General features: G+C 37.5%; 1 long non-coding RNA gene across 10 annotated transcripts; it reads right to left on the bottom strand.

Annotated features, from left to right (window-relative positions):
* Positions 1–47666: 47666 nt before the first annotated feature.
* On the bottom strand, positions 47667–143223 carry LOC139084538 (uncharacterized). 10 transcript variants are annotated; one of them, XR_011541990.1, is made up of 11 exons: positions 143074–143223; positions 124738–124867; positions 107573–107774; positions 84780–84971; positions 76399–76500; positions 75777–75857; positions 74353–74673; positions 64915–66675; positions 64462–64558; positions 60183–60312; positions 50497–51240 (listed from the first exon to the last, which is right to left on the bottom strand). It is a non-coding gene; the product is annotated as an uncharacterized lncRNA (long non-coding RNA). The 10 variants fall into 10 exon arrangements; XR_011541989.1 differs by lacking the exon at positions 50497–51240 and adding an exon at positions 58692–59654; XR_011541986.1 differs by lacking the exons at positions 50497–51240; positions 60183–60312 and adding exons at positions 64092–64263; positions 90714–90845 and having other exon boundaries at positions 74353–74683; positions 76367–76500.
* Positions 143224–144179: the final 956 nt, after the last annotated feature.

The following is a 144179-nucleotide window of genomic DNA, read 5'->3' as shown; positions in this document are numbered from 1 at the left end:
ATACACACATATTTGTGTATATAAACACAGATACATTGGTAAATTTGTTTTAATAAAATACTTACACCTATACAATATGGAATGTGAGCTCCTTAAGTGTGGATCATTTTGCATGTTTGATTTACTGTTGGTATTTCTAACAACAAGAAGAGAGCTTGACACCTAACAGATGTTCTATACATACATTTTGAAAACATAAAAGAAAAAAAAGAAATGAGTGAGCTTGACATAAGCTTTATTTCTTCCACTGTCCATGTCAGAGTTGGTGTCAGTGTTACAGTTGCCAAAGAAAGAATCAGTGAACTGGAAGTTTTGTCAATAGAAATTACACAAATTGAATATCAAAATAAAGCTACAGCAGAACAAAAAACATAAAATATCCTAACTCTGCATGACAGCATTTGATAGTCTAAAGTATACATATTTTAATCCCAGAAGAAGAAAAAGAAAAGATTAAGACAAAATAAATATTAGAATAAATAGTGGGGGACAAAACCAAACACCTAAGTCTGTCATATTTAAACTGCTGAAAACCAAAGACAATGAGAAAATCTCAAAGGCAGCCAGCAAACAAGACACATCACCCACAGAAGATCAAAGATAAGCAATGCATAATAACTTGTCAGAAACCATGCAAGCAAGAAGACAATGGAGTAATATCTTTAAAGTGTTGATTGAAAAATTATCTGTCCAGAATTCTATAATCAACAAAAATACTCTTCAAAATTAAAGTGAAATAAAGACTTTCTTAGACAAACACTGAGGTTATACCAGCACGAAATACTTACAAGTAATAATAAAGATAGCTCTTTAGGCTGAAGAAATGTGATGTGAGTAAGAAATGTGAATCTACACAAAGAAATGAAAAGCACTAGAAATTGAATAAATGAATATAAAATAAAATATTTTCTCTTCTTGTATTTAATTGCTTAAAAAACGTGACCATTTAAATCAGCAATAGTAACTATGTATTCTGTATTTAGAGAATATAAAAAAGTAAAACACAAAACAATAACACAAAGAATGGGAGAGCAAAATTAGGAATTTAGAGTGATATCCTTCCACTAAACATGAAACAATACAATAATTTTTAAAACTAGATCTATAAGGCAACTGCTATGATATATTTTGTAAAAGTATAAATAATAAATTCATAGAGGAGAAAATTTAAGTAAAGCATACCAAAATTTGTGGGATGCAGGTAAAGAAGTGGTTGGAGGGAAATTTATAGCATTCAGTGCTTACATTAAAAAAGATGAAAATTCAAATATCAGTAACATAAACTTCCACATTAAGAAACAAGAGAAATTGAATGCAAAGCAAGCAGAAGAAAGGTATGATAGAGCTTAGAACAGAAATATATATTAAAAATAAAATCAGAAGAAAATAGAGAAAATAAATGAAACCAAAAGCTGCTTCATTGAAAAGAAGAAAAAGTTCATAAATTTCTAGCCAGACTGACCAAGGGAAAAGAAGAGAGGGCACAAAGTAATCAACATCAGGAAGGAAAAAAAGAGTTATTAATAGTAATCCCATGGACATTTACAAACATTAAATACTTTGTAATAAATATTGAAAAATATGTGTAGAATCTGTAAGCAGATCAATACAAAACACTGATGAAAGTAATCATAGAAAAATCTAAATAAATTGAGAGCTATAGCTTTGAGGTAGTTGTAATTCATGGATTGGAATATTCAATATTGTTAAAGTATCCATTCTCTCCTATGTGATCTATAGATTCAACATAATCCCAATCAAAATCTCAGCAAGATTTTTGTAGATATGGATTAGCAGATTCTAAAATGCATATATAAAAGCAAAGGAACTTGAATAGCAAAACAATTTTGAAAAAGAGTAACAAATTTAGAGAATTCACACAACTTGATATCAAGGCTTTCTATAAGGCTGCATTAATCAGTGTGGAATTGACAAAAGGATAGATACATAAACGCAACAGAATGGAGAGCCAGAATTAAACAGACACACACAAATAGTAAACTGATTTTGACAAACATCCAAGGCAACTAGATGGAGAAAGGATAGTCTTTTCAATAAATGATAGTGAAATAATTGGCTATTTATATGCCAAAAATAATGTTCATAAAGCTCAAACATGATAAATGAAAATTTAGAAATCCACACCATGAAATATAGTAGAGAAGCTACAGAAGCCCCCTCAAAGTCCATGATAAAGGGTAGAGAACTCTGAAAATAGTGATAATTAAACTGAGAGTTGGCTTTTCAAAAGAAGTAATAGTTGGTAGATTTGGGGGAAACTTTTTTCACTTTACTGAGGGGAATATAACTGTCAACCTAAAATGTATATGAATTGAAACTATTTTAAGCACCAGGGAGAAATAAAAACTTTCATATTAAAAAAAATGAGAAAATGTGCTACACCTACTGAGAAAAATTCTAAAGGATATACTTTGGGTTGAAGAGAATTAATTCCAGATGGAAAATCAGAAGTTAAGAAAAGAATGAGAAAACAAATAAAATATAGGTGTAAATGATGGGTAATATAAATAAATATTGTCCAGGTCAAAAAATATAATAATGCTAAGCAAGATAATTAATATATTTATGGCTCGCCTGGTGGCACAGCAGTTAAGTTTGCACATTCCGCTTCGGCGGCCCAGGGTTCCGCAGTTAGGATCCCGAGTACTGACCTATGCACCGCTTGTCAGGTCATGCTATGGCCGTCATCCACATATAATGTAGAGAAATTTGGGCACAGATGTTAGCTCAGGGCCAGTCTTCCTCAGCAAAAAGAGGAATATTTGCAGCAGATGTTAGCTCAGGGCTAATGTTCCTAAAAAAATTTTTGATATATTTACCTATAGTACTTAGATCATGTATGTTGAGAGTGCAGTGATATGAGATAATATGTTCTAAAGTTCTTGCAATTTTAAGGAAGAAGATGATAATATTTGTTATTTTTAGACTGTAAATTAAAGAACTTTTAAATTTTTCACCATAAACACTTAAAAACTATAATTGTAGCACATAATCTCCAAAATTCTGGAGCAAAATAATCAATCTAAAAAAACTCACTAGCAATAACAGGGAATAATACAGAAATTATAGGTTAAATGGAAACAAAAACAAATGTTAAATACGTATATTTGTTATTTCAATTCAAACTGTAAAACATTTAGTCTATTTGTATTTATTCAAATGAAATGAAAATCTATTTATGTGCAATTTAAAACAGACACTCATAAATCATAAGGGGAAAAAGAGACAAATTTAAAGAAGGAATATATAGTGTGTCAACAATAATATCAGACAATATCCACTTATAAGCAAAGAGGTAAACAGGATTCCTGCATAATAGAAATATCATCGATCCACTAGGGAAGAAAAAAATCCTAAACATCTATGAATGTAATAATTGAGTCAAAATATATTAATAGGAGAATTAGAAGAAATTTTAAAAGGCTACCATAATGGTAAGAGATTTTAATATAATATTCTCAGTAATTAATAGATCGATCAGAAAGGATATAGAGGATTTCAACTACACAGAAGTGAGATTGATCTAATGGGTTTATATAGAACAGCACAGCCAGTACCACAGAAAACAGGTGCTTCTCAAATATATGCAGAACATTTATAAACACTAACGACATGTTTGGCTGTGAATCAAGTTTCAACAAATTTTGAATAATTGGCATAATAAAAACTGTATTCATTACCACAATGCACTTGACTTAGAAATCAATAACAAAAGGTAAACAAAAAAATCACATATATTTAAAAATTAAGAAACATATTTATAATAACTGAAGGGTCAAAAAAGGAATAAGAACGGAGACTGAAAAGTATTTATAACTTATCTATATCCTAAAATTGTGGGATACAATTACTAATACAAATTACTACTTGTATGGAAACATATAGCCTCAAATGCTTATTTTGAAAAGAAGAAAGTCTAAAACAACAAGATAAGCACACATGTTAAAAGAAAGAAAAAGGACTCTAAAGAAAGTAGAAAGAAGGTGTAATTTAAAAAAAAGATCCATACAAAAGGTAATAAGAGAATATTATGAAAAGCTATACACCAACAAATTGGATAATCTAGAAGAAATGGATAAATTCTTAGAAACACACAACCTTCCAAAACTGGACCAAGAAGAAGTAGAGAATTTGAATAGACCAATCACCAGTAAGGAGAACGAAACAGCAATCAAAAACCTCCCAAAAAATAAAAGTCCAGGACCAGATGGCTTTCCTGGTGAATTCTACCAAACATGCAAAGAAGACTTAATGCCTATCCTTCTCAAACTCTTCCAAAAAAATTGAAGAGGAGGAGAGGCTTCCTAACTCATTCTACAAAGCCAACATTATCCTGATACCAAAACCAGACACAGACAACACAAAAAAAGAAAATTACAGGCCAATATTACTGATGAACATCAATGCAAAAATCCTCAACAAAACACTAGCAAATTGAATACAACAATACATTAAAAAGATCCTACATCATGATCAAGTGAGTTTCATTCCAGGGATGCAGGGATGGGTCAACATTCGCAAATCTATCAATGTCATACGCCACATTAACAAAATGAATATCACACGACCATCTCAATAGATGCAGAGAAAGCATTTGACAAGATACAGCATCCATTTAGGATAAAAAAAAAAACTCTAAATAAAATGGGTATAGAAGCAAAATACCTCAACATAATAAAGTCCGTATATGACAAACCCACAGCAAATGTCATTCTCAATGGAGAGAAACTGAAGGCTATCCCTCTAAGAACAGGAACCAGACAAGGATGCCCACTGTCACCACTCTTATTTAATATAGTATTGGAAGTCCTAGCCAGAGCAATCAGGCAAGAAGGAATAAAAGAAATCCGTCTTTTAAAAGAAGAGGTGAAACTGTTGCTCTTTGCAGATGACATGATTTTATATATAGAAAACCCTAAAGAACCCACTAAAAATCTTTTAGAAACAATAAGTGAATACAGTGAAGTCACAGGATACAAAATCAACACACAAAAGTTGGTTGTGTTTCTATCCACTAACAACGAAGGAGCAGAAAGAGAAATGAAGAATGCAATCCAATTTACAATTGCAGCAAAAAGAAAAAAATACCTAGGAATAAACTTAACCAAAGAGGTGAAAGATCTGTACACCAAAAACTATAAAACATTGTTGAAAGAAATCAAAGAAGACACAAAGAAATGGAAAGATATTCTGTGCTCTTGGATTGGAAGAGTTAACATCGTTCAAATGTCCATGCTACCTAAAGCAATCTATAGATTCAACGCAATCCCTATCAAAGCTCCAACAACATTTTTCACAGAAATAGATCGAAGAATCCTCAAATTTATATGGAACAACAAAAGACCCCAAATAGCCAAAGATTTCCTGAGAAAAAAGAACAAAGCTGCAGGTATCACACTCCCTGATTTCAAAATATGCTACAAAGCCATAGTAACCAAAACAGCTTGGTACTGGCACAAAAACAGACACACAGATCAATGGAACAGAATTGAGAACCCAGAAATAAACCCACACATTTATGGACAGCTAATATTCGACAAGGGAGCTGAGAGCATGCAATGGAGAAAGGAGAGTCTTTTCAATAAATGGTGTTGGGAAAACTGGACAGCCACATTCAAAAGAATGAAAGTGGACCATTCCCTTACAACATGCACAAAAATCAACTCAAAATTGATTAAAGACCTGAGTGTAAGACCCAAAACTGTGAAACTTCTAGAAGAAAATATAGGCAGTATGCTCTTTGACATCAGTCTTAGCAGCATATTTTCAAGTAACGTGTCTGACCAGGCAAGGGAAACAAAAGAAAAAATGAACAAATGGGACTACATCAAACTAAAAAGCTTCTTCGCAGCAAAGGAAACCATCAACAAAATGAAAAGACAACCCAAAAATTGGGAGAAGATGTTTGTAAACCATATATCAGATAAGGGATTAATATCCAAAATTTACAAAGAACTCATACAACTCAACAACAAAAAAACCAATAACCCAATTAAAAAATAGACAAAAGATCTAACAGAGATTTCTCCAAAGAAGATATATGGATGGCCACCAGGCATATGAAAAGATGCTCATCATTAGCTATCAGGGAAATGCAAATCAAAACTACCATGAGGTATCATCTCACTCCAGTCAGAATGGCTACAATCTACAACACAAGAAATAACAAGTGTTGGAGAGGATGTGGAGAGAAGAGAACCCTTGAACACTGCTGGTGGCAGTGAAAACTGGTGCAGCCATTATGGAAGGCGGTATGGGGTATCCTCAGAAAATTAAGAATAGATCTACCACATGATCCAGCTATCCCACAGCTGGGTATTTATCCAAAGAACTTGAAAATGCAAAGGCATAAAGATACATGCACCCCTATGTTCATCACAGCCTTATACACAATAGCCAAGACTTGGAAGCAACCTAGGTGCCCACCAAGGGACAAATGGATAAAGAAGACATGGTATTTATACACAATGGAATACTACTCAGCCATAAAGAATGATGAAATCCGGCCATTTGTGACAACATGGATGGACCTTGAGGGTATTATGCTGAGTGAAGTAAGTCAGAGGGAGAAAGTCAAATACCACATGATCTCACTCATAAGTAAAAGATAAAAACAACGACAAACAAATACATAGCAACGGAGATTGGATTGGTGGTTACCATATGGGAAGTAGGGGGGCAAAAGGGGCGATTAGGCTCACATGTGAGGGGATGGACTATAACTAGTTTTTGGGTGGTGAACATGATGTAATCTACACAGAATTTGAAATATATTACAATGTACATCTGAAGGCTATTTAATGCTATAATCCAATGTTACTGCAAGTAATAAAAAAAAAGATTTTAAAAAAATCCAGAAATTAATTAAATGGAATTCAATAATGCAGTAGGTATGATCCAAAAAGCTAAAAACTGTGTGTGTGTGTGTGTTCTAAAACACAACAAATAGACATTTCTGATGGGACTGATCAGGAAAAAAGAGGAAACTCTCAAATAAATAATATTCTATCTTTTAAACGGCTTGAATGACAGGTGCCTCTAGGATTAAAACATAAATAAAAGAATAAAATGAATAGTTTTATTTTGATAAACTTTCAGAATACTGACAAATATTCGGAAAAATAAAACATCAAAACCAACTCAATAAAACAAAAAACAAAAACGGAAACAATTATTCTATAACCATTGAAGAAAATAAACCAGCAGATTAAAATCTTCCTATAAAGAAAGATCAGGCCTAGTTGATTTACTAACAAAAAACATTTCAGAGTAGGGAAAAACATGGAAGGAATACAAACTTATTATTTTTATAATTTGTATCTTGAAATAATTTTAGATTTACAGAAGATTTGTAAAGATACTTCAGGAAGTTCCTGTATGCCCTCTACCCAGATTCCACAAATGTTAACATCTTACCTAACCATGGCATATTTATTAAATCTAACAAATTTGTCAAGTTGTATTAAGTAAAACACAGACTTTATTCGGATGTCACCAATCTGCCCACTAATACCCTTTTTCTGTTCTAGATCCAATGCAGGATACCATATTGCATTTACTGATCATGTCTCCTCAGTAACCTCTGGTTTGAAAGTTTCTTCTTAGGCTTTCCTTGGTTTTCATGACCTTGACACATGGAATATCTCTCACTTTTAGTTTGTATATTTCTCATGGATTATGGATATTAAGGAAGAATACCACAAAGGTGAAATGCCCTCCCCAACACATCAAAGGGGACACGATAGTAACATGACTTATGACTCATGATGTTAAACTTGATCACTTAATTAAGGTGGTGACTGCCACTGTGAAATTCTCCACTGTTAAGGTCAAATTTTTCTCCTTCCAAACACTGTTCATTAAAAGAACATCACTAACTCCAGCCAACACACAGCAAAGAGGGAAATTAAACTCCATCTCCTAGAGGGAGGAGTAGCAAATAGTCTGTGGACATATGTTAAAAGCACCCCAGTAATCAATAAATATATTTGGGGAGATATTTTGAGGCTATACAATTCCCCTGTTCTTCCTTAAAATTTCACCTATTAAATTTAGCAGTGGATTTTCCCTGTAGCAATTATTACTGTAGTACTCAAATGGTGAGGTTCTATTTCTCTTATTCCTATAAGAAATTTTCTAAGGAAGATTTGCTGCTTTTCTCACTTTCTAAACTTTGAGGCATCACAAGATACTCCAGGTACATCTGTACTTTCTCGGTCGAGACTTGGAATCAGTCATTTCTCCAAGGAGCCCTGGATCCCTTTATGGAGAAAGTCATTAGAACCAAGAAAATGGTGTGAAGTGTGCTTGCTGCTACTGTGTGTCACCGCTTTTAGGAAATAAATACTAAGTCATGCATCACTTAACGATGGGGGTACAGTCTGATAAAAGCATCATTAGGAGATTTCATCGTTGTGCAAACATCATAGAGTGTGTTACACGATCTTAGATGGTATAGCCTACTACACACCAAAGATATATGTACTAATCTGGTGGGACCATCATTGTATCAGTCCATCATCAACTGAAACATCATTATGCGGCTCCTGACGGTATACATTAACCCATGTATAGACACGTATTTATATTTATTTTGGATTCTGTCTCTCTGTGTATGTATGTATCTATATATGTGCATACATACATGTGCATGCATTCACATACACACACACCTGTAATATCTCCAACTCTGATTCAGCAGATCAGAGCTCACTGGAATCTTCTCCTTTGCTTATTTGTAACTTCTAACTCCAGCACAGAGAAACTCATACACTTTCATTATCTACACTTTAGTTATTTGTTCAACCAAATAGTATTCACTTAAGGCACTTTAAGAATTACTAAACCATACTCCCATTCTTCTATGAGAAACGAAGTCACCAAATAGAGTAGAACCTTTATGTAGGGTTTTTCTCTTTAGCTTCACAATATTTAGCAAATAACTCTTTTTCAAAGTTACTTAGGTCGGTTCTCCACCTATCCCCTTCAGTGACGTTATGGTATACATTTGTAATACAGTGAGATTCATTTGTCACAGTCTACATTTCATCCTAGCATCACTAGATAACCTGGACAATTTTTTTTCAGTTTTCATAAAGTTCAATCTTTGATGTGTACAGTTCTGTGGATTTTGACAGATGTTTAAAGTCATATATCTGTCACCACAGTGGTGGATATATTAAAAAAAAAAATTTCATCACCTTCTTGTACAGTACCTTTTTAAAAAAGCCAGTCTCCCCTCTACGAACCACGGTCAACAACTGATCTATTTTCTGGTCCTATACTTTTGCCTTTTTCCAGAATGTCATATAAATCAAATCATGAAATCCATATTCTATGCATTTTTCTCATTTCACCTAACAAAACTCATTTAAGATTCATCCGTATTGTTGCATAAATCAATAGTTTGTCCTGTTTTAATTGCTGAGTGGTATTCAATTTTATGGATGTAACACATTTGTTTAAATCTTCATCTGTTGAAGGACATCTGGATTGTTTCCAGTTTTTGGCAATTATGAATAAAGTTGTTATACACATTAACATAAAGGTTTTCGTATGAACATAAGTTTTTAATTCACTTCAGTAAATATCCAGAAATGTGATCATTGGGTCACATGATAAGTGTATGTATAACTTTATAAGCAACTACCAAACTGTCATCAGCAACTGAATGAGAGTTTTATTGCTCAAGCATTTGGTATATCCGTCTTTTTTTATTACAGTCATTTTAACAGGTGTCTAGTATTATCTCATTGTGGTTGTAAATTATTTTTCCTTAATGACTAATGATGTTGAGCATGTTTAATAAGCTTCTTTGCCATATGTAGATCTTGGGTGTGAAATGTCTGGTCAGATCTTTTCCTCAATTTTTTTTATTGGATTGTTTTTATTATTATTTTTATTGAGTTTCAAGAGTTCTTTATATGTTCTTGATACAATGTCTTTATCATACATGTGCTTTAAAAATATATTCTGTCAGTCTTTGGCTTGCCTTTTCATTCTCTTAACAGTGTGTTTCTCACAGTAACATCTTTAAATGTTTTGGTGTCATATCTACAAATTCATCACTAAACCCAAGGTCGCATAAATTGTCTTGTTTTCATTTAGAATTATTAGGGTTTTACAATTTATATTTATGTCTCTGATCTATTGGAATTATTTTTTGTGTGTTTGTGTAAGAAATGTGATAAGGTTCCGTTTTTCTATGAATGTCCAATTGTTACACCACCATTTATTGAAAGGATTATATTTCTCCATTGAAATACTTTTAAACATTTGTCATAATGGTCTTTTATGGTTTTCTATTCTGTTCCATTGTTCTGTGTCTATCATTTCAACAAAACCACAATATCCTAATAATTCTGTCTTGAAAGTATGTGACATGAGTCTTCTAATTTTGTTTTTCTTTTTCAGAATGGTTTTTGACTATTCTAGTTACTTCTTTGCCTTTCCACATAAATTTTAGAATCAGCTTTTCAATGTGTACAAAAAAAACCTTGCTGGTGTTTAGAACAAGTTTAAGAGAACTATCTTAACAACATCTTCCAATTAACCAACATGGTAGATCTCTCCTTTTACTTAGATCTTCTTTACTCCTTTTACTTAGATCTTCTTTTTTTGAATAGACTTTTGTAGTTTTCAGCATACATATCATGCATGTATTTTATTAGATTTAAATATAAGTGCTTCATTTTGGGGAGAGAGATCCCATTGCAGTTTTCTTTTCATTTCAAATTCCAGATGTTTATTACTGGTATATGGAAGATGATTGACTTTGGGATATTGACCTCGTATTGGGCAAATTTACTAATATCACTTAGTTATTCTAGGATGTGATTGTGGTGGTGGTGGTGTGTAGATCCTTTAGGATTTTCTGCATAGAAAATTATATCATCTGAGAATGAGGACCATTTTTTTTCTTTCTTTCCAATGTTTATATCTTTTACTTATTTATCTTGCCTTTGGCACAGTCTAGAATTTCTGACACAATACTGAACAAGAATGTGAGAGAAGACATCTTTGCCTTGTTTTTGATTTTAGACTGAAGGCACTGTCCCTCATCATTAAGTATAATGTTAGTTGAGGGCTTTCTATAAATTCCATTTATAAGGTACAGAAAGTTCCAATTCATTTCTAATTTTCTGGTATTTTAAATCACAAATGGATGGTAAATTTTATTGAATGCTTTTTCTGCATCTCTTGAGATCATATATTTTCTTTCTTACTTAGTCTGCTTATGTGAAAATTCAAACTGATTTCTTTTCAAATATTGAACCAACTATAAACTCACCGGGATCAAACCCACTTGATCATGATATAGTATTTATATTATATTATGAAAGATTTTATCTGCAAATATTTTACTATTTTGTGTCAGTGTTTATGATGCATGTTTTCCTGTGGTTTTCTTCTTTTTGTAATTTCTTGCTCAAATTTTAACCATACGTTAATGACAGACCAAAAATATATGTTGGGAAATATTCTCTTTCCTTATTTTGTCTGGAAAATAGTGTATCAAATAGGTATTATTTTTCCTTTAAATATCCAGAAGAATTTACCATTAAAATGATCTGGACTTGGACTTATCTTTTTTGGAAAGTTTTAACAACAAATTCAATTTCTTTTATAAATATAGAACTACTTAGATTATCTATTTCTTTCATAGTGACATGATAAGTGCTCAAATTTATATGTGTAGTAACTCATAATATTTTCTTATTATTTTAATGTCTGTGGGACCACTAGTGATGACCCCTCTTTTATTCCTGATATTGATAATTTGCATGTTTTCTCTTTTTTCTTTACTATCAATCTTAAAAAATAAATGCTACTAATCTTTTAAAAAGGGATTTTGGTCACTTTGCTTTTCTCTATTGTTATTCTATTCTCTATAATAATATTTATTTCCACTCCAATCGTTATTATTTCCTCTCTTCTTCTTGGCTTGGATTTGTTTTTCTCTTCTTTCTCTAATTTCTTTCTTTTTTTTTTTTTTGAGGATTAACCCTGAGCTAAATACTCCCAGTCCTCTTCTTTTTTTGCTGAGGAAGCATGGCCCTGAGCTAACGTCCATGCCCATCTTCCTCTACTTTATATGTGGGATGCCTACTACAGCATGGCATGCCAAGCGCTGCCATGTCCACACCAGGATCTGAACCGGTGAACCCTGGGCTACCGAGAAGTGGAATGTGCACACTTAACCACTGTGCCAACAGGCCAGCCCCTCTAATTTCTTAAGATGGAAGTTTAAGTTACTCATTTGAGATCTTTAATTTTTTCTAATATAAACATTTAATACTATAAATTTCCCTCTAGTCACTGCTTTAACTGCATCTCACAAAGCTTGATAAGCTGTATTTTTATTTTTATTTGAGTCAAAATATTTTTAAAATTCTCTTTAGTATTTGACTCATAGATTATTTAGAAGCTTGCTGTCAATTTCCAAATATTTGGAAACTATCTAAATTTATTTATTCATTTTTTATTAGTTTAATTCTGTTAGGGTACAAGAACATATTTTAAATTATTTCTATTCTTTTGTTTTTTTAATTTTTTTATTTCTATTCCTTTAAATTTGTTAACATTTATTTTATGATGCAAACTATGGTCTTTCCTAGTCAATGTTCCATTTGCAGTCCAGAAGAATGTGTAGTTTACTTTTGTTTTGTGAGTGTTCTGTAAATGTCAATTACATTAATTCAGCTTATAATTTTGTTCTGGTCGACTACGTCCTTACTGATTTTCCACTTACTGTTCTATGACTTACTGAGAGAGAAGTTTTATTGCCTTAAACTAAAATTATAGATTTGTTTATGAATCTTCTCAGATCTATCAGTTTTTGCTTCACATAGTTTGAAGCAAAATTGATTGTACTAATTGTAGGATTGTTACATCTCCTTGGAAAATTCAAGTCTTTATAATTATAGAATATCACTCTTTATCCCTGATAATATTCCTTGTTCTGAAGTTTACATTGCGTGAAATTAATAAAAATACTTTTTTAATGTGTTCATGGTATACTCATCTCCATCTTATATATTTAAATATTTATATATTTAATGCTGATTTCTTGTAGACAGTATATTGTTGAGTCTTTTTTATCCAATCTGAAAATCTGTTTTGTAACAAGTGTGTTCAAACATATTTAAAGTGTTATTGCTATGGTTGCTTAACATTTGCCATGTTTGGCTGCTTTCTGCTTTTAAAAAGTACTGTTTTTTAAATAATTATTATGTTTTCACTGGGTTTAATTGAAATTTTTAAAAAGTTATTCCATTTTATTTCCTCTGTTGATATATTGTTCATACATCATATTTTAAAGATTTCTAGTGGTCACTCTAGAGTTTAAAATATACATTTTTAAATTATCTGATTCTACTTTCAAACAATAATCAGCTGCTTCATGTGTTGTATAAGGAACTTATAACTATATATTCCCAATTCCTCCTTCTCAAGCCTCGTATAATTCATATCATTTTTAAGTATTCTATGAACACACAATAAACTGTTTATATTTTTCATTAAATGTTTAGTTATCTTTCACAGCAATATAATTAACAAAAAATGGTTTACTTTATCTTCGATACTATGTTGACATCTTCATTTCTTTATATAGATACAAGTTTCTAACAGCTAACATGTTCCTTCTGACTGAATAACTGCAGTTAATATTTTTCATAGGGTGGGCCTAATGGCTATTGGTTCCCTCAGTGCCATCTCTCTAAAGAATATTTATTTCTCTTTCACTTTTGAGGGACATTTTCATTGGGTACAGTATTCTGGGTAGACATTTTTGGGTTTTTTTCCAGCATTTTAAGATGTCAGTCCCTTGTCTTCTTGCTTGCATGTTTTCTGATGAAAGATTCGCTATTATTTGTATCCTTGTTTCTCTCTAGGTGACATGTTTTGTTGTTCTCTTTTTGTTTGATTTTAATAGGGAGGTTTCAAGATTCTTTCTCTTTAGTTTTCAGCAGTTTTAATGTAATATACCTGGAAATTTTGATGTTTTTCTTTTCTAGTTTTTATCTTACTTGATATCCTCTGAGCTTCTTGGATCTGTAATTTGGTATTTGTCATTAATTTTGGAAAATTTTCAGCCATAATTTCTTCAAATATTTCTTCTGTCCTCTTTGTCTCTTTTATGAGTGGATTTCAATTATATGTAATTTAGATTGGTTAATGTTGCTCTGCAGCTCTTGGATGCTCTGTTCTTTTTAAAAATGACTCTTCATGCTCATTGCAATTGAATTTTTATATTACCTCTTGATCTACTTTTATGTTCACTAAATATTTTTTCAACTTTATTTAATGTCCTGATAAGCTCATCAAAAGTATTCTTCATTTTTTTCTGTTTCTTTAATGTCTAGTATTTTTGTTTAACTTTTTACTATGGTTTTTATCTATTTTGCTGAAATTCTCTCTTTGAACTTGTATATTGCATATCTTTTCCATTGGAGCCTTTAACATACTAGCATATTAGCTATTTTAAATTTTCTGTCTGATAATTCCAGATGTGTGTCATATCTGAGTCTGGTTCTAGTGACTACTTTGTCTCTTCAGACTGGTTATTATTTATTTTTTGTATGTTTCCTAATTTTTTGTTGATAATTGGACATACTGTATAGGACAGTGGATACCTAAATAATTATTTTTAATGCTTAGAAATGAAATCATCTTTTGTTCTGCTAGACATATTCGTCTTAATTTAGTCAGGAATTAGTCTGAGTTTGATGTTAGTTGTTACTATCTCTACCCACAGCTCACCTGAAACTTCAAATTCTCTAGAGATACCTCATTCTTATGATGTGGGCTAAAATTCTTCTGTCTTTTTCTTTATGTTTAATCACCATGTCTTAGAATATTCCTACTTGCCTTTAGGTCTTCCCTTTTCACTGCTTCCCACAGAATTTCTCTTGAAGCTCTCTCAGTTGAATTCCTCTGTAATTTTCACTTGACACTTTGCTACTATTTATTTCTGGAAATTCCATTTGGTCCTTTTTCAAATCTTCCTTGCCATTTTGTTATAATATTTTTATTTCAGCTTATTTTCTCAACATTTCATTTACTTACGTAATCATATTATTCTTATTTTCTATTGGGTATATTATAATTACAATATCTGAGATCGTTGAGTGTCTTATTCTGATGTGTGTTTTTTCTGCTCTCGCACATGATGTCATCTTTTCTGACTTTCTTTTGTTCTGCCATTCCATATTATTTTGGACTTTATCTGTGGGAATTCCTTGACACCTGAGTTTATCTTGGGTTCTTCTAATTGGGGTTATTTTTTGATCTGTTTGGAACCTGGAATATCTACCTGAGGCTCTATTTGATTGTTTATTTTGCAGCAAAAAAGATGTTCTGTATTTAAACTGAAAACTTGCACATAGATTTTGGTTAATAATTCTCCTAAAGCCCCTGCCCCAACTCAGTGATAATTTTAGATTGGTGATTTTCCTTTCAGGAAACAATCATATAAATTTGCAATCATGTAAATTTTGACAAGTTCTTTTCAATTTTATACATTTTCCTGTTTGTTTTTCTAGTGCTTTTACAAATGTGTTGACTTCAAGTAGGTTGTTGAATAGAACCTTTCCTTGCCTTGTTCCTGAATTTAATAAAAACACTTTTTAATGTCTGACCTAAATTGAGACTTTAATATTTATATTTTTTCTGTTTCAGGGAGATGCATTCTGTCTAACTACAAAGATCTATTCCATTTCTACTTTACTGAGCCTTTTTGTTAAGTAAAAATTTTTATTTTTACTGGATTATTTACTTTTTCATTTCCAGTAATGTTATTAAAGCTCAAAATGAGCAATGTGGATTTTCCTAATTTTTAAATCTCTGAATTATTATGTGTAAGAAAGAAATTATTTGCTCCTTTAAGGCTGATAAAATTTGCTTTTAAAATTATCTAAGCTTTTTGTTTTTGGAAAGAAAGGATTTAGACTATGTGTTAAACATCGCTAAAAGTTTCTATTCTGTTCAACTTTATACATCTTCTTGAGTTAATTTTACTTTTCAAGAAAGTATCCATTTCATCTAAGTTGTTACATAAAATGATTAAAAATTGGTCATCTATATATCTGCAACTGTGTTCCAGTTTAATATTTAAAATTATTTACTACTTGTCTCATTTTTCTTTGTTTTGACAGATATATTTTTATACATTATTCTTTTTTCAAAACCAGGTTTTGTAAAGTAACAAATTTCTTTTAAGAACAATTTTAGGTTTACAGTAAAATTGAGCAGAAAGTATGAAGTTCTCTCCCTCTCTCCCTATATAATTTACCCTATTTATAACATCTTGTGTTAGTATAGTACCTTTGTTACAAGTGAGGAACAAATATTGATGTATTATACATTATTATTACCTAAAGTCCATAAGTTCACTTTGGTTGCACAGTTCTATGGATTTTGACCAATGTCTAATGTCATGTATGTGACAATGTACATACATTATGTTGATATATGTGATAATTATAATGTCATATCCATCACTCCATTATCACACAGAATAATTTCACTGACCCCTAAATCCCCTATGCTTCACCTATTCATCCCTTCTTTCCTCCCTCAAGCCCCTGACAACTGCAGATCATTTTACTGTCTCTATATATTTGCCTTTTCCTCAGTGTTGAATACCCGGAATCATACAGTATGTAGCCTTTTCAAACTGATTTCTTTAACTTATTGCTAACTTGACAATAAGCTACAGAAATGCATTTAAGTTTCCCCCATGGCTTTTTGCAGCTTGATAGCTCATTTCTTTTTATCACTGACTAATATTCCATTATATGGATGTACCACAGTTTGTTTATCCTTTCACCTACTTGATTGTTTTCAATTTTTGGCAATTATGAATAGAGCTGCCATAAAGATTCATGTGCAGGTTTTTTTGGACATATTTCAACTCATTTCAACTCATTTTATATTTGGGTAAATATAAAAGAGTACAACTACTGGGTCATATGGTAAGACTATGTTTATCTTTGTAGGAAACTGCCAAACTGTCTTCCAAAGTAGCTATACTATTTTGCATTCTCACCAGCAATGAATGAGAGTTCCTAGCCAGCAGTTGGCATTGTCAGTGTTATGGATTTTAGCCATTCTAGTAGATGTGTAGTCCTATCTCATTGTTTTAATTTGCAGTTCCCTAATGACATATTATGGTGAACATCTTTCTTTCATCTGCTTATTTGTTAACACAGGATTTTTAGCTCTGCTTATTCTTTTCTTATATTTCATTTGAATGATTCTTTTATTTAACTGATTTTTGATCTTTCTTTTTCTTTTGCTCTTTATTTCATGTATGCCTTTTTTCCACCTTAGCTTCTTGAGTTGGACTCTTAACTCATTTACTTCATATTTTATTTGTTTAATGGTGAAATATATTTTAATATCCAGTAGTTTTATTGTGAAGCTTAATTGACCTCTAAACAGGCTTGAGACTTGATGGAGAGGAGCCAGAGGAGTCAGAACGGATGCTCTAGGCAGAGGCACATAGAGATATTGCAAGTGTTGTGGTAGCTGTTAGATGTATCTATTTACCCAGTAGAGAGGGTAAGATCGAAAGTTGTAGTAAAGTTAAGCACAAAGTGAGACACTGGTCTTAGCTAAATATCCAACACCCATATAAATCTGAGAGCAAAGGGCAGAAATATGAAATAATTGTCATATGCACAAAGGAATTCTTAGAGAATATTATATATGCCATAAAATAGAAAATTTCATTATAAATAAGATCTGAACTCATTATCATATTATTCTTCATCCATATAGCGAATTTTGCCTCACCCTAGAGAGCTGTTATTAATATTTAAAGCTAGAAGAGCAAAACATCTTAGACTAAACACAAAAGGGTTAGGGCAAACATAATGGTTGTCTTTCAAGAAATTAAACAGGAACATCTAAAAAGATAAAGAACCAAATTTTTTTCTATGTGAACTGGAAACAATTAGTAGAAATCACAAGAAAAGAGGTTCTAGAACTGGAGAGTTTTATAACAGTTTCATTTTCCAATAAAATAAAAAGTAATTGCTCATGATGAAATACAGGCCTGTCACCAACCATGCCAAACAAAGATTAATGAGCACTACCCAGTCCTCTGACACTTCATCCTAAATTTGGATATCTGTATTTTCCCATGTGTGCATATGTTTCTGTATGTGTATGTGTGTGGTAGTATAAAGTATGTACGTGAGTGTGTTTGTGTGCAATTGCCCACAAGAATACTTTTGATTTTCTATAATGCATGTCCCAGTTTCATTATAAGTAGGAACGCTGTGGTTTTCAAGAACGGTACTTAGCAAATTTGTAAAATAGGATCAGATTTTCTTTTATAAAATCTGAGGATTTTTTTCACTAAATCCGTTTTCCCTCTTTTTTTTTTAAGGCATCTTTCTCAGAAATTCTTATCCTTAATCTTTCAAAATTTTCTTAGAAAGAGTTTGAATGCAAGACATTGGCTTTATAGTATGGATTGAGAGCAATGTCTTTGCATCTCCAAGCATATTTGCTCAAATCTCTTCTCTTAATTGAGGAATTAAAGTCTGCCCTATCCTAAAAAGTTTCACCATCTATGATTAGATAGAGAATGGAGTTATAAATTGAGAAGAGCTTTACCGTGGAATCCCTAAAATCAAAATATTAAGCAGATTCTTTGACTAAGAATTAAAGCAGACTTGTAGAGGCAGAATTTAAAAAGAAGTGTTGTGAGTTTCCTTGTCCAAATGCTGGGAATCTAGAGAAGCAACATCTGAGATGTTGAGTGAATCTCTCAAATCCCCTTGTCCCAATCACATCCCGAGACAGGTAGGAAGGAATGGTGTTGATGAGAAATAGCCCATTTTCTCTCTTAAATGGTATCTCCCCTGAGTCCCAGGACAGCCAAAGGATGCAACTTTCTAAGTGGGGACATTGGGAGGCAATGAATACACAGTCTCTTTATTTAGCAAGTCTTGATGGAATTTTTTTCTGCCCCAGCCCCCAGTCTTCATATTCAAATTATTAGAGAATGAATGAGATTCAAAAAATGAAAATTAAACTCAGAAAGTCAAAGGAAATCAGAGTCAGGCAGAAGGGTCCTCAGAGAAAGAGAACAAAGGCAAGAAAGACAAAGAGAAAAGAAAGTCAAAGTGAAGAAAAGGCAGAGAAATAGGAGAAAATACGAAAGGCCCCAGAAGGGCATGAGCAAGAATGGAAATGCCATTCTGCATGGGCTTCTCATCTTGGGAGACCCCAGAGATGGGGGAGAGCGTATGGGAAGACTCCCTGCCAAGGAAACTATTTTGTGATATGAGATTCCTCTGAGGTTCAATATCCCAATGAAATTACTGCACATGATCATCTTTTATCATACAGTGACCAAAGGCTGGACACATCCACTTTTTGAAAGCCAGAATCAGTTCTAAAAATTGGAACATGATGTAGCCCAAATACACATTGTCTAGGAATCCCTTCCAGTCACCTGACCTCTCATAATCCATTTTATATTTTATTCTTAACTTCCACCTAGACTGCGACTGTCCTATGAACAAGGACAATATTATGTCACCTTTCCCTTATGTTCCCTCCTTGTGTTAGCTAGGAAATATTTCTCTGCTATTTAAGTTCAAAATCAATAAAAGTCAGACTAGCCTAGTACAAAGAAGTGCATGGAGGAAGTATGGTGAGTTTGGTTTGAAATGATTGGCAATATATTAATAAGCATAGAAGAGATAGAAAGATTTACTAATGGTAGGGCATGTCCACCAATTAGCTGTTAGAACTAATTTCTTCAGACAATGTAGAAAATAATATGTGGACAAAAAGGCCAATAGGTAAATTAATCAATAGCAGAGGCACAAATTAAACTGAATAGAAGTTTAATATACCCAATTTTCTGGGTATGATGAAGACAAGTAGGCCACCTTACTTCAATTCCTCTGGAGCTTATGTTCTCAGCAGCTCACCAGCCTGAGAGGGACTAACTGTTGCAAGGTTTCCTGTAGCTCTACAATTGGAGAAAGAAAGTAAAAAGCTGAGGCTGGTCTAAGTATGATGTGTATGGGAGTAGTAAAACTTTCACAGGGGATGGGGAGGAGGTGGCTGAGAGTTAGATAGAACTCTTTTCTCCTTGTCTAAGCCTTTTCTGGGATACACTACTGGAACTTTACTGCTTCCAAAACTTTCCTTTTGATAACTCTCTACTCAAAGGCACAAGATCTTTATATCCAAGTCAAGTCAGCTAATATTTTACCAAGAGGCTCTACCTGTGGTTATCGGTCCATCTGCTACATGTTTTGGAATTGATTTCCTTTGCCAGAGCCTAGTTTGTATTCCTTTAAAGACACTGAGATCTACAGCTTGCTCTTCTGATTCTTATCAGTCATGTTAGTAAATCCTATGATTTTCCCATCACGATGTTCCCTGTGGCAGGAGAACCAGCAGGGGTGAAACAGCAATGATGTCAATAGTCACCTTGAGGTTCAAGCTGATGTGCATTTCATAAGTTCAGGCTATGCCTCTTAAGTGGAAGATTCAAGTGATATCAACTGTCCAGCTATCCAGGGCTGAATCACAGCAACATCGCAGCAGTAAAGATGAAGCTGTTAATGCTTTTCTACTTATCTCCTACAATGTACCAGACACAGAGTTTGGTATCAGAGATTTCCACATTTGTATTTCCAGTGTTTTGTTGTCTTTTTTTTTAAAGATTGGCACCTAAGCTGACAACTGTTGCCAATCTTTTTTTCTTCTTCTTTTATCCCCGAAGCCCCTCAGTACATAGTTGTATATTGTAGTTGTGGGTTCTTCTGGTTGTGGCCTGTGGGACACTGCCTCAGCATGGCCTGATGAGCAGTGCCATGTCCACACCCAGGATGCGGACCAGTGAAACGCTGGGCTGCTGAAATGGAGCACATGAACTTAACCACTCGGCCATGGGACTGGCCCCTATATTTCCAGTTTTGAACTTATTTTAGAAAATTTAAGATTCTATCAGTGGTGGAAAACAAAACAAAAATACTTGAATAGATAAAAGGCATAACCCTTTGTTACTTACACATCCGCTGAGAGAAGGCTGCCACGTGGAGCCACATAGGGCATTGCATCTGGGGACAGACTAACAGCAAGTCAAAACTGTAAGAAGAGGCTTATTTTGGCAAGTATGGTGGGATTAGTTAGATTTCACTGGCTTCCTGGGGATTGGATATTTTGAATAACTCTGTGGGCCCCAGAAAGAAGGGCCTGTCCCTGGATGTCACATGTCTGGAGACTTTTTGAAGTTAAGTATGTATGTATTATAATCCAGAAGTGTTAAAACTTGATAAGGGAAGTAGTTGGGGTGGAGGATTAAAAAACTACCTGCAAAGGGGAATTGAGAATTTTTAGCCAAGACTTCAAAACTGAGTGAAGAGAGGACTTGGGAAATATTATTTTATAAACCTGCCCCCTAAACTCCCATCACAAATATTTAACTGCCTTCTAGGCATTCCATATGGATGTCTAATAGGCATCTCAAACTCATAACGTCCCAACCTAATCTTCTCATCTTCCTTATCCACACTTGCTATTCCCAATGCCTCCCTCATCTCAGTTGCTAACAAGTTACCTTTTACCTTACTAAGCGTCAAGAGTCTCACCCATCTCCACATCTGGTCCCAAACATTCACACATTGTGTCATGTAGTGAGACAGCATGGCTGGCAGCTTGACCTTCTCTAAAATGATGTAGACAAGCGTTGAAACAAAAGAAAACAGAATTCCGACAGGTGGACCAGCTGTGACTTTTGATTTACGGTGAACATCATCATCCATTTTTATAACGTCACAAGCTTAGTCTTAGTCAATGGTGTTGATCTTGGGTGACAAGTCATGAAGGATAAGTAGTTGTAACTCTGAAGTTTCCCTCATCACATGTTTGACAGGACCAGAAATCTTGAGCTGAGATAAAACCAGCTGCTTGTTCACTGGCTAATTTAAGACCAAGCTTTGCAACTTAGAGCACCAAAGAAATGTCAAAAGTTCCTCAATCCATATCCCATTAACAAATAATAAAAATTATCTAGCTGTCATCACGGAAGGGAAAAAAAGTTAATGCGAATTAGTTTTTACTCAGTTTTTTAAAGGGATACTTTCTAGTCCACACTATTGTGAACTCTAGTCCACAATAGCTCTCTACCAATCTTGTTAAGTTAATATTAAATGCATGGATAATAAACTTAAACATTATGATAATAAGATTTTTAGAGTTCTTCTCCCTTACAGAATCATAAAACTGAGAGAATGAGAAGAACCTTAGAGTTAATCTGGCCTGAAACCTTATTTAAGCATGAGGCAACTGGAGCTCTTGATCACTCAAAGGAATTTTCCCGAAGACCGCATTGCTATTAAGCGAAAGAGGTGGAATTTCAACTCCCGTTTTCCAACTGTGAGTCAGGGTTCTTTCCATTTATCATGCTATCCTTCCTTTTTATGATGATTCAACTAATTAAATAAAATTGCTTTCTTTGCATTATCTTTGGCTACACTTTTAAATAAATAGGTGACTTCACAGTGAAAATGAAGGTGCAATTTGATGAAAAATGATGAGAAAGCAAGTGGATTCCAAAATTACATCCTTATATAGACCCAAAATGTAAATAATAAACTTAAGGAAATGCAAAATGGCCACCTCAAGTAGAGAATAGTCCACAAAATTCTAGTAAACACAGGATATTTTAGAAAACTTACTTAGGGTAGGGAGACTAGAAACAGTGCAAACAGTTACAAAAGCATCTCTAAAGATGGACAGCTTCTGAAGAAAAGAGAAAGGGCAGCCAGAGAAGGCTTTGTTATCATCTTATTATCAATAAAAATGAAGCTTCAAGTCAGCTTTGTAGCTGCTCCCAAGTCTTAAGTTTCTTTAGGGGTGTCTATTTGTCTATACAAGACCTGAATCCAGCCCCAGTTAGGAGTCCCCTTAACCACGCAATCTCACTGTCTATTTAAAACAATTTTCATTCCTTTCTGTTGTGGGGAGATGAGCTGCTTATGCCTGCTCTGGGCCTAGCTGGTCCCCATGTGGCCATCCTGCTGACACACTTCCTTGACCAATAGCTGAGGGGAGGTACAGCAGATATCTACAAATACAGAAGGACGAGTCTATAAAAAGGACAGAGACCAATTATTTTCATTAGTCAACAAGGACAGAGTAGGAGCTAATGGGGCTTCTGTTTCAACAGAGGGAGAATTTAGGTTAATTATTAAGAAAAACTTTGCAACTATTAGAACAGTCAGGACTCTGGAAACAAGGCACCCAGGGAGGAAACAAAATCACCTTCATGTAAAGGTACTCAAAGTAAGATTAGCTCACCATTTATCAGGGAAGATTAACAGATTATTAAATCAGAACCACTGAGAAATGCAAAAGAAATATCCTGGCCTGAGAAGATTATCTGGCGCCTCAAGCTGTGTCATTAGCAGAATGTCAGACATTAGTTGAGGCACTAGAGACAGAACCAGCAAGGACCTCTGCTCTCATGAAGCTTGCAATCTAATAAGGGTGAGGAGAGGGAACATAGTCTACAACAAGCAAAATACTTAAGTACTAAAATAAATATCATGTTAAATAGTTGTAAGTGCTGAGGAGAGAACTAAAACCAGAAGCAAGGATGGGAGATGATTGGGTAAGAGGAATGGGAATTTTAGGTAGGGTTGCCAGAAAACAACTCACTGAGAAGTTGACATTTTTCTAAAAACCTGAAGAAGGAAAGTAACCACAGGAATCCTGGAGCGTTCAAGGCAGAGGAAAGAGCAAATAACAGGCCCTGCTGTAGAAGCCTAATTGGTATGATAAAATAAAGGCAAGGATTCCTTTTTTAGTAAGATTAGAGTGAATAAGAAGGATGTAATAAAAGATGAGCAAAAGGGTTAACTGGATGATGATGAAGCAGATCACAGGGCCTTTGCATGTCATAGTAGAACTCTAGTTTTCACGCTGAATTTAGTGAAAAACAGAGAAATGATATAATCCCCTTTGCCACTGAACAAGGTCTGGCTCTGGCTGTTGTGTTTGAAATAGACTAAAAAGGAGCAAGAAGGGAGACGAATGAATAATCTTGGAAGATTTTATAATAACTAAGGTGAAAGAGCATGATAACATAAATTGAGGTGGCTACAGCGGAGATGGTTCAGTGAAGTCAAATTCCGAAATTATTTTGAAAATACAGTCAACAAAATTTGATGAAGAGTCAAGAGAACATGCAGGGGTACGAAAGGAAGGATACCAAGAATGACATCATCATAGTGTAATCCCAAGAGATTTAGTCTACACAGAAATTGAAATATAATTATGTACACCTGAAATTGTACAATATTATAAACCAACATTACCTCAATAAAAAATAAATAAAAAATAAATGCAAATAAATGCAAAGTAGTATTCTTAAAAGACTGATAGAAGAATTAAATGGAAAACTAGAACTTAAAGAGAGAAATAGGATAATCCAGAATCATAGCTGATAATTTTAATATCTGTCTATTAGTAAACAATGCAACTAGACAAAATATCAGTGAAGCTGTCTAAATAATACTATCAATAATCTTAATATACTCAATATTTATGAAACACTAAACCAGACAAAAAACAATGTACATTCTTTTTAAGGCCACACAAAATATTCAACAAGATAGATCACATGTAGAGCAATAAAACAAGGGCCAATAAGTATTAAAAGGCTAAAATATTATAGAATATGTTCTATGAACTCAGCAGAATTAATGTAGAAATCAATCAAAAGAATATACATAGAAAGCTATACATATTTGAAAGTTAACACACTTCAATATAACCTATGAGCAAAAGAAAAAAGAGTGAGGAGGAGAAATAAAAGGGAAAATTGGAAAATTTTCCAAAATGAATGGTAATGAAAACACAATGTATCAAAATTTATAAAATGCAACTAATACAGAGCTTGCAAAACCAAGAAAGACTTAAAATCAATTACCTAAATTTCAAACTTAATAAGCCAAGAGAGTATATGAAAAAAGAGTATATAAAACCAACTCTTTTCAAAGTAAATTTAAGAAAAAAATAAGATAAAAACAGGGGCCGGCCCGGTGGCATAGCAATTAAGTTCGCACGTTCCGCATCTCGGCTGCCCGGGGTCGCCGGTTCTGATCCCGGGTGCAGACATGGCACCATTTGGCAAAAGCCATTCTGTGGTAGGTGTCCCAGGTATAAAGTAGAGGAAGATGGGCATGGATGTTAGCTCAGGGCCAGTCTTCCTCAGCAAAAAGAGGAGGATTGGCTGTAGTTATCTCAGGGCTAATCTTCTTCAAAACAAAATAAGATAAAAACAGGTATACAAGAAAAAGAACACAGATAAAAATAGAGAAAATTAGAAAAGATAAAACCTATTTGTAAGGATCAATGCAATCAATAAACTTCTAGCAAGACAAACTAGGAGAAAAAAGAAAACATAAGTTGCTAATTTCATTTGTTACTACTACAAATCTTAGAGATATCAGAATAGTGGCATTATGCCAAAAAAATTTATGGTTTGGATGAAATAAAAGAATCTATTGAAAAACAATCTACCAAAATTGACATGAAATAACATGGAAAATCTGAATTGACCCTTATTTGTTAAAGAAAATGATTTTTTAACAAAAATTGTGCACACATACACACATATATGCACACATGCACACATAAATCCACATCCCATCATTTCACTACAGAAGTTCACCAAACATTTATTTAAGAGAAATTTCTTTTAGAAAATAGAGTAGTAATAAAAATCTTCCAACCATTTTATGAAGCCAGCATAATTATTATTCCAAAACCTGAGAAAGGCATTATAAAAAAGCATATTAAAGACAGACATTACTCAAGAATATAGACATAAGAAAATCTTCAATAAAATAATATCAAATCTAATTCGGCAATATGCCTTGAACAGGTAAAGTTTATTCCAGGAATGCAACAGTGGTTTCATATTCTAAAACCAATTAGTATAATCTTTATTTTAACATAATAAGGAAGAGAAATCAAATGAGAAATTCAATAGATTCAGAAACAATTTTTGAGAAAATTAAACACACAACCATGATTTTTAAAAAGTTCTAAGCAAACTAGAAATTGAAGAGAACTTTTTAAAACTGCTGAAAGACAACTGCAAAATCATACACACTAAATAGGGAAATAGTGAACTTGTCCCCCTAAGATCAAGAGTAAAGCTATGATTTTTCCTTTTACCTCCTCTATTCAGTATTATACTTGAGTTCTTGGCCAACATAATAAGGTGAGAAAAATAAAGTTATAAAATTTGAGAAAGACATAAAATTGTTTTTACTTGCAGATGTCAGAAATTTTTAAAGAAGAAAATATTGAAGGAACAACAAAAAATATTACAACTAGTTAGTCATAGGGTCTCAGGTTACAGAATTAATACATAAATGTCAATTATATTTTTATATACTAGCAGCAGTAACTGAGACATGAGATAAAAATTCAATTTATGTTGGCATAAAATACTTAAAGAAAATTTATAAGCACTGTTCAAAAAACATCTACACTGAAAACTATAACACATCAATGACAGAAAATGAAGATGTAAATAAATTTTAAAATATACCATGTTCATAGATTGAAAGACTTTAGTTTAAGACTCTATGGGTCTTTTTTCCTCCCCAAAGCCCCAGTGCATCGTTGTATATTCTAGTTGTAAGTCTTTCTAGTTCTTCTATATGAGCTGCCACCACAGCATGGCTACTGTCAGGTGGGTGGTATAGTTCCACGACCAGGTAACCAACATGGGTTGCCAAAGTGATGAGAGTGCTGAATTTTAACCACCAGGCCATTAGGGCTGGTTCAAGACTTTACATTTTAAGATGTCAATTTTCCTCAAATCCATCTGTAGATTCAAAGCAATCCCAATCTTAATCTGAAAAAAATTTCTACAGAAGTTTACAGAATAATTGTACAGTTTATATGGAAATACAACGGACATAGAATAGCCAAAATAATTTTGTTAAAGAAGAAAAATAATAGAGAACTTTTAAATTACCTCACATCAAGACTTGTTATAAAGTATTAAAGACAGTGTGGAATCATCATAAATATACACAAATAGATCAATTGATGTTCAAGCAAGTTTCCAAAGCAATGTATAGGGAAAAGGACAGTCAAATGGTCCTGCAACAATTGAATATACATTTGAAGAAGAAAAATCTCAGTCTCTACCTCAAAACAGACTAAAAAAAAACACATGCATAAAAGTTAAAACTTTTGTAAAGCATTTTAAAGAAAATATAGAGGAATAATTTTGCTTGCTGGGGATAGGAAAAGACTTCCTAGATGGGATTCAGTAAGTAATAACCATAAATTTAAACAACTTGAGATTTTTAATGACATTAAAGTTACTCATCAAAAGGCTATTAAGAAGATGAATACACAAACCACAGACTGGAAGAAAATATTGCCAAAACCTTTCTATGACAAGGAACTTGCATACAGTAAGTATAAAGCACACATCAACTCAATTTTAAAATGGCAAACAACCAAATCTTTAAAAAGGGTAAAGGATTTGAACAGATATTACAAAGAAAATGTATTTTAATGTACTTAAGTAGATGAAAAATTCTTATCATAAAAATCTAAATTAAATCCACAATGTGATGCTAGCAAACACCCACTAGAATGACTAAAATTATGAAGATTCACAGCAATAAATGTTGGCAAGGAAAGAGTAACTTAAATAGTCATATATTATATTAGACTATAAAATTTTTCAACCACTTTATAAAAAGTTCTGAAAGTCTTTTATAAAGTTAAACATACACCTACCTATAACCCAGTCTTTCTACTCCTGGATACTTTGCAAAAATAAAGGAAAACATATAACCCCAAAAATACTAGTAGAAGAATGTTTGTAGCAGCTTAATTAATATTTCCCAACCATTCTAGACAACTCAAATGTCTATCAATAGGAGAATTGATAAACAAATTTTATTATATTAATACAATGACTACTCAGTGATAAAAAGAACAAACTACTAATGGATGCAAAGATATGAATGAATCTCAGACTGGTGGTGGACTTTACGTGAGGTAAAGGGTTGATTTTGAAAGGACCTGAGGGAATTTTCTGTGTTTGAAAAGTATTGTTAATCTTGATTTAACTGTTGTTTACGCAGATGTACCTATTCATCTAAAATTGTACGCTTAATTTTTGCCTTTCAATATACATCAATTTTACATAGAAAATAAAAATAATTGAGTACGGAGTGGAAAAAGTTATGTATGAAACAAGAAAAACAGAACATTGACGGTCATTGAAGCTGGGAGATGGTTACAAGACATTTCATTATATTATTATGTTTATTTTATATATGTTTGAAATCTCCCATAATCAAACATTCAATTTTTCTTAATAACTTCATCACTTTTGGTATGAACAACTGGAATAAGTCTGAGATTGGGAAGACTAAAAAGAAGTAAGTTATCCAAGAGATTGAGTTAGAATCAATTTTGGACGTGTTAGATTTTAGATGTTTGCTCAATATCTATTTGCAAGTGTATCATTCATAGAGTTCATAGGTGAAGTCTGTATGTGAGACATAACAGCTGAAAGTCAATAGTGTAGAGATTGTACTTAAAGGCATGAGACTAGTTTAAACTACCTGGGGAGTTAGTACAGGTAGAGAATAATGACAGTCCAAGAGCAGAGCTCTAAAGTTTGGAGATAACAAAATGAGGAAAAAATAGAAGTTTGAAACACAGTAATCAAAGAGTAGGAAGCAGGGGCCGGCTCCATGGCCGAGTGGTTAAGTTTGCGTGCTCCGCTGTGGCGGCCCAGGGTTCGGATCCTGGGCGCAGACATGGCACCGCTCATCAGACCACGTTGAGGCGGCGTCCCATATCCCACAACTAGAAGGACCTCAACTAAGATATACAACTGTGTACAGGGGGGATTGGGGGAAATAAAGCAGGAAAAAAAGATTGGCAACAGTTGTTAGCCCAGGTTCCAATCTTTAAAAAGAAAAAAAAGTAAGAAGCAAACCAAATGAGTACATGGTCCTATAAGACATAAAGAACGCTCATAGATTCCAGAAAAATCTCATCTATAGTAGTCTAGGTTATCTAAAAGAAACAGGAAGCATAAAATTGACTTTTGTTTACTGAGGAAATCCTTTACTTTAGCAAAAGATTTGCCTGTCTGTGAGTTTCTTAGACTATTATTAATTCAAGAGACTGATGGAACAATGTAATATAAGTTTACATAGGATAAAAATAAATGCTCCATACACAAAAATTTATGTTCTAATAAGAGAAACTAGGTTAACACAAATGGAAGTGTATTCATACACAGAAAATTAAATATGAGGGCAAGCCACAAAAGGAGAAATGCCAGAAGGTACTAGATAAGTGCCAAATAAATGGCTCAGAAAGTCAGGAATGCAGAATTTCAGAGAAATTAGAGTTCACTGTGCATGGGAGTTGCCAGCAAAGACTTAAATGGAACAAGGTTAGAATGACCTAGGCTGTGAAGAAAAGGGTAGGTGCAAAGAGGAGAAAACACTAAGAAAGAGCCGTCAAGGTAGAAAAATGATGAGCAAATAAAGCCTATGACATGTATAAAAGATATTTTGGAGATGAGTACGTCAATAGTAGAAGATGTGAATAGAACAGGGAAAGAAGATGAGATTGGAGAAAATGAGTGTGGTCCAAATTATTGAGTTTTGAATGGGCAGCTGAGTATTTTGGTTTTCCCCAATGTTCTTAGGGTCCTTGGACCTTGAAGGCATCAGTCATGGCCGAGCCTCAAGAGGAGGTTAGGGAGACATGATTCCAGAACCGTCCACCTGGCAGTGTAAAGAAGGGCTGTGGGACTGGTGATATCCCTGCTTATTGATTTTTCATGTCAATGCAGGAGAGATTCCATTTTAGAACTTCATGACTGATGGGGAAGAGGGCCACATTTCCATTACCCTGTTTGTCCTAAAACAAAGGAAACAAATACTAGAGATTTTTTACCACTTTCTGCCTCCTCCTTTCAATGCAAGAAGTTGAAGCACCCTCAAGCAGAAACAGTTACTCCAGAAGAGTTTTTATGTTGTTTCTGTGCTGAATCTTAAGAGAGAGGAGTTGGAAATTCAATGCAATGAAAAGTGCTGCATTTGGGATCATAGACCCAGGAAATAACAATCCTGTATTCCACAGGCTATTACTTCCACGCAGAAGACATGTCCTCTCCTCTCCACTTCCTTAAATCCTTTCTTCCAGCAGTACCAGCATGAATATCCCTTCTCAGACCATCTTCTAAATTTACATTTTATTATTGAAATCATCTTGACCACACACAACCTTGTAAAGGCTTTGTGATTTCTCTCTTTCCAGTTGGATGCTTATTATCTGGAGGGAAAGGACCTACCCTATCTTATGCATTTCACTTTTTCAAGGCTCTGCTCATGCCTGGACACAAAACAGCAGCTCGAAACATCTTTGTCAAATTGACAGAATTAAACTTGAGTCGAGAAAGTTCTACACAGGAGGAGGGCTTAACAAATAAAGAAGCTGAGCAGCAGCTGTTGGAAGTTATAACGTTAGCATCGATCTGAAGGTTGTTTGGAAGCTTCTTTCATTTTCTTGCTAATGGCATTAGGGGCTCTGCAGCAGATAACAGGCTCTGACATGGAGACCTTAATCCAGGCAGCCTGCAGAAGGCCTGACCTTCAAGGAGCGCAGACATTGATCAGCACAGAGAGGCTGGAGGGTCAGAGACTGAGAGTCATCAAGCCATACAGAACTGCAGAAAAGCAAAGTTGCTCTTCCTGTACCTTGGAAAAGGCCCGGGTTCAATACAACCCAGGAAGAGGCACATCTGTAGAGAGTTCCTTGGAAAGATGAACACCACTGTTTTGTTACCACCTTAGAAAATCTCTTGAAATTTATCTGGAGAATTAGGGTAGGTTAAAGTGTCAGGCCAGGTCCACCAGGAGGGAGGTGGAAGGAGGATTCCGAGATTACATCAAATCCTTCCATCCTCACCCAATTCCTGTTTCCATAGACATCAGGTGGAAGCTAAGTAATTGAGAGTTAGCTCTTTTATGAGAAATTGTCTTTAGCTATCTTTTCTCTTTTTGGGTTTTCTTTGCAGAGGCCACATTCTCTGAATTTAATAGTGTGGTTTTCAGGCTCCCTATCCTGAATAACACTAGCTCAGAGCAGAAAAAAAGAAAGTCTATACACATATAATTTGGTTTGAGGCTCCATCTACTACCAAGTTTAGATTTCTTTGTCATCATCCCTGATCCCAAATAGACCTGAAGTGTCTCCCTTTTGAGTCACTAAAACAAGCTAGACTACAAAGATCGAAAAATTACTCCAGGTGAGCACCATTAATATATATGATTTCTGAGAAACTAAGAGGGTGGGAGAAGTAGAAATCTAACATTATCGAGAGGCTAATACATCAAATTTTACTTTTTTCCACCAAGCAGTATTTCAATTAGTAAAGTTTTGTAAAATACTTTATTTTACATTTGTATTCTTATACAGACTCTCTTTCTCTCTTTCTCTCTCTCTCTCTCTCACACACACACACACACAAATACACGCACATACACACACATATGTTTGCAAACAATTTACATGATCTTGGGTTGTTAAGTTTACCAAATGGACTTCTACTGAAGGGGCAAAAAAGCAGTTCCAGTTACGGATTCAATAGAAAAATCTCATAAAAGTTACGTTTGTGGAGAAGGTTTATTATATATGTGCATATGTGTATGTTTACAAATAATTATATACGAAATAAATGAAAACTTTTCTTGTAAAATATTCAACCCATGTATAACAACCTTACTACCACTCCACTCCCACCCATGAGGGCAGACGTGGTCAGTGGACAAGAAGGAGTAGGCTAGGATGGAAATTCAAAGAGGCTGAGAATTTCAAATTTGAAACTGACCTTTTGGATTTCTACTTAACTATTTTTGTTAAGTTGATAGAATATATCTTATTTAGCATTTTGTTAGCCTGATTTATAACTTTTAAATATTTTGACAAATTATAGATGTATCTCTATTTGTGCTTTTATTTCAGATTCTGTTCTGCAAGGAACATTCCATACCAGGATGGGGATAACTTCTAAGTGGAACATGGCTATCTTACTGAGTTGAGAAGACACAGCTTGAAGTTTTGGGGATCTGAGGTGAATAGAAGTTTCAGGGCAGAATTCCAGAGGGGAAAACTATGGAAAAAAGCAACTTCAGAAATCTTCATATTTCCTTACCAGCTATTCTGAATAATAATAATAATAAGACATGCTGCATATGGTGGGCAATAAGTCAGGTAAGCTATCTAGATCCCAGAAATCACATAGACCAGGAATTGTTGGAGTTTCCACTCCAAACTGCTCAATCAGAGAAGAGAACCATCGCTTGTGGCATAGAGCACTTACACTAGAGGGCCATACCTCAGTAGTGGAGCGGAACCAATGAAAGCCTACTCTAGACCTAACTACCAAAGCATGATTCAAAAAAGGCAAACTGAAATATAAGTCACTTAACTATCTACTAAAATGAAAAGCAAAACTCTTTATAGAAAGAGAACAGTTTCATACATTTAACAATCTAGCATTTTTAACTATCTAAAAATCCCAATGGAAGCACTGAAACAAAAATTATTAGACATGCCAAAAAACAGGAAAATGTGATATATTATCAGGAGAAAAAACTCTATCAACAACAAAGTTTCAGAAATAACTTTTAAAAGTTGAAATTAGTAGTCAAGAACTTTAAAACAGCTATTATAACTATTTTCAACTATTTCAAAGAAAATATAAATGGATGAGAAGAAAATGAAAGACATAAACAAAAGGAACAAAATGGAATGACAGTGAACCTGAAGACATAGTGATAAAAATTATTCAAGATGAAACACAGAAAAAAATTGAAAAATAAACATGAATAGAGCATCTTTGACCTGTGGGACAATATTAACATGTCTAATATAATAGTAATTCAAGTTCCAGAAGGAATAGGGGAGATGGAAGTTATTTGAAGAAATAATGGTCAATTTTTTCAGAATTTTATAAAATTTATAAATTCAGAGACCCAATAACCTTATCAGAGGTGAATCAGGATAAACATAAAGGAAAATCACACCAAGCTATATCACAATTAAATCTCTGAAAGTGAGTAACAAGAATAAAATATTAAAACAGCCACAGCAAAAAAGATACATTATACATAAAGAGAAGAGCAAAGAAAGGATAATCATAGACTTCACATAAGAAATTATACAGGACAGAAGCCAATAGAATGATGTGTTGAAAGTGTCAAGCTAGAATTCTTTCCAATAGCAAGGCATAATAAAGACTTTTTCAGAAAAAAAAAAGATGAGAAAATTTACTGCCAAAAAAAAAAAAAAAAAAAAAACTGACCTGCAAGAAATATCCAAAGAAGTTTTTCAAGCAAAAGGAGAATAATTCCAACTGGAAACTTAGATTCACAAGAAGGAAATTAAAAGCCCCAGAAATGCTAAAATTGTGAGCACATATGAAAGTCTTTATTTCTATGTTTGTTAACATTTAAAATTATTTGACCATTTACAGAAAAAGTAGTGAAAGTATTTCCAGGTTTTATAATGTAAGTAGAAATAAAATCTGCTAAAATGATAGCACAAAAGAAAGGAGAAAGAAATGGAAGTATGTTGTAGTTAAGACTTAAATTATACATAAATGGTAAAATATCATTTAAGAATATCAGCTCTCTTCACTTCTGTTCAATATTGTACTAAAAATCCTAGAAATAAATAAAGGAAATAAACAGCATAAAGATTGGAAAGAAAAATGTTCAAATAGGCTTTATGCATGGGCAACATGATTGTGCATGTAGAAATGTTAATAAATTGACAGCAAAGACTTCTGGAAGTAAGAGAAATTACGCAAGGTCTCGGAACAAAAGGTCAATATGAAAAATATACTCATACCTCATGTTCTTGGATCAGAAGGCATGTTATTGTTAAGATGGCAATATTCGCCAAATTGATCTACAGATTCAATGCAATTGCTATCAAATACCATCTGGTTATGGCTTTTTTTTTTTTCCAGAAATTAACCAGCTAGTCTAAAACTAATATGGGAATGAAAGTAACCCAGGACAGTCAAAAGAATGTTGAAAAAAGAAGAGCAAAGTTGGAGGATTCACACATTCCAATTTCAACACTTACTATTAAGTTACAGTAATGAAGAATTTGCAGTGCTAGGTTAAGAATAAAATAGACATATAAATTAATGGAATAGAATTGAGCATCCATAAATAAACCCTTATATTTATGGACAATTGATTTTTGACAAAGGTGTCAAAACTATTTGATGGCGAAAGAATAATCTTAAAACAAATGATATTGGAACAAATGGATTTCTGCAGGCAAATAAAGTTGTACCCCTTCCTAACATCACATCAAAAAGAAATTAGCTCAAAATAGATCATATGTCTAAATGCAAAAGCTAAAATTATAACACTCTTAAAAGAAAATATAAGTAAATTTTGTCACCTTGGGTTAGGCAAAGTGTTCTTAAATAGGGCACCAAATGCAAAAGCAATGAAAGAAAAAAATTAAAAATTTTGACTACCTCAAAATTAAAAGCTTTCGTTCTACAAATATACCATCACGAAAGTGAAAAGAAAACCCAGAAACCTGGAGAAAATACTTGCAAATTATATATTTTATAAAGGACATGAATCCAGAATATATGAAGAACCCTTACAACTCAATAACAAAAAGATTAATAACACAATTTAAAAATTGGGTAAATGATCTGGATAGAAATTTCTCCAAAGAAGATATGCAAATGACTAATAAGTACATGGAGAGATCTCAACATCACTATTCAATTGAGAAATGAATATCAAAACCACAATAAGGTCTCATTTCATACCCATTATGATGGCTATTAAAAAAATAGACAATAGGGGCCGGCCCCGTGGCCGAGTGGTTAAGTTTGCGCACTCTGCTGCAGGCGGCCAGTGTTTGGGCGGTTAGAATCCTAGGCGCGGACATGGCACCACTCATGGAACCACGCTGAGGTGGTATCCCACATGCCACAACTAGAAGGACCCACACCTAAGAATATACAACTATGTACCATGGGGCTTTGGGGAGAAAAAGGAAAAAAATAAAATCTTTAAAAAAAAATAGAAATAACAAGTGTTGGTGAGGATATAGAAAAAATGGAACTCTTGAACATGGGTGAGAATGTAAAATGGTGCGGTCACTTTGGAAAAAGTTTGACATTTTGTTGAAATGTTAAACATAGAATTGATATATAAATTTATATAGAGAGAGTTTATATATATAATCCAGCAATTCCTCTCCCAGGTAGGTACCCAAGAGAAACAAAAATATATATTTACAAAAAATTTGTACACAAGTATTCATAATAGACAAAATGTAGCCAAAAAATAGAAACAACAAAAGTAACTATTAGTTGGTTACTGTACAGCTAACATATAGCATATCTATACAGTGAAATATCATTCAACAATAAAAAGGAATGATTTACTGATACATGTTGCATTGTGGATGGGACTCAAAAATATTATGCTAAGTGAAGGTTTACATATTATGTTTCTGCTTAGAGAAAATCTATAGAATAGGCCAATCTGTAGAGGCAGAAAACAGATTAGTGGTTGCCTAGGGCTGGAGATAGATGGAAGGGGAATGGGGACTGATTAAAATGAGCATGAGTTTCTTTTTAGGTAGTGAAATGTTCTAAAAGTTGATTGAGTGATTATTATACAGCTCTGTAAATATACTAAAACCCATTGGATTGTACACTTTGGGTGAATTTTATGGTATGTGAAGTATATGTCAATAAAACAGTCAAATATATTCGTTTTATATATTAGAAATTAAAAATTAAATTATAAAATACCATTTACAGTAGCATCAAAAAAGCAATAACTACTTAGGAATAAAATTGAGAAAATACGTCCAAGACCTATCACTGAAAACTAGTGCAAACATTGCTGAAAGAAAGAAAGAAATAGAGATATATACCATGTCCATGAATGGGAAGGCTGGCTGGCTATTATTAAGATGTCAGTTCTCTCCTGAAGAACTAACAGATTGAATTCAAACAAAATCATACTCCCAGCCAGCAAGTTTATTGAAATTGACAAGATTATTCTACAATGTATATGGAAATACAAATGTCCTGGAAAAGTAAAAACAATATTGAAAAATTGGTGGAATTATTTTTATTATACAAGACTTTCTATGAAAGTTAGAATAATCAAGAGAGTGTTTTTTGAGATACAAATAGACATAAAGACTAAAGGAACAAAATAGATAATCAAGAGATAGATACACATAACTTGGACAATTGATTTTATACCAAGATAACCACCAAGGTCCCTAGTCATTGAATAGTTACATGAGGGACAGATTCTAGTTGCACTGCAAGAGCTTTGAAAACTGAAGTAATATTAGAATAAAAGTCCACAAAAGACAGGTTAGAATTTGTGGCCTGAGCATAAGAATCCTTTGACTATCTGCTAAAACAAAAATATCAACATTTTTCCACAGGACTAAAACAAGACCTAGAGTCTCATAACATAATACTTAAAATGCCAGGATACAATCCAAATGGCTTGGCATACTTAGATCCTAAAATATCTCACTTTGTATGCGAAAAGACCATCAACACATACCAACACAAAGACAGCACAGATTTTGCAATTATCTGACAAAGACTTTCAAGCAGCTACTATAAAAATATTCCAGTAAGCAAACATTAATGTTATTAAAACTAATGGGAAAATAGGAAGTCTCAAAAAAAAGAAATTGAAGATATCATGAAGAACAAAAAGAACATTTAAGACCTGAAAAAACACAAAACTCAATAAACACAATAAAAATACAATAAAACCTCTGGATAGACTCAATAGCAGAATGAAAGTGACAGAGGAAAGAGTCAGAGAACGTGATTTGTCAAAAAAATTATCCAGTATGAATAATATACAGAAAAAAGATTTTAAAAATGAACAGACCCAGAGACTTGTGAGAATTTTTTTAAGGTCTTACATTTGTGTAATTGGAGTTCCAGAAAATGAGAAGAAATAAAGTCATGCTATAAAAGATATTTGACGTAATCATAGTTGAAAAGTCCAGAATTTATTCAAAAGACATAAAACTATTGATTCAAGTAGTTTAGTCAACCCCAAACAGGCAACTCTAATACAATCAGGATAGTGCAAAGGGACCTACATATTGGGAAGATTTGATAAGATTTCTGTATTTCATCTGAATTGATAAAATATTAATTCTGACTGCTAAAGTATGTATATTGTAACATCTAGAGAACTCACTAAAAATCTCTGCCAAGAGATATAGTGAGAAACACAATAGGCAAATTATAGTGGAATATTAAATAATGCTGAAATTATCCCAAAGAAAGCAGGGTTATGGAAATAGAGGAAGAGAATAAAAAGGGAAAAAACAAAATAAACAATAAAATGGTAAATGTAAATACAAATATTTTAATAATTATATTAAATACAAATGATCTAAACACTCCAAAATATTGTTTAAATGGCAAAAATTGTCAGAATGGGTTAAAACACATACACATGCACACATACATACATGCACACACACATACATGCAGCCACACATACTATCCAACCATAAGCTGTGCCTGGACAACTGCAATAAACTCACTTAGATTATTATGGTATAGGTACCTTAAAAGTAAAATGATGGGAAAAGAAATATAAATGTCATCTACACACTGCATACTCTCACATACACACATGAAGCTAGAGTGACTATGATATTAAGCAAGTAGACATCAGAGCAAATTAAATTGTCAGAGACAAAGAGGACATTACCTACTGATGAAAAGGTCAATTCCCCAAGAATATGCAACAATATCAAATGTATATGCACCTATTAAGAGAGCTTCAAAATACATAAAGCAATAAAACAAAGCAAAAATAAAAAACTGGCAGAACTGAAAGCAGAAAGAGAGAAATCCACAACTATGATTGGAGACTTCATCACTTCTCTCCTAGAAATAGATAGAACTAGTAGACAAAAAATTAGCAAAGATATAGAATGACTGAATAGCACTATCAACCAACTAGATCTAATTGATATATAGAGAGCATTCAATAGTAGAATAAATATGGATCTTTCAATATGTGTCATAAAACAAACCTTAACAAGTTTAAATAATTTGGAATAATAAATCTGAAGTATTTTTTCCAACTGTAACGGAATGGAATTAGAAGTCAATGACATAAAAATAGCATGAAGGTCTTCAAAGAATTGGAAATTAAACAACATAATTATAAATAATCCATGGGCTAGGGGAAACTAGGAAATCTTTTGAACAAAATGAATATGCAACATATCAAAATTAGTGTGATGCAGCTAAAGCAGAGCTTAGAGGAAATTTTGTAACATCAAATGCTTATATTAGAAAAGAAGACTTGCCTCAAGTAAACAATCTAAGCTTCCATCTCGGTAGACTATAAAAAGAAAAGCAAAATAAACCCAAGACAATCAGAAAGAAAGAAATAATAAACAGTAGAGCTGAAAACAATTACGTGGAAAATAGAAAAACAAATCAGAAAATCAATGAAACCAAAAGCTGATTCCTTGGAGAGATCAGTAAAATTTATGACCCTCTACAAGATAGAATAAAGAGAGAAGACACAGATTACAAACACTAGGAAAGAAAGGGGGAATCATAGAGATGTCCTGGAATGAGAGAATAGCTGAAAAGTTTGCCATCCCCATAAAGGCATACTATACAACAATAGAACAGATCTATTTGTGTGTTAAAGGTCATAGAAATGTACACCAGAAAAAAAAAGTCAATTTTGTTCAGTCAATTTAAAAATAAATAAATAAAATTTGCACCAAAATATTTTACCACTTTCCAATCACCAAAGATAAATTATGTTAATTTCCTCAAGTTCTCACCCATTAGATTATCAGGCTTTGTAATACTACCTAATCAATGATTATATATCTTTTAACAATTCATTTTTCATTAAAAGTAAAATTAAGCATTGTGTATATTTATTTTTAATTTTCATTTCTTCTCTGTAAACATATTTAAATAACTGCCCTGTTTTTCCCTCCAAATTTTCCTATTTTTTCTTTTCTTTATTTGTATATATACATATATATTTTTTTTTCCTGAGGAAGATCTATCCTGAGTTATCACTTGTTGCCAATCTTCCTCTTTTTCTTGAGGAAGACTCTCCCTGAGCTAATATCTGTGCCAGTCTTCCTCTATTTTGTATGTGGGTCACCACCTCAACATGGCCACTGACAAGTGGTGTAGGTCCATGCCCAGGAACTGAACCTGGGCTGCTGAAACAGAGTGTGCCGAACTTAACCACTAAACCATGGGCTGGCCTCCTCTTTATATATTTGGAATATTATTTTTATGGAAGCTACAAATACTTTTTTCATTCCTCACTTGCCTTTTAATTTTCCTAATTATGTTTTTGCACCTTTAAAGATTTTTGATGAAGATAGCCTTCCCCTCTTCAATGCTATACAAACAATTTCCTGCCATATGATTAAAAAGTTCTAAATATTCCCATAATAGAATTATCTTTTACATTTTGGCTTATTATCTATAAACAGTGCATAGATGATGTAAGTCTAAGGCCAAGTTTTTTTTTTCCAATTGAATATCAAAATGTCCCAAAACAATTCCTTCAGCAGTTTATTAGTGCTATACTTATTTGAAATACCAACTATAACTAGACAAATTTCCACAACCCTATGGGTAAGCTTCTTTATTTTGCCTTTTTCTTCCATTCACCTCTCTTACATCAATATCAGTTGTTTTAGTTATAGCTTTTCATTACATGTTAGTATCTGGAAGGGTACTTTACCTTGATGTTAATGCTTTTCTGAAAATATACTTGCACATTTTCTCTATCACATGTTTTTGAGAATTTACTTGCAAATTCAATAAAAATGTCAATAAACATTAAAAATTGTTAGTCTGAGAGTATCAAATATATAAGTTAATTTGAGAAAATAGACATTTATACTGTATTGTATCTTCTCATCCCAGAATACAAAATGACTCTTTGGATTTTTAAAAGCCCTTCAGTGAAGATTTATGTTTCTTGTGTGTTCTCTATGATTTTTAAAAGAGAATTGTTCCTATGTGTTTTGTGTTTTCTTTAGTTGTTCGTAGGTTTTCACAATTGGGGTTTTAAATACAATCCTTCCCTTGGGGTAGAGATGTGTATGGATGTATTAAAGGGCTGTTGGCTGTCCTACTGGTTGCACCCCCACCCCAACTCAATCAAGAGGGAAGCCATGACACCCAATGCCTTGGCCCTTGGAGTCCTGGCAGCTTTGTTGACCAGCACTGATGTTTTCAGAGGATGTGGTGCTTGAGTGGAGCTCTCACTCTAGATTGATACTTTTTTTTCTTTTACTTGCCCAGAGGGCTGACAATTTTTCACATTCATACATCTTCTCAGACTCTTTCCAGTTTTTCTTGCTTTGCTGATCTATTATGAGAAATTTCTTCCTTCTCTCTATTACAGAAGCAATCCTTATGGCATTTGCTATTTTTTTCATGCCCCCTCACACTGTTATAAAGATGCAATGATGACCTTATCTTGTTCTTTCTAATGTCATTAATAACTCATAGCTATCATAATAATCACTAATTACTACAAATTTCATATTATTTTATGCCTAGCTAAGACACATAATTCTTTAACTCCAGCTTTCACTGGGAACTGGAACAAGAAGTAGATCAGAGTGGGGTTCAAAAACTGGTAAACATGGACAGACATTTCTCCAAAGAAGATATACTGATGGCCAATAGGCACATGAAAAGATGCTCATCATCGCTGATCATCAGGGAAATGCAAATCAAAACTACACTAAGATATCACCTTACACCCATTAGAATGACAAAAATATCTAAAACTAATAGTAACAAATGTTGGAGAGGTTGTGGAGAAAAAGGAACTCTCATACACTACTGGTAGGAATGCAAACTGGTACAGCCACTATGGAAAACAGTATGGAGATTCCTCAAAAAATTAAAAATAGAAGTACCATACAACCAAGCTATTCCACTGCTGGGTATCTATCCAAAGAGCTTGAAGTCAGCAATTCCTAAAGTCCTATGCACCCCAATGTTTATTGCAGCATTATTTACTATAGCCAAGACATGGAAGCAACCTAAGTGCCCATCAACAGATGATTGGATAAAGAAGATGAGGTAAATATATATAATGGAATACTATTCAGCTGTAAAACAGAACAAAAGCATTCCATTTGCAATAACATGGATGGACCTTGAGGGAATTATGTTAAGTGAAATAAGCCATTTAGAGAAGGACCATCTCTGTATGACTTCACTCATATGAGGAATTTAAAAATGTAGACAGAGAGAACAGATTGGTGGCTACCAGGGGACAGGTGGGGTGGGGGGTGGGCACAGGGGGTGGAGTGGTGCACCTGCAACACGACTGACAATCAACAATGTACAACTGAAATTTTACAAGTTTGTAACCTATCATTAACTCAATAAAAAAAACTGGTAAACATGGGACTGCAGCAAAACTCTAGCTGTGATCTGGGCCTGTGAATAGGGAGGGCGAGTGAGGAAGGAGTTACCTATTTATAGTATTTGGTCCAGATCACTTCCTCAAGCCAAACTCAGGATTCCGTTGCCTGAATCAACCTGGGTCCTGCCTTCAGGGAAAACGCTTGAATTGCCTTCCAAAACCCAACACATTTCATGACATTCTCTTCCTCAAAACCACTCAGAAACCCCTGGCATCTAATCCCTATCAGCAGGGCTCAGTCCATGTCTCCAATCTTGCATCTTACTTTTGCTTATCCAGTGCCACTATCCCATACAGCCCACACATCTTCCCCACAAAAGTCCATATTCATTCCCACAGCTACAGCTTCACTCATAGTCGTCAATTTCCCCACCTTCTCTTCTGTATCTCTCCAGAGCCATCAGAGGTTCCACTTCCTCTGTAAAATCTTTGCCGTCATTCAAAACACGACCACTTGTTAAGTCATATTCAGAACTCTCCATTGGATCTCATGATACGACAGGGAGCAAACACTTCTTATCATTTCAAGTTCACATTTATTGTCATTGCTGTGTAGTTTACACTCCCTGAGAACAGGCATCAAGCATCAGTTTTGCACTGCACACAAAAAGTCTGGTAAATTACAAAAGTTGTATAAAACAGCATGTGTGAAAGATGAATGAAGACAATATTTAAAACAGATATCATGGATAGCATTTTCTATTTAAAAAATAGTAACTAACATGTATTTAACACATACACATTGATGGAATATGCCAAGTGTTTCTTGAAGTAATTTATTCAATCAATCATACCCTCAACAAATAACTATTGAGCACCTGCTGTATGCCAGGTATATCTAAATATAGTTTTAAACCACAGACAACCCCTACCCTTATGGAGCTCACAATATTCTATTAATAGTCATCATTTTAATAGCAATGGTAATAATAGTTAAAAAAACAATGAGTCTCATTTATTGAATGCTACCTGTATTTTCCAAGTTTTTGTTTACATGTGTGTGACAAAAACCCTAACAGGTGACTATTATCATGATTTTCTAGATGAGAAACCTGGGGCTTAGAGGAGGCAAGTCACTTTTCTAAGGTCACTTCTTATTATGTCTGTGATAGAAAACACTATTGTGATGGTCCTTAAACATCAATGGCCGTCTGAGTCAACTCTCATCCTTGCTAAAAATGCCATAGTTTGGGTTGTACCCGTCAAGACTCTCTTTTAGTTGGTCTGGAGTGAAGCTAAGAGGCAACACAAATGTTAATTGATTCCAATGGTTTGATTAAAAGACATTTGTCTTTGTTATGTTGAGATTGTGAGAAATAAGCCAGACAAAGAAAGACAAGTATTGCATGGTGCCACTTCTATGTGGAATCAAAAAACAAAGTGTAATTCATAGAAACAGTAGAGAGTAGCATGTTGGGTACCTGGGGCTGAGGGTTGGGGAAAATGGGGAGAAGTTGGTAAAAGTGTTCAAAATTTCAATTTTAAGATGAATAAGGTCTGAGGATGTAATGAATAACATGGTGACTATAGTTGATAATACTGCAGTGCATAATTGAAATGTGCTAAGCGAGTAGAACTTAAGTGTTCCCACAGAAAAACAAACTGTGTGTGAGGTGATGGATGTGATGACTGTGTTATGGGAATCCTCTCACAATGTATAGGTATATCAAATCCTCACGTTGTACACTTTAAATGTTATAATTATTTGTCATTTACCTCAATAAAGCTGGAGAAAAAAAAAACCAAGCCCAAAGCCACAACAAGGAAAAACCCCCAGGGCATGGGTGGCAGCATCTCGTCTTCAGTAGGTCATTCACCTGCCATGTGGTCCTGAGTGAATTCTAGATCTCAGTCTCTGTTCTCTCAGAAGTAGATAGAGAATTAAACAATTTCTTTTTAAATTTTGGAAGAGGAAAGGACATTAAAGATCATCAAGTGCAATGTTGTATTTTAAAACTTCATCAACAGGGGCCAGCCCTGAAGCTGAGTAGGTAAGTTTGCACGCTCTGCTTTGGTGGCCCAGGGTTCAATGGTTCGCATCCTGGGCATGGACCTACACGCTGCTCATCAGGCCATGCTGTGGTGACATCCCACATGGAGGATCTAGAATGACCTACAACTAGGATATACAACCACATACTGGGGCTTTGAGGAGGCAAAAAAAAAAAAAAGAGGAAGATTAGCAACAGATGTTAGCTCAGAGCCAATCTTCCTCACCAAATACAGCATAAAAAAAAGGTCATAAACAGTAGGCCACAGAGTTGAGGTGACACTTGTGGTAGATTGGAAATCCTGCCCACAGTGTTTTGTAGCTCTTCCCATTAGAGGTGGAGTCCACTTACCCAGCCCTTGCCCTGGCATGGCCTTGTAACTTGCTTTGTCCAGTCAAACAGGGTACAATGAGGTTGTGTGAATTCTGGAATCTAGAATGGAAGAAGCTGCAGCTTCTTGGAATGGTGCTACCACCTGTAGGGAGGTGAAGCCTGGATCACTAAATGATAAGAGACCCATGGGGCAGCCCAGTGCCAAGGCCCGAGAAATGTGAGAGAGGTCATCTTGGACCTTCCTACTTTCCTACCTGCCATCTGATTTCAATCACATGAGTGAGTCCATGTTTTTAAGCCATGAAGTTTCAGAGTAACTTATTACACAGAAATAGCTCATTGAAACAAAAATTCTGCAACAAAGTGGATCACGCACTCATCTGACTCAGACTTGGTCCACATTCTCCTCTGTGCTCCTGCATCCCAGCCCTCACTTCTCTCACTACAGCGTCAGTTCCACTGAGCGAAAGGAGCTGAAAATACGTTGAATAAAAACTAAATTATAAAATGAAATAGAAACACAGCATATTCTAATATAATTGATCTCTCTCATTATTATTATAACCTAAGACTTACTATAAGTTTCTGAGAATAAGCACACAGCAAGTCTGGACTCTGAAGCCCACTTCCACATGACTTGCAAACAGGCTATTCTGTAGCTATTTATTTATTTGGACATTCATTGGGGACCTACAATATTTAGAAATTCGACTTGACAGAATGAGATAAAGGCAGAAATAAGTTTATACTCACCCAAGGATAATTTATGAGATCCATATGTCACTCCTGATATCAAGACCCAGGGTATGTCCCAAATGCCCAGAGGAGTTATCTTTTCAAATCGCTCCGGTTCTAACTCGGCCTCTATGCTGTGACTCTTACCACAGCTCTGCCTTCACTTCACGTTTCCCACGTGCTCCTCTCCTGACACACACTGCCTCTTCCCTCAATTTCCTCTCCTGGACCTCATTTTCTGCTGTTTTAACTTCCACATTTAGTTCTATACATGCTTCATCAATAAATCTCTCCCACTCATTTATCTCCCTGAATATCTCCAGTTCTGTTTCCATCACTCTCAATCTCGAGAAAATTCCTCTTTTAGAGCACATTTGGGTGTCTGGTGGAAATTGGATTAAACTTTTCTGGTTGTCTTCAAAGGCATGATCCCATCTGCCCCCCTTGCTGGTGAGACCTTCTCCAGTTTCCAAGTTATTGTTTTCCAACCCCTCTCCCCGCCACCCTCACCTCAGCATCGGGAGCCTTACAGATGCCACATAGGAGCTGGATACAGTTCATTCTTTTCAGTCTGGGGCTGTGTCTACCTCTCTGCCAAAGGAAAAGCTTAAATAAAACTCAAAACATTGATACCTCTAGACTGTTAAACAATAGTTTATTTGTTAAACTCCTTTTAGGTTTAATTCATCTACCAAACAGTAATCAATCAAGTATCAAATAGTGTTTGAGTATCTTAGTGTATAAGGACACTGCTGTGTACTGAGGGAGATGCAAATATCCCTCATGCCCTCCAGACACTAGCAAACACAGCCAAGGGGGACAATAGAGCTGACAATAGGGGGCCTGTATATGTTAAATTTCTGACGACAACCAATTGAAAAAGAATCTGTAATGTGAAATGATTAAATAAACCACTGAGACCATGTATAAGAAGAAGTACAACCTGGGCTTGCCCCAGCACATCTTTTTGGGAATTACAAAAAAGTATCTTCTTTGGGCAGATGTATTAGGAAAAAACAGGTTTCTCTGTGTTTGAATACAGTTGCTTAGAAGCACCCAGCTTGGTGAGTGGAGGGCCAGCCAAACTTGTTTCTTCCCATTGCTCCGAAGTCTGGATCCCTCCCTACAGGACACAACTCACACAACTTGTGTAGTGCTTTTGCCCTGGACCCAGAGGGAATCCAAAGATGGAGCTTCAGGGGCTCTGGAACTTCCTAAAATGGTCTGAAAATTGTAATGTTTATGGAAGTCTAGGCTTGTTCTCAAGGGAGAGGGCAAACTACGAAATTTCCCCAAGAAATCCATGCCAAAAATGCTTAAGCATCACCACTCCAGACACCACCTTACAGCACCCTTGGTAGTAAAGTTGATGGACTCAGTTTTGCATTTTGATTTTTCAACCTGTGAGCTGAATGAATTTCCTCAAGCACCTTAAATGCTCTCTGTTTTTATTTTTGTTTTGATGTTCTTGTGTCATGTACATAGTTCAAATAAATATTCTCAATAGGTTTATACTCACAAGGACATATCCTCACTCTGCATAGCTATTCAGATGTACCTGAATGCAGAAGTTTAACTTATTAGATTTCACTGCTTTTGTACTTTCTCAGAATAGTTTCTGACACAAGAGCAAACATATGTATCTGGATATCTCCAAGAAGAAGTTTTTGCTCCCTTCTCCCAATTCTATCTAGATACTCTGCTCTCCCTTTGTCTGAAGTCTAAAGCTTCTCTTATGCTTTTCATTGGGCTCTCTTCCCAAGGGTGCAACCACCCCTCACCATTTACCTCTCTGCAGTGCAGCTGAAGGGACCCCTAATTCATGGATTCCGTATTATTCTTATCTTATGCATCTTTCACTGAAATCCTTACTTTATACTCTATCCAGCTTAACTTCCATGGAACTTCATTTTAATCACTGCTTCGTTAAAATCTTAATTCCCTTGCCCTTCTATCATATTCATTGGACAAACCCTCCATCTAGTTAAATCTATCCATCTGACTATCTAGTGCCTGTATCTAAGCAACTGAAATTGTTCTAGGAACCATTGCTGGAGGGAATATAATTTTCTACCACCAATTTGGGAAACAAGTCGGCATTATCTTTAAACTTGTGTCTACTCTATGAGCAAACAATTTCATTCTTAGGTGAGTAACTCAGAGAAATTGCACACTTACACCAAAAGATATGCATGAGAAGGGTCATACAGCATTTTCATAATAGCACAAACAAAAGCTATACAATAAGTGGAAATAAATGAATTACATCTCTAAGCAACACTATGGATGTAGCTAATAAATATTATATGGAACAAAATCAAGTCACAGAAGAACGCATTCAATATGTTTTAAAGCTCAAAGCCAGGCAAATTAAGCAATGTTTGGTTTAGGGCTACATTTTTACATAGTGACAATTTATATACTCACAACATGCACACACCCAAGTGTAGGATAGGGGTTGAATTCAGCAGAGTGCTTATAGCTTCAAGAAAGAAGGAGTGCAAGGAGGAATTGGCTTGTAATGACTGGCAAGATCCATATCAACTTCTTAACTAGTTTCACTTGAAATATAAGACCACATACTTCAGGTGGGCCCTCAGCACTAACCAGAGATCCTATTGTGTTTCTCTACTCAATTCACTCTCCCGTTTTTTAGAGTATATACAGAATTTTCTTCCTTCTCTTTTACCATCAGACCACCAACACCCGTCTTCCTCACTCTTGGCTCAGAGAGATGAGAAATCAAACTAAATATGGACTAATTCTGGAATTTTTCTTTTGAAAAATTCTATCATTCAGTTTTTCTTAGGTAAATTATTTCCTCTTTAGAAGCCTAGTACAAAAAAAAAGTTAGCTTAAGATAATGATAAATTCAGATTTGATTGTACCTGAGGGTTAGAAATTGGAGGTAATAATTATACCATCCTCCTTTCGCCAAGTTTTAATCTATGAAGAGACTAGACACAAGAAGCATTAGCCAAACAAGATTTAAAACATCAAATTTATTAATCGGTGATTGATAAACAGTTTCTGGTAAACTATATTGAAAGACATGGCCTGGATTGAGGACGGAAATAGAGCATCATATTTGATTAAAAATCAGGATCAGCTGAGTCCATGGGAATGCGTGGATCTCATTACCCACCAGTTACAAATGGGGAGGCAAAGGGTGGTGTCTTGCCTGCATAGGGAGGAGAGGCTCCTATAAGGGAGAAGGGAGCAGATGAAATCCCACTACCCTAATAACCAATCCAGGAGAGATGCAGGTTCCAGACAGACTCAGGGTACAAGAAGTGCACCTCTGTCAACAAGTCCCGGTAAGCACAAGACTGACCAATCTAATTGGTTGTAGCTCTTTCCGTGGAGAGGGGCCAGTGAGAAGAAAAAGAGAAAGGCAGAAGTTACTTGTCCAGTCTGCCCAAGAAGGTATGAAAGTTGTCAGAAAGTCCCTTGTCTCTGGTCTAGGGTAAGGAGCATTGGTATGAGGTAAAGAACCTCTTCTACTAGCCACACCTGGCATTGGGCTTTTCTTTGTTAAGTAATATTTTGTTAATTGTTTTTTTCCCCTAAGGTCTTGAGGTCTTCATAAGTATATTACAGTTTATAAACCTAGAGACCCTAGGATGTTATCTGGGTTTCAAACATTTTAATCATAAATGACTTGCTTAAGTATTGTTTTCTATCTTGATACAAATCACAGATGTAATCTTCATATGCAGAGCGAGAGATAAAGATGCATATCATGTGGGAGATGGAGCTGGTCCTAAATTGTTCCTTACCAATATGATTTTATTTAACTTCATTACCTCTTATTTTGCTAACTCCTCAATGTGAGCAAGTTGTCTATCCTTTGTCTCTTTCTTCTCAAATTAGAAACAAATTCTAATTGAGGATTGTGACCCCTTGGGTCCTGGTTAACTGAGGCTTTCCTGTAACGTGGAAAGCGCTCCACCCATCCCTAGTCACAAGGCACATTTCCCAGCATCATTAATAACAAGCCTGTGCCTCTCAACCAGAGTGTGTGTGATTTGCCTTTGAGAAATAGGTAGTGCTTGAGTATAACTCATTCACCCAGCAGGGCTTGGTGTCCTGTGATACCCCACTTTGGAACAGCAAGGGAGGCAATGATAGAGGCAGCTGGAGTTCATTCATTCAGTGCACATTTGTTAAGCACCTACTATTGCTAAGGCAATTTGATTAATGTGCACAAGAGAGAAGCATGAAAAGATATAAAACGCAGAACCCACCTTCAGGGAGCTTTACTTTTAGAATAGGATACAAGCACTGCAAAATGTGCCAAAACAATGGACTATGACTAACATCCTTGTAGACAAAATTTCAAAGATGGTAGAGAGAACTTTCGAGTTGACCACCAGTCATTTTACATCCCAATATAAATTGTCATCTCCACCCCATCCCAATAACTCCACTCCTTAAAGAGAGTAGTTTACAAGGAAAGTAGTATTTAAATTAAATGACACCTATCAAGTGGGAATGTCCTGGGATATGCCAGCTCAAGAGAGAAGTAAGCAGTAATACTTCCTGTAATACAAGATAATGTGAGTTAAAAGGTCCAGAGAAACAGAAGAATTCGATAGAGAAGCCAGTGAGGAGACCTACATGGGAAACACGACTTAGAAGAGGACCTTCACAAAGATGAAAAATAGTAACAAGAGCCTGCATTATCTTCTCACTGTTACAGTTTGTGGAGCTGAAAGCAAACTGCATGGCAGATACGTGAATGTAATTGGCTTTGCAGTATGGATGGGGGGCAAGGGGCGCTTCAGGTGGGCTGCTATAATGAGCTGAATTTGTGATGCTGTGAAGGCGGATAGTCTTGATGGGTGAAGTTTAGTAAAAGTACACGCTCACTTCACTAGTTTACAGCCAATTAGAAGTTGGAAATAAAGCTCGATTGTTGACTTCTCTGTGTCCAATTAGAATTGAAAGATTAGGATGTATTAGGGTGATAGTATTGTTTGAAAAAAAATCAATATAAACTTGGCTCAGACTTCATTTCATTTCGGTTGTAAAAAATAATAAGCTAAGGAAAAACATCACAAAACTTAAACATAGCTACCTCTCTCTTAAGCATTTCTAGAACTATTTTTTGATATTAGAAGATGCCTAGGATAAAAATACAGGTTCCTACTGGGCCCTTAGAAACTATTACTGACTACCAGACCTGGGAACAAGATCGAGAATTACTTAATTGTGTGTTTCTTGGTGCGTATATTTGCCTGAGAGACTCTGTATATGTTTTATTTGAGGGGTGGAGAGGAGGAGGTGGTACGTGGTGAGGGAAGAGGTGAAGAAAACTGCTAACTCAAACCAAAACTTAGAAAAAGGACTTGACCTATTGGAAGTTAGGGCCTCCTGGGGCAAGTGACGCAGGTCAAGCTTTTTATTTTGAAATGTCTGAAAGTAGATTATGGAGTCTGTAGGGGCTCTTCAGTGCTTCCCTTGAATTAGTTGCTATCATTCAAAACACTTTGTGCATAAAAGTGCCTTCCTTTTAATGGGTGTTCAACTCATGTTCATTGAGTGATTGCATGAATGAATATATGAATGATTAATAAAAAGCAAAGTACTGGGGCATAATCAACCAGGTAATAAGGTCACAAGGAAACGCTGCCTTTTACTTATGGTCTATACATGTGGAAGAATCTTCTCTCCCTTATGAGATTTGGAACTCTCTAAGAGAAGCAGTATGAATCATCCATTCCTCTGCCCTTTCCCCCAAAATAATTTGTCGGTAAATGCAGGTGATTGGTAGATTGTAAAAGAAAATTAAAGACAAAAAAAGCATCAAATTCAGTGGCAATGATCTACTTATATTTTCCCTTTCCTGCTATTGTAGAATTCTCTGTGAAAATCTCTGTAAGGTGCCACCAGGCTGAGGGCAGAATTTCAATGTTGGGATGAAAAACAAGTAATTCAAACACAGGAAGTAAGCTCCATGAGGGCAGAATGATAAGTGCCTTGTCCCAGGCCATTTTCGTAGCATCTCACAATATTCTGTGTTTGCTGAATGGTTTTTAAAAATGAAAGGTAGAAAAGAAGGAAGAGACCTTAGTCCAATATGAAACAAAGGGAATGTCGTTTCAAGTATCAAAAATCCATGTCCTTCTCTCTCTTCCTCTCCTTCCATTCTTTCTTTTTGGGAAAGTCATGACTTCTGGATATGGTGGCTATGGGCAGGAGTAACTGAAATATTTTCCAGAATCAATATTATCTCAAAAGACGAACTCTTCTTGTGGGCCGAGATCTCATTGTGTACTAGTGACCTGAAGTCTGGAAACCCATTATACTCCAAATATTCACTGATGAGAGGCTGTAATGTCTCTGTACCTGCTTTGGTTAAGGTAAAACTAGCTCCAGATTTGCACCAAATGAGCTCTGGTCTAATACCTGTACAAGCAAATACAGACGTGGAGAACTTTCTGTCGTTTGGCACTGCTTCTGTTGGAACAATCATTTTCAGAGCCTTGGAAAAGATTAACACAGTCCAAGTGGCCCGGTTGTCAAAGCTGAACTTGCTCACCAGTCGACAAGTTCTAGAATAGAAAATCATTGGTTATTTGAAAAAGCAACTTAAAACTTTGTTCTCAATACCTTTCACACAACCCTGTCACTAAATCGCTAGAGTAGGTTGCCTATTGGTTTCTGTTTCATCTTCATTTTATATTCTGGGGATAGCTGAACTCCAAGAAGATGGGTGACTCCTTTAAGACTTCCGTCCCTTCTGGCTCTAGATTTTATAACTTTGTATCTTTTGTAAATCAATAAATCTTCATGTTATAACATTGAAAATAGTAATGACCCATTTCTCCGATATCAATCTTATGGCAACCTAGAATTTAAGAACAGAAATAAAAATCTGGAATTAAATGGAAAAGTGACTCATTGGTTTAAATAGCGATTGCTGAAATCAAGTACAAAATCTTGACTCCTAAGGACAGTCATCATGACCCATTGTCACTTACTTTACGACAAAATCTCACAAGGGTACCATTTAACTATCCAAGCCCAAAGCTGATTAAAATCATTAGACTGAAAGGAAAAGGCAGCTCAATGAAATCACACTCAAAGCAGAAGATGCTGCCAATAGCGCTGGAGTAAGAAAAGAGGAAATTTTAGAAATTTCCTCAAGAACTCCAAAACACAGTTCTGGGGTCATTAATTCTAGAAGCAAATTGCTAATTGCATGAAGTAGAGCACAATAATTTCTTTGAAAGATATTTAGTATACTCTAAGAAATCAGAGAAATAAAACATATTTTAACAATATAATCATCAAAACATTGAACTATTTTTAAAATTCGGGTAAATTAAGTATTTTGTACACATTTGGGGGGAATGTTATTTACATTAAATAGATATTTCTACAATGGAGACTGATCAACAGAGTTTAATATATAATTTATAACATTATATATATTTGTAGAATATACACATTTCTGGGGTTTTTTTTGTTTGTTTTTAACTACTATTCTCCTCTAACTATCTGGGCTTAGTTTCACTTGAATGCTTTCTATACACTCATTCTTGGTTTCATCACGAGATTTCTCTCATTCACAGTGTGTTTTAAACACTCTGGGTGCTAGTAAACACTGAAAACCTTAAGAAAAACCCTTGTAAACCATATTGTTTCACTACTTAGCTCTTCACCTTTCCAACACATTAATGGTGGCCATTCCAAACACAGGGTGTTATCAAATATTAAGAAAGGAATATAGGATGACATTGCTAGTTCAGAAGACAACGCAAGGTAGGCAGAAACTCGGTGGGACTGGAATTTCGGGTCCTTAGGTAAGTCAGGAGCAGAAGTAGGGCCTACCCTTGGGGAAGGCAGCTGTAACCATGTCAAGTAGAGCTGGAGGAGATTGGAGTTGGAGGAAGGATCAGGGCGCTAAGTTGGTTGTTTCGAGGAAGCAGAATTTAAAATAGCAACCCTAGCACCTCCCAGATTGTAAAAAATTTGGACTGTGGAAGAGGAGGAGGGCAGAAACATGACTAAAATTCATTGCCAAAAGGGCAATTCTGCAACAATTTACAGCTTAGCTTGGTCTCTACCACTATACAATCTAAAATCCTTGACTCGGAAATAGATGCGATCCACACATTCCCCTCATTTCCCTCATGTCCAAGGACACATTTTTCCGAGTTAATAGTCCATGGTTGACATCAGCCTTTAGGTGCAGGAGAAGATCCGTTAGGTGCCAAGTTAGGGGACAGTCTTTTCCCAGGGTTGGGAGACCCCTTTTTTTTCTGGGGAATAGTGGAAAAGTATCTAGCCATAGTGCTATTCAAACAATGATTTTGATATTCTGAGTTAAATGGCCATGAACTGGCTGCATATTTTTTCCCTAAGGACTTAAAAGTTTATTGTGGTACACAGTGGTCTCCTGCTCTTGAATAGAATAAGCCAACTGCTGTGTGTGGTTTGACTGATCCTACACCTGGTCATGACCTGCTGCCACTTTGAGGAGAGTAGTTTTAGAAGAGGAGCTTGCCAAAAACAGAGCGTATGCAAGGCAAAGTATTTAACTGTGGAATTGTGGGTTTGGGGATTTTTGTGCGGCATCCAGAAGCCAGGGGTATTGAGCGAGTCCCTCTCTTCCTCCCACTCTTCACCTTCTCAGCTCAGATATCGGCTCCTGTGCAAAGCCTTCCCTTGTATCCAAGGCCAGTTTAGATGTCCCTCCTCTGTGCTTCCAGGACATTACAGTAGTTTTTATGCCCTCTTCTAAGTGCCTAAGTGCTTGTCACTATCTGTATTCTCCTCTAAGATGTGAGCTTTCTTGGGGTAGAAACTGGATCTTTTACAATATTGGGTCCCTAACTCCTAGGACATGCAATAAAATATTTGTTGAGTGTGTGGGTACCCAGAGCAAACCAACTCCATGTCTGCCTACTCTCTCTATGCATCCAGCCCACCGGGCTTGGCCCTGATTCTGTCACTCCACTGAGATTGAAGACTATGACACGTTATCATCCATGTGCAACCATGTAACTGACCACAATCTGCTCCCAATCTACCCCTTCCTCAAATACCAACTCAATCACCACCTCTTCCATTGAGCCATGCCTGACTGCCCCAGGCTGAAATGATGTCCCCTTCTCTGACCTCCAGCACTCAGTGTTTGGAATTTATGCAACTGACTCTTGAATGCACACTGTCTTCTGTGTGATGTCTGTGGGTCTGGTCTCTGGGAGCACCTCACATGTAAAGTCCAGTCTCCTCATTCTCTTTTGTTCCTTCTGTGCATCTAAGCACTGAGCTGGGCACAGGGGGCACCTCCAAACAGTACTGACTGGCATAAAATGATCCTAATCTAAATAAAAACATAGGTTCTGAGGGAAAGCTTTTTTCCACAGAGCCCTACCTGGATTTGCACCGGAGAGACTGATTTCTGGTGATGAATAAAGCTGCTATAGCAATGGATACAGGAAGAGATGGAAAGTAATTGGCAGAGGCAGAACTGTCCTTTTGTTATTTTGTTATAAATAAACTCCCACAGTGGAAACTTGTTAACCTCAGTCCTTGCCTTCACATCTACTTATATGCAAGACTTCCCTCGACAAATCAATCTTTACACTGCAGAGGCACTCTCTTGACAAGATATGTTTGGCTTAGCCACTGTTGATATTTGTTCTTGAAATCTCGGTTGTATGGCATGGTACACTCTGAGAGCAGAAATGGAGACGCTTAGTTTATATGCACAGAGGACGGGCAAGATGCAAACAGAAAGAGACGGTCCACAGCAGGGCAGCAGGACTGGCGGGAGCTGAGCAGCACTTAATATGTTGTGATGTATTGAATCTATGAAACTCCTGTTCAATAGCTAGTCAAAGTAAATTTAAAAGGACACAGGAAAGGGATTTATTTTCTCATCATTGTAAAAATGTTCATTATTTCTTATGCTGTTGGTCATGGTCTACTGGTGTCCTTTTGAGGTTCCAGTGCCCTTAGAATCCCAAATAGCACCATTGACAGGATTAGGTGAGGTTTGTTCAATATATTCAAGTCCCCAGAGAGCTACGTTTTTCTTGGTACTTTGGGATTGGGCCCTCTTGCTGGATTTTATTCTGAAAAGAATGAGCTAGAGAGCTTGACACTCTCTCAAGGTAAATTAGTTGATCTCTTTTCATCTAGTGTGTAACTTTATTAGCTCATTTCCCAAATTTGACTGAGATCATTTACATACATGTCCGTTTTGCTCGTCAGACAGTGAGTATTTGCAACAGAGACTGATTCTCATTCATTTATTTTTCCCAATAAAGTGGGATAGCGCCCAGCACATAGGAAACCCTCATGAAATGTTTGCTGAACAAGATATCTTAATATCCATGAAAAATTGCCTATGTAAAGGAGGAAACAAAAAGGTAAACGAAAGCTATTTTGAGCCAACTTAAGAGAAATGCAGACACTATTAGATAATTAATTAAATTTTAATTTCCTGTAAGTGGTCTCCAGAGAAACATACTATTTTAGCATTGCACCCTCGACCAGGCTATTGTGTAAACACTTCCTGTGGGCCTAGTTTTATGCTAAATGGCATGGGAGAACAATTGAATAAAACATGGCCTCTGCTGACAAGGATGTTGAGTGCCATCTGGGGGAAAGAAAGGCCCAAGAAAGAACCCTAAGCATGCAGTAGAGTATAACGGGGAGTGGAAATAATATGGATGAAAAGAGGTCAGAATAGGAGAAAATTACTTGAGCTAGTGCAATTAAGGAAGGCATTAGGAAGAGGTGAAAATGCATTGCAATGAAGTTCCAGTTGATAAATGACATGTGGGTAAGCATTAATTGAATCATGCTGCTATTTTATATAAGATTCAGGATGGAAATGTTAGATAGCATTTCTTGCAAAGAAAATGTTCTTGGGTGTTTGGAGAATCCTCACATCATCAGGTTTTCCTTAGGTTTAGGTTTCTCAGTGAACAAACTTGTCTTAAGCAAAACAGCGTGGTGTTCTGCTGAGACAGAATGCACTGAGTCAGACCTTGCTACTCACGCTCAAATCTGCTGTTAGCTGTGTGACCTTGGTAAAGTTAGTTAACCTCTCTGGACCCCACTTTCCTCTTTTAAAATGTTGGCATCAGGGAAAACCTGCCCAGACTTCAGCTCAAGGCATGGCAAACTTTAAATCTTGAAAGAAAAATTACCTGTATAAAGACAGGAAGTCGCCTCATCCTTCAGCCTTTATGGGGCCAAGACTCGGATGAAAAGTGAGAGAATTGCATAATTGCTGCTCTTGGGCACAGGTACTGATTTTTAAGGCATTCAGGACACTGTCTCCCACCCCTCAATTTTTGTTTCCTTTTGGAAGTCAGAAATTCTTAGAAGAGACTTAAGCATTTATGTGTGCACATTTTAACGTGTGGAATAAGGTCCTCTACAAATAGAAAATCAGGTATGTATCACAGAGGAGTGGGGTCAGGAGGAGTGTCAGAAGAACCTGGATTAATGGGGACATTGACAATTCCATTGTTTTTTAAATCAGTCCTTCAATTTTGAGTATCCCTAGGTCAACATGGGTAGGAGCAGATTCGGATTCCGTAGCAGAAATCTGCAGTAAATGAACATCTGATGAAAAGTAGGAACTGGGCTTGGAACTCTTCAGAGTAAGCCAAGAGAAATCCAAAACAATGTGTATTAATAGCTAGTTCGAAAATACATGGCTAAGCCCCACCTGTTCAAAGATGAGCAAGTAAGCAAAAAAAAAAAAAAAAATAGAAAAAGAGAAGGGAACCTGATGGAAAACCTCTGGAAATTACCTCCTATAGAATCAAGGGATGGGTTTTCTCAAGAAGATATAAGAGTTCATGGCTCTTCTAAATGGAGCAGAGGTCCATAAGGAGAAACCTACCAGGCTAAGACACAAATTCTACAAAATAAAAGGACAGGAAAATTGATAAGATAATGTAAATAAATAAATAAAAATAAAATGCAAAAACCTAGTGGAGCATGTAAAGAGAAGAATTGATTTTAAATGACAAGAGATTCAGTCACTGATTTGAAGGACAAATTTGAGAAGTTATCACAGATAGTAAAGACGTAAGTCGTGAAATAGATCATAACTTATAGAAAATCCAAAATGGATAAGAAAGGTACAGATAAAAAGTGTTTCTAAAGAAAAGAATAATGAAAGCACAGGAAAATGTCAAAGACACACTGTAAGGCAAGTCTTTCTTCAGCTCCAGAAAGTGTGTACACATTGAAAGATATTCAGGTTTTAGAGCACGATCAATGAAAAAACTCACATTTATATCCATATATGGCAATTTTCATTGTAATTACAAAACTAAAAAATACCAAACTGGAAAAGTAAGCAGACAATGTTCAAATACATAAAAATTATGTTCCATCCAAATTCGCATTTGCAAAGCAAAATACTGAGGGGACTGCAGTACAAATGTGTAACATAGTTTTGACAAGACAATTTTGAGAAACAAGAATTTTGCACTTATCCAAGTTGTTTTTCATTTCTGAATATCTTCTCAGATATGCATGTACCCTTCTTAAGGAGAAAAAAACAACTTGAAGATATAATACAACCTGCAAGATAATAAACAAAGGAAAAGAAAAAGAAAAGAATGGTGTAATGGTTAATTCTTTGTGTCAACTTGACTAGGCTAAGGGATGCCCAGATAGTGGTAAAACATTTCTGGGTGTGCCCTGAAGGTGTTTCCAGAAGAGATTAGAATTTGAATTGGTAGACTGAGTAAAGAAGATCACCCTCATCCATGTGAATGGGTATCATTCAATCCTGAATAGAACATAAAAGCCAAGTAAGGAAAGATTTGCTCTCTGCTTGAGATGGGACATCTATTGTCTCCGGCCCTTGGACATCAGTGCCCCTCATTTTCATGCCTCAATGTTTGACTGGACATATGCCACTGGCTTTCCTGGACCTTTAGCTCACAGATGGCAGATCATGGGACTTCTAAGCCTCCATAATCTCATGAGCCAACTCATAATAAATCTCTTTCAATATATCTAGCTATATATAGATACCCTATTGGTTCTGTTTCTCTAGAGAACCCTGACTAATACAAATAGTAATGCCATCTAGATGAAATTAAGTCAAGGATTATAAATAGCTACAAGACAGAGCCCAAATATCAATAACTTCTCCAGAAACAAGATAAGCAGTGTAAAAAAGATAATTTAACAATAATGATTGTTGTATGTCTTAGTCAGCTCAGGCTGCCATAACAAATACCATAGACTGGATAGCTTAAACAAGGGATATGTATTTTCTCACCGTCTGGAGGCTGGAATTCTGAGATGAGCATGGCCCCAGCATGGTTGCATGGTTGAGCTCTGGGGAGAGCTCTCTTCCTGGCTTGCAGCTGTACTGTGTGCTCACATGGCTTTTCTGTCGTGCACACACATGGAGAAATGGATCTCTCTCTCTCTTCTGCCTCTTATCAGATTAGGACCCTATCTCATCCTATCAGGTTAGGACCTTACCCTAGGACTTCATTTTACCTTACTGACCTCTTGAAAACCATACCTCCAAATACAGTCACGTTGAGGGTTAAGGCCTCAAGATATGAATTTTAGGAGTACGCAGGTCATTCCATAGCAGTGTAAATATCATATTATATTAAATACGAGTGCATGAGAACATTAAAAGCATGTTATACTTCATAACCTCTAAATAAGAGGTCACACAGATAATTTCTTTTGTAATATTGAGAATTAGAGAAACATAGATTAAAATTTGAAAAATGTCAAAGTAGCCATTAGTCATAAATAAAACCTTCCAAAATATGTGTGAATAAAAAAGAAAACATAGTGCCTACAGCAAAAGTTAAAAAAAAATAAATAAATACAAGGGTAGATAATAGATAGATAGATAGCAGATAGACAGATAGAACAGGAATGCAAAACAAAAGCAGATGGATGTAGAGTAACTACATAATTATAATTCTAACTGGGTTAAGCTCTCACATTAAAATATACATGTCTATATATATTTCAATAAAACAACTTTATGATGCTTATAAAAGATACTTTAATGTAAAATAAAAACAAGAAAATACTCAAAATTTAAAGAATGGGTAAGGATATATTAAGTAAATTAAAACAAAGTGAACGCAAGGATGATAATAATAAACGAAACCCCCGCACCAAAGGATTATTTCATAAAAATAAAAATACAACTCACAATAAAGATAAACTGAGGGGCATCTATGTGCAGAATAACAGGGAGTTGGCACAAAATAACTATATCTTCAAAGTGCAAGAAATATTTTACAGAAATGCAACAGTCTTGGGAGAATTTAACACAATAAACTATCTTTTATAGATCCAATGGACAAAATAATTAAGAAATTGGAATAATATTCAGAAGATCTAAAAATTATAATATTTGTTTACATAAATATCTCACATACAAAGAAACAGGGATATACTCACTTTTACAACAAACATTGCACATTTGCCAAACTTGTTCATGACATAAAAAATTTTTAGATTTGTATTGGACAAGAATACAATTCTGATAATATAAAACTATTTTATAATATTAACTATGATGATCACTAGTAATCACTTAATTCTACATTCACAACATACCAAAAAGTATGTTAAATCCTTCATATGTATTAGTTCATTTATTCCTAATAACAATGCTATGAAGTTTATGCAGTTATATCTCCATTTTACATATGAGATCATTTAGACTTTGATTAAATAATTTTTCCCAGGTTACACGGCTAGTCAGATGTTAAGTTCAGTGGTTCTCAAAATTTAATGGGCTTCGGAATTCGCTGGTGAGTTTGTTAAGCTCCATACTCAAGGAGTTTCTGATTCAGTAGGACTGAATTGAGGTCCTGTAATTTCCATTTCTAATGATTCCTAGCTGATGCTGATGTTGCTAGTCCAGGACTCTGCATGTTGAGAAGCACTGTGCCAGGTGATGCCAAGGACAATATGTTACTAACGTACTGCTCTGGAAAAGGAGAAATTGCAGAGACCAGGTTCTGACAAAAATGCAATAAATTTAGAAATTTATAATTAGCAAAGCTAAAAAAAAAAATCAGTGCTTGGAAATTTAATTAAAAATAAAAAGCAATCATTCCCAAGTTAATCAATTTAATGCATTTCCAATTAAAATTCCAATTGGATTTTGTTCTTTGAACTTGACAAAATGATTCTAAACTCCATGTGGATGAATAGTAGAAAATAACAGCCAAGACAAATTAGAAAAAGAAGAGTATTTTGGAGGAGACTTGCCTCAGTATATAATAAAACCTTATAGATTTCCAGTACAAGATTGCACACCTAGCAGGTTCTCACTTCAAGTTTCTCTAAAACCTCTCCTGAAATCCTTAAATGAAAGCTTTGAGGGATGACAAGGAAAAAACCAATAATAGTGATGAGGAAGGGCAGCACCAAAGATGAGAGAGTACAGTGATCTGGGGAAGAGGAAAGTGGATGGAAACGCGTTAGCAGATAACATCAGAGGACTGAAACTTACATGACCTGGCAGCATCCAGACAGGACTGTGGACCACATGGAACATGGTCTTCCTTTCAGAATCCTGAACTGTGGGGCTTTGGGCTCAGCGGAGGCACAGATTAGAGCTAAACAGCAGGTGTGAAAGGGGGCTGAGAACAAAGGGTCTGATTAAAGTTCTGTGAATAGAGCAATTGAGCCCAGTGACATTTCCACCTCTGTCCTCATCTACTCTAACCTGCTCGCCTTCTTTGAGTTACAGTAAAGGCAGCCCAACGTTTATCCACAGGCGCAGCAATAGAACATTGTTCTCAACAGAAATGGAGTGAATCATTGAAGATACTTAGAGTGGTGATGTTGGAATGTTGTAGTAATCCTTCCTCATTCTGGTGTTTGAGGAACCTCAACCTTAGAGTCAGCATCATCCCATTCAGGGAAAATTAGAAGAAGGTTATTTGGAGAAATTGAATAGCTCAAGAGACAAAACATCTAATACTGATAGGTGAGGTCTCTCTAACATAACAAAAGCTCTAAAGCAAAACCTTAGCTCCAGTGAAATGAGGGCACAAAGCAGGAAACTGTGGATTCGACCCAGACCATTCAAGATGTATCCTAGGCTGGTAGCCATGCAAGCAGTCCTAGAGAAGACCCAGGCCAAGATAGAGCAAGAGGACAAGGGCCTCCAGAAGCAAGGGCAGTTGGGAAAAAATGGTAACTGGTAGAATCACTGATATAGTGTTGCCTCAGTCCATTCAGGCTGCTACAACAAATAACCAATCAAATCAATCCTTTCTTCCTTATGGTTTGTTTGTGATTGGTTTTTACTGTTTCAATCAATTTTATTCAGGTATAACTTATATACAATAAAATGCATCCATTTTGTTGTGCAGTTTGATGAGTTTTGACAAATGCATACACATATGTAACCACCACCACAATCAAGATGTAAACTATTTCCAGCCCCTTGCATGGCCCCTTGCAGTCACTCTTCACCAGTCCCAACTCCAGGGGACGTACTGATGTGCATTCTCTCGCTGTAGATTTGTTCTGTCTGTCTTGGGAGTTCATACATACAATGAATCATACAGTATGTACTCCTTTGTGCCAGATTTCTTTCACTTAGCATAACAAGTTCAAAACTATTGTTTTGATAATCAGTGGTTTCTTTTTTATGAATATACTACAATTTGTTTATCCATTCACCTGATGGTGGACATTTAATTGTTTCTAGTTTTCAGTCATCATCATTAAAGGAACTTTGAACATTTTTATACAAATCTTTTTGCAAAAAAGTTTTAATTTGTCTTTTAATAAACCTGTTTTGTTGAATGGAAAATGTATGTTTAACTTTACAAGAAACTACCAAAATGTTTTCCAAAGTGGTCGTACCAGTTTACACTCCTACTGGCAAAGTAAAAGGGTATTGGTTTCCCCATATTCTTGCCAAGATGGGGTATGATTAGATGTTTAAATTTCATTACACATTAAATTTAGGAGACATTTCAAGTAAATTCTTAAAAATGGTGTGAGGTAAAGGTCAAGGTTTATTTATTTTCCCAGGATAAATTGTTCAACAGCCTCACCTCTCTCAGGAATATTCGTCCTGTAGTTATTTTTTCCTAGACTCCATACTGGTCCATTGATCTATATGTTAGTTCTTAAGTCAAAAGCAAATTCTTGTTTAATGTAGCTTTATAAAAACTTTGAAATCAGGTAGTGTACGTCTTCCAATTTTGTTCTATTTTTTCAGTTGTTTTGGCTATTAGATTCTTTGCATGGACACATAAATTATACAATCAGCTTGACAATTTTGTACAAAAATCCTTCTGAGATTTTGATTAGAAATGTATTGAATCTATAGACAAATCTAGAGAGAATTCACCTCTTAACAACACTGAGTCTTCTGAACTAAGAACGTAGACGCCCTCTCCATTTTTAAAAGTCTTCCTTTATCCCTTTTTGCAATGTTGTACAGCTCTCAGTGTACTGGTTTTGCAAATATTTTGTTAAATTTATCATTAATTATTCGTTGTTTTAATGCTATAGCAAATAGTACTTATTCATTTTATTTTCCAATAGTTCTTTGCAAAAATAAAGAAATCCAGTTGATTTCTATATTGACTTGGTATCCTGAGACTTGTTTAAATTCTCTTACTAGATTTTAGTGTATCTCTTTGGATTGTCTACATAAACAATCATATCATCTGTAAATAAAGACAGCTTTACTCCTTCCTGTCCAATCCACATGCCTTTTATTTCTTTGGCATGTCTTCTTGCCCTGATTAGCACTTTCTGTACAATGTAAAACTCTAGTGTTGAGAGTAGACAGCTTTCCTTGTTCCTGATCCTAGGGAGTGACTCATCCAATTTCACACTAAGTATATTACCTGTAGATTTTATTAGATTAAAGAAATTCCCTTCTAATCCTAATTTACTGAGAGTTTTTAACATGAATGTGTGTTTAAGTTTGTCACATGTTTTTCTATATCTATTAAGATCATACGTTTTTTTCTCTCTTTTATTCTATTAATGTTGAATTATATTGCTTGATTTTTGAATGTTAAACCAACATTATATTCCTAGAATAAACTTCACTTTGTTAAACTTATTATCCTCCATCTCTATTGATGTATCGTTCCATCCCTTACTGTTTCTTCTTTTAAATTTTTATTTTTGAAGTCTCTATCAACCATACATCACAGAGGCATTGTACTCCTACACATTTCTAATGCCTTAATACTCTTCCTTTCATATGTAGAATTTCAATCTGGAATAAATCTTTGTATGTGGTGTTAGGTAGTGATTCATTGTTGCAATTCTCCATATGGTAAACTAGTTTTTCAAAACTGTTTAGGAATTTGTGTTTTTCTCCCCATTGATTTCTGCTGCCACCTTTATTGTATATTATGCTTTCAAATATATGAGTCAGTGTCTCTGTTGCTTATGATGTTTCATTGATCTGTTTTTCAATCCTTATAAGAAAACCATACTGTTTTGTTTCACTATTTTACTATGGCTATGTATCACATCTTACTTTCTCATAAGATTATGCACCCCCTCCCACAAACTTTAATTTTCTTTTATAAATTTACTCTGTTCTTCCTGGACTTTTATTCTTTGATGTAAATTTTATATTAAGTTTACTGAGTCAAACAATAAATCTAACTGGATATTTTAGTGGAATCTCATTGTAATTATAGACTAAATTGAGAGATAATTTACATACAAATAATATTTAATCATCTCAGCCAAGAACATGGGATTTTCATTTATTCAAATTATCTTCTTTGTACTTTCTTCATATTATAAACTTTTCTTATGAGAGGTCTTATTATTTTTGATTAAGTTAGTTCTTACATACTTTATACTTTTTATTGCTATTGTGAAGTGAATTTTATTTTTTACTTTTAATTTCTAGGTGATTACTGTTGGTGTTAAATTTTTACTAGTATTTGCTAGTATTTAAACTGATACTCATACTAGTATCACATATAAATGCCACATATTTATATATGATAAACATTGCTGAACTTTCTTAAAAATATCAATAGTTTTATTTACTAGTTTTATTGGTTTTTCAAAATGATAAGCATATTATCTGAAAACAATGACATTTTAATTTTCCTCTGATTTTATCATTTTATTTCCAGTAAATTCATTTAAATTTTTAAGTTTTCCTCAGGTATCCTTTCACCTGCTTCTTCCATGTTTTAATATATTGGACTCACATCATTAGTTATGAATAGTTTGCAACCTCCATTTTCATTTACTCCATAATGTGTTATTTAAAGGTGTATCTGTGAATATGTGTGTGCATGCATATGCTTACAGGTGTTTGGGTGTTTTAATTAACAGAGGTATAGAGTTTTATTGGACCAAAAATTTGAGTTGATAATTGTTTTTAAATTGTTGTCAGAAAACATGGTGCGAATGACAATTTCTAAAAATTTATTTTGATTTGAGTGACAAAAGGGGTGGAATGTTCTGGTTATTCTCCATTATTTCCCCGTATGCAGTCTTTACCTTTCTCTGTGCTACCTTATGCCTTGGAGATTCACCTTTATGGACTAAGCCACTCCGGATCCCTGACCTCCAGCTTCTCTCTAGATTTGTAAAATGGGAGATATTGGCAAAAGATTAGAGTGAAGGAGGACAGAGAGAGGCAGGGGTATTTATTCCCTACTTCTTCCCTGCTTAGCCACAATTCTGCTGTGTCTGCATTGCTCCATGGCCACAGCTCCTGAATGGGCTCCCCTTGACATCACTCATCATCAAAGACCAGGCGCATCATTTTCTCTTACCGACTTTTCAGGCAAAGAACAGTAATTCCTCCCTGCTCTTGCTGGTTGCTGGGTGTCTCACTGTCCTTTATTGATTTCCCTAGCTCTGCCCACATGCCTGTAAAAAAAATTAGCCTTTTTTCGGTTAAATCCCTTTTGAGTGTGCCATTTGTTTCCTCTCAAAACTCTTACTGATCCATACTCAACGGGAAAGGTCGAATAAAATCATGATAGCACGATTTAGTCATCAAACACTTGATTAAAAACAATAACACAAAGGAGAGATGACAAATTTCATTCCAACATCCCATCTCCTTAAGCCTTCTCTACACATGTCAGGCAAGCTGTGGCACCTCAGGCTTAATGACTATGGGCCATTATTGAATTCAGGCTTTAAGTAACCAACTCAATGCTGTCAACAACACTCCTAGGTACTCACATTAATATAATAAATATGAAATCTTAAAGGTTTACCTCCATCTGTATATATTTGGCTTGATCCATCCCTTTGGAATGTAACTTGACAAGGTCCTGAAACTCTTTTGCTGCATTTATTACCTCTTCCCAGAGCAATTCTTTTACTTCTGTGTTTGGAATTTACCTTCTTGGTAAGGCATTGGAAAGTGTTGCAGGAGGTTGTGAGAAGAAAAGGCATTCATATGTAAGTCAACTGGGCCAGGTAATTTCACCAAAGTCTTTGAAAATTTTCTTTTTTCCCCAAAGGAAGGCTAGATCAATCAAATGATGAGACCTCCTTCCAGAAGGATATGAAGATTCAAAATTCTCAGATTCATCTTTGTCCAAATATCTTTATCCAAGATTCCAAATTGTACTTTTTGCCCAGCCAATACCTTTACATAGTATATGAGCTTGGTTTGGTGTCTATTGCAACTCAGAAATGTGTATATTCAGAACTTATGTCTGGCTTTCATCCATGCCCTGTCTGTAGCTAAAAAAAGAATGGTTTCCCTTAGGACCACCTTAGAAGCTTTCTGATTCTTTGACCATGCCTTGAGTTAAGAGGTTAAATCCTTAAGCTTCGTTTTTTATTCTTTTTGTAAGCTCTTTAGTACAGTTAGAATCAGTTGCTCCACCATCACATCCAATGTAATCACCATTATCACCATAGCAATTAAGTACCTCAACCACTTGATCTCCCTTCACCTTGACCTCCACCTGTAATTCACTCTATATCTTCACCAGTGATAATTTTAATAACTGCAATCATGGGTTATCAGTGTCCTCATGGAGATTAAGTGTGTATTACTCAAAAATATGAGCAGTTTTATTCTAGAATTCCATCTTTTAGGGTATAGGGGTTGACATCCTTGGCACCAATAATTCTGTTAGTTAAAGTCCCTTCAGGAAAGGGATGGTACACTGTAAAGGGACAATTTATAGACGTGTGGGCTACATTCGGTACCACCAAGTGATGATTAGATAATCAAGTACCAGAGGCAGTGGAAATATGTTATCTAGGTCTGAAGGATCAAGGAGAGAAATTGGAGTTACTAGATGCTGGCGAAAGAAAAATGTACTATCCACAGGGGCTATAGCCTTAGAGGAGTATAGCCCCTGACAGTCGTATCAAAGCAGGAAGGTGTACAAGACCAGCCCGGTGGCGCAGTGGTTAAGCGCGCATGTTCTACTTCAGCAGCCCAGGGTTCACAGGTTCAGTCCCAGGTGTGGACATGGCACTGCTTGTCAAGCCATGCTGTGGAAGCCATCCCACATATGAGGTAGAGGAAGATGGGCACAGATGTTAGCTCAGGGCCAGTCTTCCTCAGCAAAAACAGGGGGATTGGCAGGAGTTAGCTCAGGGCTAATCTTCCTCAAAAAAAAAAAAAAGTAGGAGGGAGTAAGGAGAAATAAACACTCAAACTTCTCTCTCTTCTCATCCCCTGTTCTCCTGCTAGTTTCTTCCAACGGCTTAACCCAACAAAAATTCAGAGGACATGGAAGCCTGCGTGATGAATTCTATTTTGGTCAGCTTCTACGGTCACTGGGGAGGAGAGAGAAAGGTATGAAATGGATCTGTGTGGAAGTGTGCTGAATCTATTTGGCCAATCTACTTGGTAGAAGTTGGTAGCTTTGCGGGGCTGGCTCCGTGGCTGAGTGGTTAAGTTCGCGAACTCCGCTGTGGCCAAGGGTTCAGATCCTGGGTGCGGACATGGCACCGTTGGTCAGGCCATGTTGAGGCTGCGTCCCACATCCCACAACTAGAAGGACCTGCAACTAAAAAGATATACAACTATGTACGGGAGGTTTGGGAAGATAAAGCATTAAAAAAAAAAAAGAAGAAGAAGATGTTGGTAGCTTTGACACTGCTATGTGAGAGAATAGGATGGTGAGAAAGTATTAGACACAATGGTGTACCAGTTGTAGTAGTGAAATGGTCTGACAGGTAAGGTCCCTCACCAGTGGATATTCCAAACCTGAATGCTTTGCACTCCACCCAGGCATTACCAGTCACTCAGAGAATCGCTTCTCTCGTCCCCTCAAGGTCCTGTACTTGCTGGTTCTGCTTTGAGGCAACTATCTCTAATACTGCTTCCCAGCCCCAGGTGAGGTGAATGCTCAGAATTGAACCAGCCAGATGTCTTCACTGAGATACCCTAATTGACCAAACTGTCAGGTGCCTCTATCTGCCCCCCTGGTCCTAGCTGTCACCACCTCTGCACATAAGACACCTCATACACAACTCCTAATCTTCACAGCAGCATTTCCCACACATGTCCTTGGCTCTGATTTCCCTCAAAATATGGTCCCGTGCTCTCTTTCATCGGTATTGCATACTTTCTCTTCCACAGAAAGTCCTCCCTTATTGCTTTTCTCCATGGATAAATATTCATTTATATTTTTTCTATCATTTCTAAGAAGTTTAAATTTAACAAATATTCTTCACTATATCCTCAATCTGCCATCTAGACACAGATGTCCTCAATGCTACTAATATCCTAATAACTTTACCATAAAATAGAATGTCTTGGATTAGGAAATAGGAAGACCTATGACAGGGAAAACTCATCAGCTGTTCAGCTTCTCAATTTTCTTCAACTGTTCATGTATTCAAGTCATGCTTACAGGGGTAGGCATCAATCCAGAGGAAAAGCAAGTAACAGATATTTGTTTAGCAACTACTTTTGTAAGGTCCTGTGCTCATTGGATTGAAGAAGGTGATTGCTTTACCCCAAAAAGTACACAATGAAAAGGTGACAGTATTTATTTTTCTTAACAAACACAATTAGAGGACAAATGTTTCATAACCTGAAAAATCAAACAGGCTTAGGACAATCTGTTTACCCTAAATTTAGGGTAATCTGCTTGCTGATACAACTTGAAAACACACTTATCCTTTTCAAATCTGCAATATTGATAGTCCATCTTTGGGTGATAGTTTCCTATATTCGTAACACTAGTTCTAACATATCTAAATTCTGACATGGCTGCATTAGAAGCTCAGGCAAGACACCTAAAGGTAGGGGTTAGTAACAGGCAAATTGAAGGATATTGTATAAATATGCATCATATTTTCTGAATAGTTTCAAATAATTCTATATTGCAATAAACAACCTCACATTCCAATACTAAATAATATCTAGTACAAGAGAAATACAGAGCTGAATTCCTGTGCTATGGACTCTCACAAATTGCTGACGCAAAGTAGCTTTCCAGTGAGCACACTCCCTTGAGTTGCCTTAATCCTAACCATCCTTCAAAGCCAAACTCTAAACTCCTTTTCATCATGAATTTCTCTCTGGCAAGTGTAGTTCACAGCAGTCATCTTGTCCTCCTGATGCCTAACTTTTTTTTCAGTTCCACTCATTTGGTATGCTAACCTTATACAATTCTCACCATTTTTGTGCTTTTAACAACTTGACATTAGTGTACCTTTCATCATAAGTTTCTAAAGGGCAGCCAGATAGTACCTGACATGTTAACATGTGCATTGCAAGTGCACAAATGTGTGGTAAAGAACAGAAGAATACTATTTGCCTCTCCTACCTTTCTATTTATAGTTGGTAGGAACTGTAATTCAGGTTTTCTTGGACATTAGGTTATATTTTCCCCAAAATATTCTCATAAAGTAAGTTTAAATTTATTTTTTATATATCCTCAGTGCAATTTATGAATTAATCTTTACTAGAATCTACCACTTATTTGCCAGCTATGACTGTGATCTTTACTTCATATCTGAGAAGATGTTTTCAAAAGGGGTAGACACACATCCTATCTCCTACTTCACCCTTTCCAACTGACCTCAGTGAAGTTGCACCATCTCTTGCCCATAGCAATACGACTTTTACCTCACATTTTTACTTCTGAATATATCAAACCCAAAATTTCACTAAAGAATACCTAATTCTACTCCCTAATATTTCCACATAGTTATTTTTTCTCTGCTCTTAGATTATGAGCTCTAGGTTTTAAAACTATGTTATCTTCTTTCACACCGTCCCTTCTTGTACTCTCTTATGTGTGCTTTAATATACAGGTGGATTAAAAGGCACTTTTCATAAATACAGAAAGCTTTCAGTCACATCAAATGGGACACATAATAGTTTCTAAGAACGCACCTATGAGTTTATTTTCAGCCAGGGTAAAGTTTGGAGATACCATGTTAACAATTACCTCAGTTACTGATCTGACCCGATGGTTAGTAGCCCAATGATCTACTACTTTTTTGTCTTCATCCCCTTCATCTTTCTCATCAGTCCTTTCTTGTCAGTCAACATACAGTAGGATATTCCTATAGCTGAAGTTTCTGCTTTGGGGATCATTAAGTTGTCATCCAAATAATTTAAGGACTTCTTAGAATCTATTTGGCTATAAGATATAGCTTGATAATTACAGTCATGTAAGGCAGCTAAATGTTGAGGGTACCTTGAAAGCTGGTCTCAAATCTATTATTTCATTTCCTTCCAGTCATACACATTAGAATGGTCCAAAGGATGGCTCACATTTTCTTTATGTATTGCCCTTTAATTATACTGTTATTTCATCTCTCATATTTCTTTCTGCCATTGATACTAATAGCCATGTCTGAATTGTTCTCTCTAACGCTATAGGTAGATACTATCTGAGAAAAGAGGCACGTATAATGTTCCATTTTAATACTAGTTGGAAAAATGAATACTTCCTTTTTGAATCCTTGATTTACTGTGACATCGGCCATTTATTATATTTTTTGTTGTCTTCTCACTTCCAACTTCTTGCATCCATCTTTCACTCTCTCTATTTTCAGGCTCCCTTGTCCCATATATTTCCTTTTCCTATAATACTTTGTTATAAGATAAACACCACTCAAGCTGCTGTGTTACCCTTATGGGGGCATTTGCTATATCATTCTCCTGCAAGCAGAAATTATTTAAGACAAAAGAATAGATGACCAATGAGAAAAAATGTGAGACTGAAACAGATGACGAGGGAAATCTTTTGTCCTGAGAGATTATTTTAGATCTTTAAATCATATCATAAAAGAAGCACCCTAGTCACAGTAGGATTTGAAGAATAGTGTTTTGATGCGAGAAATCCATGTGGAGGAGGCTCACGCATCCAGAAAAAGAAGGTCCCACAGAACCTGCCTTTGTAGACTCAATCATGAGAATGGAAGAAATGTCCCTTCCACCTTCAAAGGAAAGTCTAGCATGCCCAGTAAAATTATTACTTATTGTGTCTCAAAATACAGGCTTCTGACTTGCTATCAGAAATGTTCTAACCATGTTGTTTGTGATTTTAATTAGTTTTCCCAAAATATGACAAACTAAATTGAATAAATCAAACTGACCTTTAAATTTCTAGAATTATAGCCTATTTAAATGTCCATAATGCTGCAATAATAACCCAAGTTAATAACCATTTCACTCTCCTCCCTGAGAGGTTCTCTGGGTGATACACAATGTTATTAATTTTGGCGTGATTACAAATTATTCCCATAGTTCAGGTTTAATACAGTATTGATGTTGTTATTAATATAGATTTGTCAGTAAAAATACAAAACTGAGCCAGTCCCAGATAATGTCAGTTTTAAGGTTAAAACGTAAAAAATAAAAAAAGTACTAGCTTATGTTGAGGAAAGTAGGGAAAAGCCATGATACCAGAGTTTCATTATAAGGACATTTGGCTTAGTATGAGAAAGGATTTGGAATGATAAAACGAACAAACAAAAAAGTCACTGTAAATCTATCTATTAGCAACTTAGGTTTTAAAAAAGGCATCTAGTGGCCATTTCTATATTTTTCAAAATTTCTTAGGGGATTGATTAAATCACAGGACAATTCTATAAGTATTGTCAACAGTAAGTTTAAAAGGTTAATCGTCAGGGTTGAGTGAGGAATATAATAATTTGACTCACAGTACACTATTTTGTGAAGCATGTGGGGCAACAAGGCAAAGTAAACTAGCTATAATATGTGACTTGGTGTGAAATAAAGAAAATTAAGATGTGTGAAAACTGGTATGGTAAGGCAGTCTAGTACAGCGGTGAAGAGTTCTAGCTGAACCTTTGTAAACTTAGATTTCAGCTTCGGCCTTGCTTTTGCTGGTTTTGTTAATTACTAAGCATATCTGTTCAAGATACTTCATCTGAAATGTTACATTAAAAATATTACTTATCTCAGAAAGTTTGCGATCAGTAAATAAGGTAATGCATAAAAAGTGTTTAATGATATCCAGCCCATTTACGTGGCTCTTGTAAATGTTCAAAACATGTAAGTTTCTGTTAATAGGCTACCATAATGTACAAAGCAGACAACATTATATTTTCATACTTGGAAAGTAAAGTAATTTACATAAGGACTCACAGTTATTGAAAATTTGTGATGGGATTGAAACTATGTCATTTCCAATTACCAAATCAGTTACCATAATGTCCCATCTGCTTTGACTGCTGTCTAAGGCATGATCCCAGGTAAAGTGTATATGGAGTTTGATTTTTAAAATTTTTTAATACAAATTAAACCTCCCAGATTTCTGCTTTCAGTAATTCAAAGCAACCACCCTTAGAACAGAGCAATTAGAAAAGCTGGACATTCTGCTTAAAGATATCAGACAGTTACAATGAAGTGGAAATTTATGGGTCAAATATTGGGAGAACAGAGCAATTTAGAGAGGTTAAACCAGCATCTGGGTCTGCTTTGTTCTTGGAAGGGTCTACTGATGTTAGAAGAGTCCGTGGAGAAGCTACCTGATACTATTCTTTCTACTTTTGTATGTATTTGAAATTTTCTATGATACATAAAATTTAAAAGAAAAAATCAAGACAAACTTTCCATGAATGTACCACAACCTACCTTTTTGACTCCATCTCCTAATGCTCCTTGACTGATTGGTCCTTAAACGTTATTTACTGTTTCCTTTGCCTGGAATGTTCAATGTTGATTACTCTACATAACAAAATTTTGTCATCTTCAAACTCCAAAGTCATATCCTTCATGAAATCAGGATAGCAACCCAAATGAAAGTAGCCTCAGTGTGTTCGCTTGCCACTTACTTTGACCGTCCCATAGCAAAGAACTTATTCTCTTATCTGTGTGAATGTTTGAATATACGCCTGTCACTTCACGAGCATTTTAGATTTCTTAGAAAAGGGACTATGACTCTCATATTTTTATTCCTCTGCTATGGCAAACACAGGGGTGAATTAATTTTTTGAGACCTAAGTGTAGAGAATTGCTTTAAGTTGTAAAGAATACAAAAATCCAACTAGAAACTTGGTAGTGTGTCTTGGAAGGCTTATTCAAGTTAGGGCCCCTAAAGCTCAGCTTCAATAGCTCTGTAGTAAATCCATCTGTGGTGAAGCTCAATGCACCAAGTGTTTGATTTCCCAAAGTAAATCCTCATTAACGGGTCCATGTTCATCAATGTTTTAAAATGTTTTCTATGTGATATTTGAGACTTTCTTCAATTCTTCCATACTTAGACCTCAAAATAATACAAAACAGAGGAAGTGGTACCATTGGCACCTACACCTTACATTCTCGGATCCCTCATATCTCTTGTAATTTTTTTCTTTAAATGTGATTAAGTCTTGGGTATGTTGCCCCAAAGAATAAGATCTTCCTTAGAAAAGTTAATCTATAAATGCAGGGTAAAGCAGGGCGTAAAAAAGATTCTTAATCTGTATTTGATTGTTGACAAATTTTAAGCCTCACTCCTCCCTCTTCCCCTTCTGCCCCACATCTGGGCAGGCTGGTGAGAAAGCCTGGGTTATCTCTTCTTTTGCTTCATTTGAGTTCAAACAATACAACCCCCAGCACCTACGTGGATAGGACCCCTCACTCCAGCCCCCTAACCACAGTAAAATCCCAAGCCCATCTTCTTTCCCAACTCTCAAGCCATTTTCTTGACTGGCTGGGAGCCTGTTCTGCTCTCCCCAGAAAGCCTCATATGTGAGCATTAAACCTTTTCATAATTTCTTGGTGTGTGTGTGCATGCGGCATCATCAGTCTTGACATTCAAATCCAATTTGGGGGAATAACGGTCCATTTCATTTCTATAGCATGGCCACAACATGGGAAAATTTCCTCAGGAAAATAGGAAAAAGTGAGTTGTCGGATGGAGACAAGAACATGGAGTACATTCATGGAAACTGCAAGAGATATCATTTGAGAAGCAGAATATTGGAGGTCAGAAATTTCAGACAAAAATATATGGATTTCATCATTTAAGCAGTAGGAATTCATTGAAGAAACTTGACTAGGAAAGCAATATGATTCAAATATGCTTTAGTAAGATGGATTTGACAACTGTGTGCTAGTTGGTAGTGAGAGGGCTATGATTTCTCTTGTAATGGGGATGGATACAAGAAAGATCATGGGGACTTTGACAACATAGAGCCTGGGGGAAAAAGTAATAGGATTAGGGGAACCTCCAAGTTGCAGATGCTGGCTCCAACAAGGGTAACAAGTGTCTTAATGCCCAGTGTTCAAAGGGCACATTAAGCTAAAGCGGGCCTGGTGCAATCACGTGGGTAATATCAGGGTGGTACAAACAGGGACACAAGCAGTTATCCAATAAAAGTGTTTAGTGTCACAAGACCTACCCATATGCAACAAGTTTCACAATAATGATCTGAGGTATAGTGACTAGGATCCAGACCTGAAAAGGTAAATTTCCACAAGCCAGACTTGGTCTAAATCCCCTAACATTAGACTCCTATCCTATACAGTGTAGGGATCCAGGCAGACCAAGCAGTGAGACTGTTAGTAGTATATCTAAGCAGAATCCCAATGTGAAGGACAGTGCCAAGAGAGGAATGCCATGGAGACTGACCATTTGGGACCACTTAGGAAACTGGACATCGTCTTAGCCGTTTTGAGGTATGACCTCATATTTCTGAAAACGTAAGAATCATCAAAGAGAGGAGATGTGGAAGACTTTGAAGGGAGGCACACTGCAGTTACATAGTTGGCTTAGACCACAGAGCTATGGGTTTGGAGAGCATGGCTGGATTTTAGGTGTTCATGATGGTGAAACTAAAGTTAATGGAGGGCCAAATCTTAAAATTCTATTTTGTGCAATGTTTTCGAAGTGGAATATCTTATCTGTAGATAGTTTCCTCTCTGTTTATCTATCTACCAAATTTATCTAACCTCAAAGAACTTCCATTTGGGGAGATCCTTGAACATGCCTTGTGTATTTTCATCTTCACTATTTACTTTTAGGAAAAGACAATTAGTAATGCAAAGCATGATCAAAGTAGCCAACTTAGTGAGACTACAAATGCTGAGAGACATCAATGAGGGGGGAGTCATTCAAACACACTCGCTCCTGGTCTCAGCTGGAGATAGGCTCAAAGATTGTGATTGTTAAGGTATTAGAAGTAAATGTTAATAGTGGGTTATCAATTAAGATGTCTAATAAAATAGTGAACCACCAATGGCTTAAACAAATGTAGATTTACTCTCTCACCCAGCAGAAGGTCCAGTGGTTGATGATTGCTATGTGGATATCAACTTTGAGTTGGGATCTCAGCCTGTTTCTTTCCCTTCTTTTCACAATCTCAAGATGGATGCAGCAGTTATGGGCATCATCTCCTCTCAAGACCTCATAAAAGTCAGAAATTGGGTAAGTCTGTCACTTTATATCTCTCTTCATCAGCAGAAAAATCTTTCGAAGGACTTCCCTCCAGCAGAATCTTCTTTATATCCCTTTGGCTGGAACTGGGTAACATCCTCACACATAAACTGGTGGGTCCATCTTCCCAGAAATCCAATAATATTCACCCTGTATCTGAACAAAACTGGGACATTGTTAGCAATAAAGGGGAAATGGCCTATGTATGAGCAAACAACAGTATCTGTGCAATAAGTTTAGGCATTTCCCTTTCCAGTTATCCTTTGCATTTAATGATGGTGATCACTGCATCAGCTTAAAAGTTCTTGATGGTAGGAATTTCTGATACAATGATTGGCCAGCATTAAAGATAATTTGGGGCAGTGAGGCCTGCCTAAACTCACACTTCAGAAGCAACCATCTGCTTTACTTAGTCTGTCTACAAATAGGGACAAATCTGTCTTCCTTCTTTAAATACCTCCTCATAATTTGCTTCTTCTGTCCACCTTTCCAAGATTCACTGTCTCTCTGAGGAATCCAGCCCTATCTCTGTTTCCTTGGCTAGCTCACATTCTGCTGGCTATGTTTGGCCAAGCACCATCACTCCTACCAGGCAAAGAACTATCTCCTGGTTTTGTCTAAGAATGCAGCCTTTTCTTAGACTTTCCAAATGAATAATAACAATGATTCAAGTTAGCCTATTGTTCAGCAGATAATAAACTGGTCTTTCTTCTGTGTATGGACTCCAGAAATGACTGCTCAGAGGGATATCCAGAGATACATTACAATTAACTAAAATCTTTGGGACAATATTTTATTATTTGTGTATGATGTATGGGGGAAAAATGAAGTATGTAAAGACTGTTCTCTTCCCTCTTCCTCTTCTCTCTCTCCTGAAGCCCAACATCCTGTGAAACATACACCGGCTTTTCTATGTGATGTTCAAATCCCAGTATTTTTTTCCAAATGTGTCCTAAGTGCAGCTTAATAATTTTGAACATAATATAAAGGATAACATGAACACTGCATTGCATCCATCTTCCCCTATTTAATGCCCAGTGATAAAAGCCAAATGTGCTTCATTCTGGTGCTCATAAAACTCATAACAATGAAATGTGTTTACACATCTATACTTTGAGAGCCATCTCTAATGGGTGGACCATACTCATGTCTCACCAACTGCTGCTCCCCTTGTCATCTGAGTCTATCAGTGATCAATCACTTTAAGAGAGAAGCAATGTGAACTCTACCAATGAGACCCACTGGCTTGGGGACTTTACCTGCAGTCTTTACTTGTCTCTCATGAATTGGACTCAGTATTGGGTACTCAGGAAGGCACTCGGATGTCCAAGAGGATCACTCTATACAAAAGCACAGTCAGCACCATGTAATGTAGGATAACTTGAGTAGCACTAGAAGTTACTCCCTGATCAAAAGCAGTTGCTCTGAAAACCCCACTGCTATGGCCACTGTGGGCTAGTTAATACAGCATCCTATGCAACTAAGTAGATTGCCCATATTAATCTTCCTAAAGTCTAATAAAATCAAACATCTGTTCAGAAACCCTTGCTGGCTCCCCATTACCAAAGCTTTTAAAAGAACTATATGATTGAACCCGGTAAATCTTTTACTATTTTTTTCTTTTAACTAAACCAGATACAAACATATGGTTAAAATGAAGAAGTTAAACCAATTATAAACACAAATGTGACTTATTCAATAGCATCACAATGACTAGAGGAAAATTTGAGTTCTCAACAAACTGATGTACCCTCAAGACTCTCATTAATGCATTTTGTTATATCTTGATGTTAGTCTTTTTTTTATTGACTATTTTGAAGTTACACATTCTCAATCTAAAGATTTGTACCCAAGATGCTTAAATTAGGAAGATTGCTCTGCCTTTCTTTTGGAGGAAACAGAGATGTTTCCTTCATACAGGGAGGGCTTCAAGAATGATCTGAGGGTTCCAGGAAATTCTGAAGGCTTTTCCAATTCCAAAACCTGGGAAAATAGAGAAAAAAATTAAATTGTGCAAATCCAATAGCTCTGTCATTGATGGGCATCTCTATCTCTCCAATTTCCATTTGAATAAAGAAAGAACTCATGATACAAGATAAAAATAGCTTATTTTGAAAACAACTCCATATAAAAGCTTGGAAACAAACCCCAATAATTTTGTTCAGACTTGCTTTACACCCCTGGATATTTTAATCTAAAACTCACATCATGTATTTCTTCTTCCTCTAAAATAACCTCATTTCTTTATATATCAGAATTTCTTTCCCCTATTAGTAAAAATAAAATCATGTAGGTGCAATTTTGTTTTCTTTATACTTTGGGGACTAAATTTAACTAATTAACATTTTAATAACATTCCACCATTTGTTCCTGCAGAATTAGGGGCCTTGCTCAAGATGGATGAAGATATACTTTGAACCATCTGGAATTCAAGCAGCTTTGATTTTAAATAAGTACTTGTTTTCCTGTATGCTTGTGGACATTTTGGGGTGATTAACATATAGGCCATAAGGCAAACTATAGAAAGAATGGAATTTATTTATTTTTATTATACTCCTCACACTCAAAAGATTCTGAATTGCTTCCCTAAATGGGATTTAAATATTGGTGAGTATCCTGGCAGAACAGGCACTTAAGGTAATACTGTGAAATCTCACTGATTCAGAATGATTTGAGGGAAGGCACTCTGTATAGAAAAGCATTTGGTTTATAAGATTGCTAAGAAGAAACGTTTTTTATTACTTTACATGGGTTACATGCAGAAACCTAAAGTTAAAGCACTGTTGCTGACAGAGATGCCATGTAACTTGGTTTAATGAAGGACTAAGGACAAGTTCTATGTAAAGGACACACTGAAGACCACAGTGTGCGCAAGGCATAAACCTGGGAAGAAAGATGGAAGGCAAAGTTGGGTTGACATTGGGACAGGGGTATAAAGCCTTGAATATAATGCTAAGCTAGAGGATCTACAAATTAAATAAATGAGCCAGATGGCTCCATCTGAAATAAGCCCCAAGCCAGTTTAGGCCACCATGATAATTCTTTATCGTGGAACAGATAGCACTGGCCAAATGATCTTCCATAGTAATTGTGGTCACACAGTGAGAAAAGAGGTTGAGAAAGACAAAACAATATTAAATCATTTTTCTGAGACTTGACACTTGAGAAATTTTGTAATCTGCCATGACCCAAGTTCTAGGGCACCCCACTGGGTTTGGTGCCAAGCCATGTCCACAGTGACAAGTCTGCTAAAATGGAATGCCAAACTCTTGGAAGAGCCCAGAACTGACTCCTCAATTCCACGTGGAGCTATGCCAATGCACATGTCCCTCATCTCTGTTATGACCCATTACTTTATCACAATTCTTCCTAAAGTTCAACTTTAGCATAAATCTCCCTAGGATTTTTTCCATTTTTTCTTTTTCCTGTAACCTCTCAATTTTATTACTTTGCTTCTCTCCTTTTATCTTCATTCCTCTTAATATTTTATTTTGAACTTTGTTTGTCAAAATACAAATGCCCTTATTTTCTATATTTGTAAATGGAATACAACTATTGTATTGATATTGCAGCCATAGCTCACAAATGGGTGGTATCAAATGCAGTGGAGAGAGGGAGGGTGTGGGGAACACCTTCACCTCCCTGCATCGCATCCCCAGTGTGCTTAGGTATATTTCCACACAAAAGCTGGCTCCGTTCACCCCCAACTAGGTGGATTGACTAGGCATCCAATGGTAGAGACAAGGATCATTTTTACCAGGTTGTCCTACCTGCTTTTAGAGAGGGAGAAAAGCAGAATTTAGTTAACTAGGTAACTGACTTGAAGAGGGGTCCTTGTGTAGAATCCACATTTCATCCATGGTTCAAGACCTGACTTCACAAGCTCTTTACTAAACTGTATATTGACCCTTCCTTTGCTGCTGGCCTCTCAACCATGTCTTACCCGAGCTGAGAGTTTGAATAAACTCTGAACCAAGCAAAGGCAATTACCAAAGTTTTATTACCCTGCCTTTTATTATGGAAATATTCAGTCTACTGACTTTGATCAACAGCTAACCAATTTCATAACCTTAAAAAATGTTAATAGTAGGCATCTATCCCATTTTCGTTCATCAAAATTTTAGATCTTTAAAATCTTTTAACATTTTCTCTCATTTAATACAGCATGAAGTGCGCAGGGTAGATTTTATGGCAACTCATTTTCAAACAGTAAACGCAAGTGCGAAGAAATAAAGGGAATTATCAGAATCACACAGCAAGTTAGTGGCAGAGTCTAGTCTACATTCCAAGTCCTTGCCCCCTAAACTCATAATATTCCCAGTAGATTGTACCTCTCTCCTGTTACTGGCCTGTTATCTTAACCTTGCATGACATTAATGGTCACCTTATTTATTTCCTATACTATATATCAGAACACTTTACTTGTCCTCATTAGCTAATTAGCAAAACTACTTTTTCTTGAGTAATTCAAACCATGCCTTTCAAATTCATCTGCTAATAACTAATATAACTTCAATATAGAGAAGGAAACAGAAAGGAACTTTCTCTATAAGAATATAATTACTTCCATTTTAGAAGATTGAGTTTATTATAGATTCTATACACTTAAAATATTTTGAGATTATAAAACATCTTCCCTGGAAGGAAGGAGAGTGGGTGTGAAGGTCCTCAATCTAAGTAAGGATTCAAAGAATTTCTGGAGAGAAGGAAGAAGTTGGGGAGGGATAGAATATTAGTTGAATTTTGGACATGACAATCATCTGAGCTCTGAAATGAAATCTAAAACTGAGGATTCTCAGAAAGTAATCAAGTTCTGAGTAGAAGACAGAGAGAGACAGAGAGAGAGAATCCTTTGAAACAGGAAACAGTGAATGTTATGTGCTAATCCTGGTTGGAACCTAACTAATAGATAGTACAGTTTTCTGGGATGATGGTCCCTAGCTTTGGGTCCTAGGGCCAACGATGACACTCAGAATAGGCATGAGAATGATAGATGAGGAAGACTAGTGTCACCTAAGATGATACCTCCCAAAGTATGTCCCAGAGACAAGAGTCCTGAGAGCTGCTCCTTCTAAATTGCTTCTTGGTCAAATAGTTGGTAAATACAAAGGGCTATCACCCCCTCCTAAAGACTCAAATGCAAACCAATATAATAATTAAAAGTCCTGCAGAAAATTAAAAAACCTCCAACATTTTTAGCTACTTTTAATGACGAAGTGTTTCAAACATGCATAATAATAATACAGACATCCATATACCCACCACTCACATTCAATGCAGATTAACATTATGTCTTGGGGCTTGCTCCATATGCAATTGAATACTCAAACCATTCTCACCCTTCCTCTTTAGAGGTAATGACCACACTGAAATTGGTGTTGATCCCCTCATTCATGTTTTAACTTTGGTTAATCCAGCATATCCCAAACATGTTTACTCACAGAAGCTTCTTCTTACGTAACATCTATTAACAGACCATGAAAGATCTGAAGTAAGTATATAATTTTGGAACACTGATTTAAGATTCCCATATGTCTTAAAAAAAAAAAAAAAAAAAGAAGCTGGTGAATAAGCTTCAGGACGAGAGAAATGGGTCAGGAAAGAAAAGAAGTGAGTTTGGGGCCCGAATGAACAATAATTATTGGAGAAATCAAGCTGCAATGTGAGGTCTCCACTGGACAGTCTAGGGCTCAAGGGATGATTTCTTGAGCTAGATGTGAAATTGCCTCCCTTTCCCAGGGGATCAGCCAAGAGTAGGACTCAAGGAGGCTAATCTGGGGCCAGATGGGCTACTGCAGTGTTCACCCTGAGAAAAGGGAGAGACAGGTTCTGGGAGAAAATAAACAGACTGCAGACTTCTAGAACTAGCAGCAATCCAGATGCAAGCCCAGCCCCCAGGTAAAATCTACAAGCCCTGATCTAGTCTCCTCCATGACTAGGGTTCCTATGAGAGACTGGTTCCATAGTCATCTTCCTCAGGAAGCCTCCCCACCAACTCTGTATGCCTTCCATAAGTTGGGCCTCCCCTCCATCTCCCTCAGCCCCCAACAATTTTGATTGAAATTATTGGTTTAAATTTTAGTCCACCTCATCCCCACCACAGACCCAGGGAAATGATCTTATCATCCATTCATCTCAGCTGAGCTGGATTATTCTGAACTGAATTGAAGGGCAAGGAAGCATTAATGAATAAGATCTGACTGGGGAGTAAATCTGAGTTACGCTTGCCTCAACTTCATGCAGAGGTAACCCACATGCTGGGCTGTGTGCGGTGCTTCAACTCCTATCAAAACTGAGTAAATGGACTTCACCCCATTTATTGCTTATAAGGAATAGCTAACTGCTTTGAGTATTTTTGGTAGCCCCTTGAACCATTTTACCTTATCCAGCATTGCCACATTTGTTTCCCCTGTGAACGTGCAGTGTGAAGGAAAGAGCCATTTAGCAGTTCACGGGTCTGCAATCTGCCACTTACCAGCTATTTAACCTTAGGAGAGGGCCTCACCTTCTCTGACCAGGTATAGCATCCTCCCATAGGTTTTGTACCAGATTAAATGAGCTAATGCACATGATATGCTTATCTCAGTGCTTAGTAAGTGGCAGATCCACAAAATGAGAGCTATTTTTATTACTGGTATTATTATAAATAACTATAAAACCAAACAAACAAAAAGGCCTGTTTATTTAGAGTTAGCAAGAGATGGTTGTTTTGGAGGGTGGGAGGTGCTGTAGAAATCTGCTTGAAATGTTCCTGAGCAGAAGAATCAGAGTAGAATATACAATAGAAAAGAGGATAAGTTGGGCAAAGATTTGTGACCTAATGGGGTTAGGAAAGGGAATGGTTCAATGAATATTTAATTAACATTTCACTGGCCTTGGAGAGGGATATAAGCCTGTGGTTGATGTGACACATAACGTCAGTGTGGTATTGGATACTCCCAAGAGTAACTTTGTCCTAAACCTCTCTCCCCTCTAGAAACAGGAGTAAAGAATACAAGGCATGTAGATATTTCTTCCCAGTCTCCTGTCTCATCTCTCTGTTAGCCTGCAATATTATGAGAAGAGTATGCTGCTCCTTAATCCACTGGCTTATAAGGAGGGCCCTGATCATATTCCATATGAGTCATGGTTGAGGCAAGAGGATGGGAAGGAAGGTCTTGCATAACTGATGAAGGTACCAGATAGTCTGGTTCAAGTGTCCTCACCATCTCAGCAGTGGCACTTTTAGTATGCTTAAGCCACACATACCTTTGCACTACTCTGCATCTTCTGCGGTGGGTGGTTGTCCTCTCACTTCTTTACTCTCAACTCTCTATCTGAGCCCTTGGCACAATTCAAGTACCCCTCTTCTACAAATTCCTCCCTGAGCCCCTCAGTCCATGATCTTCTGTAGACAGTACTTACTGTAGGGAGCACAGGTTAGCAATTAATATCTATCTGTCTTTACTAGGGTTGTATGATCAGATTTACCCATGTCTCCTTCAATACGATTGTAAGCTCCTTTAGGGCAGAAGCCGTGTCATCTGAATTTCCTTAAGCAGCCAGCACAGAAGTGAGCACGTGAAAATAATTAATAAACGCTTGTGAAAAGGAATATTTTAAGACCTAAGCTAAAAACGAATGCCTAGAAAATTCTCTGGGACATAAAGAGCTTCAGAAAAATCTAAGTCCAAATACATTCACCCTTGCAAATGCATTTCAGAAGGGGCTCCAGCGCCGACCCCAGAGAGACTCCGAAGGTATCTGTCATGTGAGCTTGAAATGCAGCATTGTCATTATTCAGATGGAAAATAGAATCACTTATGAGATCATGGCTCATTGTCAATTCTCTATATATTTGCATTTATTGTGACAGATGCTGTCGAATCTCATCCTTGCTCTATTATTCTACAGAAATAGATTAGCCCCCTTATGCTATACAATAATAATTAAGATAATATCACCGATTAACTCTCTATGCCCCTTTCTATCTAGAAAGCTCAGAGAAATTGATGATTGCAAGCCTAAACTCTACTCCATCAGTTTCAACTGGACCCTCACTCTTTCCAAAAATTTCATTTTTGACTGAAATACTTCATAGGCTATTCACATCCTAAAGGGAATTTTTTTTCCAAAGTTTGGGATAATGGGTTTCAGCCATCTTGACTTAGAGCAGAATGAATAAATGCATTTTCTCCACAGAAAATTCGTAATGCCTTAAGCTGAGTTTGTGCGTATGACATATTCTTAACCACCTACTGAATTGCTTTCTCTTCATTTTTGAGGTTAAATGGGAGGCCTGGAGCCTATAGTGGAATTCCACCATATAGGCTGGTAGAAAATTTTAAAAATAATAAAGAAAAAAGAAATATAGTTCTAGTGTTATCAGGCAGCACAGTGAAAGCAGTAAAATTTCTGAAAACAGTAGAACTTTCTGCCATCTTTTTCAGGCCAAGTATCCATTGGTTACCTCTTCTCCACAGCCCCATATATCATGGAATTGTTTATTCTATACTGAAAATATAAGTGATTGCATGTTTATGTTATCAAGAGTATTCATATTTTAAAGAGGAAGAAAGCACAATGATGTAATATGTTGGAATGGTGTCTATCATTTCTCTATTGTGTTCCATTTGGAGGCATTGTGGATGTCCCAATATTAATCAGTTGTTTGGAGAGAGGAAGCAAGCCAGGCCTGGATAGGATAGACGCTGAGGAATACTATCTGGTTACAGAGGATGACACAGCAGTGGGGAACTCAATGGTTGACTCCTGGACATCAAGTTAGGTGAAAAGACTGAGCATGAAGACCCAGGTCTTGAGAGAATAACACTTAAAGAACAAGGTGATATGTTAGCAGTGGACATTCTGAAGATGGTAGCACTTCCCAGATATTTTAGATTGGGATTTTTTGGGGGATAACCCTCAAATAATGCCAGATGGGTGACTCTCCATTATGCCTGGGCATGAACAAACATAGCCAACATAGCACAAGAAGTTTTAATTTTCCATATGCATATAACTCAGCAGAACCTCACATTGTCACTGCTTTACACAATATCTTCAATGTGAAAAGAGAGTGGAGGCGTAAAAGCTGTTTGCCTTTCCAGAAACCACTCCAGGACACAACTAAGACTAGAAAAAGCCCAATTCCACCACTACATCATAAAAACCTAAGCTGTATATTGAGAAGTTCATACACACCTGGAAAGAAGATTGTCTGGGAAGGAGAGGGCTCACCTGAAACCTTCAGCTCTTCCCCCTCAGACAAGCCAAAGGCAGCCCTTGGGCTTGGAAAATAACTCTGAGATTTCAGTAGAGCTGACTTCTCCCCTGCCTTGACCAACTAGTGGTGTCAAGTGAATCAGAATTCCCCTCACGCGACAGCAATTTCTGAATCTAAGTTTGTGTATCTAGAATAGTAGATTATGAAATTATACTTTCAGGCTCTAATATATTTCATTTCTGATTGCAAAAGAAGTTATAGAAGATTACTTCTGCTTGGAACTGCATCTGAGCTCTTCTAGGGAAGATGGAATTTGATACCACACCAATTCATTTACTTCTTTTCAACTGGATCTTCAGAATAGCAATTTTTGTATTTATTTATAATGTTTATCATTTCCCTAATGCTAATTTAATCTCTTTGAAAAAAAATCTTCAGGCTTGTAATAAATGATACACTGGGAAATAGGGAATTGATAATACTCACTGATTTTAAACTCTGACTGAAATTCCAGTTTAAATCTACACTTAGGAATTATTTATATCCTCTTATGTTATATCAATTTAAATAATATCCCACTCACTGGGGCATAAAGAATAATGCTAATATTAAAGTTTCTATTTAATATTTGCTAATTGCACATGAAGAGGTTATATCAGTTGCATTTAGGATGTTTTTAATTTAATTTTACTGTATTGGAAAATCCATGAGGTTAAGTCTCCTGAAATTATTGCTTTTAAATATTGAATAATAAGAATATTGTCCCCATGATGCACCCTGAATCATGTGGCCTTGGATAAGCTTTCTCCCTGTTGCAAAGAGAGAGGAATAGCAGAGTGCTTAGTTTAATATTGTTAATAAATAAGAATGATCATACTCCCATTTTAAAATACCAAATCTGTATTTAAAAAGCTGTTTTTTCATGAAATATGTCCATCATCGACAGGGTTATAGACTTTTTTAGAACCAAAATCTCATGAAAATGAAATAAATGTTATTGCTGCAAAGTTGGCTTCTATCCTAAAGGGATGCATATAAACCACAGTTAGTGTCCTACCTCAAACTCTTCACTTGATCTTCGATTTTTCAATCGTTCAATAAACTTCAATTGAATGGCTCCAAAGTGAGGCAGAGCAGTGAGGATGGAAGGAGACTTAGGCCCCATATCAAGACACAGCCACACACCCTTGTGAGCTGTGTGCCCTTGGGTACGTTGCCTGACTTCTCTGCGCCTTGGTAGTTCCTTTGTCTGTAAAATGGAAATAACAATCCTATTTTGGAGGGCTTTTTTTTTTTTTTTTGTAATGTTGGGAAACACATGCTTTTAAAGTCTCTAGTCCATAATAGTGTAAATAAATGGTTATATAATACTGTGCATGGCTCTCACCAATCTATGGGTACAAACTGGTCACAGTAAAATAACTTAGATTCCACCAGCTCTTTTTGTGACCTACTCATGTAGGACATCTAGACTCCAACAGAGCACCCTTCCCTGATATAGTCCCTCTGACATTCCCAAATGTGCTAATCATTAAATATGACCATTAAATATTATGCTGCATTCAGTTCTACATCTGCCATCCCCCTCCTGCTCCTGCCCGATCAACACCCACGCACTGTGTTTTCCATAGAGTTCATCTTTCTGTGACTAACTCCTTTTGACCCCATGGTGATGGTGATTTCTCTCCCTAGAGATTCCCAGACTTGAGCAGACCATGCCCAGACCTCTCTGAATTCCACTTAGATTCTATCTGGGACTCTCCAGAGGAGAGACTATGGTGTCTATTAAGCTACTGCTGTGTCCAGCAGAACGTCCCCATAAACAGAGGTGTTCACTCTCTGATGGGGGAAATAAGACATTAACACAATAAATGGAATATAAAGTACTTGGAAGTATATTATGCATGGCATAAGCATGACATGAACCAAATTGAGGGAAGAGAGGAACCGCTGTGTGTTGAGACTATCAGGGAGAAGTTCAAGGAGGCGACTAGTTTTGATCTGGATGTAAAAGAGGGAGTAAAATTTTGGCTGAAATGGAAGGATAAAACCTGATGGCATTGCAGATTGGTGAAGTGTTTCTCTAGGGCAGAAGGCAAATGTGAAAGGATATTGCAAAAGAGGGTTGGACAGAAGTAAGGAAGAAAAGAACTATGGTGGTGGCAATGACGATGATGCTGCAGGTGCTGCTGGTGGTGGTAATGGTGAGGATGCTGAAATATTGCTCTATTTTATTCTTATCTACCATCAGTAAAACATTAGTTTCCATTATAGAATTTGTTCCACCCTGAACTGTCCACACTTCCTTTTTGGTTCTCGTTACTATGCATAGACTACATTTACAGCATAGCGATGTAGTAGTAACAAAGTGGGAGTAGCGATGAGTCACATAACAATGCCATCCCATAGTGTAACACCCCACCCTCAGCAAAATAAGCAGAAAAACTGATGGACAAGGTATGGTTTGAGGCAGAAGTGGTATGTCCCTTCATAAGAAAACCCTCATGTTTTCTTTGCTTTTAGTTTCCATATTGATAATACTTCAGTGTTAGAAAATAACCAGAACTGTGACTTGTTTCATCATTTACATAGCTAGTTTCATGGACCCCAACACTTCATGTTCTGTCACATTTTAGGTAGTTATAATGCCCCTACTCCCCAAATGTTGCCATTTTGTTATTGGAATATGGGAACAGTAGTGACTGGTAAATTCTTATCACCAGGATGGGAGAGCATTGTCATATCCTCCTGCCTCCATTCCTCCTATGCTACAGTTGTTCAGAATTAGGAAAAATATCTCTCTCCAGAAAACTATTCTTAATTTCTCGTGGCATTACACTTTTTGTGGAAAGATAATCCAACAATTCTCACACATCTGCATGCTTTTCACAAGGGGACATAAGGGAAAGAAATTCCAAGAAATGGAGCCCCAATGGTGGAATTGTGTGGCAGTAAGATAATTGTTTAAATATCTAAAGGGAACATGTTCTACAGGGTACAAGCATCACACTACATAGAAGTTACAGCTAACAAATTTAGATCCAATACACTTAAGAACATTCTTATAATAACATCTATGGGAGGAATGTAGAGAGAGTTCCAGCACTGAATGGAGGCTTCAAAAGGATCATCTCAAGGGACTCCCTAGATCTGTGAATCTCTGACAATTTCAAGCAACATGACTACCAGCCAAGGGGAAGATATTTTTGGCTGGAGAAGCTTGTGAGAGTTTTTCAAATGATAGGAAATAGGAGGCTGCTGTCACACATCACAGAAGGCTAGAACCAGGCCTGGGTCTCCAACATGCAACTATAGCAACGTGTACCAGGACCATACCATGAGGCATTCCTTATAAGCAGAAATCTTTAATATTAAGTAAGGTAATATATGAGTTTAGAGAACACATAGAAGGAAGATTTCTGGTTCATAAGATTAAACATGAATTCTGCTTCAATACATGGCTTATATAATGAAGTTCAAAAACGTCTGTGTGGACACATCTATAGTTAATATTTTTTAAATGCCTTAATTTGGAAGGTCATAGTTGACTGAAGAACGATAGCTTCGACTTAATAAATGCTAATATTGACCAACCAAGAAATCAACAGCTGCTTAATAAATTAAAATAAAATACAAATATATCAGACTTATTCAATCAGATTATTATATTTAAACTACTTCCAAACTACGACATTTGCCAAGAAAGTAAAGAATGCCAAATGCTTAATTAGAAGTATATTATCAGTGTGGCCGTTATTCAGAACCAATCTTCCATAAATAAATAAAGAAAGAGGAAAAGAAAGAGGAAGAAAGAAACAGATTTTTGCCCCAACTCAGTGAGCACAAAGGCAATGATGAGTATAAGAAGGGACAACACAGCTTGCCCTCCAATTACAAATGTAGGCAACACCTTCATGGTGCAATGGTGGGATACTACAAAAGGGTTATGTCTGTACACATACATATGCATACATATGTATAAACACACACATTTAGGGATGAGCATTTAAAAATAGAGACTTTAATGGAGGCTCAGAAAATTCTACCACTGAAATTCAATTTTCTGAGTTGAACCTGTGTGTCTAAAACACTGCTGCGAGAGGAAAACTAATACTGGCTATTATTGGTTACTAACATATGAATGTGAATTAGTTTATCAAAATAATAAACATCACTAGCAATGATAGATTGGGAAATTTTAATGCAAATAAGGGAAGAACAAAATTGAGGGGAGAGAGGGAACTCCATGAATTGAGACTATCAGGGGGAAGTAAAATATGCACATTTAACATGGTTAAGATGGCACAACGTTGTGCCTGGGGCACTATGGTATTGCAGCGGGGCACTTATTTCAATATTTTGACCCACACTTGATCTGCAGACCAGCATAGTTATATTAACAGTCTTCTTAAATGACTTGTTATCTTCTCTCCAAAATGTGAATGCTTCCTAGATTTTCTGCTTGAGAAATGCTACCACCATCTATTCCCGCTGCCTGGAACCCTCTCTCATGCAGCTCTTCCTCATGTCCTCTCTTTTCCATACCCTACTATCTCTTAATTGAGGGGAAAAATGAGATTCCCTCAATCTCCACATTCTTGTCATTTATCAACTAGATTATTGCTTCCCTACTTAATTTCATACCGCCATCAGAATGATTGATTTAAAATGCAAATTAAAGATCTTTGTTTCCTTGGGCAGAAGGTATGATTTGGCTGGCAAAGTAGCGTTAAAAAGGATAATGGTGGAGGAAGTAGGAATAAGAGAGGTTAAGCATCTAATTTGGGTGGTATCAGAAAAAAAAAAGGCCAACTAGAATTCTACCTTAGATGAGGCCCTTCCTCTCACTGAGCTGTCGAGGGAGCCAGACACAAAAGGAATGGTTTCACAACACACGTAAATTTACCCATTTATTAATAGCTGAGGACACCTGAGACATCAGTGTAGGTGAAAGGTGAATGAAAGCATGTGCTTAGTCATGAAGTTCAAGAGGGACTCCTCTTGTGCCCCTTCATAGCCCCAAAGCTTGGGGCAGGTAGGTTGAGTCACACTTACAGGGACAGAGAAAGACAGAGTTACTAGTTTTACAGAGCAGTCCTGACCTAAACAATCTACCCAAGTCTTCACTTTAGAAGATGAAAGAGAAATGGAGAGTTGTGGCTTGCTTTCCCCAAGACACAAAACTGCCCAAGAATGAGAAGTGATATACCAGAGAAAACTCAGAAATTTGGTACTGTGACCTACATATAAAGAAAGTCGGACACCAGGCATGTTTTGAGCTCCGACCCACCCAACAATGATAGGATGGTTAAGAAGGGTATGTGCAGAGGGTGTGGAAAGAGAGACAGAATCTCCCTTGTGTCTCAAATGATGCTGCTACCTCAGGCAACATCCCTGCCACTTTGCCTCTATGTCTTGAGTGCTCATTCCCAATGAAGCCAACACCCCCAGGAAGCCTCACCTCCCTACTTGTAGTGAGTCATCACTCCTCACAAAATGTCTACGTAGTGAGCTCTATCTGTTGGTACTTCTTTTTTTCAGATGAAGAGATTAAAGATTAGAGGTTAAAGAACAGGCAGGGTTGAATGCAGACAGTTGTGGAAATTTAAGATATTTTATAGTTTAGGGGGAAATGGTGTAGCCAAGCAAGGCAGCAGGAACAGTGGGGAGAGGCCCTAGATACTTGCCATGGGGGGATGCTGTGGCCAGAATGTGTGTATCTGGACACGTGACATGATTGAGGGTGTGGTTCTGGAGCGAATCTGTTAAAATGGATCAAGAGAAAAGCTGCTGGAGATGGAAAATCAAAACAACAGGAGATTTGCAAGTCTTGAGTCATCCACATGCTGGAGAAGCCTCCAGCAAGTCAGCAAAGTGCTTCTCCCAGTGTTATATCAGATCAGGATCTCCCACCCTGACATCCGTACACCAGCACATTGCGTCTTGTCCTGAAAGAGCCTTCCCTTCTCAGTGGGCTCGCCTTCCCCACTCAGGGCTCACACATTAGCAATGCCCTCCCACAATTTCAAGTTGCACTAAAGGCACCTTGAAGCCTAAACACTAATGTGTATCAAAATGGCTGCAGTACTACCTCTAGTCCCATTTGAATTGAAAAATACCCAAACTTCCATGTCTGGTTCAATGAATTAATAAAATCCGCCTGCATAAGAAGACTTCAAGGATGATGTGAACACTTTGGGGCCTCCCAGTATTCCTCTGGTCACTGTGCCTGCAATTCTCCCATTGAAATGCATACTTTTAGCTTAACTGGAGTTCTCTTTTGTGATCAAAGTGTAACCCTCCTTTGGAAGAGCTGTGATTTAGACTGATTTTGTTTTTATGCATTTATAACTTGTTATAAATGAGGGGTCTGAGAGGGGAACAAGGAGCCTGTGGGAAAAGAGAAATCAGAGAGGGAGTAATCCTGGGTTCACAAAGGAGGACTGTAATGATGTCTTAATTCTGCACACGGCTTCTCAAGAGAAGTCTTCAGGCTTCCTTACTCATTCAGTACGTGGACCTCTAGGCCTCATTCCTGTTTACCCTGGTCAAACGGTAACACTTCTGTTAGACAAACCAAGGAGTTTGTAAAGAGGCAGTTTTAGTCAATAAAATCAATATCCATAACTAAAATTTAGTTTGGTCATGTATTTTATTTCAAATATATATGGAATAATCCATTACCACATAACCTGAGCTTCAACAAGGGTGGACCATGCCTGCATCCTTCCCCAGCCCAGGGAGGTATCATACAGTTTTCATTTGGTGAACATAGACTTGCCTGGCCCCAGGGATCTGTGGATTTTTTTTTTCCCAAGTTTAGCCTCAGCTAAAGCTTGGAGGAATCTAAATAAATCATAAAATATCTCCATAAAGACAGTTGATCCCGGTGAAAGAGTGAATTAATTGGGCTAGTTTGAACAAAGGGAAATCATAGGAAATCATCACATCCCGACCCTTCCCAAAAATACCATGATTTCCAGCCTCCTACCTCCACCTTTTGAGCCTTTTCTCTTCTCCAGTGGCCCTAGGTGTCAGCTGCTGGGAGACAATTATCTCTCAAAGTCCTCCAGGCTGAAATGTCAGTGAACAAATGGATCATGCCCCACGAGGACACTGGCATCTAGAAAAGCAATGGTTCAGGGTCTGTGAGAGCTGGGTTCACCCCTGGCTCTATCATGTAGCAGCTGTGAAACTGTGCATGTGCACTCCATCTTCTTATTAGTCAGGGCTCTTATTTCCAAGTGACATAAATTCGACTGGAGCTTGCATGTATAGAAAAGGGATGATATTGGCTTCTATGACTAGGAAATCCAAGAGTTCGAGACTTCTTTAGTCAGAGCTAGATAAAGTACTTCAGATGACTCATTTATTCATTCTACAAATATTGGCAGAGGGCCTGCTTGGGTCAAGAGCTGTTAAAGGTGCGGAAGATTCAATAGTGAACAAAACAGATAAATCTTTAAATATATAACATGACAGATGGTGGTAATTACTATGTAGAAGAATAGCATAGGAGCGGGCAGGACAGGAGTGGTTGGAGAAGGTGATGTTTGGGTGAAGGCCTGAAGGAAGCCAAGGCATGAAGCCTTTGAGGAACTCCATCATTGCCTTCACTTCTGTCATAGTCTCATCATGCCTCCTGGCTCTGTTCTTTTCTGGCTTAAATCTCAACAGGTTCATTCCACAGGGCAGTAAAGACGGCCATGGGAATTTCCAGGCCTATGTGGCCCTGCCAGCTCGTCTCTTAAAAGAAGAGACACCTTCTATTTCAAAGTATCTCCATCAATCCCTGAGAAAGAACTTTGCTCATCTGGGTAACCAGACCATTCCGGACCCCTCAGCAGAGGAATGGAGTATTTTGATTGATCAGCCTGGATCACATGTTTAGACTTAAGGCATGAGAAGCAGGGCTAGGTTATTGACAGACTCACCAGATGAAAAAGACCAGTAGGAACAGAAATGGGGGAAGGAGCATTGGCCATGGAAAAATAATAGGGGTCAACTCTACCATCGATCCTCAGTTTCCTTATCTATAATAAGAAAATAAGTATGCATAAATGAAGAGTTAGAATGCATACTAGATATGGCATATATAAAGTGTCTTGTATATAATGACCTTGTCCTAAAAACCTTATGGGTTTTGCACCTGCTCTATGTGCATCTTACTGGGGGCAGGAGAGCGGAGAAGGCGGCAATACAGGTTTCTTCTAGTCTTTTCTGTTCTCAGTAGCTGCCACAACTCACTCTGTCTCTTAGAGTTCTTCCCCCCAAGATTGGCATGCATCTTCCACATTCTTCATAGCAGCTCACTTCCTTACTACCACTGAAGATAAGTACTCAGTTCCTTTCCTTATGAAGATTGTATTCTAATAATTCAGGGGAATAGATATGGGGATATCAAAATGATAAACAACAGAAAGCCATAAATGTTATCATATATTACAAAATCATTGTGTTTGATCTTGGGACTGAAAGGTATATATGATAATAAATGAAAGCCTGCTTTCTGCACTTATCCTCTAAAGGAGGTTTCACGTAAACTCAGCTTCTTTCTGAGACTCCTCCTCTGCCCAAGAAGAAGATCTCAACTTCACAGCCGTCCCTCTCCCCAGAATGTAAACTCGGAGGTAAACGCAGCTCCAAACATTCCATGTTATTTTACCTCAAAGTGTTGATCTCTGGGAGCATTGCTGAGAATGAGGAGGAAGGGATGAGCACAGAAGATAAATGAGAGGTCTTCCTCATTGACTGGATGTGGGAATCAGGAAGCAGAAAAAGGGGGAAGGAATTAAGAATGACAACTAGATTCTGATAAAACGACAAGGAATGGTGATACAAGTCAGTACACGGAGGAAGTCGGGGAAGGAACTAGTTCTGAGAAGCTGAAGATATTGAGTACCTTTGGATAAGTAGAATGAGTAGCATGTGGGACATCCAGGTGAACTGTGGTGGTAGCCATGGAGACAGCGAGAAAAATATAGACTCAACTGGACTCTGAGAGAGAATAGAGAGGACCAAGGAGTACCATGAGACCTGAGCATAGGAAGAGGGGCCTACATGGGAGAATGAGAATGATTTGTCCAATTGCAAATGCTCATCAGGAGGGGACATAGTCCATACAATGAGTGTGAACACTGTTGTCATCATACCTAGACCCCTCTTCCTCCCATGTTCTTTCTTTCCTTCTATTGCCAAAGCCCAGTGTACCAGAGTATGCTCTTATTTGCCTCCTTACTCCTCCTCCTCTCTTACTTTCCATGTTCTGGGGGTGAACACTTCTCTTAGAACGCCATCCTCATCTCTTATAGGTATGCACTCTTAGGTCTGTGTTTTATGCTCTGGATTCTTTTCTTCTTACAGTCTCCCATTATACTCTGCCCTATGTCTCATCCTCTGTCCTTGCTTTCATATTTCTTATCAGATAAAGAGGTGTGGATACACAGAGGAAGTCCATGGCAAAAGATGCCCCACAGCCTCTCAAATCCCACCATATTGGCTGGCAACTCCCTGGGTCCACACTGAGCCAGTTTCTTGATACAACTTGACTTAGGGTTGAGCAAAGCTGGAGTGGATGCTGCAGCTATATCAGGGGCTGAGCTGTAGCCAAGAGGAGCTGTGCAGTCTTTGTGCACTCCTTCCTAAATCCATTTATTTTCTAAACGATCTGCTTGAGTGAGGTAGCTCTGGCAATTGTCAGGGAATGGATTACTTGGCTACACATTGCTTTCTACAATGTGGGAGATGACAATAATTTTACATACCAGTACCATTTCATGACCATTGCAAATGATGGTGTCCAAATGGAGGGAGAATAGTATGATTCAGAGCAAGGCACTGCCCAGGGACAAGCACAGGACCCGTTCTGCTTTCCCCTGTGAAATGTCTCCCCTGGGCTTGAAAGTGACGTTTATCAGCAAACAGTTATTATTACTGTTTTATTATTGCCTCAGTTAGCATTTATATGGCAGTTTGTATTTTCAAGGTGCTTTTCAATCATTTTTATTAGTGAGAGAGGGCAGATTGTCGAGCACAGGTAGAAGAAGGTAAAAGGCTGGGCCTTCTTGAGGAAAAGAAAGATGTTTCTGCAAACAGACAGTCATTCTGCTCTCTAAATTCGACTTTTTAAATGGTCGTGGAGAGATATAGAAATCATTTGTGCAGTAATTATCCGCTAAAAAGTCACTAAGCCAACTGAAATGCCAGGGGAGAAATTATAAATGCCACACTGCTATGCAGTCATGAGGAGAGAAATTCATTCATTCATGCATGTATGCATGCAATTCATTCATCATAATTTACTGGAAAATGAACACTTTTCCCCCAAACCTTGGGTAGGCATTACAAGAAATGCATAGAAATTCAATTCATGGCCTTTATCTTAAAGGATTTAAAATCATTATTTGGAAGATAAATCATAGCCACATCAAAAATTAAGACCATGAAGCAAATAGCACTGATTACATATATAAGAGGGATTTGGAGAAAGAAGATGTATGTGTTTGGGCAGGAGTATTCAGAACAGGTTTCCTAAAGGATCTTGGATTTGAGTAAGACTTTGCAGGACTTGCAAACCTTTTTGGAGAGGTGACCTAAGGAAGACATGACCTCTGTCCCCCAAGAACTTACAGTCCAAACAGTTGAGGTGATATGGTTCTCATATTTAAAGAAGAGGGCTCCTCAAGCAGATATTTTAAGTAGTGGGAAAGAAATGGAATTCTTTAGGATTTCAGAGGAACGAGACACAGCCCAAAGTAGGGTGAATTTCACTTAATGAGAACTTGTGTCACCTAAAGATATTGAAGACGGATTTCTGAGAAAGATATCAACACTTAGAGTTTAAGGAGGAGGCACTTTTAAGAAGGCATCTGTTCAAGAGCATTTTATTGAAGGTGGTCTCCACTCAGTCATCTAAGCGCAAATACACCACTCAGGGTGTCTGAAGACTAGCCATATCTCTAGTGTCAGAAAAGTGTTTATTCTTACCTGTTCTCCCCATTCCCTTCAACAACGTATAAAATCCTAAGACTGAATGGTTGAAAATAATTCAGCCAATGTGCCAAATTAAACTGAATATTCATTATAAGGAAAGCATAATTAATGTTTACTCTCAGTCCCAATGTCTTTAATACAACCTATCCGTGACTATTTATCTATTAGTTACTGTATTCCCAGTCTTGAGCTAGTATCTGCCATGAAATTTTAGGAAAAGATCACTTCTGGCTCTTAGGAAAACTACTATTTTACAAGTGGAAGGTTAGAGTGCTAGGAGTTTAACACAAATGGCTCAAAGATAAAACCAGGTAATCATGTGAAAGAACAAGGGTAGGGAAGGAGACAAAGGTCATGATGCTCTTCCTTTGGGTGCAAATCACAGAACAAAGTCTCAGAGGGAATTATGTTGGAAAGAATGGCAATTTGGAGGTATCATTCAATCTTGGTACCGATTGCACAATACAAGAAGGATATTAGAACTGAAAACAAAAATGATGTGTGTTTACAAAGTGATGCCTGCAAGCAAAATTGAGAAGAATACGAGCATAGTTTCCAACTTGCTCTCCAAGGGAGCCCTTTTTCTTACCTCCCATCACCTTCAATGAATACTTGCCTTGCATTGTAATTTCTCAAATTTGCAACCCTGGCTTTCTTCTAAAACCCAGCATTGGTGCACTGTGCTGAGTGGAAGGCAGAGTCATTGAATGCCTAGCCCTCAAGCTTTGAAGGTCACCACTAGTTACTAGTAAGTGACTTAAAGAAGTTCATTAACCTATATAATCCTGACTCCTCACTGTATTTGGGGTGTAGCTACCTCACTAGGCAGTTATTAAAATGAAATGAGAATATATGAAAGGCACTTAGCATCTTTTCAACACATAATAAGTAATCATAAACGTTATTCTTTTTACTATATTCCAAAGTTACCCAAAGGCCACAGGATTTTCAGAATTCCAGTCCTTTCCAAAATGATGAAGAAATCAATCTTAAAAACAAATCTCTACTAATCTATTGATAATATTTACAATAGTTTACATTTATTTGGTGTTTTAATATTCACAAAACTACAACACGTTCTTATTTAAACCTCAGATAAAATTTAGGTTTAGCAGAGGAGGAAACTATGGTTTATAGAAATCAACAATTTGCCAAGTCACACAGCTAGTGAGAGGAAGACCTGGGCCTTGAACTTAGGCCCTTGGACTCCATATTTTATGTAATTTTTACTACTTCCTACTGTCTCTTCATGTATAAATACTGATATTAATGTTAATGCATAAATATTAATATTGAGATAAACCTATTCAGAAAGATGAATGAGTCACACGACTGGGGCCCTCCTTCCTCTCCTAGGAACATATATTTATTGAAGAAGGAATCTATATTTTATAACTCCAAGGAAGGGGTTCTAATGATTAGCATTTTAGAAGACAACTTGAGGGAATATTTTGGAAGAAAATTCAGGTTGTAGATATTCAATTCAATATGTAATGTATACGGCTGGTCATTCCTCTCATGACAAGAGTGAAGACAATTTTATCCATGAAGCACCTGTCTCTGTCTATACAGATGAATGATCCAAAGTGTCACAAGGACCTCAAACCCTTTTTAACATTGGAAAGAGCCAAGGGCCCAGCCAAAAGCTTTTCTAGCATTTCTACATGAAATTTATAGTCTTACCCAATAGTCCAATCAATAAACTTGAGTAGGAGCCAGGAAATGAAGAATTTCTGTTTGCTGGAAACTTTTTGATTTGTTCTATTATCATAATTGATGACCTGAATCAAGAACTTACTCAACCAGAATATCAAACATCTCGTTCTCGCATAGACCAATGCCTCTGGAAACTGATTAGGAAAATGTTGTTAATTCACTTGGCTTGTCCTTTCCCTGGTAAACTTGTTCTCCTTTTCCCTGCTTATCCATCTGACTTAAATGCTACTCCATAGAAACGTGTGTGGTGGGGCAGAAGGAGGGTTCTAGAGAGGTTTTTCACAGTCCATGTGGTCAGAAAGAGCCACTTACTCATCAAGGCAGGGTCACAAAGAGGGCATTGATGAAATTTCCCTCTAGATGTATTGTGCTCCCTCCAAACAGGTCCTGTCCTAGATCCCCAGCTACCAAAGGACCTGTGTCCCATGGTATTCAATACAACCCAGTTTATTGCTCATCATTCTTGAGTTCCTCTTTCATCTGGCAATTCCTCAAGCACACCAAGCCCAGGTCCACCTTGGGCCTTTGCGATTGGGCCATGCCCCGCCTGTGACTCAGATTTCCCCATAACTGGCCCTTTCAACATTAGGTCTCAATTCAAATATCAGCTCTTCAGAGAGAGCTTCCTGACCCTTCCAGCTAAATTTCATCCCCAGGCCCTTTTTGTCATATTGTCCTCTATTATTTTTTTCTTATAGCTTTTATTACTCTCAGAAACCATCTTAATTATTTGCTTGCTCATTTAGTATCTATTTCCCTGCACTTGAATAAGAGTCCCACAAGGGCAAGGCTTTATCTGACTTATTTATGCCATATCCTCAGCTCCCAGATAAATGTCTGGCACATGGTAGATACTTAATGTTTGCAGAAGTAAGGAAGAGAGGAGGGCAGCTTCATGGATTTAGTTTCCACTGTGTTTTGTGCATTATTCTGTGCTATGAAATTTGTTTTAAGCCACTTCTTTTGCGTATTGATGATTTCTTTCATCAATTAGTTCCTCAGAAGAAGAGCCCACGTGTTCTATGTCTATAGTATCTCCCATGGCTGATTGTAAAACCGGTGCTTGGTAAATTCTTGGTGAATGACTAATAATTGTGAGGGAAAAAGTGGTAACCATGCAATTCAAATAACAATTCAAAATAACCATCACAGTTCAGTCAAAACCTTTAGATAAATAAGCTTTTGGAGCCCATCATTTGCTGAAAAAAGCAGCTCATTTTCCACTCCACTTTTGGTTGTGAGAATCCAATAAGGAAATGTACAAATGGAGATGAAAACATAGATGCAAAAGACGTTGGAAAGGAAGAGTGAATGGCATGTTGAGAAGGGTAAGAAAAACGAAAAGAGGAGATTTAGAAAGTCAACTAGGTCCCTATGTGTGGGAGACTGGAAAATGGCAAAATCTTGGCAGAAATCAAAAGTTGGGGTAAACAACACATTGGGAAAGAGAGGAGATGATTTTAGGTTTAGAAAAACGGAGCCCAAAATCGTGCCAGAACATGCAAGGGGAGATGCCCAACAGAGTGGGAAAAGCAAACGTGAAAACAGAGATTAAGAAAGTCATTCTGTTAGAGATTATCTTTGATTCTGTGAGAATGAGTAAAAATTCCCCAAAAAAGGAGAGGGAGCTGAGGAGAAACTTGAAGAATACACACAATAATAGAGTTGAGAAAGAAGAAGAGAAATCAGGAAAAAGAAGGGGAAAAAGGAGAGGGGGGAACCTTAAAAGAAAAAATCGTACGGAAATCAATTAAAAAAAATTTCATTTTATTAAAATATGAAATATATCTGTGGGTCTTGTTTCTGCAAGAAAAAAGGAAGCCCAAATGGAATGCCTTTGTTTTTATGTGTATGGTGGTGAGGAGGCACTGTTGGTAAATAAGTTTTTTATTGGTGCCCATAATTAAATTATTTTAATTATTTTTTTAATTATTTTTAATTTGTTCATTTAATTCAATTAATGTATAAATGCATTATAGTCATGAGACACAAAAATACTTCCTGACCAGCCCCCTCCCCACATCCCAGTACCCTCACAGGGACTATTTTGTACACGTGATCTCAATTCTTTTCTATGAATTTTCATACTTATAAGGTAGAAATATATACTTTTGATTAGTTGGTTTATAATGATACCAAGAGGTATTACATTGTAGCTCATAACTTTGAGCTTATTTTTTTTTATTCAACCATCTGTATCAGCGACTTTTCTATGCTAATACATGGATCTACATTATTCATGTTTACTGTTGCGTGGATTCCTAAATAACAGCTGTCCACACCTTATTTAACCAGAACGTTCTTCATGAACACTAACTCCTCTGTCCATGTCTCCTGTGCCTATGTGTGACTTTTTATGGTTTGGGCACCAACATATGGAATCACTGGATCAGAGAATGCAGCCCCCGTCCCTTCCATTTCTTGTTTCAATCATTCAGGGCCTAACAGGCTTGAGCACAGAATGGGTGAAATAATTGCCAGATGAATTCAAATCCCTTGGGTTGACTATTTCCTCTGACCCCTTCTTCCCTTTCACAGGTTACTATAACAAGTTGGCATTGTTGTCACCACCACTTAGATTTGGTGCAGGTACAGAGCAGGCACAGAAGCAATTTGTAAAAAGAAGCAATAAGGATGTTGCAGAGGCAAAAACGAGCCCACATCCTGGCCTGCTGAGGAGCAACTAGTGGCCTTTGCACTCTTGGCCTCCAGGATGAAATCAACTAACCCAGAAAGAGGGAAAGCATCCTTCTAAATGTCCCATTGAAAATCAGGCATGAGGGAACCCATGTCTTTCCTTAATCCCAAGCCCTCAATGTATCTTCCTACCCACAAGCCCTGGATAATTCACAGTGCCAACTTTTTACTGCACTGCTGCACTCAAACACCCACCACACTCAACAAATTTTATACTTTTCACTTGGTCTCACTCAATCCCATGTGGTGTTTTGAAAATATGTAAAGGGAAAGCAAGCCTCCAATATTTTTCCTCTCCTCATAAATATGGCATTTTAAATAAGTTTCATACATATTCATCCTTTGCTCTTTCTTTTTTCTAAATGTGCACCTATAGCTTAAGTTTTATTCATACCCTTCTCTGGTTCCCTGGTTTGAATTGAAAAATTGAAATGTAAAATATTAACCAAATAGTAAGGTGTCTAAAACTCACCTTTCAGTTTGAGGCTTGAAAAGAAATGAAAACAATCCTCCAATAATTTACAAGCAAGATAGTAAAAGAATATATCCAGCTTAATAAAAAGCAGCCAAAGGAAGACAGAGCAATCAGTAAACAGAACATTTTTGAGGAGTGAGAGATTGATTTATGGGAGCAATTTGCGATGTCAGTGTTACTAATTTAGAATGACACTTCAAACATTCAATCTGAGGAATTCTCAGGTGGATTAAGACTTTGCCAAAGTTTCTAAAGAACTTGAAGATCTTTCACATCAGTTCTCCTCAGCTCCACGTCCCAATGTGTCCAGCGCAGATGAAATCCATCCAAAAATCATTATTTTTTTCTTTCTTTTTCTCCCTCTCTTTTAAAAAAAGAAACTGAGCAGGAAATCTCACTTAAACAAGCTGTCTCACGACATTTCTGGCAAATCCTGATTCCAACTAAGTTGAAAATATCTCAAGAGCAGCCTGTCATACAGAATTTCAGTGCTTCCACTCCTGGGAAATGCAGAAATAGATGGATGTTTGGAATCCAAAAACTTCAAAACACCTTCAGAAAAAGCATCATGATGTGAGCTTCAGGATGACCTGATTTTGTGTGAGAAGCATATGCCACCCCTCATGTATCAGTGAGCTATTGCTGTGTAACAAATCACCCCATATCATAGTGGCTTACAATGATAAGCATTTTTTGTTGCTAATGAGTCTATAGGTCAGTTGGGCAATTCTGTTCTTGGCTGGGCTTAATCGTAAGTCTTTAGTCAGCTATCTGTAAGGTAGTCTAACTCGGCTGATCTTGGCTGAGTTATCTCACATACTTGAAATCTGACTGGCTATAGAATAGTTGAGGATGCCCTTGCTGGGACAAGTGGGCTCTCCTCTACATGGTCTCTCATCCTCCATCAGGTTATCACAGGCTTGTCTATGTGGTGATGTCAGCATTCTAAGAGAGGGTGTAAGTGTGCAAGGCCTCTTAAGGCCTAGACTCAGAAGTGGCACGCCATCATTGCCACCTTATTTCTTTGATCAAAGTTGATCACAAGGCAAACCTGGGTTCAAGATGTAGAAAAAGAGATTCCCCATTCTCGATGCAAAGTCACATTGCAAAGGGTGTGGATGGAGACCATTAAGTGAGGCCATTAATGTATTCTTATACCACTTCATTTTTAGAGAAACATTTACGAAGAATCTCAAAAAGAATTTTTTTTTTTAAGTGTACTCTCCAAAGTTCATCTGATCACGACCTCTTCACCATGTACTTGGACAACAGTACCAAAGGAGAGCTCTGTGGATGCGTGACTTATTAGCCAGAAATTGGGGAGAAAAGAAGAAAAATAAAAATAGATATCAAAGTACTGGTACTTAGAAAATATACACATACATTTATTATCCTTTGTGTCCCCTTCCTGGAGCATGTTGGTGATACAGCATTTCCCAACAGAGTGTTCCATTATTGTTTCCACAACTTTCTTCCAAACCTCTGTGCCCTATTCTGCAAGTTTAGATGACGGTGCTTTGTTTACCTTACCAGACGGTGTCAACAGAAGTCTTTTAGAAAAGAATCGGGATGCATATTCCTTCCTCAAATAGTCCTTAAACAGTGTATTGACTGAAATATTTTGAAGTTATGGCTTCCAGGCTACCTCACCAGGAATAATAACAAGGCCACATACGTGTACTTGGTGACAACTGGACCCAACTCCCACCTGACCCACAGCAATTGTGAGATTTTGTTAGTTATAAAATGATTTCAGAAATGTGAAAATAATGGGCACCTTCAAATTGATGACATATGGTACTAAGTAACACTGTATTCACTGTACACAATAATGTTTTTCCAAAATACCCCTGGAAGCTTTGAAACCATTACCCCCATACAGCTCTGTTAGGCTTGCTGTTTTTCAAAAATGAAATGTCTTCTTTAAAGTGTATCCATTATTGTCTAATTTAAAAATCCAATTGGAATGATCATTTCAATTGTTTCCAAGGGGTAAAGATTTTCCTTAGGCAGCTGGGTGACATTGCCTCTACACATGCACATATTTCTTTTAGAGATCTCTAAATTACTGGAACGAATGGGACATGGGGCAAAAAGGACACGCGGACATAGCATTCAGGGCACTTTTTGTTCTTTCACTATCTTTACCTTTTCAATAAATTAGTGTCTCAAAGTTTAACCTTCGTCTATAATCCATCTGGGGCTTCCTCTCATAACTCACTCCAGAAGGAACATTAGTGGAAGTGAGTTTTCTCCCAGGGATTCGCCCTCCTTCTGTTTTAAATCAAAAAATGCTTTTGCAAATTAGCCAAAGGAGACAGGCTATAAGCTTCCTGTAAGAATCCTTCAGTGTGCCCTCTGGACTTTTTGCCTGGCTGTTCTCAAAAGTTGTGCAAGTTAGGATGGACATTAAAATCTACATAGAACGTGTAAATAGCACATATGGGGACAAACACATCTTCCATAAAAACAACAGGCATCTGCAGAGTTGCTGCAATTGAAATATACAGCATAAAAGCTTACCAACCCAAGGAAAGCAGGTAGTTTGTAGATTTTTATGGTGGAAACAGTTTTTAGAGACCAGATTCATGCACGTCCCTCATTTTACATAGAAGGAAACTGAGATTAATTATTCTTTCATGCAAAACATAATTATTCAGTATCTATAATTAGGCAGGAACTGTTCTAGCCTCAAGATACAACAGAACAAACATCAAGTGACTTATCCGGGGGCACATGGCTAGTTAGTGGTAAGCCCTGCCCTTGAACTCCAGTGCCCCACTCCTCATCCAGCATTCTTGACAGTACCTGCACCTTTAGATGATTCAGAATATTTGGCAATAAAGAAAAAGAGAAAAAAAGTACATTTTAACTTCCAATTTCCTGATCAAATATTTGTGCTTCTTCACTTATTCACTTACCTTTAAGAAAGCAACAGAAAATCAGTAACAGAGGGCTGGCATCCTGAGGACCAGAACTGAACCACCAAATCAGCACCCAGAGAGCCGTGCATTGAGGCAGGAGGAAGATTTGCAACTTAAGTATTTGCTCCCTTGTCTACACTGCACTGACTCTGTGCCATCTGTACAAAGTGCAAAGGGGAACGTGAAAGAGAAAGATGCACCCCCAGTCCTCTTACGAGAGGTTAATTCTCCAAACTAAAAACAACAACAATAAAAGCCAGTGTAATAATTGGAGGAAAGATAGATCATGACATATACCAATTTATGCTGCAAGAAGAGAGTTAAGTTCAGTGTGGAGTCAGTGAAAAAGGCTTTCTGGGGAAGACCAATCTTGAGCTGGGTCTTGAAAGAAGGAAAGGAAGTATTCACTAAGATTCAAATCTTCCTTTATTTGTGAAAAGCCCTCTTAATATTTAAATACAGTTTTCTAATCTAGTTTTTAATCTAATATGCTTTTCTAATCTAGGGGCACTACCCATGCTTACGCTCAAACCTCCTGCTTCATCTCCCATATCTACCATTTCCATGGTTTTTAATTTTGTTCATTCCATTTTTTTGTTTGCTCAATATTCTCTATATTGACATTGATCTCTTCACAGTTATTCATTTGTTTTTGATTTCTTGGCTTGTTTTCTTCAGAGTCTATTCTCCCTTGTGCTGTAAGTGTGGCCTTCTTTCTGCGATGGTTTTATTTTTCTCTTCCTTTTCCTTCCTAAGCTCTTCTCATCCTGGTTCTCTCTCCTTCTATCTTCATGCCATATCTTACAGGATATCTTACACCTCTGCATTGTTCTACCTGGTATTTTTATTTGATGGAGGCATTTGTTTTCTACAAAGAAAATCTTGGTGATATGTTCAATCATATTCTCCAGATGATCTGTGGTAACTTTTCCTGGAACATGTTCTTTCATCAGGTGTCATTGTTTAGTGATGTCTCATTTTTCTTTTTCCTGTTCCTTTGATCATTTTTAAGGGTAGATTGTATGTATCTTTTTGTTTATTACTCATCTTTGGATGGGGGAAGTTCTTCCAGAATCAATTGTTGGTGGCAGGTTGGAGTTTGCAGGGATTCTCGGTATGGCTTGCGGTGGGCTGAAGTATGTGAGTTCTCACAGCCATTTGTGGCCCTTATTCATCACCAGCAATCAAGGCAAGCCCTGCAGGGCTTTCTACAATGCAGACTTCTCTGCTGCCCACTTCACCAAAAACCAGCTTCCTGAAAATCTGGGTGATGGTGTTACCTGAAACAGCTTAATTCCTTTGAGACTTACTTTCAAGAATTTCTAGGCAAGACCACATCAGCATTTATTCCAGGGCGACTCATCCCTTACTACCAAGGCAAGACTCCTCTGAGTACCAAAGTCTCTTAAATGTTGAAGTTTCCAGTCTGGCTGGTGGGAACAGGCACTATTCTGACCCTGTAGGAGTACCAGGTGCTTTCTCCTGTAACCCTTGTGGGTGGGTCTTCTCCTTGCCTAGAGTAGTTTCCTCAAAGCATGCATTGACCAGTGTTCTTCTGAACCCTCAAAGTCACTCCCTGAAGATCTCCAGGTTTCTCTCTGCGGGTAGCTCTCTCTTCTCTGTCAATCTGCCCTGCAAACTCTAGTCACCTGGACTTCCTCAAATTCCCAGCCCCATCTCCTCAACTCAGGGTGTCCACTGGGATCCATCTGGGTTTGTTCCAGAGCCTAAAACTCAAGGCAGTAAGTTCGGGAAACTATAGGACTGACTTCATTCGTTTCCTGTCTGTCATGGATTACTGTCTGTTGTCTGAGGTCTAGGTTCTTGGAAGCAATTGTTTCATAAATTTTCTGGTTTTATCAAGGGTTTTTTTCAGGTGGAAGGGTAAATCAGCCCCTGTTATTCCAGCTTGGCCCCAAGGAGAAGTCTGCATTATAGTAATTCTTTGTTTAGCCCCAACATTCTTGCTACTAAAGGCTTGTTCCAAATAGTATCCAGAAGTGCTTGCTCCATTTCTGTTGTCGCAAGAGAAGCACTGCTGGCTTTGTTCCTCCAAATGTATCCCTTAGGGTGGACACCTGGGCTCTACCTTCTTGGTCTGAGATAGTCTCCAAGGGGTCTTCTCTCAGCATGATACTAGACCATTATTCAACCTTCACTGCACGGATAGCCCTTCATCCTAGATTGTGGTTAAGAAGGCGAGATGTTTCCAAGTGTGTTGTTTCACATTTACTTTTCATTCTCCTTTATTTCGGAAAGAAACCATGATGTTGACTCAGCCTTGCCTCCTGCTGATGCTAGGCTCCTCAGCAGGTAAGGACTGTGAGTTGATATGCGTAGAAGTCCCTGCATATGGCATGAAGCCTGCACACTGGGGACTCTTAGGGAGCATTTGCTGATGATAAAGAGAAATTCAAGGGAGATGATAATATCTGAGGCAGAACAAGAGAGAAGGACATGATAAGGGCCCAGTAGAGCAAATGGGGTAGTTGAAGAGATATGCCTCCTGTTTGTTCCAACTTGAATAAAAGTCTAGATATGTAAAACTAAGCATTTGTTTGGTTAACATATGCATTCTAGAAATGTTTATATAGCCATCCAGATAATAATAGCAAGTTGCAGGGCAAGTAGATAAAGGAAGAAGAAAGACATTTACAAAAACAGAGCATATGAAAATGCGAACATGGCACATAATATTTGTTTGTATTTCTCAAAAGCTCAGTAAGAAAAGCAGTCTTCCCCCTTGCTAACTGACAACCCTTATCTTGGTTTCTATGAAGCACTCACTGATGGAAATAAAAATGAACCAAAACTTAGAAAAATGTGATAGTGTCAACCATACTCAAGGAAAAAATATAATTACTTAGTCACTTTAATTACACATGCAGAGTAAAGCAATTGCTTGCAATTTACTGGGGTATGCCAAAAACAACTTAATATTAATAAATATTTGTGAGAAATCACTTTGTAAATTTTAATTACTTAACAAAAGCAATAAAATAATTTTTAATTAAAAAGTATATACACCCATAAGTAAAATGACCCTTCGTATTCCAACATAGCAGCTTCTTTTAGAGCTGAAGGATAACACTTCTAAGCCCCTAATTATATACAAATCATGAGGGAGAAAAGAGAATAAATGTTATATTGTCTCTTCCCAATGGAAAATTAGGGAAAAAAATTGCTAAAGGAAAAAAACTGGGGATTACAATAGTCATTTTTGAGATATTCTTTTCACGTCTTGGAAGGAACATTACCTCTTTTTAAATTCTGGTAAGGTAGAAATCCAAAGCACTGATGACTGCCAAGTGCCATCTATAACCTTGAAGCCCTGAATATGACTTCTGTGCTCTTACCACCATGCCAGTCTCCATTGCGCTAACTCATTGCAATTCTTAGTGAATGAATTAATTGGTGTTTTCTTACTGGAAACTGCAAACAATTTGTGGAAATTAGTACTGATGACTTTTTCAACAGACATAAATAGTTTTGTGATTCTAATTGATAATTCCAACCACTAATCAGCTGTAATTAGAGAACAAAAACTTACAGGGGTTGGGTTAGTACCCTGCCTTTCCAACTATATGTCCAGAGGAGAAGGTTAAGTGAGATGATCTTATTTTGCCAGCCCAGGAAACCTAGATTCTTCCTACATCCCATGGCTATTGCAAACCACATAATAAAGTAGTTTTCCTTATTTCCCATTCAGTTATCCAAAATTCTGTCCCTTACTGGTATATGCCAAGTCCCCCTCATTGTTAACACAGAAAGCTCATCTGATGGAATTATTCTTAATTGTCTTCTACACAAGTTTTATAACTAGGTTTTCTACAAAATTTTTTAAGTTTCTGAAACCTGGGTAAAAGTTTCACTGAATCTTATTGTTTCTTGCTAGAACCCTGCAATAGCAGAGGCTAAGACAGGCAATGAAGAGGAGTAAGAAAAGACATTCTCTAAAGCAGACCTGTTTTCTGAGAGATGATTTACCAAATGACCTCCTTGGCCACAGTCCCTCAACTAATTTCAGTCTAAACAGTGGAGTAAGGTCATACACCACCAACAATGTACAGCCGAGTCATTCCTCTGATAACAGCAAATTAGCGCTGGGAAGGAACATGTATCAGCCTGAAAAATTCATGAAGATTCGAATCTGTTGCCTAATTAGCCAAGTGGTTGATACAGGAGGAAAACCTAGCCCACAACTAACAATGTCACATTAGGGGCATTTGCTGGACCTTTCCATTGAATGGCTGAATCGATTGAAACATCCAAATGACCAGCTAAACACATGCAATCGTCCCCACTGGAAAGTTTTTTCTGCGGTTACGTTAAAACTTGTGAGTATGGGCGATTCACAAAGCATGAATTGAAGTCAAACCCACTGTCAAATGAGATATATATATATCTATGCCATAGGAAATGGTGATGTAAATTTCAAACAAATATGAATCAGGAGCAATAGAGTGATGACACAATTTCCTCTGGGATTGAAAATATGCATTCTCTCCAACTTTCCCACGGATATATCAATGCCCCTCCTCCACACACACATACAGACACAAAAAACATATAAACCTATGGTTGAACACTTCTAGTGGAATGTGTAACTATACATCACAAATATGTTAGTTCCTTTATTCCAAACAAGTCCTACTCCCTTCCAAAATCTTGAGCCTAGTGATGTCCTAGCAATCCTAACAAATGGTCAATGAGGAGAATACTAAGAGTCTCTATAGCTGCTGAAAACTTGGAAAATTTGGACAAGAGTTGGCACATGGCAGACTTCTTCCATTCTTCTCTGTGTGTGGACATCCAAGAACTGAGGAATTTCCCGAGAGAAATAAACTGTTTATAAGAACAAATGGTGACATTAGGAGAGTATTATTAACTTTTTCTTTCCTGCATGGAATGGCACGGGATATGATAAGGCACAGGGGCCCTGGTACAAGTCCAAGTGTACCTTTTGCTTGGGATCTAGAGGATTAAGAGGAGTCCAAGGACAGTGGGAAAAAGCAGAGAAAGTGAAACAAAGATCAAGCTACTTACCTCCTGTTCTAAGCTCTAGACTTTAGAGAAGAATAAAGGGAATTTTGATGTTTCCTTCCTATTACCCAGCACAACTCACACTGGAAAGAAGAAAACGACTGCCTAGGAAGAGAAAATATGTATTTGCTTCAGGCAATCACATCATATCATCTCTGGGGAAAATCAGCTTAATGATGGATGGACGAATGGAGAGCACCAAAATCTGGAAAGGAGAACCAAATTTCATTATTGAACTGCTGTAATTACTAAAGTTTCAGACTGAGCCAACATTGAGTTCCCTGTAATGCACACCTACTGGTTATTAAAAAATATATGTTATGTAGCGATATAGATAATATATGTATACATTATGTAATATATGTATACACACACAAGCACACACACACACACACACACGTATATATATATGCTGAGTGATGAAATGAAGGATCCAAGACAAAGAAATAGGTGTAAGTTTATCTGGTTTCATAAGCCCAGAAATTGATTTGTGAGGAGAAGATATACACCTGAAGTACACCTAATAACAAGGTTCCCAGTGAGTGGGATGGATAGTAAATAAAACAAGAACTGATAGGACAGCATGACAATTTCGTGTGTTTTTTAAAGATCTCTTGGAGGAGATCTAAAGGATGGTGAGGATTAATTCAATGGATTAGATGGAAAAAATGTATCGGGGGGGAGGATCAACATGAGAAAATGTGTAAAGGTTGTTGTGCTAACACTTCTTTGTAGATTAGAGGATAACATTTCAGCGGGGGCCTGAGAGGCAGACCTAAGTTACACTTTGTATAAACCAATGAGAGGGCTGCCTAACCCTAACCTGAAGCTTGCCTTTTCTGACTTCCCACTGCTCTGCTCACCTGGACTTCAGATGGAAGTCGGGGGTAAAGAGCCACACAAGCTCAACATTTTCCTCAAGGAATATGCTTGCATTTGGCCATGACCAATAATCCTGGAGTGGTCAGGGTGTGACTATATTGGTTCATTCATATGCCTTGTGCCTGTCCTAGGCTCAGTGCTATCCCCTCAAAGGACCACTTTGCATACTTTTTCACTTGAGGATCAGGCATTACAAAGAGTTCTAATTGTTCCCACACGGTGTCCATGTGGAAGCTAGCTTTCGAAGAGCATTCTCTATAATAATGTTGATATTTAACACATTTGCACTAAGACAAAATGTTCCTTTTGATTGCATTTTAGGAAATCCCAGGTCTCTGGTTCTGCCATCTGTTCAAGACAAGGTGTAATTCCATCGCTTTGGGGTACTTGGGCCTCCCCCTGGTTATCTCTTGAATTAGAGCCCATCTGGATGCCAATTCATGGCTGTGCTTCCTGTAGATCCAAGAAGAATAGTTTTTAGGAAAAGGCAAAATCTAAAGTGTTGGGTCAAGTCTGCTATGGTGTCCTTTTCTGCTATAGATATTCTAAAGTTACAATTTTAGCTTTCTTTATGTACTGTTAGCAATTCAAAAGAGAGAACTGAGACATAAAAACAATTAAGTTTGTCAAAACAAATACAGTTTTGTTTTAGTCAAACATTTTCATAAAAATGAGAAAAGATTTTGATGAAGACTCTCTAATAAATATAGTAACCACTGCCTAAAAACAATTTTAAAAAGATAAAATGCCTTGGTTAGTCAAGAGCAGAGGAATTCTGTTATTTATTAGCCTATGATGGTGGCTGAACTTCGCAAAATATGGAAGTGGGAGTTACTCTCAGAGGTGATCCAGGAAAAAAATCTAAAATGGCTCAGTTAGATAAAAGCATAAAATCTTGACTTATCTGGGTTGGCTGATATGGTTTCCAAAATCTGACAACAAATCAACCCTTTCAAAGTGTAACTCTTCCACCAGCTTTCTGACTATGTGTGCCTCCGAGATAATGCTTCTCAACCCTCAGGGCGCTAGGAGAGACCCTAGAAAGCATGTTCTTAAATTAATCAAGGAGATTTTTCTTTAATTTAAGGTTTTAGTTTGGGTTAAAATCCACATTTCCCTGAAGGGTGTTACTCTAAATTGACACTGACCAAGTTCACTTTAGGTGACTGAAGAACACAAGAGCAGGTTTTATTACGGAGAAATAGAACCAGGAGGGCAAGAGTCATTGGTTCTGGAAAGCTGAAACAGATAAAGAAGAAATCAGAATGGAAAAAATACACTAAAAATCTAGGACTTTAAAAATAGTGATAACCGGAGAACAGCTTGTGCTTTCCTGCATTCCAGTAACTGATACGAGAAGGCTCAGTGACAGTAGGATGCCTGAAAGATGATTAAGAGAAACTTAAGGACTTCGTATATAGTTGGGCTACACTGGCCCAGTCTATCCCAGATGCGGTCACAGCTAACAAATTTTTCCTTTTATTTGCTTTCTGCTCCCCTTGAGAGTTGGTGAAAATTCATTTTAAAGATTCAAGACATTGAGATTTCTCCTCTGGTATAAAAATGAGAAGGTTGACCCCCAGGAAATATAGAATGGGGCTTAGCAATGATTTTTCATGAAGGCAGCACTTGCACAACATTCTGTATTCTTCAGCAAAAGCACATAAAGAAAACCTAACTATGAATAGGTTGAAAATCCTTAACATTTCTTTGCATTCAAGTATTATGCAGCACAGATGTGGACTGTACTTCCCAGACCATGTCACCTTACTATTTTACACTTCACCAAACTGTCATTTGGGGAGACAGGGAGAGCTGGAAAGAGAAACACAGAAGGGTCAATATAATCAAATGACAAAAAATAAAAGAAAGAATGTGAGAGAGAGACTGGAAAAAAATATGAAAGTTGGTCTAGAAGTCAAGAAGGAAGGCCCTGGTACTAACACCAACTGATTCAGTAAAACCATGTCTTTTTTTACCTTCTCCAGCATTGCCCCAATAATAAAGATCAATGAAGGGAGGCCAGAAGGAAGGCACCCCATCACTCTCCTCTTTGCTTTAATCTGGACGTTTTCCCCATCTAGCACCAGAGATCCTCCAAAGCACGGCCTAGACTATTCTTCAGTCTGTAGCTCCTCTTGTCTTTGACACGTGTCCCCAACTCCTCTCCATTGCTCTTATAATCCCCTCTTTTCAAACACCCTTCATCTCCTCTCCACTTTTCTACATTCATCTATTCTTCACCATGTACCTCACAAGGCTCTCCCTTAGTGAAACTCTTACTGCCTCTTCCAATCAAGTGTGATGTCTTTGTTCTCCAACTAGCCAGGGACATTTATTCAGACCATGCTTTCAACACTTGGCATATTCTCTTATTGGCTCCAAAAATGTTTACTGAACACAGACTACGTTTCATATACTCTTTTAGCTGCTGCTCACTATCTTCATGGAGTTTAAGGTTATTTGTATCCTGTAGCCCTGAAGTTCCTTAAAGGGGCTCTTTTATTCATCTCTGGATCTTCTGTACACTCACTGTGCTTAGAAGGGATTTAGTAAGTCTCTGTTGAATCAAATGGGGTGTAATTCAAAAGCAAATATTTCTTCTTTCCCTGGAGGATTTTGTCCTATAAGATCAGTCCTTAGTTCTATTAGTAACAGCAGGTCCCTGCCTCTAGCACGGCGATCTTCTTTCTTTCTCAGAGGAGAAAGTGTGTGCAATGTATGCTGGGGATGTTGAGAAGCTCCTCCTGGACAGAACATTGCTGTAAAGGTCCATGGATTGGTTTCCAGGGCTCTGTGAACCTCCTAATATAGTGTCTCCATTTGCCTTATTTTCTATAGATTCTCTAATGCATCTACAAACCCCAACACTGAAGAATATAGCAAACTGAAATTATTCTGAGTTCTAAAGAAAATGGCTACTAGGTCACAGCATTGTCATTTGACCGCTCTCAGGAGTTTCTCCAGAGAACTATCTTTCAGAATGAGGGATTCTAGTCTTCCCCGGGTCAATGAAAATGCAGTGGTGGTGGTCGCCAAATGGAGCCATGAACTGACTGTGATCTCCGGAAGGGTAGACAGCATCTCCATCATGTTCACTCTGTTCTGTTCAGTTTTTGGGATCGTGCTTGGTAAACTCTCAACGCATAATTTATTCTACAAAAATGAATGAATAAAAGGAGCATACAGTTCAAGTTTGGTAAACAGTGGCAAGATTATTCTGGAACGAGATTATCAACCAGAGCTCAGCAACCTTGGCCTGCTTTTGGCTTCTCTGCACTTCTTTAATCCACGGAATCATCATCACAAACGTTGATGTCTGCTGCTATCGTGCAGTGCAGCACTGTCTTCACTATGTGTCCATCTCTTTAGAGGGTTGCCATGAGTGAGGAGGGAGGACTCTCACTTCTAGTTAGCCCCACAGTTCTTGGTGCAGAGCTGGGCAACAGAGATGGGTTGGAACAAACAGGAGGAAAGTGTTCTTGTAAGGATATACGTGGCCCAGCTACTCTGCAAAGTCTCTCAGACCCTTAATATCCTGAAATGCATCAGCTGTGTCTTTCTCACAGCACGTAGCCCGAGACATGAACTGCCATTTCTTCAAGGAAGACTTTTTTAAAATCATATTTTCCCATACATTTCAAAAACAATATCTATTCACAAAAAGAACTCAGAAAAGACAGAAAGCACACACCAAAAAAATAAACGATTTTATGCCATGGTCCCATGGTAACAGATGTTGGCGTCTTCCTTCAATATTTTGTTATGTATATAGATGCAGAAATACAAATATCACTAATTAGCATGAGGTGGAGTGTAAGCAAACCCATGTGTTGGCACTTACTGGTCCTCTCCAAACTCTAAGACTGTCCTGCTCGGCAATGAACCCTGTTTCAGACCTGTCCCCAAAATCCCGAATCTAAACCTTTAGAAGTTATCTTTAGAAATTCATGATTCTTAGCATTTCACTTGGTCTGTTAGCTTCAAAGCTCTCTGGGAACTGGGACTTAGCATTAGGAATGATTCTATTTCCCATAGATCCCTTTCTCACATTAGTTCTTACAAATTTTTGGATTAAAGAACAAATATTTTGAGGTGCTTATTCCCTCCAATTCAAGAAATGGGATCTCATTGATGGGTAGAGACCTACACGGCAACCAGGAGTCAGGCAGGGGCATCTCCTCAAAGAAGCTGCTGTATTGTGCTCACTGCTCCAAAGCTATGATGCCAGATTCATGACGTCGGCCACATGTATGCTAAGCTGTTAAGACAAATTATCACCTTCACAGGAAAAAAACACTAAGTACACTTCCTTTGTGTCATGTTTTAAATGAATTTTTCTTGTCTAGAATCTTGTCTTAGAGGAAATTGTCCAAGTGCACCTTAATCAAAGCACAGCAGACTACCTTGGCTGTTATAGGCCTCAGCTCTCGTAACATGAACTTCTTTCTGAAGGAAAAGCAAGCGATATCTTCTTGCCTCCTATTGTTAGTACAAACATTCTCCCATAGACTTACAGGAAAATCCGCTTCCCAGAAGGATGGGTGGAGAAACAAATGGTGGTCCTTTAGAGAAAGACAGACAGGCCTAAGTCACCACACTGGGTTTATCCAAATGCAAAGTATTTGGAATTCAAGAAGTCCTAGGAGGTTGGGATTAACAAAAAGTAGCATGAATAACTAGTGAGTGGTGCATCCATTGATGCTAAAAATAGGTCAAATCCAATTAACAAGGACTGTTTATTAATGAAAATGTCACTGTGAAGTGCGGGAAGTAACAGGTCAGTTGTAAGTAAACAGGGTCGGAGATCTTTGCCGTGAAAGGAAATTTTCCAGAAAGATGCCAATATGGAGTTAGAATAGCCAATGCATCAGGTTATCCAGAAGATACATGATCTCCACCACTCATGAAAGGAATGCAAAGTAAAGAAGCAGAACTGGTTATCTACTCATAATATACAAGAAAGTCATAAAAACAGTGCAAAAACAATACCCATTTGGCTTCATAGTTTTTTCTTTAGAATTAGCCCTCAAAGAAAAATTTCCTTTGGTTGGTTTTTTAAAATGAAATTGACATTATTAAAACCCTTGTCTGAAGCTATGCCCCTCATCATGCCTAGCACATAAAACATTCAATAATTTGTTATTATTTTTAATTGATTAATTGATACTAGGGCAAAGGAAAGCCTAGTTTCAGATTAAAATCTCCATGAATAATTCATTACTATGTTATAAACTTCGGTGAATTGAGGCATTCAGGGTTTTCTTTCACCTGTATCATGCGACTTCTAAAACCTAACTGACTAAAAGGGCACTAGGAAATCTCAAAATAATTTAAGAAGGTCTTGATATTCACTTAAGTAAGTATCTTTAATATGTATGAATATCTTTGGACTTCAGTAGTTTTATAGATCTGGGGTAGCTTCTCCTGTTCTGTGCATATTATGTGTTTCATAAGAGAGACCCTGCACTGAAAACTGTCAAAATAGTACAAACACTAAAAGTATTATTACGATCATCACCAAGGAAAATAAACACCCAAATGAAAAATGAGTTCGTAAAATATATATATCACTTCTCACATTTATTATTTCTGGTGGTAGAAGTCTGGCATATCCCTAAATCTACCTCACCCCAAGGACATGTGTCCACTTGTCTCTGATACTGTCACCCAATACAACCCACACCAAGGCCACACTATTTATTGGTGCTCATTGATGGTGTTTTTCTCCAGAACAACATGAATATTTGCAGTCTTTGTCCTCCTTCAAAGTTAAGCAACTGCATCACATTGACTGGATATGACACCTTACTTCACCTTCTTGCAGAAACTGTATTATCTTGGAAGATTATTAATTGGTGTCCTGTAGCTGATCATCAATAGAGCTACAAGTCAGGGACCGGAGGACTTTGCTGCAGTTTAACATCCCTGGATAGTGAGGGCAGAAATGCACGGCCCCCTTCATGGTGAAAGGAGCGGGAAGGTTGATGATAAATGATCAGCGGGCCAACATCTTGGCTGAGTACCTGTCCTATGCCTAATGTGGAGACGAGGTGTACGGGAAAAGACACAGTCCTTCCTTCAAGACCTGTACAATCTAGTTGAAAAGATGAATATAAGCATGTGAAAACACAGAATATAGATTCTATCCTTATGAATGGATTTGGATGGCACAGAAAACAGATGCTAAGGGAGTTCAGAAAAAGTGAGCTGAGGATTTCAATGATAGGGAAGTTTCACAGAAGGAGTCGAACTTGTGCTGTGCATTAAAAGGACAGGTGGAGTTCCTGAACATGTGCAAGTTAGACGGGGAAGTGAGGATGCTGACCCATACCAAGCAGATGGTCTGTGCGGGGAATAGCGAGATAATGAAAGGTCTTGACATCTTGTCAAAGGAGTTTAGACTCAGTGCAGCTGGAAGTAAAGACCCACTAGAGATTTTGAGCTGGGGAATAGCCTGACGATATAAAACAGCTGAAAATACAAACCGGCAATCAGGCTGGTGCTTTTCCCATGGGTACGGAGAACTGAGGGATTAATTCAGGTATGACAGACTGAATATTTTCCATGGCTTCCCAACTTTACCCAAGATCTCCTGTGCACACACTTCCACAACCCTGTGTCCAGCACATGTGTGTGTCCGAGTCTCAGTCATGAGAAAGAGCTCACTCAGGAGTAAGTTGTTAAGGAGAAAGAAAGCTCTGGATATTTAAACCAAATAATAAGGGTTATGCTTAATTCCCCAATTAGGCAGCCCCTGAATTGTCGAAAATTTACAAAGGTGCCCCTGTTCAGAATTTATGATAATCAGTCCAGCAAGGAAAGAAGAGGGATGGATCATGTGTCCTGCCTCCCTATGAGGTGAGGAGAGGGGCCTTCTGCCCTGGAGACTGATGCGTAAAGCACAAGCTGCTAAATCAGTGTGTTTCCTGGGAAAGGTGCTGTTTAACCTAGCAACAGTTTTAAGTTTGTACACATTTGCATGCCGAGATGTGCTACCACACAGTGCCATTTACAAACACCACCATGAGCCCAGCCTTTAGCTTGGGGTGGGTATTCATGTTTACTTAGCTATCTGGGTTTTTTTTTTTTTTTTTTTGGTTGCTGAATTATACATGTAAATCAATATGTATCTTGAATTTACATACCAAATGCAAATGGTGAGACTGTCACTTTTTCTCCTGTTCCATATTTGTTCTCTGCAGAATGAATACCATATGCACCTTCAGTGAATCACTCTGGGCCTTTGCCCTTCTTGCTTTTCAGAAAATCATCATGGATGAAGTAGAGAGAAGAGTTCTCCAGAGCATTTCAAACAGCCAAGCAGTGAGGCCTTACTGCACATGGCCAAACAGGAGTCAAGAATCAGATAGTTATAAATCGAGGAACCATGTCCAATATCAGACAACAGGGTGTGGTGGTAGGTGCTGCAAACTGGAGAACGGATGCCCCACTTAAAGATATTAAATTTAAAAAGAAAATTAAAGCTGCCAGAAGGTGGGGAACAGAACTAAGGCAAAGAGCTCTAGAGCTACTCCTTGGCTGCCATCATCATATGGCATATGTACCCACAGTAGAGACGCAGGACTCAGGCCATAATCACTAAGAAGGATCTCTTCCCCTGTGCCCCAATGCCCATGTCAAGGATAAACTCTCCCACCCTAGGAGGTCACCAACATTCATCTGTAGTCCTGGGCTTCTTGAACAAATGACTCTCTTTTCCTTGGCTGACCTGCCAGTCTTAAAATAGTCCATGACCCCAACTGGTCTCCCTGCGCAGGGTCCAGGGCCTTTCTTTCCATCTTCCAGCCTATCCACATAGACTTTCAAGAAGTATGGCTCATTTGGCCCTCTCATTATTGGATTCAGTGGTTACAACCCAAGCTCCTTCCAGAAATCCTCCCTAGGAAATCCTGCTCCACCTTTATTGAAAAAGAATCAAATAGACCCCAAGAAATGATTGCTGGGAATATTTTGGAGCAGAAAAGCAAATTAGCCTCTCCCATTGCCATCTTCTAATTCCACCTCTAAAATTCCACACTGCTATTTCTGACATTGTCTTTCTTCATGTAAAATAATTTCTACTACTAACTGAATAAAATGGGCAAGATTAATTCTGAGGGTTTTTAAAAACTAAATTTGAGTTTGAGCCTTTTCACCAAATCTCATTGCATTTTCTTTTTTTGCCAATTCAGTACAGTTTCCCATTAAGAGCTATCAAATTCAATCAAGGTACTCAATTCTTACAGTTCAACTTTCCTGAAATTCAGTGCTCTTTTCTCCTTATCAATGAACTTTGCTAACTACATGCATAGAGTTGTCATTCAACCTTAGTTACATTGAACTGATGCATTTCAAGTCTTTCATATCCAAGACAGGAGCAATAAGACCTTAATCATTTCCAAATGGAAACAAGTTCTCTGATCTTTGACAGCCGTGCTGTGCCAGCATAGTAGATACTCTTGTTGTCCCATCTAACTGGTGGAAAGAGCTCCACTCCTTTCCTTCCAACCCTTCCCCACTCCTCACCTATTGAGAGGACGCCTTGGCAATCCAATTACATTTGAACTACAGTGGCTAATTTCAAAGATGGAAACATTTCATAATTCTTGTCACTACCTTCAAGGATGAGAGTTAATGCTCAGAATACTCTAAAATAACTTCAACTATGTTTTTTTAATTTACTTCCTCTATACCGACATGCACATGTATCACTTTTGCGTGTGTGTGTGTGTGTCAAGAGAGAAAGCAAACCGATGTACACTGTAATGGAACCACTAATGAGCTGATGCTATCTCCTGGTCTCTTTAAAACGCTGTTCCCTTCCTGTTTTGCATTTGTTGGGTTAAATTACATATGCAACCCCAACTCTCCTCACTCTGCCTCTCTAGAGCTTTCTTCTCTGCTTTTCCCTCTGTCATCCAAGAAACACATTTCTTTAGAGATTAATAGAGATTCATACTTTTACACGCACATGTGCACACACACAAAGCCATAATTTAGGACCACATGATTTTAGATTTTAGATTTTAGATTTTAGGTGTGCACAAACTCTCCTCTTTACATATGTATACATACATTCATCCTGTACCATTCTTCTTCAAAATAAATAACTTTTTGAGCTTCAATTTCCTAACATTGAGCATTCTTTGTTTCTTAGGGATTCTTTGTTTCCTAAAAGGTAGCTTGTTTGTTTGTTTGCTTGTTTCAACAAAATCTTTAATGTCTGGTGAGGGTACATGGACGAAGCTCCTAATTTGGAAAGAGGAAGAATTAATGATGTTTTGAGGAGAAAGAGGGATATCTTATGGATAATGTTATCATACTCCCAGTTTCCCCATGACGAGCTTGATTTCCAATTGTTAGCCATTATAATTATTAGTAGCACCTCTTTTACTCCCAATAGTTTCCTGGTTTGGGCCATAAATTACATGGTCGTTGTTATTCCTAGCACTTATGCACAGTGTAATCATAGCTGCTGATTAAATGTGTTTGCTGAAAAAGTGGAGTGCACAAAGGTGAAGAAATCCTAGATTTTCATAAGAGTGGGGAAAACATGTCAGAAAGGGCAACTCTTGTCCAAATTGCAGAGTAAGCCAATAATCTCAATGCTCAACACCCAACAGCTACCCTTGCTGAAGCATCTTTGACCTCTGCCAATTATCCCCTGTACACCCAGGATCTTCATGCTTGTCCCAGACTTTCCCACTCTGCCTCCAACTTTGCTATTTGTAACCCCCTGGCCTAATAGAATATAGGGAAAACTTCTCAGGTCTCACACCAGACTCAAATGGTGTAAGAAATTTTTCTAAATTCAGAGTTCTAGTAAATGACAGAGTGAGGATTTGGACCCAAGACTCTTGACCCCAAGTTTAGTAGTTGATCTACCACCTCGTGACTGCTTAATCTCAGGGGAGTTTTCCCAGGCCGTAACTCACTAAAATGCTGGCTTCTAGATTTCAGCCACTCGCACCCCTCATCTCCAATGTCTCAACCTAGTCAACAGAGATTCATTAAGGGCTCCGCTCTGACAGAGATTTGACTTCTTCTCCAGGTGTGTGTGAGCATGCACATGTGTGTGTGCATGTATGTGTGGTTGTTTATCCAGCAGGAATCAGGATGCAAGGAGAGGCTGTTTGGATGAACAGAATATTTGCTCGCCAAGGTCCAGCTCACACCTCTCCCTTGCCTCTGGCCATTCAACCCACTGAAAGCTTATGTTCCTCTAAACTCAAATCACTCTCAGTCTATAGCTCTAATTTGGCAATGAAACACAAGGGCAAAGTGATGTCTCTTATCTTTTATCATTTTTCATCTGTTTATGTGGCTCAGTTATTGGACTGTAAGCTCCTCAAGAGCAGAGACAAAGTCATCCTTTCAGTACTTATCAAAGGGCTGGACATACTGAATGGATTTTGGCTGATGACCACTCTACACCATGGGGATGAAACCTTCAAGTTGCACACTCTGGTAAACTTAGAGTAGCTTCAATGAAATGGAAATTTCACCTAAGTCAGCTTCTTAGCCACTGAGTAAGTATGAAAGACGCACTTTGGACACTCAACATCATGGAGTTCAGTGAATATTAGAGGTGGAAAGGACTTTACAGATTGTCTAACTCAAATGCTTTGCCTTATAGGTGAAAACTGGGCTGACAGATGTGCAGGACGGGTTCAAGGACACACAAGTTGGGGGCACGATTGGATCCTAGCTTGCACCCTGATGCCACTTGTCCTCTTCTGCCATCTCCTCTGGAAGCTGTGCCCAGGCTTCAGGAAAGAGACTTGGAGGCAGAATATCAATTTCCTAGTCAGGGAGTTTTTGATTTGGCCGTGAAATAGAGGCTTGTGCTCCCTCAATATCATTTCTTGACTTTTTTTCTTGTAATTTTAGGAGTTTTTTTCCCCAAGTCATCTCCAGACCTGTAATCTCCCCAACTGCTTGTCCACAATCACTCCAGCTCTCCACAGGAGGGAATCATCTGTGGAGTGGCTGCCAAAAATCAAGAATATTTTTCATAACATGCCTCTGTCAGGACAGAGCTCCAGACCCCACGCTCCCCACTCTCCGCCCTCTGCTTTGGATTCTTACAGCATCTTTCTCTCTATACTCGGGTGTCACTCAGTGTTGGATTTGTGTGCTGTTAGCTTCTTCCTCTCCCCTCCGCCTTCTTCTTTCCTTACTCCCTCCCTCTCCCCGATAAGCAGACATTTGTGCTCAGAGGCACCGTACCCTAAATGGCTCCAGTGTTTTCACAGCAAATTCCTCCTCCCCAGCACCTTACCTTATAGTCCCCTGCCCCAACGCTGCTCAGGAGTTCCTTGGCTATTTCTTCTAAAACCAAAGCTCCTCATTACTGTTTAAGAAGCTCTTCTCCAGGGAATCTCTTTTAAACAATCAAAATGAATAGAATGTCTGGTATTTATTTATTTTTTTTGCTTAGTTGATTTATATAACATTTGGTAAATTCTATACTATTCTTATTTACAATTTGGAGCCCATTTCTTATACTATACGTGGTAATCTTTTTTATAAAAAACAGTTTGCATTATCAATCTAGTGGTCCATATCACAATCCTGTATTACAATATCGTACTCAGAATCAGATTAAATTTTGACTCACGGTGCCTCAGGAATATGTTTACATACCACTTTTATTTTCTGTAAAAGACACTATTGCAGTGTCTAACAAAAATTCTAATGTGAGCCAGCGCTCTGGGCAAGGTGAGGTATGAAATCTAAAAGTTAAAGAGAAACAAAAACCAAAACGGTAGCTTATTACAGAAGAGGAGAAACGAGGTTAAGGAGAAAGACTTCTTTTTTTTTCAAATTAGCCATTCATTCTTACAAAAAGAAAATAGAAAAATTACCTTATACAAGGTGTTCAACTTGTCTTCACAAAGTCCTCGGTGTTCTCCCTCAACACTCTGAGGTCTCTAGCCATGCATGTCATTCCCACCCTTCGTCCCTTATCAGCTGTGGTCCCCTCAGGCCTTGCTCTGTTTTCTGCTTACTCAAGGCATTTAGTATTAATTCCTTTCCTCTTCCTGAAGTGACACCCTCAATTTCAGCTTTCATTTTCCCCTAGTTTCAAAGCTGTAGGTTTTCTGAACAACAGAGTAAAAGGTCCTTTCTTCCCTTCTCCACTCCTCCCAAGGTCATAACTTTTCCTCCCTGACAGACATCAGGAGTTTCTTACCAATGGCTGCCAGCTTGCCAGGACAAGATAACCAGTGCGTGTAGCATATTTTAAATAACATCCCTTCATCTAATCAATCACCCAGGGAGGACAGTGTCTGCCCTTTGGTCCACAGACACCTATGGGCATGCCCTTTGCACTGTCCTCTGTTAGGAATTAGGGGATTATAATACAAGGGAAACCCTGCCTTCAAGCAGCTTACAGTCTAGGCAGAGAAAAGTCACAGGTACATGGAAGGAAATGAAGCACACAACGTAGAGAAGAGCCATTCAGGGTGCTTAATGACATAGGCAGTGGCTCCTAGAGCACAGAGATAAGGAAATGATCCACATGGGGAAACAGGGAGGAAAGGCTGAATGGAGATGGGGCTGTGGGACTGCTGGCTCTCAGAACCAGTGACTTGCTAATCTGCCTAGAAAGTGAGGGAGAGCCCGCTGCCATGCCCTCCCTCGTAGCCTGCCGCCTTGCACCACCTGGCAGCCTTAAGAAAGCCACGAAGCTACAACAGCCAAATACGGTCAGAAGGAGATTTGAGGGTTAATGAGTTTTGTTAGCGTGTTACTTTAATTGCTGTCGTTATTTCTGTACATACGCCTGGAGGCTTGCAGTGAATGCATTTTATTATTAATATTAAGCATTTTGTACAGCACTTTCTGTTTGCAAAGTGCTTTACAATCATTAATTAGTTATTCCTCTTGACACCCTGTCGAGGTGATCCAGGGCTCATTCACTCCCCTGCTCAGTTATAAATGGCAACCCCAGCATGTTGAGGTTAAATGACTTGGCCAAGGTCACCAGGCCCATCAGGGAAAGGCTAAGGTTAGAATCCCTCTGTCTCCCTTCAGGCTGGGGCTGATGCTGCTGGACCCAGCAGCTTCCCTGGATGGAGCTCATAAATGTTACAATAAATAAATAAATGGAGCCGGAGGCAGAAAAAAATGGTTCCAAGGCCTCATGGCTAAGGCCTGGGGACACCTCTGTCACAGTGGCACAGAAGTAAAAATTGCTGAGAGAAGACTAAAACTGAGCTTCAGTCATAACATAACCTCGGCATTCTCATAGCCAGTTTTAACGGGTCCTCCCGGAGATCCTCTCTGTCCTTGTTGCTGGCTCCTTTGAGTTTCCTTTGCACATGCCTTTTTAACTCTGAAGGCATTTACTGCCCAAAAGGGCTCCGAGATGTATAATACCGCGGTGATGCCTGGAAGAGCACCGTGTCAATTTAATTTGAACCAATCTGACAAGTCGGATACACTTTCCGGACAGCAGCCCACCGCGCGACGACACAAGGCTTCTCTTGTTGGGTTCTTACCCTCGCTCTTTCTCCTGCAGGTAATTACCTCAGATCAAGAGACCGATTGTAAACGCATTACGTTTTGCTGACAACACAAAGCTAGGGAGAAGCTGGAACTCCAATTTGAGAGGCAAGGAAAATGCAACACGATGTGCTTCCCTCTCTAAGCTGCTCTGCGGCAAATGAAATTCAGTATTGACAAACGCACATTAACGCCATTGGCCAGGGAGAGGTGCGGACGGGAAACTGCTGACCCGCCAAAGAAACATTTTCCAACGGTGTCCCTGGCCTGCGCTCTTGGAATCACAGAGGGGATCGTCAGAACCCTGAGCCTCTGGGACTTGTCTTTTTATTTTAAAATAATACCTCAGCTTGGAAAAGAGGTTTTTTGCTCCCCACCTCTCCCCACACCTGCCCACGCCCACTCTCCGGCACTTCTGCCAATTGGAGTAGCTCTTAAAAGACATTTTCCAGGGATTAGCGATCAAAGTCGACATCCTGTAAGGAAATAGAGATTTTCTAAAAACAGGAGCACCCGATTTAAATCTCCTTATGGCAGATGTTTTTTTAAAGGAAAACCTGCTTTGCCTCAATGCGAGCAGGACAAGCCCAGCCTTGATTTATGCTCATTACACTCGCAATCTTCCTTTCGGATGCGAGGGGAGATCATGACTGTTCAGTTCGTAGCACATTTCTCACTTTCATTTCGATGGTATTTCCAGAAAAATGTCAGAGAACCAGATGGGCCACCTTCCCCCGCAACTCCCAAAGTTAGCATTACCTTCAAGGAGAAGAAGACACCATCGATGGTTTAGCACGTACTTCGCAAGTTTTCTTTTTTTTGGTTTGTTTACTTGTTGTAAGCACTGATTCTATTTTCTGCAATGAGCGCAGACTAAGGATCTAGCGCCTTGCTAAGTGATGGGGCTAAATTGGGGTTAACGTCTGCAGTTAGTGGACACCTGAAGAAAAGGCTGTGTCCTCAGGAAACTTACCCTCTAGCTGAGCAAAGAATATGGATTTAAAAATAATGATTCTGGTGCAGGCCTGGTGGCGGATAGTGGTTGGGTTTGCATTCTGCTTCCATGGCCCAGTTCCTGGGTTTGGATCCCAGTGGGGACATACACATTGCTTGCAGAGCCATGCTGAGGCTGCATCCCACATACAAAATAGAGGAAGATTGGCACAGATGTTAGCTGGGCCAGTCTTCCTCGCCAAAACCAAAAAACAAGAACAACTCTGCTCAGCTCTACTAGAGATGGGTCAGACTGCACAGAGACAATCAGTGCTACAGGAATTTGTGGGTCTGACATAAGAATAATCTACAGGGAACTCATGGAGGAAGAAAGGTTTGAGTAAGGCCTTGAAAAATGCATAGAATATACCTACACACACACACACACACACACAGATATGCACACATAATTTTTTGTTCTAATCTAAAACTCTCATTTGACCTAGAATTGCTGACATATGCTCTTTGAATTCTGTTTGTTGCTCTCAAGGTTCTAGAAGCTGGAGAGAAATTTGGTTTGGGGTTTACTTGGTTCATACTGAAAATATCCCAGGCCTGGCTCTGTAACTGTGGTTTTCTCAGCACAGGACCTCATTCCTGTCCGCAAAGAATTCAGTTCTCTTCAGCGCAGCTTTCTTTCTCTGTGGAGGCTCAAAATCACTGAGTGGACCCCCCAAATCTCCCTCAGCTGCCCTCATAAAGCTCTCGTGGGGCTCTGAGGCTCCCAAAGGAAGGCAAGTGGTGATTTGTCCTGGAGACTGCATCGTCACAGCCCCTGTGCAGGTGGCAGCCATTCCTCATGGCTTTTCTCCTTCCTTTTCACACCCAGTCCACCATGGGTCATTAATCAGGTCATTTTAGAGTGGCAGTGCCTCACTGTACAGATTCTTTTTGCATGCCTGCCATGTACCAAAGTGTCATTTGTTTGAATAGTCTTAGTAATAATATGGAAATAATTTGTCACTGTTTATTCCAAAAGTGGATTCTGACTCCTAGCAGCCCTGTGTACAGCAGAGTGGAACCTTGCCCAGTGTTTTTGCATCATCCTCTCACATTCCGGTGCTTCATCAGAGGATGCTCTGCTCCTATTCATAGGATTTTCATGGACACTTTCTTTGGAAGTGGGTGGCCAGGTCCTTCTTCCTGGTCTGTCTTAGTCTGGAAGCTTCACTGAAACCTGTCCACCATGGGTGGACCTGCTGGTATTTGAAATACCAGTGGCAGAGCTTTCAGCATCACAGCAACATGCAGCTACCACAGTTTGACGACCAACAGACAGGCGGTGTGCTTCTCTGACCAGGAAACAAACTGGGCTGTGGTGGTGAGAGTTCTGAATCTTAACCACTAGACCACCATGGAAATAACAGCTATTATTAATTAAACAATTATTGTTACTGTATGTAAGGCACTATGCTAAATGCACTGTAGCATTACTTCATAGAATCCCCGTAACAGCCCTGTGAAGTAGATATATCTGTTGTCCCCATGTTTAACCCAAATAATCTCAAGCTTAGAGAGATCGCTAAGAATTTCAAGGTTATATAACTAGTAGTTGACTGTGATCAGGTTGGAAGCAGCTCTAACTGACTTAACTTTCTGCTCTTAATCTCTGCCTCCCTATTTGAATTCAAAAAAGACGATAATATGGAATATATGCAGAATATATGTTGTTCTTCCATCTCAACTGTTTTTTAACCCAGATGAAACCTGGGAGTTAAGCACAAGACATGTAAATAACCAAAATAACTATCAAAAATTCCACGCCCTGATGCACTTACCTTTGACTCATCAGAGAATCATTCAGGCCCTCATTCAGCGACTATTGATTCTTCTTTTACAAATAATCATCATCTTTTGTTTCATCACTTCCCAAAGCAAATCAGAAAGAGCAATCACTTCCATTTTATCCTATAAGGAAATTGAAGTTGGTCAATATTACCATTATATTCCCAAGGAAACAGTGCTAGTCAGTGAGGAGTCAGGCTACAGATCCAAGTTTGTCTGAGTCCTCACCATGATTATTGAGAGGGTTTTTTCAAAAACATTTCTAAAATCAAATTCAAATGTTAAATTTATCTTCAGGACTGTAAAGAGGGACCTTGTACAAAGGAGATGATAAATTATGGCTTGCTAGAATTGCAAAAAGACTCCTCTAACTAAACCCTCGTTTAAAGGTTGAGCTCCAGGTCTTTATAAGATGTGAAAAACATGGTACTTAAAGGACTCTGGACTTTTTAATGCAATTGTTCCAACCTAGTCTAAAAGCTGTCTTTTTTTTTTTTTTTTTCAAAGATTGGCCCTGAGCTAATATCTGTTGCCAATCTTTTCTTTCTTCTTCTTCTCCCCAAAGCCCTCCAGTACATAGTTGTATATCTTAGTTGTAGGTCTTTCTGATTGTGCTATGTGGGACGCTGCCTCCGCATGGCTTGATGAGCAGTGCTAGGTCTATGTCCAGCATCGAACCTGCAAAACCCTGGGCCACAGAAGCGGAGCGCGCGAACCTAACCACTTAGCCAGAGGGCCAGCCCCTAAAATCTGTCGTTGATCTAGAACATGACTATTCCATGGGTTAACTATAACTAACCCAAAGTATAAAAATGTATAATTCCCAAGAAGCTTTTCATGCCTTAACAGACCATGCCAGGACTGGCATGGAATCTGAAATCAATACACTGGTTTTCAGTCTCTTTATTTTGACTTTTTCTAAGTAGTTTAAAAGTTAGTATCAACATAGTACTGTTATGAATATACATAAAAACTTTCAATAATCATGTCTTAACAGGCATAAAAGAAAATATTGTCACAATAATATAATTGAGAAGAGCTGTGTGAAGTTTTGTGAAGTCTGAATTAGTGACTATGTTAAACAGATAGAAAGCTTTGTTAAAAAATACTTTGCAGGGGTCTGGCCTGGTGGTGTAGTGGTTAAGTTCACACACTCCTCTTAGGCGGCTCAAGGTTCACAGATTTGGATCCCAGGCATGGAACTACACACCATTCATCAAGCCATGCTGTGGCAGCATCCCACTTACAAAGTAGAGGAAAATTGTCACAGATATTAGCTCAGGGACAATCTTCCTCACCAAAAAAAAACCCCAACTTTGCAGGTATGCTTACTCATAGCTATCCAGCAGAGGCCCTCCATGTTTGATCCAGTGAATAAGGAGCAAACATGTATAGTTAATATTGGCCTTACAGGTGAACCTCTTGACTAGGCTAACTAACCCTCCATCTCTGCTTTCAAATGTTTGCCCCATAACTGCCTCACATCCACCTTCTTCTAAGTTATTTTAGTACAAATTTCTCTGTGTCTTCTCTGGGGACTTTAACAATTTTGTCATTAGGATTTCCCATTCTATGGGGTCCATATTAATGACATGTTTATAAAAACTCAGGAAGATTTAGTCTCGGTGGAGGAGTCTCTAGAACTTACCTCTTCCTCTGTCGATATGAGGGATTGAAAACATCCCCACACGACATTTGTATAGCAGGCATAACTTTGAAATTTCCACATCTAATTTAATTTAATTCAACATGTGTTTTATAAACATCTGCAATGTATTCAACATAATTCTTGGTACTGAGAGATAAAAGAGAAAGTGTGAAATCTTTTCTGGGTTAAATGTAAGCTTAGCTGAGAATAAAGGATTTGTACACATGAAATAATAAATAACCAGATAAAGGAGAACGTGAAGTTCAAAAATATGATTAAAATGTTTTGTAGCAAAGCATATATTGGAATATCTGGGTAGGAGAGCTCAATATTAAAAATAGTGTTGTCCTGAGATATTAAATGAGTGGGCCTGCAATGTGGAGAGAAGTGATCATTTAGAGATGGATGAAGTGTTTTCCAGCAAAAGAAGAGGCAAGATCATTGCTAGCGTTAGAGTAGGACATAGCAAGATGTGAAACAAAGTCATGTGAGAGGTACAAGTTGCAGAGGAGGGAAGATGAGGTTGGAAAAGAAGTTTGGTGCAATAGATAAATGGCCACCTCCAGGCACCCCAAAGTTCTTCCCATATTCACAGAAGAAACGACAGGCCCCAATTGCAACTTGGAGGGACTTGCCAGAGCTCCCTGCAGATTCTCATTGAAATATTTCTCATCAAGATGACATTTAAGAGGATAGAGAGGGGTGCAAATGGCCAACAGGAGGACTTGCCGAAATGAAAGCAGCAAAATAATTTCCCAGATTGCCACTGACTATTAAAATAGGCCATGAGGGTCTATGGTTATTACTTTAACAATTAGTTAATTTTAGCAGCAGGGAGGCCATTAGCTGACCAGCTCACTCCTCTGCCCAGCATATCCTAGCCAATGAGCTGTGATTGGGGCAATAAAAATGAGATTGTGCCTAGGCAATAAAATATTTAGACTTTTAATATGTTGGTGGAAATGGACTACATTTTAAAGTGACAGAACATCATATTTTCCTTCTCTTTATTTATTTTTCCAAGGCCAACGTGCCTAATCATTGCCTCAGCAATCCGAAAGAAGGTATAATAAAAGCAAAGGAAAGACTGTGAGAAGAAACAAAAATTAACAAAATTAAAAAGGAAGTGCACCAACACCTTCTGTGTGCTACAGTGAGGAGAAATACTTGAGTTTTGTTCCTAAAAAGGAAAACAGTATATGTGTAAAATTACATCATAAAAATCAAATTGGCATAATTTATAAAGAATATGGGAATTAATGATGTACACATAACTTTGTGAGTAGTGCCTATGGCTAATGTCTTTATCCATAAATGCCACCCAAATGTAAGTAAATTGCCGATTCTAAATTAATTTGCAGAATCCCTGCAAATAACTTAAACATTCTATATGCAAGTTAGTGTAAATATTGCAAAACCCCTGAAAATGAAAATAAGTATTCATAACTTTCTGCACCACTGAAGCCAACATTCACATTGCTATTTTCTTTCAACTGAGGTTTGTTTTTCTATACCAAATGAGGAGAGTAATATAAACTTAAGATTTATCCTGAGGTGAGCATCTTGACCTTTATCTTTCTCAAAAGCCTCCCTCCTTCATATGTACAATCATAACCATCCAGTCAAAATTGGTTTCTCTTCACCATGGTCTCCAGTTGAGCACCTTTTTTCTTTTTTTATTGGGAACGTGATTTCTCATTTTCTTTCCTTATCCAAATGCTACCCAAACATTAAAACTTATTTTGTCGATCCTGAAAAATTGAGCTTTTTGCTTATAAATGCACCCATTTTTCACAATATATTAAAGATCTTCAATATTCTAAACAGATTTAATTGTAATCTGAAGCAGTCAGGGAAGGCTTTCCCATGAAGCTGAAACCTGAGCAGCCTTTGAAGGACAAACATTGGATGAGGAAGAAGAGAGAGCAAAGTCCTGTGACTAGAAGACAAGGTCCAGATGAAGGAGGGTTTAAAGAACACACCTGCTGCTTTTCCGAGGGCAGAGGCTACTTCGCATGAGGGAGGCTCACACACAAAACAATGGCAGAGCAACCTCCACCTTCCCAGAGGTCCTCCAAACCAGCTGTCTCAACCAGAGACACAGCCCGCTCCGGGTCAGGTTACGCAGCCCCTGGACTAGGAGTTCTCTTTGCTTCCGACTGTCAGATGAGTAGCCCTTGCTTTGCTTTCAGGGCATTGCATCATCATTGAGCTCTTGGCGCATCAGTTAGCTTCAAATTTACTAGTATTCATTATTTGTTTAAAAAAAAAAGAGGAAAAAAGGAAAGAAAGGGGATAATTTACATTTCCTGATTCAAAGCCAGGGCCTATTCATCATCGCCTGCATATCGCTTATAAAGATGATAAATGAATGTATAGCAACTGAACCCTAAAACAAAATAATGTGTTTTTCTTAAAGCTTCGCAGGGCTGCATTTCCGTTGTAATTAGTTTACTTTTTTAATCAAATTCTGTTAAGCGGCAGTCAAAATGAAAGCTGATTTTCGGACTGCTAAAAGCAGCCCAAAAAAGAAAAGAAGAGCGAAAACAAGGATATTTTTTCACATTTACTGCTACAAAAATATCAAGATAATTGCATAACTTTCAGAAACTGCAAGAATGTAATCATGTCTTGCTGATTGTATGATATTCAAATATAGGATGCTGTAAGAGAACCTACCATTTGATAATGAACTGGTTAAATTGCTATTCCATCTTCAGAAATTCATATAGAGAGGGATGTCTTTAAATTTTTATGGTTCTACATTGCCTATAGGATAAGCTTCAAACCCTAAAATGTCATCACTTAACTTCAGTACTTCACCCTAAGCTTAATCCAGGCTCTCTCAAAAGTATCTATTGATTCCATCTTGTGGTTCCTTGCTTTTCCTCGTATTATTCTCTCTCCCTGCAGTGGCGTTACCACTCTACTCTCCCTATCTGATCCTTGTTTCTGTAGTCTTAGATCATGCCCTTTCTCTGGAAAGCCTTCCTGACGTCTCCACTTCACAGTGGTAGCTCTTATATAGCTACTGACATTTCACTTAGCATATACAGTACTCAGTCCCCCTTATCCTTGATTTCGCTTTTCCCATTTTCTATTACTTATAGTCAACTAAGGTCCAGAAATATTAAAGGTAAAATTCCAAAAATAAACAACTCGTAAGTTTTAAATTTGATGCTGTGCTGACTAGTGTGATGAAATCTTGAGCCATCCCATTCCGTCCCGCCTGGGACATGAATCATCCCTTTGTCCAGTGGATCCATGCTGTATACACTATCCTCCCCACCCATTAGTCACTTGGTAGCCATCTCAGTTATCAGATCACCTGTCACAGTATCACAGTGCTTGTGATCAAGTAAACCTTATTTTACTTAATAATGGCACCAAAGCACAAGAGTGGTGATGCTGGCAAATGGGATCTGCCAAAGGGAAGCCATAAAGTGCTTCCTTTAAGTGAAAAGGTGGAAGTTCTCGACTTAATAAGGAAAGGAGAAAACATTGTATGCTGAGGTTGCTAAGATCTAGCATAACTTTTATTACAGTATATTGTCATAATTCTATTTTATTAATATTTATTGTATTATATTTATTAATATTTATTAATATTTATAAATTAAACGTTATCATAGATATGTATGTATAGGGAAAAAATGTATATATAGGGTTCTGTACTATCCAAGGTTTCAGGAGTCCATTGGGAGTCTTGGAACATATCCCCCATGGATAAGAGGGGACTACTATATCATCATTTAAGCAGCTACCTAACGGTAAATCTTACCATTAGTCTTTCTGTTGAGTTTTCCTGTATTTCAGAAAGCTCTTTCAATCTGCATACGCAGGTCTTCCTTCACTTTAGGAAATGTTTCTTCATTTTATTTGTATTCATATATTACACTTGACATTCCTTTGATGCTGTTCTTTAGGAAAATCAGTTACCCTAACTATGCCTGTTTCCCTCATTTGGGAGTGGAGAATCTGAGGTGCACATGAGCCCAAAATAGCAAAGCCCTCACCTCTACAGACTTTTCCAAATTTTGTGTCTTTGGAGAAGTGGCCGAGAAAGGATAACCTGTGCGATCAAGGAACCAGCCCAATCCCAAATGTGGAGCCAACTCAGTAAGGGCTGCTTTACTGGACTGAGATGAGTAATATCTTACTCTTTTGGCTGATTCTTAGGACTGACATCATATATTATAAATAGATACATATATGCATGCATTTTAAATAATAAACATAAAAAATAATAAAACAATCCCCAGTGTGCATTGCTGTTAGGTATTTTCTTGTCTCTACCACTGTCTAGAACACTATATGTGGGATTTATCAATCAAAATGCAAAATTCCAAAAACCAATCTGTCTTTGCACCCATTCCCATTCCCCACTTATCCTGCTAACTAAAGATGAAAGAAACCAAACTCTACCAAAAAATGTTGCACCAAAACAGCGAGTTAGGGGTGATCTCCTAGTGTTATAACCAACATAGGCACTGAAGACACTAGGACTTGAGCCCAAGGAGAAATCCCTAAACAGGGGTAAATGAGCACCACTGGGATGCTCATTAGGGTGATGCTGCATGAGTGGGCTACATTTTTTTTTTCAGTCCAACTACATGGATCATATAGATGTTGAAATAGCTCAAAGATTCTGGCCATGACTTTCTGCCTGCCTTAGTTCTCCCAGCAGTTATGAATACTCATTTTCAATTTGTTGTCATAAAATTTCCATTGGTAAATGTGCAGAGAATATTCCAAGGATGGCTAGTGAATGCTCTTTTAACAGGAAATCAGAGTAAGCTTTCTCATATAAGATTTATCATTTCTTTTCCACAGTTAAAACCCTTCCATTATACCCCATCACTGACAGGCTAAACATTACAACCCCTTAGCATGAGACTCAAAGTCTTTCACCTCTTGTTTTGGGCCCACCTGTCCAGACTCCTCTCCCACTACCCTCATTCCATACAATGGACTGAATTGCGTCCTCCTGAAATTTCATATTGTGAAGTCCTGTGGCTGTATTTGGAGATGGTGCCTGTAAGGAAGTGATTAAGGTTAAATGAGTATGAGGTCCTGATCCAATGGGATTAGCATCCTCATAAGAAGAGACAACAGAGAGCTCAGGTTTGCTTTCTCTCTCTCTCTCCATGCCCGTGCACTGTGGAAAGGCCATGAGAGGACATAGTGAGAAGCCAGGTATCTACAAACCAAGAGGCCAGAAATTGAATTTGTTGGCATCTTTATCTTGGACTTTCTGGCCTCCAGAACTGTGAGAAAATAAATTTCTGTTGTTTAAGCTACCCAGTGTGTCATATTTTGTTATAGCAGCCCAAGCAGACTGAGACACTCAGTGTCCTATTGTTATTCAGGATCTCCAGAGAAACAGAACCAATATATTTATTATAAGAAACTAGCTCATGAGGTTATGAAACTAAGAAGTCCCAAGATCTGTAGTTGGCAAACTGGAGACCCAGGAGAGCCAATGGCGGAAGTTCCAGTCCAAGTCTGAGTCTGACGGCAGGAGAAGACCAATGTCCCAGCTTGAAGATAGTCAGGAAGAGAGAGAGAATTCTCCTTTACTCAGTCTTTTTATTCAGATCTTCGATGGATTCAATGTTCTATTCAGATCTTCAATGGATTGGCTGAAGCCACCCACATTGGGGAGGGCAATCTTTTTATTCAGGCTGCTGATTCAAATGTTAATCTCATCTAGAAACATCTTCACAGAAATATCCAGAATAATGTTAATCAAATATCTCACACTCTGTGGCCCAGTCAAGTTAACACAGAAAATTAACCATCACAGTCCTCTGGTAGCCTTAGTACTAGTTAGCAAAAAGATCATGGACTACGTACCATTCTAATTAACCAGGATGTCTCTTGTCTTATCATCTTGGTACATGTTGTCTGTTCATTCTGCCTTGCATGGCTTCCCTCTGCATCCCTTTACTCTGTTTGTTCACATAGAAAACCCCTACTCATTCTTTAAATCTCCACTCAAGGGCTAACTTCTTTGAAGCTTCTTCTGAATTCCTAAAGCAGAATTAATATTTTCTTCCATTGCCCCTTTATGCAACAGATGAGAAACCCCATATCATGTTATATTGAATTTTTTTACTTGTAAATATGAAAAGTTTATTTCTCACTACTCTGAACTCCTCCAGGAAAATTTTTTTAATATTTTTAATATTTTTATTTTTTAATATTTTTAATAATTTCTTAAATTTTTTTAAAATATTTTCTTCACTTACTACAGACATTATGTAAAAAAGTGTTTCAATAAATCTCTGGTGATTGAAGCAATGCGTATATGAACAAGAGCAGGGTTAAAAATGAAAAAATGGGAGTATGAAGCTGTGACAGTACCATCTCAGGAATTAGCTAGGGGCATATTTCCAGGACTCCTGATGGCAGAGCATAAGGTAGCTTCCTTCTCCATGCAAGCATGAGCACTCTATCCAGTCTCTGCAGCATTATCGCATCTTCCTCTCTGCTACCATTCCCTCTATTTTGTCAGGTAATGGGTGGGTTCCCCTCAGAGAGCTTTGTGGGAGCTCTCAACAATGTTAGCACCAGATACCTGAAGAATATAATTCTCCTGAATACCTCTATGTGTAAGGAAATGTAATGCAAAGGAGAGCCAGGCTGAGTACACTAAATACCTAAAATGTCATTACTCAGGCAATATCAGGCACAAAGCCCTCTGGAACCAGACAAGAAAGGCTGGTGGATGATCAGGAAATGATCCAAGGTGGGGGAAGACAAAGCCTGGGGAAATAGAAATAAAGGGAGCATTCCTGTCCAAGACACAGTGCTCCCATACCCTGCCTAACAGGCAGATGCACAGGCAATGGGGACTATAGCATCTGAGTAGTCTCGCTTACAATACTGGAGAAGCTCTTGCAATCCTGGTCTGAAAAACCTCTCTCAGGAAGCAGAATACGTGTTTGGAGTCTAGGACAGAGAGAGGCAAGAAAAATGGGAGCCTGGGTCAGGTCTAAGTACTACCTTTGGCAGAACTCCTTGGTAAGTGGGGGGGTAGGGGTCTCCAGCCAATGGATAGAAAGTATTGAGGGGAAACACAGGCACTCAGTGGGGACCTCCCAATGTGGTCTCCTATCTCTATGTCCAGGTTGATGACCATCATATTGTGGGTCACAGAAATGCCCAGCCCCCGTACTTATGTGTCTTAATTACATGACAGCAGATGGAGAGGGAGTAGCCTACTAGACCTGAATGTGGTCTCTTGGCTTTCCACTGCTCCCAAATCACCATGCCTGGGTCTTGGAAGCAGATATGTGTTTTCTCCAATTTTTAAGAAATTAAGAACTTCCCTCTGTTCATGACTAGATAATTTACAACCAATTCTCCTATGGCAATTTTGTGGCAATTATATGGACATTGGTCTACATGGCCACAATACGCATGCCATCCTGACTGGTGGTAACACCATATTTCTAGTACCAAAGGGCTGCATGTGAAGACATAAGTTGCTCTCTTTCTGCTCTCAATGCAGATATGTGTGTTGGGAAACGAAGGAAGAAATTTTCAATGGCAGCCCCAGGGAGAATTGAATGCACAACTAGCTCCCTGAGCTCATATTCACACACAACACAAACTCACTCTACAAGTCCTGAGAGTCAAAGCATTTGGATATGTCGGCCAGTTCATCCTGAAGATTGTTGCTGGATCAGTCCATTCTAAGTACTGTTTGAAGTGGTGGAATCCAGTGGCACTGGCCCTGCCATCATCCAGGTTTCTGAGGCAATATCTTCAATGTAGAAGATAGGGCTCTGGAAATCCCACGTTGACCTAATATAATTGGTCTTGTGGTTGATGCAGTGGATCATCTCACCACTGGGTTTTAATCAATTGATGAGAAATGAATGCTGTGACCACCTATGTTTTCATGTCAAGTGGGAACTTTGGAGAGCCAGAGAGAACACCGTCTCATCAGGGGCTAGAAGATCTGCAGGCACCTCTATTGTCTCTCCCCTAAGGCAAGAGTAGCTGGGATGTGGAGAAGCTTTGTCCAAGGAGACCGTGATGGCAGCATAAGTACTACCTCTGTGTGCAATCATCTGGAGTATGAGGGTTTCCTCTGTCCCAACTCCTGCTGGCTTGCATATTTGTGAATTTCATTAATGCCGATTTAATAATCATTTGAGTCCCCATCTTACTTGAGTTCATAAGAAGTCTAATATTTTACTGGATATTTATCCCCAAGCAATACTTGCAATCCCCAAGGAATGCTTACTACCTGTCCCACCATCTGTCACCTCAGGCAACCAGCTATTTCAGAGGAAAACACTGCTTTCTCCCCTTACATCACCTCTTACCAAATCATAACTGAATCCCACAGGTGACCACTGTTGTCCTTTGACTACATCACCTGAAGCAGGAATGGAGCTCAAACAATGGCTCAAACCAGCCTATAAGAGTTTAAATATTTCTTATCAAAGGCTTAAAGATAATAGAAGAGATTTACAACAGAGAAAAGCTCCTGACATTGGTTATAAAATGTGAGACTTTCTAGATTGGATAGGCTGTACCTCCCATCCAGCCATCCCCTCAATAAGAAGCCTTTAGACATCGCCCCCTATCTGAAGCACTGACTCTCTGACTCTTTCCCAACATCTCAAGGTTGAGAATGTGTGTGTAGATTGAGAGGAGTTCTTCTCATTCTCAGTCTCACATTCATGTCCAGATCCACATAATAATCTGCAGACATGCAGCTCCGTCCACAATGACACAGATTTATACCGTGCTGCTGAACAGATGATCTCCTCCTCGCTACCTACATATAATCCATAAAATATTCCCTCCACTGGAAAAATATTCAGCCAGTAGCAGGGGCTTCATTTCATTGAGACATTACCAGGACTACTATCCCAAGAGCACTACATGTGTTAATGCATTTAATTTTCACAACAATTCCTATGAGATAAGTATATTAATAATAATAATTATCATTATTACTTCCATTTTGCTGATTAGGAAAATTAGATGCAGATAAGTTAAATAGTTTTCCAAAGCAAGAAATTAAAGTGGCTATTAAACGCCAAATGTAAACACTGAGTGAAACAGGACAAAAAAATTGCTGTAGTTTTAGAATAGTAGCACCTGTATCTCCTGTCATTCCTGCAACCTGCTCTGCCCCCAGCCCCGCCTCTAGCCAGGAAGTGTGAACTGTCTAGTCTCAGCGCCTCCATAGAATCCTGAAAGCAGCTTGGTCCTGCTCACTTTGTGAACATTTTTGTTGGGTGGTGAGAGGCCCCTTCCATGGACAGGACATCTTGTCACCGAGCTTGGGCTGGGTGCTGAAGGGGAATGATGCCTTCACAGTCCACAGCACGCTGGAGTTGGCACTACCGGAGGCAGGCAAGTTTGTTAGACACTCCTGCAGACCACTGGCTCTCCATCCTAGTTTGCCTCCACCCTATTCCTGGCTCCTTTAGCCATGAGCGTCACTGCTCAAGCAAAAATCTGAAGTGTGGAGGGGACACTGAAGGGAATCCTTTCAGGCATCTTTTCCTGGAGATAGTAAGCTGATTTGGGCTCAAATACAATAGAATATGGGCTTAAGTTTGGCCATAGAGGGGACAGGTTTCCCCCTAGACTCCTGATCCATACGTATACACACCTGCATTCTCGGGATGTGGGCACACCTCTGAATCTCTGATTTCCTGCGGTAAGCAGAAAGATCCTGCTGGGCCCAGTAGGAAAAGTATTAGGGTCCAGACTCAGAATGGCCAAATTGATAATCATCGGAAAGTCTTTCCTGCATGGCTACATAGCTGGATGTGGGTCATGGAGTGTCATGACGGTGATCTACTGACCCAGGGGGAGAGCAGCTAGCTTTCCAAGGTTCTCCAGTGCACTGCACTATCCAGGTCCAGTTGCCTAATTGGGACCTGTAGGCTTAGGGGCTACTGAGAGTCTTGCCGGGCTAAGGCTCATAATGGACCTGAGGGGAAACCTAACCTGAGGAAGCATGCAATGGTGAGCAGTGATTGGAGGGCTGGTAATTTGGACAGCAGGTTAAAACACAAGACCTTTATATTGCTTAAGTATGTCATTGTAGAGATGTGCCATATATTCTTGATCCATTGACTAGTTATGCACTTTGGGGAATACCACTCAGCAATTAAAAAGCACAAAATACTGATACACATAATGACATGAATCCCAGAACATTAGGCTAAGTGAAAGAAGCCAGATACAGAGATGACATCAGCAATTGCCTGGCCTGAGGCTGGAGTGAGAGCGGGATTGACTGCAAGGATACAGGAGGGAAATTTCTAGAGTGATAGAAGTGTTCCAAACCTCTAAAGTTATGGTGGTTTCATGACCGTACACATTTACTAGACCCCATCAAATTGTAAATTTAAAATAGGCTAATTTTGAAGTATTTAAATTGTACTTTAATAAAGCTGCATGCACACACAGACACAAATCCAAATCCAAAAGAATGTTCTGAAGCAGATATCAGAAACTGGGGAATAAAGAAAGGGGCATGAAGAGCCAAAGAAGAAAGTAGAAGGGACTATGGCTTGCAGGCTAAAAGAACGTCAAGAGTTTTTCCCGGAAAACTAGAAGTGGCCCACAATTCTCATGCACAGTTCCAACATGCAAATACTACTGAAAACTGACTTGAATTCACTTGACAACAAAACCAGACCTGAACTAACATTAGTCTACTAATATAGTATCAATATTCAGAGATTTAACCCCAGAATATTAGTAGGTTTATAGGTTTGTGCCCCAGACCTCACTGTATATACTGCATTATCTTTCTAAAATCCAAAAATTCAGAAACATATCTGTCCTTAAGATTTTTGGAAAACAAGATTGTGAGTCCATATCTAAAATGGTATCTAAAATTCAGTTCAGTCTACCTTCGGAGTCGGGACAAGCCTAATTCTTCCCTATTATTTCTTTCTTCCCTGTTTGTCTCCTTCACCTTCACAGGGAACACTTAACTGCTGACATTTCTGGTAACCAAATGTGTGAAGTATTTTTCCCCACACCAAGCAATTCTCTGTGATACCAGCCAAGTGTCCTACAATTCAACTCAATTCTGACACTATCTATCTGGAGATAGTGTCAGATCCCACAGGGTAAGGGCTCAGTCCCACAAGACTGACCCCCACCACCACTTCAGACACCATTTGCAAGCTCAGGTTATCACCTGTGCTTCTGATCAACTGGCTGTAGACTGGGGGTTCCAATGACCCTCTCTTTGGGTTTCAGACGCCAGTCACAAGTCCAGATTGCTACCTGTATTTCTGACTGGCTGTAAATCAGAGGTTCTTACAACCTCCCCCTTGGGTTTGATTAATTTGCTAGAGAAACTCACAGAACTCAGAAAAACGTCTTACTTACTAGATCACCTGTTTATTATAAAAGGCTATAACTCAGGAACAGCCAGACGGAAGAGAGGCACAGGGCAAAGTATGGGGAAAGGGCATGGAGCTTCCATGCTCTCTTGGAACATGCCACTCTTCCAAAATCAACAGGTGTTCACCAACCCAGAAGCTCTCCAACCCTGTCCTTTTGGGGATTTTATGGAGGCTTTATTATATAGGCACAATTGATTAAATTATTGACTATTGGTGATTGATTCGACCTCCAGCCCCTCTCACCTCTCTGGAGGTTAGGCAGGTAAGTACTGAAAGTTTCAACCCTTTAATCATAGGTTGGTTTTCCTGGCAACTAACCCCCATCCTTAGTTTACCTAAGAGATTTCCAAAAGTCACCTCATCAACATAACAAAAGACAATTTTATTGCTCTTGTCATAGGAAATTCCAAGGGTTTTAGGAGCTCTGTGCCAGGAAGTAGGCCAAAGACCAAATACGTATTTCTTATTATAAATCACAATTTCAAAGTATCACATTATAGAAACTCAATTAGTTTCAAAGGCTGTAGCAGAGCTTCCCTGACATACGCTAATGAGTCACTGAATGGAGTATGGCATATGCATCGAGTCTGACAACTCAGTGTGAACACACATGCACATCATTTGACTGACAAATCCTAAAGAAGGATAAGAGCACTGGATCAGTGAGATTTGAAAGGAAAGAGTGAAAGGAAAATGAAGATAACAAAAAAAAGAGGAAATGCATTGTGCAAGGATGATACAGGGGTAAATGTTGACCTTCTGATGAAATATTGTCATAGATAAGACCTAATTTAGTCCTTCTAAAGAATTGTCCTTGCCTCTAAATTCCCTAAAGAACAATGACATCAAACAGAGAAGACACATTTTGACTCAACCAGAATTATGACAAATGTGTGTCCATTATGATGCCATTCATATAAAATATTAGGTTTGGATATCCTTATTTCCTACATGGTTCCTATTGCAAACTATGTCTCCATAGTGAGGAATATAATTTAGTACATCAAACCACCATGAACAAGATGTCCTCAATACTGCTGTCCCTCACTTTAAGGAAAAAGATCAGATTGGAACATCACATATGCAACTGGTAAGTATAACAGGAGAAACAGCATAGTAAAGAAGGAAGCATATATACCTATATATATACATACCCCATCCAAAGAACTCTCTCTATTCAATTATAACCCATATAACAAGTCACTTACTCCCTCAGCTATGGTTCTCTCCTGTTCCAAACCTTACTTGGAAATTCATCCTATTATTGTTAGGCTAAAATTAAATAATGGATGTAAAAATGTTCAGAGTATGTTTGTATATCAACTAGCATACATCAATATCATCATTTTTAATGACTGTGTTCTATGGATAAACCAAACTTACTGAAACAATCCATTACAGTTAATCACATATGTTGTTTCTAGGTTTATTTGTCATATGAATAAAGGGATAGAATTTTATATTTATTTTTATGTTCTTATCTACTTATTGTCTTTAACAATTTTATAAAAATAAGGTTGATATGTCAAAAGACTTTTTACTGAAATCAACTTCATTGAAATAAAATAACACAAAATAAAATACACAATTTATAAGTATATATGCTACAGTGAGTTTTGACAAATGTATGTATCCATGTAATCACCTTGACATTTAAGATATAGAAAATTTCAATAACCCTAAAAGTTATCTTGAGCCTCTTACGACTTAATTCTCATTCCTCTACACCTGGCCCTATTAGACAATCACTGATCTGTTTTCTATCACATAAGTTTAGATTTGTATTTATAAATGGAAGCATACAGTACATACTGTTTTTTGGTGGCTTCTTTTGCCCAGCATAATATTTTTCAGATTTATCTATGTTGTTACATTTACCATAGTCTGTTCATTTTACTACAGAGTAGAAGACCTTTGAATGGATATACCACAATTCGCTTATCCATTTACCTCTTAACAAATTCTTATGAGTAAAGCTGCTATGAACGTTCATGTACAAGTCTTTAGGTAGGCATGTTCTTGCATTTCTCTTGGGAATATATCAAGGAGTAAAATTATGGAGTCACATGGTGAATGTATAGCTTTATAGGAAACTATTTAATTATTTTCCAGAAGAGTTGTATCATTTTACAAGTCACCAGCAATGTGTGAGAGTTCCAACTGCTCCTCATCTTCAACAAAGCTTGGTATTATCAGACATTTTTAAAATATCAGCCATTCTAATCAGTTTGTAGTGTGCTCTCATTATGGTGTAAATTTTCACTTCCCTGATGACTAAGAATGTTGAGCATCATTTCCTATGCTTATTGGCCATTCATATCTTCTTTTTTGAAATGTCTTTTCAAATACTCTGCACATTTCTAATTAGGTTATTTATCTTCTTAGATTATGATGATGGATACAAATTTCTTTTTAATATAAGAATTGTGAATCTCCTAGTCTGCAGTTTGCTGCTTCACACACTTAAAGATGTCTTTCAAAAAGCAGAATTTATATTGATAGATGATAGATAGATAGGAAGCTTAAATCTATTTTATCAAATTATTTTTTTCAAGTTCTGTGCTTTTTGTGTCTTAGTAAATCTTTGCTCATCCTAAGCTAGCAATTATTTTCTTTAAAGAAATTTTATCATTTACATATTGGTTTATAATTCATTCAACATCAACACTTGTGTATACCAATCTCCCCCTGCCATAAATGCCAAGAGTTCCAATAAGGAAAGAATTTTAGACCTAGAATTTCTACTGACATAAACATTCAAATATAAGAGCTGTAAAAACATTATTAGGCATAGAAGGCTTAAGAAGCTTTGCCACACAAATTGCTATATGGAAAATAGTTTGGGATGAAGAATTTAAATAACAATAAAGATTAGTCCAGGTGATGATATTACGTACAAACACACACAGACACACACACATACATGTATCATACATAGCATATATAATATATACATATTTTATAATATATATGTATATATCATATACAATGTGCTACATATTATATATCAAATATATTGATATTAGGGATTGTTACTTTTAAAAGAAACTAGGGAAAAAGCAATATATCCATAGTAACATAGAATTAAAAGACTTGATAAGTTCAATACGACAGACGTTGGAGTAGGGATAGCAAGAGAAGTGAAAGCACACTGAAGTATTTGCCTTAGCCATTAAAAGATACAAATAACAGTTTTAAAAGGAGGAATTATTTAAAAGACACATATTAAGAGAGAAACAACGTGAAAAATATAAAGATGGTGAATTTGAACACATACTTTTCAATTGTTGATGGGACAGGGAGATACAATAAGAATTTGAAAGTTAAAAACAATATAATTAACAACCTTGAACTAATGGCCATCTACAGACTTTTGAAAACAATGATTAGAGAGTATACATTTGTCTTGAGTACTAATTAAATATTTACAAAAATATGATAATGTGCCAAGCCATCAGAAAATCTCAAAACATTTCAAAGAGCAGATATAATTCCTGTAAGCACACAGCTATGCCCACTTATATTTTCCTCTTTGTAACTTTAGATCAAAGATCTAAAGTGAGGGTAAAGGCATTGTTTTTCTCAATATAATAGAAGGTAGGAAAACATGAATACACTCCAAATGTTCTTTTGTCTTCTGTCCTCCCACAAACATACCTGGCGTTCAAGGGGTTTATGCCTAAGCCACTGCTCTCCCTGTGCATCTGTTCAAAGTAGCCTCACACCAGTTTCCACATCTGGCTATGTCAGGGTGTTTTGTAGCATGAAAACACTTTTCTGAGAGCAATCAAAAAGCTGCATAAAATACTAACAAGCAAAATCTGTTCAAACACATTGGAGAGCCTCTGAGGTAACCAGGACATGAGGAGCCAAGATCCTGGTTAGAAGGAGGGCTCGTGGAACTTGCCAAATGTTAAGTAGTGAAAGGAGAAAGGCTCAAATTTAATCACAGTTTGTCTAGAAGAGACAGAGGAACCACAGGGCATTCAGCAACCTCACAGAGGTAGAAAGGCCAAAACTGGACTTGGCACCTATCAAAGCAGCTGGGTTTAAAAGGCTAGGATTCTTGAGAAAAGTAAGATGGAGAAAAGTGAGATTGACCTCCTATACTTGCAAATAGATGAGGAGAAACTACCTAAAAGTTTCAACAGAGCACTCAGTAATCTCACAGTTCTGTAGATAAAAACTGGAGCTTGCAGCCTTCCTAGGAAGAGGTTCCCTGACCATAAACCTGAATCTCAGTGGCAAATCCTAGAGAAACACAGCTAGCAGTGAGGGCAGGTGAGAGACGTATATCAAGACTTAATGAATTCTGAAATCTAGCTTTGAGTCAGCTCACTATTACTATCTGCCAAAGAAAAAGAGCCATTCTCTCTGGAGGAAGAAAACATCCAGAACCTCTCCATTTTTTTTTTAAATAAGTTTCATCACTCAATCAAAATTTAACATGCATTCCAAGAAACTAAATCAAGAGGAAAAACAGATAACAGTAACAGACTCACAGTTATTCCAGGTAGTATAGTTATCAGACTTTGATATTAAAATAACTGATTAATGGGCCAGTCTCAGTGGCCTAGTGGTTAAGTTTGATGCCCTCTGCTTCTCCATCCCAGGTTCAGTTCCCGGGACTGGACCTACACCACTCGTCTATCAGTGGCCATGTTGTAATGGTGGCCCACATACAAAACAGAGGAAGATTAGCAACAGATGTTAGCTCAGGGTGAATCTTTCTCACCAAATAAATAAATAAATAAATAAACCTTAATTAATATGCTCAGAAAAATACATGACAAGATGGAGCATTTCATCATAGAACTGGAAACTATAAGAAAGAATCAGATTGACATTCTAGAATTGAAAATTACAGTATCTGAAATTAAGAACTCTGTAGATGAGGTTAATAGCCATTGTATCACAGTTGATGAGAGGATTAATGAAGTGAAAGACAGATTAGTAGAAAATAATTGCAGCAAAGAGACAACCGAATGAGAAATTTGAGAGAGAGAGAGAAATGGGTGCTGGTGAAAAGTTTAATATATGTGTAATTGTAACCCATAAAGAAAATAAGAGAGAATGAAGTAAAAGAAATGCCAAGAGATCATATTTAAGAATTTTCCAAAAATTATGAAAATCTTGAAGCCACAGATTTAAAAACCTCTACAAAACTGTAAGCCAGAAAATAACAAAGAAAATACGCCTACAGATGTCATAATAAATCCTCTAAAAATCAAAGACCAAAAAAGGAAACCTAAAACACAGTCAGAGAAAAAAGACGTTACCTTCAAATGAGAAACAATAAGTGAACACCGACTTTTCATCAGAAGATAGAGAAGGCAGGTAATAACAATGATATCCTTGAAGTGCCCAAAGAAAACATCTGCCAACGTAAAATTCTAAACCGAACGAAAATGTCCTCCAAAAGTGAAAGTAAAAGAATGAGTTGTCCAATCAAACAAAAACTGAGAGAATTCTTAATGAGCACTACACCAAAGGAAATATTAAAGTGAGTTCCAGAGAAGAAAAGTTATCAAAGATGGACTCAAAAAATTCAGGAAAGAATGAAATGCAATAGGAACAGTAAATATGTGGATTAAATATAAATGAACCTCAGTCTTTCCTCAACAAAATATTTTTCATTTTTATCATGTGAGATGTAAATCTTAGATCATTTTTCTAGACTTTTCTCCATCTGCAGGGTCATCTCTGAACTATACTTGTAAATCTTCCTCTTAAAGCGTGGAACTCACTAATAGGTAAGATATGATGGATCTAATCTGCCTTGTATGATATAGAAGTTCTACTTCACAAATATAATCTTTATCTGAATGACCTCTAGTTTAAGCCACAACATGCTGATGGTTCCTATTGGGTAAGCAATCCCTAAAACACCACTTCTTTTAATGAAAGGATGCCAATGCACAACTTCTCACACCACCCAAAACCCCCTCCCCTGAGTCCCACATTTATATTGATGTTTCTCATCTTATCTACCTCATGTCACTAAACCTTATGTTATCAACATCAATTTGTTTCAGTTTGACATGGTCCTAACCACTTGGTTTGAGGAAAAGTACAAAGTTCCCAGGACTTGTTTATAGATCTTCCGATTGCACCGCAGCCTTCTGAGGCACATTTCATTATGTCTGCTATCCTCTTTCTCTGTGTATGATAAGCTACAAGGAAAAGCAGAGACACCTATAAGTCACACAACTATTTCTTAAGGTCTGTGCCAAATACTCATTTATTCTGTGAAGAGTAACTATGCCAGTTACTTACCCAGTGTCTTACAGCCCCAAATTGATAATCCTCTTCTTTGTAATGCTGAAGTGGGGTGTCTATAAATTAAATTTTCCAGTTTCCTTTGCCAACCAGTCTCTGTTAGTTT

Source organism: Equus przewalskii, chromosome 7, assembly GCF_037783145.1.
Source record: "Equus przewalskii isolate Varuska chromosome 7, EquPr2, whole genome shotgun sequence".
NCBI classification, from domain to species: Eukaryota; Metazoa; Chordata; class Mammalia; order Perissodactyla; family Equidae; genus Equus; species Equus przewalskii.
The sequence above is the reverse complement of the archived record's forward strand: the minus strand, read 5'-3'. Positions and strand labels throughout refer to the sequence as shown.